A 144179-nucleotide genomic window follows, 5' to 3' on the forward strand; every position below is an offset into this window, starting at 1 on the left:
ATAAAAACGATACAATCTTCTAATTCTTTCTTGTAAAAAAAACACCCACAAGATTGTAATTATAATATTTTTCATTATAATCTTGTAATGAAAAACATTTTTACGAATTAGTTATATTTTTAATTCTAGTTCTTATAGGTTCAAAATACCTGTAGGAAAAATATAATTAAAATGCCTTGAAATTTGTAGGCTTTGAAACCTGGGTAATCCTTAAGTTTCAAAGCGGAAGTTTTCAAAACTCGGAAATTTCAAGGCATTTTCATTATGTTTTTGTTGAAAACCTGCAAGATTGCAATTACAACATTTCAATAAATTAATTATATTTAAATATAATAAAAACGATACAATCTTCTAATTCTTTCTTGTAAAAAAAACACACACAAGATTGTAATTATAATATTTTTAATTATAATCTTGTAATGGAAAACATTTTTACGAATTAGTTATATTTTTAATTCTAGTTCTTATAGGTTCAAAATACCTGTAGGAAAAATATAATTAAAATGCCTTGAAATTTGTAGGATTTGAAACCTGGGTAATCCTTAAGTTTCAAAGCGGAAGGTTTCAAAACTCGGAAATTTCAAGGCATTTTCATTATGTTTTTGTTGAAAACCTGCAAGATTGCAATTATAACATTTTAATGAATTAATTATATTTAAATATAATAAAAACGATACAATCTTCTAATTCTTTCTTGTAAAAAAAACACACAAGATTGTAATTATAATATTTTTAATTATAATCTTGTAATGAAAAATATTTTTACGAATTAATTATATTTTTAATTATATACGATTTCTAGTTCTTATAGGTTCAAAATACCTCTACGAAAAATATAATTAAAATGCCTTGAAATTTGTAGGCTTTGAAACCTGGGTAATCCTTAAGTTTCAAAGCGCAAGTTTCAAAACTCGGAAATTTCAAGGCATTTTCATTATGTTTTTGTTGAAAACCTACAAGATTGCAATTACAACATTTTAATGAATTAATTATATTTAAATATAATAAAAACGATACAATCTTCTAATTCTTTCTTGTAAAAAAAACACACACAAGATTGTAATTATAATATTTTTAATTATAATCTTGTAATGAAAAACATTTTTACGAATAAATTATATTTTTAATTATATACAATTTCTAGTTCTTATAGGTTCAAAATACCTCTACGAAAAATATAATTAAAATGCGTTGAAATTTCTAAGCTTTGAAACCTGGGTAATCCTTAAGTTTCAAAGCGAAGGTTTCAAAACTCGGAAATTTCAAGGCATTTTTATTATGTTTTCGTTGAAAACCTGCAAGATTGCAATTACAACATTTTAATGAATTAATTATATTTAAATATAAAAAAAACGATACAATCTTCTAATTCTTTCTTGTAAAAAAAACACACACAAGATTGTAATTATAATATTTTTAATTATAATCTTGTAATGAAAAACATTTTTACGAATTAATTATATTTTTAATTATATACAATTTCTAGTTCTTATAGGTTCAAAATACCTCTACGAAAAATATAATTAAAATGCATTGAAATTTCTAGGCTTTGAAACCTGGGTAATCCTTAAGTTTCAAAGCGAAGGTTTCAAAACTCGGAAATTTCAAGGCATTTTCATTATGTTTTTGTTGAAAACCTGCAAGATTGCAATTACAACATTTTAATGAATTAATTATATTTAAATATTAAAAAAACGATACAATCTTCTAATTCTTTCTTGTAAAAAAAACACACACAAGATTGTAATTATAATATTTTTAATTATAATCTCGTAATGAAAAACATTTTTACAAATTAATTATATTTTTAATTATATACAATTTCTAGTTCTTATAGGTTCAAAATACCTCTACGAAAAATATAATTAAAATGCGTTGAAATTTCTAGGCTTTGAAACCTGGGTAATCCTTAAGTTTCAAAGCGGAAGTTTCAAAACTCGAAAATTTCAAGGCATTTTCATTATGTTTTTGTTGAAAACCTGAAAGATTGCAATTACAACATTTTAATGAATTAATTATATTTAAATATAATAAAAACGATACAATCTTCTAATTCTATCTTTTAAAAAAAAAACACACAAGATTGTAATTATAATATTTTAAATTATAATCTTGTAATGAAAAACATTTTTACGAATTAATTATATTTTTAATTATATACAATTTCTAGTTCTTATAGGTTCAAAATACCTCTACAAAAAATATAATTAAAATGCGTTGACATTTCTAGGCTTTGAAACCTCGGTAATCCTTAAGTTTCAAAGCGGAAGGTTTCAAAACTCGAAAATTTCAAGGCATTTTCATTATGTTTTTGTTGAAAACCTAAAAGATTGCAATTACAACATTTTAATGAATTAATTATATTTAAATATAATAAAAACGATACAATCTTCTAATTCTTTCTGGTAAAAAAAACACACACAAGATTGTAATTATAATATTTTTAATTATAATCTCGTAATGAAAAATATTTTTATTAATTAATTATATACATTTTCTAGTTCTTATAGGTTCAAAATACCTCTACGAAAAATATAATTAAAATGCCTTGAAATTTCTAGGCTTTGAAACCTGGGTAATCCTAAAGTCTCAAAGCGGAAGATTTCAAAACTCGAAAATTTCAAGGCATTTTCATTATGTTTATGTTGAAAACCTACATGATTGCAATTGCAACATTTTCATGAATTAATTATATTTAAATATAATAAAAACGATACAATCTTCTAATTCTTTCTTGTAAAAAAAACACACATAAGATTGTAATTATAATATTTTTAATTATAATCTTGAAATGAAAAACATTTTTACGAATTAATTATATTTTTAATTATATACAATTTCTAGTTCTTATAGGTTCAAAATACCTCTACGAAAAATATAATTAAAATGCCTTGAAATTTCTAGGCTTTGAAACCTGGGTAATCCTTATGTTTCAAAGCGGAAGGTTTCAAACCTCGGAACTTTCAAGGCATTTTCATTATGTTTTCGTTGAAAACCTGAAAGATTGCAATTACAACATTTTATAGAATTAATTATATTTAAATATAATAAAAACCATACAATCTTCTAATTCTTTCTTGTAAAAAAAACACACACAAGATTGTAATTATAATATTTTTAATTATAATCTTGTAATGAAAAACATTTTTACGAATTAATTATATTTTTAATTATATACAATTTCTAGTTCTTATAGGTTCAAAATACCTCTACGAAAAATATAATTAAAATGCGTTGAAATTTCTAAGCTTTGAAACCTGGGTAATCCTTAAGTTTCAAAGCGGAAGGTTTCAAAACTCGGAAATTTCAAGGCATTTTCATTATGTTTTTGTTGAAAACCTGCAAGATTGCAATTACAACATTTTAATGAATTAATTATATTTAAATATAATAAAAACGATACAATCTTCTACTTCTTTCTCGTTAAAAAAAACGCAGAAGATTGTAATTATAATATTTTTAATTATAATCTTGTAATTAAAAACTTTTTTACGAATTAATTATATTTTTTATTATATACAATTTCTAGTTGTTATAGGTTCTAAATACTCTAGGAAAAATATAATTAAAATGCGTTGAAATTTCTAGGCTTTGAAACCTAGGTAATCCTTAAGTTTCAAAGCGGAAGGTTTCAAAACTCGGAAATTTCAAGGCATTTTAACTATGTTTTTCTTGAAAACCTGCAAGATTGCAATTACAACATTTTAATGAATTAATTATATTTAAATATAATAAAAACCATACAATCTTCTAATTCTTTCTTGTAAAAAAAACACACAGAAGATTGTAATTATAATATTTTTCATTATAATCTTGTAATTAAAAACATTTTTACGAATTAGTTATATTTTTAATTCTAGTTCATATAGGTTCTAAATACCTGTAGGAAAAATATAATTAAAATGCCTTGAAATTTGTAGGCTTTGAAACCTTGGTAATCCTTAATTTTCAAAGTGGAAGGTTTCAAAAGTCGAGAATTTCAAGGCATTTTAATTATGTTTTTGTTGAAAACCTGCAAGATTGCAATTATAACATTTTAATGAATTAATTATATTTAAATATAATAAAAACGATACAATCTTCTAATTCTTTCTTGTTAAAAAAACACACAAGATTGTAATTATAATATTTTTAATTATAATCTTCTAATTAAAAACATTTTTACGAATTAATGATATTTATAATTCTAGTTCTTATAGGTTCAAAATACCTGTAGGAAAAATATAATTAAAATGCTTTGAAATCTGTAGGCTTTGAAACCTTGGTAATCCTTAAGTTTCAAAGTGGAAGGTTTTAAAACTCGGAAATTTCAAGGCATTTTAATTATGTTTTTGTTGAAAACCTGCAAGATTGCAATTACAACATTTTAATGAATTGATTATATTTAAATATAATAAAAACGATACAATCTTCTAATTCTTTCTTGTAAAAAAAACACACACAAGATTGTAATTATAATAATTTTAATTATAATCTTGTAATTAAAAACATTTTTACGAACTAGTTATATTTTTAATTCTAGTTCTTATAGGTTCAAAATACCTGTAGGAAAAATATAATTAAAATGCCTTGAAATTTGTAGGCTTTGAAACCTTGGTAATCCTTAATTTTCAAAGTGGAAGGTTTCAAAACTCGGGAATTTCAAGGCATTTTAATTATGTTTTTGTTGGAAACCTGCAAGATTGCAATTATAACACTTTAATGAATTAATTATATTTAAATATAATAAAAACGATACAATCTTCTAATTCTTTCTTGTTAAAAAAAACACACAAGATTGTAATTATAATATTTTTAATTATAATCTTGTAATTAAAAACATTTTTACGAATTAATGATATTTATAATTCTAGTTCTTATAGGTTCAAAATACCTGTAGGAAAAATATAATTAAAATGCTTTGAAATCTGTAGGCTTTGAAACCTTGGCAATCCTTAAGTTTCAAAGTGGAAGGTTTCAAAACTCGGAAATTTCAAGGCATTTTAATTATGTTTTTGTTGAAAGCCTACAAGATTGCAATTATAACATTTTAATGAATTAATTATCTTTAAATATAGTAAAAACGATACAATCTTCTAATTCTTTCTTGTCAAAAAAAACACACAAGATTGTAATTATAATATTTTTAATTATAATCTTGTAAATAAAAATATTTTTACGAATTAATTATATTTTTAATTCTAGTTCTTATAGGTTCAAAATACCTATAGGAAAAATATAATCAAAATGCCTTGAAATTTGTAGGCTTTGAAATCTTGGTAATCCTTGATTTTCAAAGTGGAAGGTTTCAAAAGTCGGGAATTTCAAGGCATTTTAATTATGTTTTTGTTGAAAACCTACAAGATTGCAATTATAACATTTTAATGAATTAATTATATTTAAATATAATAAAAACGATACAATCTTCTAATTCTTTCTTGTAAAAAAAAACACACAAGATTATAATTATAATATTTTTAATTATAATCTTATAATTAAAAAAAAATTTACGAATTAATTATATTTTTAATTCTAGTTCTTATAGGTTCAAAATACCTGTAGGAAAAATATAATTAAAATGCCTTGAAATTTGTAGGATTTGAAACCTTGGTAATCCTTAAGTTTCAAAGTGGAAGGTTTCAAAACTCGAAAATTTCAAGCCATTTTAATTATGTTTTTGTTGAAAACCTGCAAGATTGCAATTACAACATTTTAATGAATTAATTATATTTAAATATAATAAAAACGATACAATCTTCTAATTCCTTCTTGTGAAAAAAAACACACAAGATTGTAATTATAATCTTGTAATTAAAAACATTTTTACGAATTCATTATATTTTTAATTTTAGTTCTTATAGGTTCAAAATACCTATAGGAAAAATATAATTAAAATGCCTTGAAATTTGTAGGCTTTGAAACCTGGGTAATCCTTACATTTCAAAGTGGAAGGTTTCAAAACTCGAAAATTTCAAGGCATTTTAATTATGTTTTTGATGAAAACGTGCAAGATTGCAATTACAACATTTTAATGAATTAATTATATTTAAATATAATAAAAACGATACAATCTTCTAATTCTTTCGTGTAAAAAAACACACACAAGATTGTAATTATAATATTTTTAATTATAATCTTGTAATTAAAAACATTTTTACGAATTAATTATATTTTTAATCCTAGTTCTTATAGGTTCAAAATACCTGTAGGAAAAATATAATTAAAATGCCTTGAAATTAGTAGGCTTTGAAACCTTGGTAATCCTTAAATTTCAAAGTGGAAGGTTTCAAAACTTGGGAATTTCAAGGCATTTTAATTATGTTTTTATTGAAAACCTGCAAGATTGCAATTATAACATTTTAATGAATTAATTATATTTAAATATAATAAAAGCGATACAATCTTCTAATTCTTTCTTGTTAAAAAAAACACACAAGATTGTAATTATAATATTTTTAATTATAATCTTGTAATTAAAAACATTTTTACGAATTAATTATATTTTTTATTCTAGTTCTTATATGTTCAAAATACCTGTAGGAAAAATATAATTAAAATGCCTTGAAATTTGTAGGCTTTGAAACCTTGTTAATTCTTACGTTTCAAAGTGGAAGGTTTCAAAACTTGGAAACTTCAAGGCATTTTAATTATGTTTTTGTTGAAAACCTGCAAGATTGCAATTACAACGTTTTAATGAGTTAATTATATTTAAATATAATAAAAACGATACAATCTTCTAATTCTTTCTTATAAAAAAAAACACACAAGATTGTAATTATAATATTTTTAATTATAATCTTGTAATTAATAAGATTTTTACGAATTAATTATATTTTTATATCTAGTTCCTATAGGTTCAAAATACCTGTAGGAAAAATATAATTAAAATGCCTTGAAATTTGTAGGCTTTGAAACCTTGGTAATTCTTACGTTTCAAAGTGGAAGGTTTTAAAACTCGAAAATTTCAAGGCATTTTAATTATGTTTTTGTTGAAAACCTGCAAGATTGCAATTACAATATTTTAATGAATTAATTATATTTAAATATAATAAAAAAGATACAATCTTCTAATTCTTTCTTGTAAAAAAAATACACAAGATTGTAATTATAATATTTTTAAATATAATTTTGTAATTAAAAACATTTTTACGAATTAATTATATTTTTAATTCTAGTTCTTATAGGTTCAAAATACCTGTAGGAAAAATATAATTAAAATGCCTTGAAATTTGTAGGCTTTGAAACCTTGGTAATCCTTACGTTTTAAAGTGGAAGGTTTCAAAACTCGGAAATTTCAAGGCATTTTAATTATGTTTTTGTTGAAAACCTACAAGATTGCAATTACAACATTTTAATGAATTAATTATATTTAAATATAATAAAAACGATACAATCTTCTAATTCTTTCTTGTAAAAAAAAACACACAAGATTGTAATTATAATATTTTTAATTATAATCTTGTAATTAAAAACATTTTTACGAATTAATTATATTTTTAATTATATACAATTTGTAGTTCTTATAGGTTCAAAATACCTGTAGGAAAAATATAATTAAAATGTCTTGAAATTTGTAGGCTTTGAAACCTTCCCTTTTTCAAACTTAAGGGTTACCACTCTCTTATTCTTGAATGTCATCACATCACCAACATTCTACTTGATAGGTCAATGTCGATCTCGAAACCAAAAAAATTACAAGAACCTCGCCATTGGGTCCACAAATTCCAACCACACATCGCCAACATTCTACTTGATAGGGACCTCGAAACCTAAAAAATTACAAGAACCTTGCCATTGGGTTCACAAATTCCAATCATTTTTGTTGAAGTGGCGATCCCCCAAGCCTTCCACGTTCGACCCATCAAATGGCTCCCTATATCCATGCTTCATAAATTGTGCGCCCTAAACTATCTAACCATAGCCAATCACACTCCCAAGACATTGCCAACTTGTTTATCAAATTCTGAAACACTAGAAATGTATTAACTGGGCATTGCATTTCTTCAACTCAACCAAACCTTACCCTTTTGATAGTACCATCTTGAACTTTTCAAGGCCCAAATATGACCAATAAGCATAGGCATTGGTCTCCTGCACTTACAATGCAAACCACCATTTATTGATTTTCCACATATCTATGACTCAATTATGAACAAAAATGTACTTCATGCATTCATTGGCTTGGCCTGCAATGTCACGCAGTAATCTCCATGTGAAAACATACTTCGTGCTGGTGGGAAATGAACGTGGGTCACCTTGTTACAAAAATTATATTTCTGATATATATCTTGCTTTGGACATTATTATTTTAGTCAAGTGTGACTATGGCAAAGCACTCCATAGGAGCACACCAGACGCGGCCCGGGGTCCTAGTGGATACTTTGTGTGGTTAGTTGGGGACGCCTGACTAGTTTGTGTTTTGCCATGCTAGATGGTCGGTATTGTGGGTGATTCCATGTTAATACTAATGTCGCTAGTGTTATTGGTGTTGTGCTTGATTATTCTTCTTTGAGCGCGGTTATGCTGGGATCGGTTGATTCGGTGATTCGTTCAATCCATTGTTAATAACTTATGTAATTGGCGGCTTGAGTACAGGTGATGGAACTCATACCGAGGATTGGAGTTAGTGCGAGGGTATCGATCGAGGTGTCACACTACGCATTGTGTATGGCCATGGGCCAATTTTGTATTTGCTTTATTATCGCAAGTTTGAGCAATATATTTTATAGTGGACATAATTAATTTTGGGCCCTAAGAAAGGCTATGTAAAGCAAATCCCTCATTTTTTGATGAGAGGGATAATTTTGGCTCCTTAGTGCTTTTATGAAATATCATAAATACTCTAGACGAGGAAGCGTGAGCCACTCATCTAAGGGGGGAGATTGTACCCAGTCTGCTGTGGTTTTCATGGTGTGATGGTGTTCTTCTTCTCCAATTGATTAAGTGGTGACTTTGTGTGTGAAAGAAATACCTTTTTGGTTTCAGGCCTACAATTCCATGTAGTATCTCCATGTACAACTTGCTCAATTTAATCTACCACATGGGTTATCCTTCGGTTTACCCTTCACGAGTAGCATGACCCGCCTAGGACGGGTTAGGGATCCACCTTTGTCAAGTCTCAAGGTCATGATAGCATTGCTTTTCGTTGGAAAAAATATTTTATGTAGGATTGCATGCATATGTGCTGCATATAAACTATATGTGTATATGTCTATTTTTTTTAAGAACATAAGTTTTAAAAAGCCAAAAACATTAAAAAATAACCCTTTATGTCTAAGGCCTATGTGTTTGTTCATGTGTGTGTGTTTGCATCACAATGCTCACTTCAGAATGTTTGCATCACAATGCTCACTTTAGTGTGCCTTCTCTTAATCTTGTATATTTCCAAACTCTTGCCTTTCATTTGATCCATCTCCACTGGCTTCAATACGTTGTTTCTTTCATCGTAAGAGTCAACCCCCTGTTTAGTTTGCACCTGGGTGAGCAATATGCCCCCGCTCCTTTCAGTGTCTCTCCGAGTGGAGTTTGATCATCCATATCCTTTGCATGTTCCACCATCTTCAACTCTTGAGGGTATGGCACCAACGGAATTATGTCTGTAGGCAGTACACTGAATCTGACCGTCTTGCAATTGTCCTTCCCACAAATTGGCACGCTGCATGTTGCATGTTTCCAGTCCTTGCTTATTGACCTCGATATTCGAAACACCCTTGTTGGGTTGATTGGTCATGTGGATGACAACCTAGACCGTCTTGGTATCTTTCCTTCATCGCTCGACAACCGCGATCTGTTTTCTTCTCTAGTTTGATCTGACAATCCAATGATGCCAACTTGTCTGCTCTTGCCATAGATCCTCTTTGCACCATTTTTGTCCTCTTGTTTCAATCGAGCAATCCAACAACAATGCAGATCCCCTTTGCATCTTTCCTTTGTTGCCTTGAATGGAAGAAATTGTAGGTGCTTTCAATCAGCACTCAAATCATGAATCAAATCGGTGAAATCCATGTGTGAATGCAAGAAGTCGCTTCTTTGAATGAATCAAAATCAAATGCCATGGCAAGGAGTAGAGAGGATCCCTTTGATGGATACATGGCATAGTGTAACTCCAAAAATTGATATTTTTTATTTAGCATTGGTATTGTTTTATTCTATGTTTGATAAGAGTTTGAGTATCAAATGATAGGTTAGCAGCTCTCACTTGTTTCTATTTTCTAAGATATTTATGAGATTGAGAGGATGAGTGGAATGGATCATTGTAAATACCATGTGTATGAATGATAAATACCTTGGTATGGGGTGAGAGTTATTTGTGTATGGGATATTATGGGGTTTTTAGAAAATAGGAAGAGTGAGTCATATAAAGAGGTGGACTCATGTCCATGTGTTCCAATTATATAAGAGAGGCCACATGCCAAGCGTGTGTAAGAAGCGTGTGGAAGGCATGTGGAAGAGTGTGGAGTCAAGAGGAATCCTTCTAGAATTCTTGTGGAATAAGGAGGATGTGAACATATGGAAAAGAGAGGGTCCCTATGGGCTCCATGTGGAGAGACTCTTGACTTTCTCAATATTTTAAGAGTCTTGAGCATATTTTGATGGGACACATGGCAAGAGTAGCCAAAAAGGACATGGATGGTGACATACGGGCTTATGTGATTAATGGGGAAAGGAATCTACAAGTAGCAATTGTAAATGGGTGAATGAGGGTGATAAAATCTCTATAAAAGGAGCCCTCCTCTCCCTTGTTCATCATCTCTTCCACCATTAGGCCTCATGTTTCTATAGCTCTAGTCTCCTCAAGCCTCTTCTATGAGCCTTCTCTCCCTCTTGTAGATATTCTCTTATGTAGACTCTTGAGTCCATCTCTCTCTAGTTCATTCTCTCTCTATGAGTAGTCTTGGAGCTTCCACTCCCTCTTGTACGTATGAAACCTCTTCTTCTCGCTTGTGTTTGTAGTATTTTGAGTTGTATTGGAGTGGATTCTCACTCTATTGGTAATGAAGGTCACTTCAGGCTCTCTCTCTTGAGTGTCTCTTCCCTTTTTTTCCATTGTTTTCTAGACTTCCAAAGTGCTCAAAAGTGTTGTCTATTCGGCCGCTCATTGCGCATACATGGTTTATCTATATCCCAAGCCACAAAGGGGGCTCTTCCTTCCCTACTAGGCAACCTCTATGGGAGTTGGATTGTTGATGAAGTCTAAGCATGGAGGTAGTATTCTCCTATGTCAGCACCAGTAGAAGGAGTAGGTGTTTTTCATGACAGTTTGACCCCCTGTCAGTATTTTGCTCATAACTTTTTGCTTGATGGTCCGATTTGGATGAAACTTATATCAATGTGAAGCTCTCTTCAAGCAGCATCATCCTATGTCTTTAGTTATTGTATTAGATATTAAACCAAAAATCTATGACTCTCTGTCTGTGACTATTTCTTTTTTAGATAGTTTTTACCCCCATCCAGTAAACTGCCCATATCTTTCCGATCGCTTCTCTGTTTCTTACGAAACTTATATCAGGGCAAAGCTCATTTCAACGCACATCTCAATTGTGATTGAATATTTTATATCATGTCTCTATTGAAAGTTATGGGTCTCTGTGTCTTATGACAGTTTGGAGAGTATTTTGAGCTAAGTGTAAAGGTGTCTGTGAAGGAGTTGCAATGTTTCCTCGGAACCTACCCATCCAACCCAATCAACCCCTTCAAACTCCTCGATATATATCAGATCATGTCATCTTCAGCTGCAAGATCTTCTTTCAACAACGTATCACTCTTCTCTTTGGCGCAGACCGGCTTGCTGAGATTATGGCCTCCACTAATCCTTTCCTTCTCCCTATGCTTGAGTACAACATCACTTGGGATGTTACCATCTTCATTCTCATATAAGGGAGGATAGTATGGAGTGGTATCTTGGTATAAAAGCTTCTTTTTAATGTCCCTTTCCCAGTGATTAATATCTCTATCACTAAGTTGGAAAGTAGGAAGAAGTGAAGAGGTGCATGAAGTTTATTACCCCCAACTTCATGTCACATCTTTTGGTGGAGACGCCGGGTATGTTTGGTATTGGATTCATCCCACCTTACTAAACGGTCTCGGGTGTACTTGATTGCATGTTATGCCTAGTATAGGCATGCTTTTTCTGATGTGGTAAAGAAGATGCCTGAAAGAACTCCATTAGAAGAGATTGCAACCCATTTAAGAGAACTAGAAGATTGTGAAGGTGATGCTCAAGCTATTCGCGCGGTTATCATGATCATATCCTTTATGTTTGCACTCTTGAATATGTTGGTGAATCGACAACACTACAAGGATAGATTGGGGAGCTTGGTGTGAAGAAGAGTTGAGTCTTTGGGTAGTTTTTGACTATAACAGTGGAGTGGTGATTCTCAATGCTTTCAAGTTCTTTTGCTATGCAAATGATGAAGAGTACAATATCTTGAAGCTGTTATGTGCACTTCCAACTGTGACAAGGGTGATTCTTGAATGCATGTATACACAATGTTTTCATGGTGCTGGTTGGTTGCTTATTTTTGAAGATTTTGTTGAGGATCACATTTTGGAGGGTTTTCAACAAGTGGTTATGCATAATAAGTTGGTCTTGGTATACTAAGGCTCTGTGGGATCTTGTTTGGGATATTATTTGGATCTTGGTGTTTCCCTTTTGTGTTTCATCATGGTATTCCAGTGTTTTGAGGGACCTAAGGGGAAGACCCAGAGTCTCATCTTCAGGATTTTATTCGAGGATGTCGGCTTTCTGGATGGTCCATGAAGGCAGAGATTTTGCTTGATTTTCTTGAAGGTGTAGCCTTGAGTTGGCATGAGGCCTTGCCAGACTCTACCAAGGAGGACTAGGACCAAGTGGTGGCTCCAATGAAGCAGAGATTTAGGGTAGTGGAGTCGCCAAATGCTTTGATGTTCCAGTTGGACCAGTTCTATCAAGGAGAGGGTGAGATGGTCTCTGCCTTGGCAATCCGATATGAAACTTTATGGACAAAGTATGAAAGGGTAGCTTTGCGAGCTGCGGCATCTGCATCACTGACCCTTCAAAGTCTCGTAGGAATGTCCAGAGCACTTAAAGATGAGCAAATTTGTTATGGCTTTGGAGCCTCGTCTTTGCTCAAAAGTAATGAGTAAAGATCCAACAACATACGTGGAGGCACTTCGCATTGCGACCAAGAAAGAAGCTTCTCTAAAGATCGAATCCTCTTTTGTGTCTTCAACAGCTTCAACTTCTAAGGTGGAGGTAATGGGGACTCCTTAGGTACCAAAGTCCTCTGAGTTAGATCATAATATCTCCCAATTGATGGCAGAGTTTGCTGATTTGAAATTGCATTTCGTTAATGCAGGACAACCTGGAGCACCAAAGAGTGAAGATAGGCCTCGAGATAAGAGTGGGGTCACTTGCTATGAATGTAATGAAAAAGGTCACTATTGCCGCAAGTGTCCTAGATTGAGAAAGAAAGAAGAAAAACAAGCATCCTTGTTAGAAGCTTCTTCAGGGATGAGGAAAGAGAGGTAATGATGGCTAAACAGGGGCGTTGTAAAGTAAAAGAAGAAGAAGAAAGCAAGGAAGAAGCAGATGAGGAACATCAAGAAGAGAAACACCGTATTAAGAAAAAGAAGGCATCTAGAAGGAGAATTAGACAGTCAAACTTTCCTTTCGGACAAGGCATTGGAAGCTATGACTTGTTGTCCGACCTTAAAGAAAAGGAAGCTCATATCACCTTTGGTTAAGTACTTACTTTATCTCCAAAACTACTAAAGGAATGGGGAAAGCTAGCAAGCACAAGAGTGTCAAAGAAGAAAAAGAAGAAAAGTGCCATTTTGGTTGTTCAAAAGGTAGATATAGATGTTGGTGATGATGAACCTGTGATTGATGTGATCATTGATGGTCAAGTGATCTCTAATGTGTACATTGATGGAGGTGCATCGATTAATGTCATGAGTGAGAAGACCATGATGGATGCTAATTTAAAATACTCTAGTACTACCTCTCCTTATCGCATCAAATTTGTTGACAACACTAGGGTAAAGACCTTGGGAGTTGTGAAGAATCTAAAAGTGGATGTATGTGGACTACTTTTCAGGTGATCCCTACCAAGCCAGATGCACGTGCCTATCCTTTGATTTTGGGAAGGCCTTGGCTATGCAAGGTGAAGGCTGTCCAAAAGTGGGATACTAGATAATTGATTTTGCAAGGAAATGATAAGAAGGTCTACTACAACATCAGAAGTCGCAAAAATGAAGTTCTCAAGAAGTCGTCTTCAACATCAGAGAGTTCGAGCTCTGACTTAACCGATGAAGAAGAAGAGAGAGGGTGTAGCTCCAAGGAGTCCAGCTCAGAGGGTGAGGTGGAAGGAGTGGCCTTTGGTCTTTGTCTTGGTGCTGATCGGGATGAGTCGGGAGGGAACAAGGTGGTGGTACAAGAAGATCCTATAGAGACACTTCATGTGGAGGATGTGGAGCACACTAAACGACGCCAATGCAATGAAGAGCTTCTTGGTGATTCTCTATCAGGTAGTGAGAAGCTTCAGTACTTGGATATGCTAGATGATTTCCCATATCTCTTTGCAACAAGCTATTCACATGTTCGACCAGTCTCTCTTATGGAGCACAAGATTGAGTTGAAACCAGAAAGCAAGCCAGTTGTGCAACGCTTAAGGCGATTGGGGGTGATCCAAGCTGAGGCACTAAAGAAAGAGGTAACACAACTACTTGAGGCGGGATTCATCTTTCCTGTTGATGATTTAGAATGGATATCTCCTATAGTTGTCACACTAAAGAAAGAAAATAAGTGGCAGGTTTGTGTGGACTTTTGTCCTTTGAATGCATGCACTAAGACGGATCATTTTCCTTTGCCATTCCAAGATGAAATACTAGACTAAGTAGCAGGGCATGAGATGTATTCTGTATGTGCTAGGTATTTTGGGGACTTTCAAATTCGTATTCGGGAGGAAGGTCAAAAGACAACATCATTTGTCACACCTCGGGGAGTTTTTGATTACAGAGTGATGCCTTTTGGGTTGACCAATGCACCAGCTACATTTCAAAGGTTCATGAGTCAAGTGCTCGAGCCTTATTCTGGAAAAGTTCATAAGGGTGTTTTTGGATCATTTTTGCATTTATTCTTGACGCATAGATCACATGGAGAAGTTAAAGATAGCCTTAGCTAGGATTGCTGAAGCAAAAGGGTGTCTAAATACTAGCAAGTGTCATTTGGCTCAAATAAAAGTAGTCTTGTTGGGGTCTACTATAAAGAGAAAAGTCCTTAATAAGGTATTCTTGGTTCAAGAATAGACAGTACAATCACTCTATGTTCTATGTAGACCATCAGGCCTTGAAGTAGGCTAACTTTAAGGCCTCTAGTGTCCCTAAAGGTGTCTGTAGGGAGAGAGACTTCACATTAAACCTTGGTACCATTGCTATGACTTTGAATGCCTCATGGGCAGTATTGCATCCACATAGTATCCCTATAGTTTCACTTATGGGGGGAGCCCATGGAGATCATGCAATCTTACACTTACCTAGAGGCAATTTTCATAGGACTAGTATTTACGAGGATTCACAAAACTAAGGCATGGATTACAAAATGGTAGGGAGATTGGGATCGACTAAAGCAACAATGCTTTCAAGCACATTTCTAGGGTCCCTTGATAGGTGGTTGTCTGAGACCTAGTACAACCGACAACCATGGATGCAACATCCATTTAGGGGAGTGACCTCTTGTTAACTAAGTGGACATGATTTGAGATGCTATAGGTGAAATATGGAGTCCTAGATGATTTGGAACAAACCATCAGTGCCTCATCAAATATTATAGGAAAATTTTCGATGACACCACTCTAGATTGATGCCATTATTTAAATAGTAACATATCTTCATCTTGTTTGGTCCTTTATGCGGCTAGATACTTTTGAGGTTGGAATTAGATGAACATCTAGATACTTCTGAGGTTGGCATTGCCATGTGGCTTATTCTACTAGCAATCACCTATTGTTTCTTTCTATGGACAATCAAGATTCCTTTTGGTTCATAACATGTTTATCAGTACATGAGGGTTGTGTTTGGGTATATTTGAGTATATCGAGGAGGTCGCTCATAAATATGTAGGCATAGCACATGGATTCAACGAAACATGTATTTTAGATCTTTTTTCAGGACATTTTTTACATACACAAGGGCTCCATTTAAAGGGCCTTTCACATATTGAATATAAAAAGAATGCAGGAAGTGCATGGGACAGTTGGAAGAAACACTCAGTTCAACAATAAATTTAGCTCAATCCCAATGTACAAGCCTTGCAAGGTTAGCCTTAGCTTTGTGCACAAAAATGTTTGTGCTAAAGGCTGAAAACTCCAAACTTGAAGCAACAGATAAAGTGCATTCATATGCTTCAAAAATAGATGATCTAGCATACAACTCTAGGTTCAACTCCAATCTACAATTTTGCACATAATTCATTTTATAGTCTGTCTTCCGTGGTTCATCACCTTTACCTAATGGTTTGTAATGTGACGCTAAAATTTGATATTTTTAATTTGGCATTGGTATTGTTTTCTTCTATGTTTGATAAGAGTTTAAGTATCAAGTGATAGCCTAGCAGCTCTCACTTATTTCTATTTTCTAAGATATTGTATGGTATTGAGAGGATGAGTGGAATGGATCATTGTAAATACCATGTGTATGAATGATAAATACCTTGGTATGGAGTGAGTTATTTGTATATGGCATATTATGGGGTTTTTAGAAAATAGGAAGAGTGAGTCATATAAAGAGGTGGACTCGTGTCCATGTGTTCCAATAATATAAGAGAGATCACATGCCAAGCGTGTGGAAGGCATGTGGAGGAATGTGGAGTCAAGAGGAATCCTTCTAGAATTCCTATGTGGAATAAGGAGGATGTGAACATATGGAAAAGAGAGGGTCCCTATGGGCTCCATGTGGGGAGACTCTTGACTTTCTCAATATTTTAAGAGTCTTGAGCATCTTTTGATGGGACACATGGCAAGAGTAGCCAAAAAGGACATGGATGGTGACATATGGGCTTATGTGATTGATGGGAAAAGGAATCTACAGGCAACTTGTAAATGGGTAAAGGAGGGTGACAAAATCTTTATAAAAGGAGTCCTTCTCTCCCTTCCACCATTACGCCTCATGTTGCTATAGCTCTAGTCTCCTTAAGCCTCTTCCATGAGCCTTCTCTCCCTCTTGCAGATATTCTCTTATGTAGACTCTTGAGTCCATCTCTCTCTAGTTCATTCTCTCTCTATGAGTAGTCTTGGAGCTTCCACTCCCTCGTGTACGTATGAAACCTCTTCGTCTTCCTTGTGTTTGTAATATTTTGAGTTGCATGAGAGTGAAGTCTTACTCTATTGGTAATGAAGGTCACTTCAAGCTCTCTCCCTTGAGTGTCTCTTCCCTTTTTTCATTGCTTTCTCTTCCAAAGTGCTCAGAAGTGTTGTCTATTCGATCGCTCATTACGCATACATGGTTTATCTATTTCCCAAGCCACAAAGGGGGCTCTTCCTTCCCTCCTAGGCGACCTCTATGGGACTTGGATCGTTGATGAAGTATAAGCATGGAGGTAGTATTTTCCCAAGTCAGCACCAGTAGAAAGAGTAGGTGTTTTTCATGACAGTTTGACTCCCTGTCAATATTTTGCTCATAACTTTTCGCTCGGTGGTCCGATTTGGACGAAACTTATATCAGTGCGAAGCTCTCTTCAAGGAGCATCATCCTATGTCTTCAATTATTGTACTAGATGTCAAACCAAAAATCTATGACTCTTCTTGTGTGACTGTTTCTTTTTCAGACAATTTTTATCCCCGTCCAGTAAACTGCCCATATCTTTCCGACCGCTTCTCTGTTTCTTACGAAACTTATATCAGAGCAAAGCCCATTTCAAGGCGCATCTCAATATGTGATTGAATATTTTATATCATGTCTCTGCTAAAAGTTATGGATCTCTGTGTCTTATGATACTTTGGAGAGTGTTTTCAGCTAATTGTAAAGGTGTCTATGAAGAAGGTGCAATGTTTCCTTGGAACCTATCCATCCGACCCAATCAACCCCTTCAAACTCCTCGATATATATCAATTCATGTCATATTGAGCCGCAAGATCTTCTTTCAACAACGTATCGCTCTTCTCTTTAACGCAAACCGGCTTGCTTAGATTATGGCCTCTGCTGATCCTTTCCTTCTCCCTATGCTCGAGTACAACATCACTTGAGATGTTATTATCTTCATTCTCATCTAAGGGAGGACAATATGGTGTGTTCTCTTGGTGTAAAAGCTTCTTTTTAATATCCCTTTCCCAGTGATGAATATTTCTATCACTCAATTCGAAAGCAATAAGAAGTGAAGAGGTGCGTAAAGTTTATTACCCCCAACTTCATGTCAGTACTAATCCCAAAAAATATTTACAAGGAAATTTCGCTAGCCTAGTTTTCAAGTATGGCATTTAAGCTGCTATCTATGTATAACCTTGTGCTGGTATTATATGCAATGCATTAATCGCATCAATAGTTTATAAAATTTCATTATTTATTCTAGATAGCAGTAGGACAAAGAAACCGTCAGTATGAAGCATAATCTTCTCCATTCGCAAGATGCCTAGTCATATACTACCCATTTGGATTGGTTCACCAATTTGATGGTGACGATAGGGATTTTGGACACAAATGATCTAAGGTTTAACACAGTTTCAGCAATCAACAACCTCTTGTTTTTATCCATCGACCTTCTAGACTCTACCATGGTGATTCAATTACAAACAACCATTTCACAACAGCCTTCTTTATAGTAGTTATCCTTTGTTTCCTCGCGATATGGAGCCATAACCACTTCTCAATTATGACAATCACTTAATTTGTTATATGCAAGTCCTCTCTTGCTACTGAGTTCAGATAAACATCAATGTCTTTTTTATTTGAAGGCACCTGAACTGTCAATAGGTTGAAGAATGTAGTTTCTTTTGGTAAATCTAGTAACAATGGCCTTTTGGATTTGTTGTTTAGTTACCTCGTCACTGAAGGCTCTCCCTCTCTTTCACTAGGTCGCAACCTGCAGATTGCATTCTTCTTGTGTAAACATTAGCGCCTAGCAGCAGTCATACCTATGTTTTATCAATTTGGGTTTTGATACTTGTCCTGCTAGGCTGTATTTAACTTGGTGAATAGAAAGAAAAATATCACACAGAAAAACCTCTTCTTTGAGAAGGCGGCAGCAAAAGATAGCACATGAGAAGGGAGCACCTGAGGTGCTGAAGAATTCTCAGTGAGGTTAAAATCTACCAAAAGAGGAGACACGGGACCGTGCTACCAGCAGAACTTCCAACCAAAGATCAATCGGTGTGCACATTGCAGGAGCATAGCTAGGGTGCAGCTCTCTATCGAGAAGAGCTATTCTCATAAAGAAATATTTGACAGTCATGTTTAGCTGAAAACCATTCATCAGAAATCATTTCTAGTTGATTTTCATTCCCACTGTATAAAAATATCAACCTCATTGTTTCTCCTTGATTTTGTGCTCATTATACATAGTGATTCCTCTAGTACAGGTGCCTCCATTTCAAAATGCCTTTGAGAACATACAAACATGTGTGATTTTCCTCATCATTAGTTCAGGCTCTTCCCAATATTAAAGAACAATCCCAAGCCAAGCATAGATCATGTTTCTTCCCCAACTACAAGGATAAACCCGCCACCATAAGAATATATCCTGGCTTGATAACCAGATGCTACATTCTCTCAAATCAGCAGACTGCAATAATGATGTGTAAAAAAGAAAATACAACTCATATGCATTCATAATTTACAAACTGAGTACAAAAACAAAACGAATTTTAGTCTCCTACTCTTCATTTTCAGAAATATGAGTCCCTTATTATTTTTCCCTCCAGAAAAAAGTTCCTGTTACAGTTTCAAATTCTCAGGCAATAGCAATGATGTAATAAAACCACTAAAAAGCATGCACCAGAGTTATTCAGTTCAGAAGACACCATCACAAATCACAAATATTCACATGAAGTATTGACAATTAGGGGAAAATGCACATAATGGCTATTGCCATGCATGTCATAGAAATGTTTCAGTTCTGTGAGTTTTTTTTATAACTTTTATATGGAAAGGCATCCAAATACTGACAGCTCATCTCCATTTCCGTGTCTTGTCACGATGAGTTCTTAAGTAGACAATAGAAAATAAATTATTGAGAACCTTTATGGGGCAGCTCAGAGAGCAAATAAATGAGAGATACAGGAGGAACTCATCTCCATGATATTTTCAGAGCAGCCCAAGGCCTTCAGACAAGCAAAATTATAAATATGCACCAAAATGAATAATGAATTGGGTAGGCCGGATGGCCTATGCATAATGGTCACGTTGATGTTTTGAAGGAAAACGCCAACAGCTTGTGCCTGATCACATATCTGCACAGATCTCTTGAACACTTCCCTAGATCAAGTGATCCCTATTGAGAACCTCTATTTCGTGGTCGCCTATCAAAAAACCATGTGCTGCTGCGTATACCCAGTTTAGCCCCATGAAATGCCCCTTACTGAATCCTCAAGCAACCCATGAAATGTATAGGACAAGTTGGAGTCCTTAAATCCGTAGTATCTTTGCTCAACTACCCCTCAACTCAGGAGAGTCTGGATTACTTGATTGGTTAGTTGCATTTGCAGCCTGTACATTGTTTGAAGTTATGTCATTTGTACTTCCATCTATGTACGAACTCTCATATTCCCCTTGCATTTCTGATGTGCCTGTTGATTCCTTCAAAATGCTTGTAGGACCCTGGATAGATGTCTCAGAAGAGGAAGGCAAAAGAGCTGCAACAGATGATCCCACCGGATAAGGGGCTATTGGCATGTCTACAAGTGATGATGCTGAAGGACTGTAAGCTAGATTACTCATTGGATGATCAAATTTGCATGTAGGTCCAAATTTGCATATGCCATAACGGGTGTAGAATGTGCACACTGGAACTCCCTGCAGTCAATCAAAGCAGTCAGAAAAATATGATAAAAATTCTGAATAATCTCAATCACAGTATTTCAGCTAACAGCTCACCAAGGTGACAGGATCGTCAATACCTTTTACTTTAGTATCTAACAGATACCTATACATCTATTAAGGTTGCTCTTAAGTCCACTGTCTGACTCCCAGCACCACTGATCCTAGTTATGAGAATCCCCACTCTGCAAGCTTCCAGGGGACAAATATAGAAGACACAGTTCTGCATGATCTCCAATTCGTCCCTTACAAATGCACATAAATCATCCATCCATATAAAACTTATTTCAGGGAGATTCTGGAAGATCTCACGTGGGCAATTCCCATTGATGGTTGTGCTAATTGCCTTTTACCAGGATTTATAGAGAAGGTTAGATATATGAAAAGACAAAAACACTCAATTTTCCTGCTAATGTTATAACCCTAATGGATGAATTTAGGCTTGTGCTCAAAAATGCGCTTGAATATTGCAGCACAAGATCTGCTACCTTCAACTCTCTCCGGCTGAGATTCCTATCATGCCAAGGCAGCAGGGAGCAGCACAACCAATCCGTCATACAGTCGAGACACATTTTTAAAAAGGTCTTACATAATATGGTATTGGTACTTTCTGCTAACCCATTGTAGACAATACTGTAGTGGTGCCCCATGGAATTTGTTATTGCTGAACTCACTTTGTCAATGATATCATCCAATACTCGATGGAGCAGCTACAGGTAGTCCACAAAAGTTTGGCACTATACTATCCAAAATGGAATGAGTTAGCAAAAGTGGCAATAAGGGATTGCGTAACACCCTTCTGAAAATGTGTCTTGACTGTATGGCGGTTTGGTGTGCTGCTCCCTGCTGCATTGTTTACATAGCGCATTCATATAAGCATAGCATGGGATACATTCCTTTCGATGTGGTGTATGGCCTAAAAGCAATCCTGCCATATCAACTTCATTAAAGGGTGCTTGGTGTGTTTCGCTCCATTGAAGGTGACTATCATGGTAATACCATCGATAGGCTTTGGGAATGAGAGGAACACTGAAGAAAAGCCATCTTTCCAGAACAAGTGTGAACTGCCAGAACAAAATCTTGACATGACAATTTGATGTGGAGATGGTTCAAATTAGGAGAACTTGTGCTGCCATACTCGAGCGAGTTTTTGAAGCACGAGCCTAGGTTCCTTAGTAGCTCGCTTGGCCCCTTTTTCCCACAGACAGCACAGAGAGGGGCTCCAGAGGACAGCGCAATGGGGTTAAGATGCTATGGATATCCCAAAGGATGAGCAGGAAATCAGGAGCTAGCTATGCAGCAATATTCAGCAGAATAAGAAGCAGCTCCCATGATCTAAAGGTGGAAAAAGGCAGAGGGATTAGACCAAGAATCGCAAGAGAGGCGAGCAACTGTAAAATCTATCCAACAGGGGAAATAGAAAATTAAGAGCACGCACTACTCCACTGTAGAGCATACATGCATATCCGGGTACAGAGAAAAGTACAGTAGCAATACCCTCAGTACTAGAGTCCACCAGACAAACAACTGGGTGCATACCTGAAAGAAATTTTGGGACACCTTTGCATAGGAGATCAATATGTCCCCTCTTTTGCCACAAGTCAAAGAACCTTTTAGGTCCCCAAGACCTTACCCAGGACAGAGAGGGCTAATCCCCCCCCCTCAATAGGCCAAACATGAGTGAATATGGGCATCCTGGTCAACTCATCAGAATACACGACTACCACAAACGCAGCACACAAAGTCCATCAACGAGCTCCAGTCTCTGCCAGTATCTATTTCAACCGCCATAAACAGGTTGCTATCACCCATCTCTATGCAAATGATCTGCTCAGAACAGGGCACAGCCACAGCCCACGGGTTTATCTGTCATAGGTGATCACATCCCGTGACAACATGTGCAGCAGGACACGGAGAAACAGATGCACAGGTCAACAATCTGCACAGCCATACATCAACAGCATATCCCCAATTTGTCGGAACATCCAGCTCTAATACCATGTTAGAACCTGAGGAGTACACATCCAAAAGTTTGCACCTGGGTACAAGGATCCCACACGTTGCCACCTAGCCATACAGAGCCTTACGGGTATCCAAAAGTCCCCGAGGGGGAATCTCTAATGCCCTTGCGATTCTCACATATATACTAGGCACATTTAAGCAGAACTTTGTATATGGGATTAATATGTCACCATTTGCTGCACTAAATGGTGAATTGGTTGCTTGTTGGGTAAAGCTTTTCTTTCTTTCTTTTTTAAAGGAAAATGTCTTCTAGGTACAATTTTTTTGAAGAAACCGAGTTTTTAAATATTCAAGGTACTAAAAAGGTAATCCCATAGAGGAATGAATCAACAAACTCTGTAAGTGCGTGTTGTGAAGTTTTTTGGTTGAAATAATCAAGAGGCACAAGAAGCATCCAAGGCAAGCCTCTAATGCCAAATGTTGGAAATTTGGCCACCTATGTTCAGGCACGTACCATGTAGCCTGTTCTCTTGAAGTATCTAAAAAATGAGCAAGTTTGCCTTTTCAAGCATAACCATCCAAGATACAATATTTTTCAATAAGGGGGCAGCTAGCCTACCAAGCAGCCAGACTTTTGTTCTATCTTTTAGTTTGTACAAATTTAGTGCATCCAGACTCTTCTCCTTTCAGGCAGCCAAAATTCTCTCTTTTCAAGCAGCTGGACCCCTTTTCTTTTGGGCAGCTTGCTTACCCTTAACATCTTGTATTTATGCTGAACAGCTAGACTTCTCTTCTAGTGGGACGTGCTTGGCAACAAAGAAGCAGCTGATCGGACATGCAAAGCCACCCAAGCGGGAGCTCAGCAGACTTGGTTGCCCTTTGAGCACACATGGCAAGCTACCAAGTTGATACCCTAGCAGACTTGGCAAGCTACCAAGGCGGCACATTGGTGGACACATTTGGTTACCAGGGCAGCATTCAGGCACCAAAGTGGACATACCAATATGCCAAGTGGCACAGAGCCCCATGGCAACCCAAGGCAGGCTTTTTTTTTGGGTTCAAAAAGGTGTGGTCCTCCTATATCGAATCTCCTTCCTCCCTCTTCCATTGCTATGTCCACCCCTTTATCCTTTATTTGTATATTTGTAAAACACCCACTTCCTATATTTCTCTGCTCACCATGACTCCCCTGCCAGTTTTCTCTCTTTGCTTCGCCAACCCACTCCCTCTCATTTCCCTCACTCTCCCTCCCTTGTTTTCCATTCCACCCCCTTCTATTTCATCAGCCCACCTCCCTCCGATGTTGCTCACCATCTGTTCCTTTTTCTGCCATTGAATCCCCCTCCCATTTCCCTCTCCCTTCCCTCCCTTCTCTGATAGCCACCACCCTCTCATTTTCCTCATTCTCCCTCCCCTTTTCTACCAACCACACCTCCTCTGTTGCATCAGCCACCCCCTCCCAATTCCCCGACTCTCCCATCCCTTTTCTGTCAAGCCCCCCCCCCCCCCCTTTCACCAGCCCTCCCCTCTTCCCTCCCTTTCCTAAAGCACCAGCCCATTCCTGCCTTCACCAATCCCCCCTTTCCCCTGGCACTACCTCTCTACAATCTGCCCTCCCTTCCTCTGGTGCACTTCACTAACCATTTGCACTCAATGGTCACTCCTTGCCGCTTGGGCCCCCTCTTTTTCGCATAGCACAGAAGGGCACCAAGGACAGAGGCCCATCCCACAAGGATGAGTCCTTGTCACCTGGTGGAAATGCATCCAGTGCACCTATGATAATGGGACCATCCAAGCCACAAGCATCGATACTCCTCAACTCTGATGGTGAGGGTTATGATGAGCAAGAGACGGGTTCAAAGGTAGAGCAACTTGATAGGTGACACCGATTACCTCTAGATTAGCATGGACAAGGACTCCATGACACAAGCAATTCCATCAATCCCTGGAATCCATAGCACACTCCATAACTCTCTCATGCAGCTGCAGCTACTGCACCTATTTGCAACGGAACCATCTAGTCCACAAGCATCTATACTCATCGACTTTGATAGTGGGGGTTATGATGAGAAGGAGGTGGGTTCAGAGATGAAGCAATTTGATTCAAGATCCAACTCCCCATTACCTCAAGACTAGCATGGACAAGCAACTCCATGACACTGTCGCTTCGTTTGTGCAATGATCATCCATAGCACACTGTCCATAGAAAGCTGAAACGGCATTTTTACAAGCTCAGCAGATAGAGGAAGCACGGGAGCCCCTGGTTTTGTCTCAAACTGAGACAATAAAAAATACACAGGATAATTCAGCTATACGTGCGAGTATTATGAGAGTGAGATCTAGATGGTGAAAGAAAAAATCAAAGCATAAAACACATGAGCAGCTGCTTTATAATCATAAGCAAATGTACCCTGAATGACACAGCATCATGGAGGGAGAGGAGGCATGCGGCACCTTTCAGCCCCCCTCCTTGAGAAAGCAACCACCCTAAGCTACCCTATAAGATTGGAAGATTAAACTCTGCTAGGGAGACTCATGTATATCTCTAGTGCCATCCTTACCAAACTAACTGTAATTTTCTAAAGTCTCATAGCATATCCACAAGAGAGACACCAATATGCTATGTAGTTGCCAACAAATATGATCTGAGATTGAAACTTAACCAGCCAAATAAGGGGTAGTAGTAGTCATCAAAGAAGCTTCTGGCAAATGGTAAGCACGACCAGTGCAGCTTGTGAATATTGAAAATGCCAAAACCGCCGACCTGACAGCCTCAATAATACACTTTCCTAACATGAGGAATCAACCTAGATCTGGAGGCTATGTGTCAGCAGTCACATGCACCAGTGCCAGGCACAGGTGGCAGTGACACCTAGCTGTACTGTCAAGTATCTACAGCATAAATCAGAGTATTTGGGAAAGGATTCAGGGCCTTTTGCATGCTCTCCAGCAGCCCAACCAAGGGGCATCTGAGTCGCCCTTGGTCAGTGTTGCCGACCAGGTCAGGTCAGTTGAACCGAGCAGTCAAAGTTAGTAGACCCAACCTACAGGTCAGTCAGCCAGTCAGCCATATCCAGGCTATGAAATGGGCCTTTGCTGCCCCTTATGTGGCATCTAGTACCAGCCTTCCTCCAGCCTCAGCTCCCGCCCTTTGTCGTGCCTATCCAGCTCCAAAGGTGGCCGTAAAGCAGCCCCTACAGATAGCGGTTAAAGGCAGCATGTGCATGCAGCATCAGTTTGGTTTGGGCAGTCGGTTTCAGCAGCATAGCTAGTTCTCCTGTAGTTGCAGTTTAAGGGGAATTATCTCAGCTCAGTTTTGTATGCCGATTTGGCACTCATGTACAACAGTAGTCAAGGCATTTATGCCAGCATTATAAATAAAACAGTGTACTATAGTTAGGAAGATATCTAGTGTCTCATGTGCTTGAGTTATCCTTTTGCATTTCATCTATTTTTGCATGGCAATTCCCTGCATGTTACGTTGGTATCAGAGCAGCATGGTTCCTTCTTATCTAAAAAAGTTTGGAGGAAGTCTTGGTAGCAAAGCTCAGTAATGGGGACTCAGTCAGCAGAGCAAGGAGCATGTTCAGGATACTATGTATTTTAATATTTTTGGGATTACCGTGACTAGTGGTAGTAACATACTCCATTAGCCGCTCCCTCCCTCCCTTCATCACGCATCGAGTCGGCTCCAATCTTCACCCATATGCATTTACACCCAAGGTTAGGGGGAAAGTTATTTTCCTCCAGCAATCATTGTTGCATCTATAATGATGGGTCTACTAGTCTTACATCATGGACCCATCCAGCATGGCAGCTCTCATGCGAGCATTCGGAAAGCAGGATCATCTTTTTGTCATGTGCACGCTAGGGATAGGCAAGTAGATGATGGGCTAGAGTGCTATCCGTGGGAATATTGTCAGCAAGATTGCTTTTTCGCTTTTCTTGGCCCTTGTGTGCTTTTCTTGGCTTTCTTGGCGAGCATAGTTGCACACACCAGCCAGAGAGGGAGCAGAGCTAGGACCTACTAGCACAGTTGTTCACCAGCCAGTATGGGATGCCAAGGGTGAAGTTTGTCTTGCGGGGCTGGCAGTTTCCGCAAAAATTTCTAGCCTAAGTTCGGTGGGGCTGATTAAGTCTCAATCAACATGGTTGCGTGGCGAGTTGCCTACACATGAATCTGGTGTTTCTGACCATGTTTTTGACAGGGTCAGATCCTATGAGGGTGTGTGCCGATTTTCAGGTATGCTTCGCAAATTTCGATTGCTTCTCTAGCTAATCGATGGAAGGGTAGTTATGGATGCAAGCTGGGGAATTAAGGTCAAGAGGACGTAAATAGGCATGAAAGTAGCAAGGATGCGTTAAGTAGGAACAATTCATTGTCATTTTCCTCTTTGTGGGTTTCCATCGCTACGCCTAGGAAGAATTCATGCTGAGGCACATAGGAGATTTCCAGCACATACGTGTGGGGTTGGATCAACCGTGAAGGGGGCTTCCTGACTTGTGCTGGCTCTTCAGATGATGATTGTGTAGAGAGTCAGATGATGATTGCACAGATAGTTGGTGGTCCAAACCACGGTATTGGTTCACGATACCAACCCGCAAGGGGGGGCTGCAGAGAGTCAACGATGGAGGTTGATTTGGGTGTTGAGGTCGTTTTCTCTGAAAAGCAAGATGTTTAAAAAAAAGACAGAAAAGCACGTTGTTTTTAGCATGGAAGATTCTTTAAAAAACAATCGACTTTTATTAAGGGACCTTGCTTTTTTGGAGGATTTTTTCTGTAACTCTGCTTTCTGGAGATGCTTTAATTGCAAGAGCAGGAGCCTTTGCTTTAGCCTTGGACGGCTAAAGGAGAGAGTTTTTTTGGAAAGCCATGCTTTCCAAATCAGCCAACACTTGTGGGGGTCAAAAGCATCAATTGCTTTCCAAGGCGCCACCCACTTTATAAGACTCTCCTCCATCACATCTTGATCCCTACCGTTATGCGCCTATTAGTCCTCTCTCATTTTCCTTCCTGCCTTGGCTGATTAGCCTTCTTTCCTCCTATACAATTCATGTTTCCCGTGCTATCCTCCTTCTCCTCTACCATTCATTGCATCCAACATTTTCTAGTGGGCGATTTCCCTTGTTTGCAGGGTAGAATTGAAGCAGCTTGCAGTTTGCAATTTCAATTTCCGCAAGTATTTGGGAATGGAGAGCCACCACAGTAACCCGACTCCTTCCTTGGATTACTGTCTTGTGGAATTGAAGGCGAAATCAATTCAAAAGTCATTCCACGAAGACCGGAAGTTGTCCTTCAGAAGATGGAGAATTTGCAAAAAGAGCCTTGGGAATGTCTTAGATATTATACGACTCCACAAAATCAAACGTATGTGATTGAAGGCTCACACTGTGACAAGTGTCGAGAATGTGTCTTAGAAGCATTCAGTCAACACCATTTTCTTTATAAGCACAAGAGATCTCGCACTTGATCTCTAGGCATCTCGACCTTTCATTGTACTCACCCGATTTTTGGCTAAATTCAATAAATTGTTTTCCTATGCTTGCCCTAGACGTGATTCTAAATTTATTGTTTTTTGCTTATAGATTAAGGATTTTGACAAGTCCAAAGTGTTGGGAAACATGCTTAGCTAATTGTTTAATGAGAATCCTTTCATAGGGATCTCAAATCTTAAGGATTTCGACGAGTCCAAAGTGTTGGGCAAGATTTGAACGGTATAGATAGATGCTTCGACTAGGAGGCTAAGTCAGTGAAGTTTCTAATTGCACAGACCAAGAGTTGGTCCCTAGTCTCGAATTGTGTTAAGGTTTTTCAAGAGCTTTTTTTAGTTTTTGGTTTTTGATTGGCCATTTGTATTTACTATTTACGATAGTTCGTGATAGATCCACAAACTGGTGTTGTAGCAATCATAGCACATGGGTATGAGGTATATTATGGTGATATGGGACACCATACTCCATCACATGCTGCGGGGTTATGCCAAAGCATCCACATTTATTTACGACTCTATGTCTACGAACACATGACTATCTTTTCTTTTTTAGGAAGATAGGTTACTTATACAGACAATTATGAGATGTTAGCTTAAATCATTATAATGTCTATTTGAAATATGGGTTCTTGATACTCAAACTTCTTTGAGATTGACCGGTCAGATTTGCTTATGTTAGAAGCCAAGACTACGATTTTTGAGCTTCAAAAGCAGATATAGGAAGACAAATTTGATTTCACTTCCGAGTTTGAGCTGTAGATTTGATTTCACACCCGAGTTTGAGTAAGTGGTATGGGACGCCAAGGATGAGGTTAGGCTTGCAGGACTGGCAGTTTCCACAAGGCTTCTAGCTTGGGCTCGATGGGGCTGATCAAGTCTCGATCAGCATGGCTTGGTGGCAAGTAGCTTGCACATGATTCTGGTGTTTCTGACCTTGGTTTTGATAGGGTTAGATTCTATGAGGGCATGACACTTTATGAGAAGCTCCAACTTTTGCACGAGGATGCAATGACATTGGACCATTTCCATCTTCAACTAGAACAAGAACACCTTCAAGTGCCCGTGCATCGAGACAAACGCCGTGCCAACTTGGTAGCATTGGGGGTCCAACGCACGTGAGACTGAGAGCTGATGCTTTTACAGCATTAGCAGCCTGCTCATAGTACCTCTCCCCATCAGCAGCAGCTACCAGTGTGAGTCCATTATCCCCCAAAGTCTCCACTCCCATTGACCTTGAAACTCAGCAAGAGGGGGCTCTCGAGAGTCTATTGCCAAACCAGTTTCAAGCCTAGCAAGAGGGAGTACCCTCACAGCTAGAGTGCAAGTGTAGCTATCAGCAGTATGGAGGTTGACGATTCCTCGGCAGTCAGTAGTATAGTCATGCAGTTCCCTTCATAGTTCCCCTTCCTTAGCTGTTTAGGGAGGCAGCAGTTGCAGTTATAGTCAATAGAGGGGTTGATCGTGCCATATCATTATAGTGTCCTTCACTCCGGGAGGTTAGTCGTACAGTTTCCTCTTCATCAAATCTCGAGCCACCAGCAGTAGCATTGACCAATATATACACCAGTTCCCTTGGTGATGACAATAGTTTGGTCTATTCTTCGGTAGTGTGCTTATAAGTTTAATTCCTCCCTCAGTACCTCAAAGGAACAGGCTCAGTAATTCTTCAAGAAGAACCTATGCTAGCCATATCTCAGTTCTTTCGAGAGGCACAGCAGATAGTCGTTTTCTCAGCCATCCCAGACCTCTCACAGTCCTTTCAAGGATGCTCAGTCGCTCCTCCTTTCCTTGAGGCAACATCCAGTACAGCCTATCCCTTGGAGGGGTGTTCTACAGTGCGAGTCGCCTCTTGGCTCCAATTCCACCTCTCTTAGAGTTCCTCAAGGAGATAGCTACAGCTTTAGCAGATCCTGGTATCACTCGGGTTCTTCAGGAGGCATTTACATCCATTGTTCCAGAATCCAGGAGGGTGGCAAAGCTTTTACCCTCCAGCAATTATCACTCCAGCAGAGGAGTCAGGGATATTCCAGCGTTCTCTCACAGCACTCATGCAGACAGCAGTACCTCAAATTCCAAGTGCGCATTTGGGTATTGGGGACTTTTTGGGCATTCCCTTTGGTTGCCCAGTCTCAGTGTCTTCGTCATTACCCAACAGTTTATGGAGTGGCACCAGCATTTCTATGTGGGTGGATATTTCGCAATGGGGAGGGTGCATGCGAGCAGTTGGTAGCCAATTTCATGCCATTAGCCTTCCAAAGTGCCATGCCTCCGCATCAACAGCCAAGTCGATCCTCAACAGTTCACGAGGACAGCATGCCGATCATATTTCCAGGAGCCTATTTGAGTGCCATACCACCCGTCGATCAGGAATTCGCAGTACTAGCGTGGTGGGATGATTGGCCACAGCAGTTTGGCTTCCCGTCTTCATTCTCAAGACTTTTTATTGAGCCGCCGTGTTGTCATAGCATATCATTCCTTCCTCAGCCTTTTGGATAAGTGCCAGAGCCAAACTATTATTCCCCATTTCTTTGGGAGGACAATTAATTTCCGAGCAGCAATTGGTAGTCATCATGATCATGTCGCTTGGCAGATTCACTCAGTCCCTCGACAACTACCACCGTTCAAAATTTAAGTAGGACACATGCACCCCTGCACTAGGGAGCATTGTGGCACGCGGTCAGACCCAATATATTTTGTCATATGCCGCAACCCCTTTGTGAGCCCTAGTCCAGGGACGAGTCAGGCACGAGCTACATGGGTCTATTCCTATTTCCCAAAGTCACAGTCCACGGCGGAGCAGTTCAGGTCGCCAAGGAAAATTGTTACGAGGTATCCACCTAGCAACAAGTTCAGAAGAGGGGATTGTCACCTACACCGGTGCCAAGTACTTGTGGCAGTGACACCTAGCTGTACTGTCGAGTATTTACAGCATATATCAGACTATTTGGGCAAGGATTCAGGGCCTTTTGTGGGACTTCCAGCAGCCCAACCAAGGCCCAACTGGGGTCACCCCTGGTCAGCATATGTTGCTGACCAGGTCAGGTCAGTTGACTCGACCATTTAAGCCGGTTGACTCGACCCACAGGTCGCTCAACCAGTCAACCATTTTCAGGCCTATAAAAAGGGCCTTTGTTGCCCCTTATTTGGCATCCAATACCAGCCTTCCTCCAACCTCAAATCCCGTGCCAACCCGGCTTCAGAGGCATCTGTACAGCAGCCCCTACAAACAGCGATTGCAGCATGTACACGCAGCATACAGCAGGATTTGGGCAGCAACCAAGGTTGAGGTTTGGCAGTCTGTTTCAGCAGCATTGTTACTTCTCCCGCAGTTGCAGTTAAGGGAGTTATCTCAGCTCAGTTTTGTATGCCAATTTGGGCACTCGTGTACAACAGTACTCAGGGAATTTACTCCAGCAGTATAAATAGAGCAGTGTACTATAGTTAGGAGATCTCTGGTGTCTCTCATGCTTGAGTTCTCCTTTTGCATTTCATCTATTTAAGCACAGGAATCCCGCACATATTACATTATCTCCTGGTAAGAGGACTGTGCATTCCAACCCAAAAGACAATATACTCAAACAATTGAATAGTGCACCTAAAGTGAAAATAAAGGTGGCCACAACAATCATAAAATGCTGTAGATCCTGCCTAGAACCCTGCAGATAGACCACTGTGTCAGGTTCATACTCAATATCCAGCAATTCATCGATGAAGCCCCAAAGAAGGTTTAAGGCCCTGCAGGCCATTCCTGGACATGTCCCATGGCCTCAGCCACAAAAATAAAAAGATAACGACACAAAGGACAAGTAAAGAAGTAACTTTGTGAACACATCAAGAGGCATAAAGGAAAACTTATTGTACAAGATATCAGTCAAGTCTCTACTACCAAGCTTCCAGTTATGGCAAAGAAAGGGCTAGAGATAGAGCATTCATACTCAAACACATGCCTTAATTCAAAATGCACAGAAGTCACTCAAGGCTGGAATGCAAAGCGCCAATCAACAAAAAAGAATATGCAAAGCGTCAATCACTCTTTTCTTGCTTGAAGTATTCCTCGACTGTTCTTTACCTTGTCTATAATTTCTTTCTTAATGCTATGGTGTTCCTACTTCTAATGGTTTTTATGCTGTTAGTGTGGTGACTCGTGAGATTTTGCACAACCCTTATTTTACCTTGTATATAATTCATTCTTCATGCTATGGTGTTCCTACTTAATGGCCTTTATGCAGTTAGTGTCGTGACTCATGAGACTTTGCACAAAACAAGACATCACATTCATGTCTAGCACAGAGTCAGTTGGTCTTACTAGTCGCAATGGCAGCCCAATTGGACTCAATATAGCATTTTGCATTGAGGAAATCCTTTCCCTTGGATGATGGTATCGACATGACATGCCAAATTTGCAGTCCCCGGTTTTTAGATAGTACTGACACTCTGGCATCCCAGGTCTTTCTGGAAAAGAAGAATCGTTTGATAAGCTTGATGTTTGCATTTGCATTGATGGGAACCCTGTAGCAGATCCTTGCACATAAGGATTATACGATGAATTCACGCCACCAGAAACTGCATCTGTTGGAGCTGCAGCTCCATATACAAAACTTCCTCCAAGTGCTTGTTGTTGAACTTCCAATGGTGCCATAGGCCCCATTCTAGCCTGTGTCACATACATTTGACATCCTGTAAGGTATGTAAAGAAGGAACAAAACATTGCACTCATGATTTAGAAGCGGAGACAATGGAACAACATGATTAAGCTATAAGGATAGCATTCACAAAATATGAGACTTCAAAGAATCAATGCATGTAAATTTATGCATAGAAGCATGGAACTGAACAATAATAAAAACTGCAGACTTTTTTTAATGAACTTTCTCTGTGAATGCTAGCCATCATCATGACTAGTTCTACCAGAACTCTACAAGAATCTTACTACAAAGGCATTTGAACAAATAGAAGCTCACGTGGTCATGTGTGGACATTGGTGCAGTGAAATTTTGAGCAATGGTCTGCGTCAACGTTTAAGCCTGATGATGTTGATGGGGATCTCACAGTAGCTAGTTCCTCCTACGGGATGAGTTCGGGGCATATTCATGGATCCATTCTGTTACACCCCCTATTTTAAAAGACCAACAGGGCAATGTCATGTCCTTTTGACAAAGTGACAAATATATAAAGTGTTGAGCTCAGAAAGGGGGGAACTAGACAAGTACCAATCTCACTATGGACATCTGGATTTACTTTCAATTCCTCGAGCAGAAAATAATGAGATCTGGTGAAAGTTCTGAGCAAAATGCAACAGACTCCCAAATGATCAGAATACCTTAGTGCTGGAAAAAGATTGTATGAGAAAGTCGAAGGAGATCAGTTAGAAAAGGTCTCGGATGAAGGTTGATCACTATTCCAGAATCTTATAAGGTCTCCCAAGGAGAGCCATGATCAGATCCCTCTGGACTTTGGCTGCTCCTCCCACCTTTGCTCTCTAAAAAGCCTTTGCTACTCCTCTTTGTTTCCCCACTTTCTCCTTTTCTTGCTTCTCCCTCTCGACTTTTGCTGCTCCTCCCACCTCCGCTCTCTAGAAAGCCTTTGCTACTCCTCTTTGTTTCCCCACTTTCTCCTTCTCTTGCTTCTCCTGTTAGTATTTAATAATTTATTTCTTTTAACTCTTTTTTTGCTGCATGCTTTCAACATTTCAGTGCATGCTATAGTTCCCCGTTTTTAAGAGCCTCATGTAAAACATAAAGTTTGTCCCTTCTCAGGATGCTCGATGCCTCCTCATGGCTTGGATATACTTATAGCGCATCATACATGAGTAAGGATCTATATACATCCTCCCGTCTCCTTGGGACAGGAAACAACAGTCCCAAGTGGCAAGCTGTTTTCATAGACAATGGCACCTTTCATCTGCAAACTTTGTACACACAACGATCATCCAACAGAGGCTGCATAACAAAACATACACACATGGGAATGCTTTGCAACTTCGCAGCGTAGCTCTCACCTCAGCAACGCTCACCACTCCCTCAGCATAGCTCTCCACTCCGTTCACCTCCCCCTCAGCGTAGAGCTCCGCTCAGACCTGTTCACCCCTCCACTTAGACCTCCACTCAGACCTCCCCCAGACACCTCCCGCTCAGCTCACCTCCCGCTCCACTCACCTCTCCACTCAGCCCTCCGATCACATCTCCCACTCAGCCCTCCACTCAGCTCTCTGGCTCACTACTCCACTCAGCCCACCCTTTGCAACAGCCTCCTCCACCCCCCCACTCACCCCTCCGCTAAGCCCCTAGCAGCAGTCTTCCCCTTGCAGAGCAGTCCCTTGCAGCAGCCCCTCGCTTGATCTCTCCCACCCTGACTTGGGTTGAACCCCCAGCCCAACCTCAGGTTAGCTTCAGCTATGGAATGTGATCAGAACCATGGCGAAAAAGGAGCAGACATGCCCCTTGAAACCTCCTAGAACCTCGTCTCCAGCAAAGAGGATCCTATACTTTATAGCTGCTGCCTCAACATCTCCTCCATATGCAAAGGCATACCACCAGGGGGCCATTAACCAGCCCATCGTTGGCCTTCAAGAGCATATTTCCATCTATAGCAAGATGTACGAGAGCTAAGGTTACAAATGGCTGCTCCGGTACCTACATCTAGGACCTCGAAGGGCCCAAGAAGCGAGCCCGTAATCGCTGAGATAATGCATACCTGCAAGGCCTCTCCTCCTACTCCTCAATTAGTCTCTACAGTCAAGGATCTTATTTATGGACACAAAATTGCAAACAATAAAAAAGGAAGTCATTGTAGAGGTGGATACAAAGGAAATATTGTGACTAATATTTGAGATTATAAGAGGATGGCTGTGTCGGTCTCTATGTGATTGAGATGAAGTGACACAAACAGAACCTTCTTAGACAGACCACACAACAAGAGGTGACATTGCCACAGGAGACAGTGAGAGAGAGAGCACAGCGACATGTCACAGATTTCTATGCATTTGAGTCAGCCCCAAGACATAGTGGAATAAAGGAGGAGGAGCTAGCTGAGATAAGGGCAGAGTGGATCACCAAGAAGAAATGACACGTAGCTGTGAAGTCAGAGATACAGAGACCACACACGATACAGAGATTGACCAGAGCATCCTTGATGGAGTTCCAACCCACCCCGGCTCTACTCGGAGGAAAAGTGCCACTTGCGACATGGCTCGCCGGATACCGATGACCACACCCCCCACCACAGCGAGAGAAGACCTGACGAAGGGAGATACACGATATCTTGAAATCCCACAAAAGAGCTCCAATGGCACCAAGATCTAGGATTATAGATGTCATTCAATCATGTCTCTCATCGTCTCAAGATTTCTGATTTGTTTATGTTATGAGCACTAGTTTTGAGTTTTCAGCTTCTTTCGTAGTAGAGCACTCCATAAGGGCCCTAGCGAGCCCCTTGCGCCAGCCCACAATGACTTTGTATGAGTTACTCTTTTTATTGTACCATATCTTATAGGCCCGCAAGGCCTCCCGAAGACGTTAATACATCTCTCTCTCTCTCTCTCTCTCTCTCTCTCTCTCTCAGCCTAGCCAGCCTAGCCAGTCCCTCTAACCATGTCTTCGAAACAGTGACACAGTGCTCAGCCCCTCCCTCACCCGCTCAGCCCCCCGCTCAGCCCCTCCCTCACCCGCTCAGCCCCCCGCTCAGCCTCTCCGCCTCAGCCCCCCCTCTCACCCGCTCAGCCCCCCCGCTCACCCCCTCGCACTTGCAGCCCCCGCTCACCACTTGCACCCCTCCTCTCACCCCTCCGCTGCCCCCCCGCTCGCCCCTTGGAACCCCCCCCCTTTCACCCCTCCGCTCAGCCCTCTCACCACTCCGCTCAACCCCCGCAGCCCCCCCACTCACCCCCCTCCCTCAACCCTCCCGCTCACCCCCTCGGTCAACCCCCCCACCCACCCCCTCGCGCCCCTCCTCTCAGCCCCCCGCTCACCCCCGCCGGCTCCCCCCCCCCTTTTTTTTTTTAAATAAATAAAAACGCAGCCCCAACCCCTTTTTTTTTTTTTATAAATTTAAAAAACCCCAACTTTTCTTTTTAATTTTAAAATCTCTCTTCTCTCTCTCTCTCTCTCTCTCTCTCTCTCTCTCTCTCTCTCATCGCGCATTGGCAGCGCTCGCCATCTCCCGCTTTTCAATGTTGCCAGTTTCCCGTAATTAAACATGGCCGACACCGTCGAGCATGTTACAGAAGCAGCAACAGCACCAACATCAATGGCCGCCACGACCGATATGCTGCACTATAGTAGAAGAGGACTTGCATCTTCTTCAAAGGACAGTGCAGTGCCTGCACTTGCCGCACTCCCAGTCGCAGGTACACCGGTTTCAGCTCCACTATCTCATCTTCCGCCCAGCGCAGTGCCCGCACTTGCCGCACTCCCAGTCGCAGGTACACCGGTTTCAGCTCCATTATCTCATCTTCCGCCCATAGCTACTTTGTACCCGCAGTTTTTTTCACCCCTCCCCTCTCAGGTTCCTTCTTCTCCTACCCCTTCTCCACCCTTTTTCCTCCCCCTCTCACAGCCCTCTGTCACCTCTTCCCCCCCTTTGTTGCCTATTTTACCTACTTTGCCAGAGGCTCCCTCCTCCTCATCCTCTCTACAGACTTTACCCATCCCCTCCTCTCTATCCCCGGTACCCGCTTTCTCTCCCCCTTTCCAGCCTTCTCCTTCATCCCCGCTACCCACCTTATCGGTTTCCCCCCTTTCTCCCTTTCTTTCTCCTTCCATGCCTTATGCTGTTTGTCCTTGCCGCCACATCCTACCAGAGCTTCAGCACTTTGAGACCCACCTCCGAGCTGCCCTTCAGATGCTTCACAGGAAGGACGAGACCATTGCTCTACTTACAGCTCAGGTTGCATCTCTTGCTGATCGAGTGACACAGCAGGATCGGGAGATCTTGTCTATTAGGACAGATCTTCAGGTCTTACAGACGACTCATAGGACTCTTGCTGGAGAGATTCATGGACACACAGAGCGAGTGCAGCAGATCGAGACTTGCGTTCAGCACATAGACACATCCCCCACTACAGCAGTAGCAGCGGTTGAGGAGCGTTTGACCTCCCTTCAGACAGAGGTCCAGAGAGCCACAGAGTGGGTGGATGTCGTCCACCGTCAGCCATCATAGCCTTAGAGATCGACTGTATCAGCTACATTGGCCGAGTCACAGCAGAGGGCCACAAAGGCCCTCAACATTCGCATTCGTGGTATCTTGCCCTCGGCGACAGAGTCCACGATGACAAAGGCTGTGACCTTTGTCTCTCAGACACTGGGAGTACAGGATCATGGCATAGTAGGATCATATAGAGTCGGGAGGGATCGTACTAGAGAGCAGCCCCTCATTATCAGATTCAGAGATGCCCAAGCACGTCTAGCTGCCCTCAGGAGGAGAGGGACACTCAGAGACCACCCACAGATTTCCATGGACGAGGATCTGACTCAGATACAAGTTGAGGAGCGCAAGGCGCTCATGCCTCAGAGAGATGCAGCCCGAGCTCAGGGCAAGTGGGCAGTGATCAGGGATGGCAGACTCATCACAGGCACCTTGAGGCGTGCTCCCACAGTCTTAGAGATGACAGACCAGCAGATATAGCCCCACTCCACCTCCTGCTACGACCGCTTGATGGGACAGGGCCCATGGGACACACCACCCGTCAGATAGTCTACGCATCGCTGTATGGAACTGCAATGGTTTTTTTACAGCACAGCCAGGCAATCTACGCGGGGCATTCTTTGGGAGAGATATCATCTTTTTCACGGAGACACACGAGAGTCCAGAGAGACCTTTGCCACGAGTGACAGGGTATACATGGAGATCTGCCTTCAGGCAGCACACTCGAACATTTGGAGTGAGAGGATCTGGAGGAGTGGCCATTTTGTACAGAGAGCATCTCGATCGGATCATCACAATGGAGAGAGCGGATTCACATGCCCGATTCTTATGCGTACGCATCCGCCGCAGAGCCCCTCAGCGAGATCTTTTTATTGCAATTTGCTACTTCCCCCTGGCGCAGTCGATCTATTCTTCCACTGGACCAGGCCAGTCCATATTTGAGGATCTCTCAGCGGACATTGCAGATTTTTCACATCGCGGAGAAGTCATCCTTTTAGGAGACTTCAACGCGAGGACCTCAGACAGACAGGCCCTCACTTATGACTTCATGGAGGATCCGGTCATACTCCCAGCATTTCACGATGATAGCCTCTGGCGGACTTCATCAGACTACACAGTACAGCCCACAGATCAGGGACATCAGTTACTGGAGCTCCTCACCTCGCACAGTATGGTCATTTATAATGGCTTGTCCAGGTGGCCACAGTCTTCCATGCCTACATTCTCTTCTGCTTCTGGGCGTGGTACTAGCGTGATCGACTACATCATAGGTCCCCCGACTCTAGTCCCTTCCATCCATAGCCTTACTGCTAGCCCCTCCATGCCCTCTGCCGACCATGCACTCATCCACTTTACTTTGACTAATGTCTCCCATCACCCACCCCCCCCTCGTTATCATGACCGCCAACCCTATTACGAGGTTCATTTTGACCACCAGTTAAATGATGTATATAGCCAGAACCTCAGCCGCCTACTCCGTCCTCATCTATTAGATGCTCTACCATCCACGCACTACCGGTGGGAACTTGTACATACTTCACTCGTTTCTGTCGCTCACATGTCGTTCCCTGCCACATGTCATTCGTCTAGTCCCCCACCGGTTGATCTTGTTCCTTGCAACGGTTGGTATGACGAGGAGTGTAAGGAACTCCGCAAGAAACTTCACCTTGAGACCAAGGAGAAATCTCCCCTCCTTGCCGAAACCAAGAGAGACTACAAGTGGTTGGTTAGGTGCAAGAAACGCCAATTTCTAGCCCGGAATGAGGAGCTGAGAAGCTTGCTTTTCAGCTGTGACTCCAAGGAATTCTGGAGAAAATTCCTCCGCTCGAAGTCTCAGAGCCCCCTCACAGATCCACGTGTCTGGTCTGCATACACTTCAGCTCTATACGATGTTCCAGATCAGCCAGCCATCGATTTATCCCATTCCCCTAGGCCAGCTTCATCTAGTCTCTTCACACCAGAGAGTGTCCGTGCAGCAGTCCACCGATTGAAGAACGGGAGAGCTAAGGATCATGATGGATTGCAAGCGGAGTATGTAATCCATGGCATTGATGCCTTAGATTTTGTTCTTTCCCATCTCTTCAATGAGTCTGTTTGTACAGGCCTACCACAGTCCTGGTTAGGCAATACCATAGTACCTATCCACAAGTCGAGGGACCCTATGGAGCCGTCGAATCACAGGACCATCATGATTGGCCACGTTATGGCCAAGATCTATGCATCAAGTTTGGAAAGCTGTATAAATGACCATGCCGAGATGACAAGATTCAAAGCCAGAGGGCAGGCTGGATTTCACAGGGATCATTCGACACTTGACCACATCCTCACACTCAGGGCACTGGTAGAGGAGGCGAAGTCACGAAGGCAACGGCTTTACTGTTGCTTCGTGGACTTTAGGAAGGCATTTGACACAGTTCCGCGATTCAGATTGTTTCAGAGGATTCGCCAAATGGGCTTCAGTGGAGAGATACAGTGGGCTATCATGGCTTTGTATGAGAGGGTCACTGATCGGGTTCGGACACGTGAGGGGCTCTCAGAGGAGGTATGCAGCACGATTGGGGTGAAGCAGGGTTGTCCGCTCTCTCCTACTCTCTTTGGATTATATATTGATGAGCTAGAGATGTTTATACAGATGACAGGCGGTGTGGGCTCTACTCTCTCAGGATCCTCCATTCCTATCCTCCTGTATGCGGACGATGTCGTTCTCATTTCCTCTACTGCTCAGGGCCTCCAGGCACATATTGAGGCACTCCACAGGTTTTGCCAGGACAGGGGGTTGACCGTAAACCTTGGCAAGACCAAGGTTATGGTTTTCAACACCTCTGATCGTATTTACAACACGGATGAGTTTTGCTTCACTTATGACGGACAGCCCATTGACCTTGTTAGAGAGTACACTTATTTGGGGGCAGTTTTCAGGGGACCGGTTTTCACCATGACATATGCAGCACGAGATAGGATTAGTAAAGGGTATGCTTCCTTGGCTCATCTTGAGCGTCAGTGTTTTCAGTACCACTTTCAGCATCCCGATACGAAATCCTTGCTTTTTGATACATTGGTGAGACCAGCTGCGATGTATGCAGCTCCTTTCTGGGCAGGAGACCTCGGCGCTGCAGATTGGAGACGAGTAGAGAGGTTACAGATCATCATGTTCTCTCGGCTCATTAGGGCCAAGGCTACAGTTCCGCACGAGATCATGCTAGCAGAGTTTGGAGCTACTCCCCTTGCATTGGATGCAGCGTTTCAGTCGGTCATGTATTTGCATAGGGTTAGGGAGTTTGGAGACTCAGCAGCAGGCAGAGCTCGGTTGCCATGGTTAGCACTTGCATCTTCTATGGAGTTGGCACGATCTGGGGCCCGATACTGCTGGTACTTCAGACTCACTAGGTGGCTCACATCTCTTGGACTAGACATGGATAGACTGCCTCCCTTCCGATACAGCATAGATGCCCCTCATCTCGAGTTGACTCGCCACGAGCTTAGCCAGGTCACGAGAGTAGACTTGCTGCAGCTTCATACGTATCGCACTTGGATTTATCCCACGCAGCTTCCGACGAAGATGGCCACATATCGTGACCACTTCCTTCGGATCTCAGAGGATGGATTTGTCATTCCACCAGGCTATACAGGTATCACTCACTGAGGATTGCCCTTGGCCAGCTTAGAGTCTCTTCGCATCAGCTCGAGATAGAGGCTGGTAGGATGCGACGCATGGAGGATGGACGGCGACCAGGCCGAGAGACCAGGATCTGCCCTTGTTGCACCATGGGAGAGCTGGAGTCAGAGGAGCACTTCATTTGCAGATGCCCGCTATATTATGAGCTCAGAGGTAGATTCCACTGTCTCTTCACGGATGGCTTTGGACCTCTCTCACGAGTGATGGACTACGAGGATCAACATTGCCTAGCTCTTTATGTCAGGGAGGCCACTATGCTTCGACGAGACTACCTCAGAGACCATCAGCACAGACCGGAGCGTGATAGAGCCCAGCCTGATAGAACTTAGGCACACGCTATACCAGAGGACAGAGACCAGGAGGAGCACGAGGAGGTCAGAGCTCACACAGGATACATGCCTCCACCCTGTGGATGTACATATGAGATGGTTTGTAGACGCCGCAGGATCTTGTTACATAGGGGACATACTCGTCGCTTCATCTCCAAACGATCCAGGATGATGGCAGCTTTTCGGAGGAGACTTACTCATGGAGATCTCGCCCCACCAGCCGCTCACCTCAACTTTGCTCAGATTTGTACTATCATAGCAGGAGGCAGAGTCGATGGATAGGATTTCCAGTATTATTTTGGTTCTCAGACTCCGTGACACCTGGACTTGTATCTTTGCATTGGCATATTGTACTCATCCCCCCATTTTGCACCCAGGGGCGGTTTCCTTGCATCTAGTTTACTTTGTATTTAGGCTCAGATTTGACATTATGTACTTTCACTTGCATTGTATTGCGTAGCACTTAGATGATATTCGACGATGCCTCTTCTTTGTGGCACGTTGATTTTGTGCTATCTTGTATGCAGAGTTCTTGATGTCCCATGGGCCCATTTTGGCCTTTAGTGGACAATAATACACTTTCTTTCTTTCTTTCTTTCTCTCTCTCTGTGGACGAGCTGGGTGGTCTCAATGTCTAAGGACTAGCTGGGTTGAAACGAACCTATTTCTATCTCTTTCCTAGTCCAAGTCAATCACGGGCGATGGCATATCGTTTTTCCTCCCAGCCTTACTCTCATGGATCGCATTTCGTCAGCAGATACGTAATTTTTGCCTCTCATGCATATCCACAAAACCCACAACTCCCTAGTTGCTTCCCTCTGCCACATGTCATCATTTTAGCCCTTTTTACTTGGTACACCATTTACCCCTCTCCTTTTTTTTGCGCAAAAAGTAGTGCTAGTTATATTACTTGAAAGCGAGAGTACAAGAAGGCCTAAAGGCCAGCGGGCTGTAATCACAAAACGGATTCAGCCCGAGGAGTCAAAATGCTAAATACAAGCCTCTCAGGGCATAATCATCGGAGAGTGGACAAACAGCCACGGTGGAGGGGCATAATGCCACTGAAGACTCTGAGTAGAGTGCTGGAAGAACAACTCCCGGTGGTCCCAGTCGTGAAGGAAGCGTCGTCTCTTTTCCTTCCCTACCCGGGACTCTCCCTGAATCTGATCCCACTGACCCTTGAGCGTGTGAACGATCATGCTCCAAATGTTTGCTAGGGTCTGGGTAGCAGAAGAGGTCTGAGCTCCTACAGTCTACGCGCATCTGGAAGTCCAGATATGCCAGCCTGCAATGCTCCCTATGATCTCCCAAACAGGGTGCCGAGGCATCGCTCCTGCATCTGTCTCTGTCAGATGCCAAGGGAAGCTGTCCATGTATGCCCAGGTGGCCTGCGTGATGAAAAAGACGGGATCCTATCTAGAGAACTCATAGGCCAAGTGATGTCCCGTCTCAGTGCTGCACCAGCAAACAGCTCCCCAAGTGATCGGTCCTAGCTCGGGTGTAGCCCTCGCTAAGATCCCCATGACGCCCTTCCAAACCGTCTACGCATGCGAGCAGCTCCAAAGGCAGTGCTTCAGGGACGACTCCTCCTGAAAACACATCTGGCAATGCCCCTCCTTCCCCATCTACCTCAGCCAACTGCCAACTGGAAGCCCCTTGTGTGCCACCATCCAAAGGAAGTAGGAGATCTTCCTCGGCCGCCAGCTAGCCCAAAGAGTCTTCCGGAAAGTGCAAAGAAAGACCAAAGATATCCCCTGGGCATACCACCTATGTGCCTGTGTGGGTAGCCCGCGCTGGAGAGCCCCAAGAGCACGCCGACCCGTGCGCGCACTGTAAGAAAAGAAGGGGGTAGGGTTCTCTGAGGTCTCCGATGGTGGCCAGCGCCACTCTCCTGGGTCCCACTCCACCTCTGTCAAGGAACGGCCCTCCCATATCTAGAGTCTCCAATCCTGGTCCTGCATAATCAGGGGGTCTATATGCCACGTCTTCCCTTGTAGCCCTACAATGCGAAGGCACTGCCAGGGAAGCTGGGGGTCGATTACGGCCTCTCTGCTCTGGAGGGGACTGTCATCATTGACGGAGAAGAAGTGTACCGAGGAGTCCGAGAAGAGGCCTACAACCACCAAAGGAATGCCTCGTGGAGTGAATTGTCCTAGCCACCCCTCATCTCCCGGGAAGAGCTGTCTGGTGACTATGGGAATCCTCCAACCTGCAGGAATGGCAGCATCAATCTCCGCTCGCCGAGCCTGGAGCCCACATGCCGTACCTACTGCTACTGCCAGCTCGCATGGGCTCAGCTAGCTGTAGACGTCCCTCCAAACCCGAAGCGAGTGCACGGGCCCACACGCCTAGAGCGCCCAAGGGATATGGGATCTCTCTCCAAGCTGGTGACCTATAACATCTGTCACCTGGCTGCTCCAAATCAGGGGCCGTCTGTCTATCTCCTCTCGGCAGCTAGGGGGAACCTGGGAAAGGCTGTGTCGCAACTTCCTCCAGACCGAGATGAGGCTATGGAGGAAGGGGGAACGGGGCTGAGTCAAAGGAGGTGAAGTGAAGATCCATCGGATAGAAGGCTGCCAAACACCCCCTCTCTAGGGAGTACACGCACTGAGACCATGCTGTAGCAAGAGCTTCCACGTCTGCCCTCCTGGGGTCAGACCGCGGATGACTAACTTGCCAAGAAGTGCCTGACTCTACAGTTTTGGATCTATGATGCCGAGGCCGCCCTCTGTCTGGGGGAGAATGACCGTCTGCCAGGCGACCCTAGCTCTGGTGGTGCCGAAACCGTCTGAACCAGACCATAGGAAGTTCCACACCAGTCTCCTCAGCTGGGCTACACATGATCTCGAGAAGCACCAGTAAGAGGCCACATACCAAGCAGTGGCAAGAAGGACCTGGTTGACCACAAGGGCCCTGCCTGCCAAGGAAAGCCGAGCCGTGCTCCAAAAAGCAAGCTTCCGTCGTATGGAGGCTAGGACCGGCAAGAACTGTTGAGCCGGTGTGATGTCCAGGCCTACCTAGTATCCCAGGTAACGTGTCGTCTGTCCTCTAGGGATCCAGCGAAACCCCAGGAAAATACCCCACTGTGAGCTGGCTCCCGGATCCGTAAGAAAACCGACTGACTTATGCCAGTTGATTTTCGCCCCAGCCGCAAGGCAAAAAATTTCTAGGGACAGTCTCACTCGCTCCAGTGACTTGACATCATCCTGCATATATAGGGCTGTGTCGTCTGCATCATCTCGAATAGGGAGACGCATCCCGCGAAGACCAATGGTATGGGCTCGAAGGAAGTGGGTCATGGCCTCCACAAAAAATAGGAAGAGGTAGGGCGCTAATGGACAGCCCTGATGCACCGAGCGCTCGAGTGTGAATCTCTCCCCCATCCTGCCGCTGATGATAACCTGACTGGAGGCCGATCTGTAAAGGCTAGCAATACCTCTGATCCACTCATCCGGGAAACCAAACCGAGAGAGTACCTTCTAAGAAGGACCAGTCTACCCTGTCGTACGCCTTCTCAAAGTCGAGAAGGAGTATGGCAAGGTGCTGGCCACTGTGCTGAGCCCATTCCGTCACCTCTGAGAAAGTGAAGATGATGTCCAAAATGCTACGATCTTGGACAAAACCAATCTGGGTGTCATGAATCAAGTCGTGTAGCGGGGGGCGGATGCGGCTACTGATCATCTTGGCAAGGATTTTGTAGGCGGTCAGGAGGAGGGTGATAGGGCGCCACTGTCTGATCTCCTGACGGTCCCCCCCTTTGGGGATGAGGCAAATCAGGCCTGTCGCAAGGCTCTCTGGCATCTGCCCGCTGGAGAAGATATGCTGGAAGGCTGCGAGCAAGGGCCGGTGGATCTTCTCCCAAAAGGTGGTGAAGAAAGCTCTAGAGAGGCCATCCTCACCTGGACATTTCTGCCCATTAATAACGCTCACCGCATCCTGCATCTCCGCCACGGTGAAAGGGGCGAGAAGGGCGTCGCTCATGCTGGGCTGCACGAGCCGCGGTGTAGATCTCCACACCTCCTCCCTGCAAATGCAGCCACGAGGGTCTAGGGGCTCCTGCTGGAACAATGATCTGTAGAAATCTGTTGCCAAGTCCCGAACCTCGTCTGGATCTGTCCTGACACTACCATCCTGCGCCCTAAGAGAACGGAGCTGTTTCCCTGCTGACCTCTGACCATGAGTCTTGAAGAACTCTCTGCACATCCTGTCGCCTTTCCTAGCCCAGAAGGACTTGGAAGCATGAAATGAGAACTCTGAGCGACGCTGGGTGATCTCCTCTAGCATGGCTCGGGCCCGAACTTCCTGCTGTCTGAGCTCCTCAGAGCCTGGAGAAAACTGCTGCATCCGTTGAATCGAAGCGAGATCACGTCTGAGACCCCTCTCCCGCGCCCAATACTGCTGTCTGACCTGAATCGCCTCCTGCTGGCAGATGAGGCTAGACTCAACAAGCGCCTGAGCTACCTGGGTTGCCACATCGCTGGTGGGGTCCCAATCCTGCTCCCACAGGTCCACTATCCTGCTGTGAACCGCTACTCTGGAGTAGATGGAGTCTGGGATCCGGCATGAACGTGGAGGTGAGGATTGAGAGGCTGAGTCTAGGACTAGGATGACTGGGGCATGGTCTGAGAGTGTCGTCCCTGGGACCACTCCTGACTCTCCTCCTCTGCCAAGCGCCCAATCGCTGACATAGAAACGGTCCAGCCGCTCCAGAAGTCTGCCTCCCTCCCTCCTGTAACCCCAAGAGAAGTCCAGACTCCTGGACCATTTGCAAAAGGAAGGCTCCCTCCAACTATCCCGACCTCCCACTGCGAAGAGGAAGGAGTCGCAATCTGCCTGCTCTGCCTGAGCTATACCGAGGAACTCTGGGCCCCGTCCTTGCTGATCCTCTAAGGTCTCAAGGTTGTTGAAGTCCCCTCCAATAATCCAAGAGTCCATCTCTGGCAACAAGTCTGTCAAGGATCTCGAAAACACGGCTCTACGTCTGAGATCGATCGAGGTATAGATATTGAGGATGCCGATACGAGATCCCTCAATATGCAAGCCCACCCAAAGCGCACGTCCTGGGATCAGAGTGCCAAAACCACACACATGCTGAACTAGAGAAGCATCGATGGAGGTACAGACACCCCCGCTCCTCCCCTGCTCACCAATCGAAGGTTCCCAGTAGGTGTGGGAGCGTCCTATGAGGACCTTCCCACAAATACGGGTCTAAGAAGCCGAAAGCTTGTGTTCCTGTAGTAGGAGCACATCTACCCTTCCCACCAAGGCTGGCTGGAGCTCCTGTCTGAGCACCATCTTCCTGGGGCCACGGGTTCCTGATGAGTGAAACCCGTTAACGTTCCAAGAGATAATGCGTATACTCATGAGGAGGGAAGGTGGGCCACGAACAGCTGTCTGCTTGCGGTCGAAGTCGAAGTGGTTGGAGGATGTCCTGTGTGGAGACGAAGGCGCTTCTATGAAGGTTTCGAAGGAGAGGCCGGATCATCGGACCCATCCTCTAAAACCTTCAGCAGAGGGGAGAGGCCCTTCGTCCCGTGGTGGTAGGCTCTCTCTAACCAGCTCGACGCCTCTGCCAAGGAAATGCTGTAGAAGCCCGCTACCTCTGAGGTCCTCCATGGGTGAAGCCCTTCCGCATAGGCCCACTCCAGCAGTGGTCTAATAATGACCAGGAGTCGGAAACGTTTGGCGCTATGGCGCCAATGCAGACAAACATCACCCTCCTGCCACTGCTGCTGAAGAAGCTCCGCTGCTCTACTACCAATCCAGTCCTGTACCTGCTCCTGGGACTGATCTCGTATCGTCTCCCAAACATTTTCATTCGTCCATTGCTCATTCCCTTCACTGGAGATAGTGAAGGAATAGCTAGGACCATCGTGTGGTGTAAGGACGGACACCTTACCCTCCGCGGAGGAAGAAGATGCTGATGTCTAGGCATGCAGGGAAGGAGCCAATACCCGCTGCATCCAAATAATCCCAAGGACCTGCTCGATAAAACTCCAATGGGAGAGCTCTAGGAGCAGCCCTTGAGCATGGGGACGAAGATGAGGAGTCTGAACCAGAGAGAGGGGTGCTGGCCACCTGCGGGGAAGGGCCTCTCCCCTCCGCCGGGCCCGAAGGGATAGGCGCGGGTGAGGTATGTGCTGGCTTCGGGGCTACAGGTGGCACAGGTGGAGGGGGGGATTCCCTCTGGATCATGCTCGAGGAAGAGTGGAGTGGAAACCACCGGTGCGGAGGGGGATCCTGGAGGGGGTGGGGGTCAGAGAATCGAGGAGGAGGGGGGAGGGGGAGGAGGACGGGGTGAGGGATGAGGAGGAGGCTCGCTGACCTTCTCCTTTCCCTTCTCCTTCCCCTTACCGGGCTGCTGATGAGTAGGGACCACCGGAGGGGACTCTTGCTGTAGATGGGCAGGTTTTTTGGGGCCTGCTTTGTTTCCCTTCTGTTTTCTTTTGACCTCCGTCCAGCCTTCCCCTTCGGGAGGGGATGTCGCTCACTGGTGAGGAGGATCCTGAGTTGCCTGAACGGGGGTCTTCTGAGATTCTGTACCCGTGAAGCGAGGACATGAGCGCGCCTGGTGCCCGAACCCATGGCATCTCAGACACTGGTTTGGGCGACCAGTGACCAGAATGTGCTGCGTCACCACCCCTGTGTCTGTCTCTATCTCGAACTCCGAGGGGATGCTCTGTGGATCGAGGACTGCCACTTTGACACGTGGCACCCCTTGGGCTGCCGCCGCCTCAACGTAGGTGTCTTGCATAGGCCAGCCAAAGTGCGTCCCCAGGTCCTTGATGATCGGGCGAAGCTCGGTTGCGAGACCTAGGAAGATAAGGGTAACTGGATGGCAAGGAATGCGAAAGCGGGCATCGAAGTCCGCTACACTGAAACCCCTGTACCATGGGACCATGAGGATGATCTTCCCACCCACAAAAGTAGGGGATCGCCTGACCATGTCGCTCGCAGCCTATGCTGAGGAGAGCTTAAGCCAGAAGATGCCACGTCCCATGAGTGCAACCTCCTCGATGTGACTGCCCTCGAGGTAGAGGGTGGACTGCAACCAGTCCCTGATGTCTGCTCGTGAAGGGGAGTAGCCAATGACTCTCCCATAAACGGATGTTTGGGAGAAGTCCGTGGTGGCCTGCTTCACCAAGGAGACCTGGTGCTCTGTCAATGTTACGCGATAGGCTGATGGAGGGGGGGGGGGGTCGTCTAGGCTACCGGTTCCGGACACGAGGCCGCCATATCGCATTGACTAACTGCGAACACTCCGAGGCGGGGGAAGGGGAAGGAAACGGAAGGGGCGGGAATGGGGGATTAGGTGGGGGAGGGAAGGAGGAGGGATGGAGAGGTATGGGGAAACGGGAGGGGAGAGGGTGGTGACGAAAGGGGATGGCGGAGGAAGGAGGAGGAGAAAGAGAGGGGGGGGGCAGTGCAGCGCAGGGGGGTGAGAAGAAGGGGAAGAGGGGGTGTGGCAGCGCCGCACGAGGGGGGTGGGGAGGAGAGGTGAGGAGGGGAGGGAAAAGGAGGGCAGCGTGGTGCAAAAGCGGGGAGAGGTAGGAGGGGGCCGGGGGGGTGGTAGCGCCACGCGAGGGGGTGGGGCGGGTGGGGGGGTGAATGCGGAGAGGGGAGGAGCAGGAACGGAGGAGCGGAGCGAGGGGGCAGCGACGGGCGGAGAGAGGGGGACTGCAGCAGGGAGGCGGGGTGAGCGGAATGTGGCGAGGGGGGAGGAGAGAATCGACGGGCGGAGGGGGAGGAGAGGGGGGCGGATGGCCGCGCGACAGCGGCTGAGAGGAGGTAGAGGGAAGGGCCGCACAGCGCGCGAGGGGGGGGTAGACAGGGAGCGGAGAAGGGAGGGAGTTCGCAGGAGCTTCCATTTACCCCTCTCTTGGGGCACAATTAAACCATTTGCCCCTTGGCATTATTACATATTTAGGTGCACCTAGGCCTTAGCACTAAGAACCACCTAGTCAATGCCATTTCACCCTCACCTAGGACCTTGGCAGTTACTTCTCTTGACCATTTTATTTATGCACATTAAATATTACAGAAGTCGGTCATCTAAGAGAAAATGCCCACTGATCTTTCCGAGGTCATGATATGTCGGCTAGAGCATAACATTCCTTCCCTCTTCAAGCATCAACGTCCTCGATGATGAAATCTGGGAACACTCTCTGTAACTGGTATACGGATTCCCAGGTGGCTTCCGATAGAGGTACATCAGCAACCAACACCATGGGGATCTTCCGATTGCGCACTTGCATTGTTCCTCGGTCCAAGATTCTTGTTGGTTTGCGTCTTGCATTATCCTCTATCTCCTGAAACAAAACAACACCTTCGATTAGTGAGTCACCAGTATGTAAAAATTTCTTTAAACGAGAAATATGAAACACTGGGTGCACCTTACACCCCAGTGGTAATTCCAATTTATAGGCTACCTTGCCTATTCTTTTTAGAATTAACCACGGCCCACAGTATCGACGTGATAACTTAGAACACTCTCCTGTCAACGACTTCGAGTACGAAGGAACTCTGAGAAAAACTTTTTCTCCTTCCTTAAATACCCTTATAGACCGGTTTTCATCCGCATACAGCTTGGCTCTATCCATAGCCTGGCGGATATTAGCTCTCGCAAGTGCTAGCATCTCCCGCATCTGAACCACAAAGTTTGCGGCACTAGGCACTTTCTAAGGTACTCCAACTATAGTTGGATTTGCTGGTCTATAACCATAGTTCAGCTCAAACGGACTGAACCCTGTAGAGGAATGTTTCCTATCATTGTAGGCAAACTCCAACAATGGCAACCACTTGTCCCATGTATGTTGCCTCAATGACACATATGCCCTCAGCATATCCTCTAAAGTCTAGTTGACTCTCTCCGTCTGACCATCCGTCTCAGGATGATCCCCACTACTCATTCCCAACTCAGTCCTTAGTGTCTCAAATACCGCTGTCCAAAAATGACGGTAAATCTGACATCTCTGTCTGACACTATGGATCTAGGCAATCCATGCACACGAAATATATGTCTAATGAACCAATCCGCCACTTGCGGGGCACTAACAGACTCTCTAGTCGGAATGAAGTGAGCCATCTTGGTTAGACGATCAACTACCTCAAGGATAGAATCATACCCTCCTTGTGTCGTAGGCAGCCCTACAATAAAGTCCATGGAAATGCTCTCCCACTTACTTAGTGGTACTTCCAAGGGCTGTAAAAGTCCGGGTGGCTTCACCCGCTCGGCCTTGCTTACCTGACACGAAAAACACCGTGTCACATATTCATGAATATGCTTTTTCATCTTTGGCCAAAAGAAATCTCGTTTCACAAGATCATATGTCTTCTCGACCCCTGGATGTCCCGCACACGGGCTATCATGGCACTGTCAAATGACTCTCTGCCTGAGATCATTCTGACTAGGTACTACGACCTTGCCATTTCTTTCTAGCATACCATCCCTTATGGTATATCTTGCATATGTTTGGCCTTTTCTGGATGCCAAGTCATCCTTTTCATTTTCCCCGGGTTTTAACACATGAGCCTTAGGCCATATGCTCTGGACAAACTCGTCCACCTTTTGAGTTTCTCTGATCTCGGTCATTAGAGTACTCTCTAATACCGTGAAACTCAGGTTGTGCATAATGCGAGACAACGCATCAGCAACCTTATTGTCTTTTCCTCTTCGGTACCGAATCGTTAAATTAAACTCCTGCATGAGCTCTGCCCACCTAGCTTGGTGGCCCCTCAAGTCAGGCTGTTTACTAAAATGTTTCAGAGTATCATGATCCACATCCACATAAAACTCTGAACCATACAAATAATGCCTCCATGTTTTCAAAGCATGGATAATTGCATACAACTCTAATTCATGAGTTGGCCAATTCCTTGGAGAGGGAGAAAGCTTCTTGCATTCAAAGGCTACTGGCCTTCCCTCCTGAAGGAGAACTGCTCCTACCGCAATGCCACTTGCATCGGTTTCCAAGAACAACGGTTTATGGGGATCAACTATTTTTAACACCGGTCCTGAGACCACAGCTTGTTTTATGGTGTTAAAACTTTCTTGTTGATTCTGTCCCCAAATAAAAGGTACTTTCTCTGAGGTCAGATGAATCAATGGCGATACTATTTCGGAATATCCTTTGATATGCCTTCTATAAAATTGGACAAACCCCAAGAATGATCGCAACGCGGTCAGACTCTGAGGGATTGGCCAAGTCAGTATCGCAGCCACTTTCTTCGGATCCATTTCTACCCCCTATGGAGTAATTATGAACCCTAAATATTCAAGCCTAACCATACACACTATAGTTTTCTTTTTATTTACATAAAGACTGGCTTTCCTCAAAGTACTAAACACTATTCTCAAGTGTTCACGATGCTCAGTAATACTTTTACTGAACACTAGAATATCGGGACGATCAATGTCACTCGATGGGAAGAACTCTATGATCCTACTCTGAGAGGTGTCTAATGATGTGGCCAAGCCCCGTCACCTGAGTAAGTACTCTCTGTGTCGGACCCCCTCGTGAATGAAGGCCGCGAGGCATCTCTGATCTGGGTAGGTGAGAAATCTGAAAAGGAGCCCGGAGTTGTCTCTGAAGAGACAGTGGTAGCGACCTCAGATCTCGTAGTACACTGGGCACCTGAAAATAAAAAATAAATAAAATAAAATGCTCCTCCGACTCGACCTCTCGACAATCGCACAATATGCATAAGCGATGCTCCCTAGGAATCCCCTCTGCTCTGCCGCTCTCTATGTAGAGGCGGTGTGATGATACCCGAAACTATCCGATGGAGATCCATAGTGAGTGAGACATATGAAGCTCAACGTATCCCGGTGGTGTGATGAATCCCTCCTCCGAAATACGAAGACAGTAATCTCTGTAGAAACTCAGCTTCACTGGAAGCTCTCTCGGCTCCAACCAGGTCCTAAAGGTGTGTAGCTATAGGAGATCCTCATGAATGACCTGGTTGTGTGTGGCCCGATCGGGATGGTGGGTGGGAGTACCAGAGGGTAATCTAAACTGTACTGAAAAGGAGGTATCCTATCGATGTGGAACCCTACTCTCACAAACCATCTGTGAGTCTGTGCATACCAGCATCGCTCGTCTCCCTCTGCTGCCAACCTCATGGAGGAATCGAGAGCCAACCATGGCAACCTCTGTCTCCCTGATGTGCAGTCCCCATATGATCTAACCCGGTGTAGATATATAATGGTCTAAAAGGCTGCATCTAGCTGGAGTCGAGAAGCACCAAACTCGGCCTGAATGATGTGATGTGGTAGAGATGGTTTCCTCCGGATCATCCGTGAGAGCATGAGGATTTGCAGGTGCTCCACCCGTGTCCACTCTATCTCTGACATGTCGGGCCCCCAACAAGGACTGCCATACATACCGACTGGTCGGACCAAGGAGTCGAAGAGAAGAGCCTTGGTCCAAGGGTCCTAGAAGTGGGAGTGGAAGCATTGTCTCTCTAGCCGAGCTAGTGAGGCGTATCCCCTGCTCAGTCTGGCCTACATCGCTGGTCTCATCGTGAAGATCAGGCCGGAGAAGATGACCCCCAAGTAAGTGTATGAGAATACGATCTCAATTGGTGACCCACCAAAAGTAAGAGTAAACTGCTTCCGTTGCATGTTTGCTCGAGAGGTGTTAAAGATCATGACCTTGGTCTTGCCAAGGTTAACCTCCAAATCATGGGATAAACAAAAAGCCTGTAGTGCATCCAAGTGTTGCTGGAGCCCCTCGGGTGTGGACGATAAGAGTGCCACGTCATCTACATAAAGAAGAATCATGATGATGATCCCGGCAAGTGAGCAACCGGTCCCTCTGAACGCCCCCATGAAAGTCTCAAGCTCATCAATGTAGAGGCCAAATAGGGTCGGTGATAAGGGACAACCCTGTTTGACTCCTATGGTACAGAAGATCTCATCTGTCCGACCTGCGCCTGTCCGAACTCGGCCTAATACTCTCATACAGTGCCATGACTGCCCAGATGATCTCCTAATCAAATCCCAGTGTCTATAGGCGTGTGATGAGACGAGCTCGAGGTACTGTGTCAAAGGCTTTGCGGAAATCTACAAAGCAACAATATACCCTCTCCTTCCATGATCTGGCCTCCTCAATGACACTCCTGAGTGTGAGTATGTGATCCATAGTCCCATGGTCTCGCCCGGCCTGACCCTCTGCTCCTCTCATCTCTGCGAACAGGCTGACCGACGCATCCAATACTAGATCTTGGACATCACATGTCCAATCATGATAGTCCTGTAGTTACTCGGGTCCATGGGATCCCCTGCCTTGTGGATGGGGCTGATGGTGTTGAGTGTCCAGGTGCGGGGCAAGCCAAGGCAAACAGCGTCATTGAATAGCTTTGCTAGGATCGGGGCTAACGTGTCGATCCCATATGCGATAAACTCAATGCATAGCCCCTCGTGATCCTTAGCTCCGCCATTGTGCAGTTTCAATGTCGCGTCCTTGACTCCCCCTCTGGTGAACAAGGAGCGAGTGGTGGGGCGACATGTGTGTATGAGATCTGAAGTGGGCTGGTGTGGGACATCATAAAGGTGGTGTGCATACGTGTGCCAGACTCTCGTGTCGATGAGGGGTGATGGAGACCTACGCTCAAGGAATCTCCGCCAAAGCTCAAGGAATCTCCGCCAAAAATCCTTAGAGTTGTTGCTGTACAAGATGTGCAGCAGCAGCTCCTAATTTCGATGATGAAATGCGTGCTTTTTTCGACGTACTAGACGTCGGTACTTGCGTACCGTGTCTGGTGTGTTCGGGAGGTGCCATTTGGTTTCAAGTCGGAGCTGTCGGCAATAAGCCTTGCACTCCGCATCGTACCAATTGTTGCAGGGTACAGAACCAAGAGGTGGTGGTCTAGTGGACCGTGTGGTGTGGGGAAAGATTTGGAGGACAGCCTCGTGGAGTGTGCGACTAATCAGGGCAGCACGGTCCTCTATGAGTGGTAAGTGATCGATGTAGGTTAGGAGTCTGTTTAGGCGTCCAGAGTAGGCTGGTGAGAGGCTGTGATCAAAGTGTATGTCGTGGTAGGTGTCGTGCTTGAAGATGAAGGAAGGAGAATCACTGAGTGAACAATTGAGCAATCTAGGATTTATCCTTGAATGACTGGTTGCCCCTGAAAGCCACATATGGAGAAGGTGACCAGGTAGCTGTTTCACTCTCTAGTATTGACGGTATCCTGAAATACAGTGAGATATTGGCAGTACTTCGAGTTAGACGTGATATGGGATATGATGATATGGTGGCTATCCTTATTGATGAGGACCACTGTGTTATAGAGAAAGCTCGAGCTTCGCTAGAACTTGAGAAGGTATACTTCTCAAACAAATCGAGAAAGAAAGACAAGCCACTGGAATGTAGCTATGGCAACAAACTCGGACACATTGAGGGTAGATGCTTCAAGAACATTGGTAAAGAACAATCGAAAGAGCATGCAAATTTGGTTGCATAGGAGAGCGGTGAAGATGAAGACGAACATGGACCCGCTATTGGACCTGAGGAGAAGGCCTTTACTGTAGTTTTTTTCAATCTATCTCTACATGAGGAGACAAACGATGATTGAGCTTTCTAGAGTGTTTTCTGTGTTAGTTACTCTACCTTGGGTAGTCTCCCAGCGTGAGACTTATTTGTCCTCCGAATACTGGGGTGTGACAATCACTCCATCCTCCGATACTCTCAAGAAGTGGTCATGGAGAAGTGGATCTTGGTGGGAAACTCATGGTCCCCACCCCAAGTCCGTGACGTGTAGAGTTGGAGTAGGTCCAACCATATAATATGGTTGATCCATCCCGTGGGACCAAGGGATCAGGGGCATCCAAGCTTTACTGAAAAGGGGGGGGAGGGGACGGTCTGTCTAGATACCCTCACTGCCAAACCATCTAGATATGAGTGTATACCAGGCCGTGCGAACCCCACTCTCAACTAGTTGAATAAATGACTCCAATGGCAACCTCGGTGGTCTCCCTCTGGGTCAGCCCTAGACCTTGTGAAGATAAGTGCTCGTCGAGAGAGAGAGAGAGAGAGAGAGAGAGTGAGTTTATTAAAGTCTTCGGAAGACCGATGGGTCTATGAGACTGTGAAAAACCTGGTACAAATGAGTTGTGGTAGTGGAGCTACTAAACGAGCATCCACACCAATAGAAAGTGCAAAATGCAAAAGTGCAGAATGGCAGTACTAAGTCCTAAGTACAACATAGTCATGTCAATGGTTGACTATAAATCAATCTCATCATCATCATCATCAACAACATCATCATCAGCAGCAGCAGTACATCAGGGTGGATGAGGCAATGGGGGCATGAAGTCGGCAATAGAGTGTTGTCGGCCACTCAAAGGTGCAGTCCTGGCACGTCTCCTGGTCATAGCTCTACGTCTAACCAGGGCTATTGTGACCCCCAACGGTCGGGCTCTGCCCGACTCTAAACAGGGAGGGGATGTCCCCAAGTGTGATCTGTGTGTCAACCCTTTGTCTGAGCTCCTGAGTCGCAGGCTCCGGGTCACGGTCACATCAAGGCCTCATCTCGTGGGGGTCCATGTGATTTGGCTGAAAGAACTCCGTATTAGAGCTCTGAGAGGGATCAACCAAAGAAAAAGTCTACTCCTGTCTCCGTGCTCGAAGTATCCTAGGGGGACGGGACCTATGAGACTCAGGTTTCCGAGACCCTAGATTGCACCATTTGGAACTGTAATGGTACCTTATGGTCAAACCCAGGGAACTTCTTGGAGTCTTATACAGGACGAGACATAGTCTTTTACACGGAGACACACGAGAGCCCAGAGCGTCCACTACTGATAGTCAGTGGCTATACATGGGAGTTAGCCTTCAAGGATGAGACAAGGGATACAAGAGGAGTTCGAGGATCAGCGAGGTCGCAATATTGTACAGGTCTTCCCTCGCTGGAGCCATCTGCATTGAGAGGAAGGACACACACTCTCGATTCATGTGGATCTGGATCCGACACACAGACACTCGTGACCTTTTCATAGCAATATGCTACTTCTTGCCGGACACATCCCACTTCGCCAGAGTGGCACGAGAGGAGGGTGAGACATCGCCATATGCACCCTTACATCATGATATCCAAAAAGATTTTCAAGCTGAGTCCAAACTTCAATTGCTGCCTTTTCAAGATACACATAGTGGACTAGGTTGTCAGCAAGCCCTTGGCCAATGATAGCCAAGGCCTTATCATTCTGGTTCTCCAGACTCCTAGTGAAGGATCTTTTCCGTCTAACTTTGGCTTCTTTTCCTTGCCATTTGCCACATTCCATATTCCTTCTTGCATGAGAAGAAGCCTGATCTTAGTTTGCCAGGTTGGAAAGTTGGTTCCCGAAATTTTCTCAATCAATGGAGCAAGTTTTAGTGCATCCATGATGAGTACAAAGAAAAGATAATGCACTAATTACAATGATGGTATATCAGCTTGTCAAAGTGCAGGAAACTGGATGGAAAGAAAGGGGGAAATTTGAGAAAAAAGAACGTTGTAGTAAAACAATCAATCAAGTAGCTGACTAGCCTAATAAAGCCTTTGAGGTGTGGCCTTGAAGGCCAGATATTTAGTCGCCACGTGTCATCCAATGGAGAGATTTATCCAACCTTAGCAAAACTTTGGCCAAAACAACAGAAACATTTGCACAGGAAAGAAGAGCGCTGTGTCGAAAGTCATTGCACAGAAGTCATCCCCACCACATGCTCCATCATTCCTGGATTGAGATAAGTCGGTGCAGCTTCAGTTTGAACAGGAAATGGAAGGGCAGAAATGCTGCAGTGTATTCCTTCAATCAGCTGGAAAAAGATATATTTCGAAGCACAGATTCAGGAAGTGTGACAGCAGGTTGTCTTGCTGGCTGAGCTCCAAGTGAGGACAACATGGTTTCAAGGAGAAGCACACTTTGACGTATCTCTACAGCAAACAAGGGTGCAAACGGAGTCGCCAGGAAGCAAATGGGCAGATCAGGAAAGGAGTCGCAATAGCAGCTGAACATGAGTTTGTTGAAGGTAACAATGGGCAACAATCAGTGGCACCATCAGCAGCATAAGCGGGGTTTTTCAGGAAGGCAGCAGGTCAATGATGCCAGGTCTGGCTTGAGGAGAGAACAGTGATGGAAAATGTAGGCATGTTGATGAAACCAATGACATTGGTGATGCAGAAATTCTGTCAGGCCCGAACGCCAGTATGGCATGAAGATACACTTCCAGAGAAGCAAGGCACCCATACAGTTAGAAATCGGGGTGTAGGCTAGAAGAAAGAATGCATAGGCAAAGATAGAGACGGTGCAGATCAACAATTCTCATCGTGAAGCATTGAATGAGAGTGACAGGCTTGAGCTGAATGATATTGACAGACTGGAGCTGCTGCATCAGAATATGTCGTTCATTCATGCTAGGAAGAAGAAAAGACAGGCAAAGGTTTAACCTGCTCTGACACTATGTTGAAATCATGCTCAGAGAGAGGCAGTCACATGATGAGGCATACAAATGATGGAGGCAATGGTCTGATGTGATTGATAATAGGCTGAAAGGTACAAGCCTCCTTTATAGGAGGCCTCCCCCTTATCTTCTTCACACATATACCTTATAGATGAGATCACACAGAATCAAATCTAATCTAAGAAAGGTCAAGCAGCTCTAAAGATTCCCAAAGGAAAAACTCACACAAGTGGCTTTAGGACACTTTACACCCGCACAAGCGAGGGACACCCACTCTAGGACTCCATCCACACTAAGACTCTGATACCCAACAATTGAGGCCACGTAGATTCTGCTTACCTAAGCCATCGAAGAGGATCTCCTACAAAAAGGTTGATCGTATCAAAGACTACTTGCATGAGGGCCTTCATCCGATGCAATATGGTTTTATTCCTCGCAAGCACATAATTGACAATATTGCAAATGCCTATATTGGGATTGAGTATACCAAATACACTGAACAGGATGTTCTCTTGTTGCAAGTAGATATTGCAAAGGCTTTTGACACCATCCAATGGGATTTTATAGCTCACACCATGCGAGCTTTGGGCTTTAGTCAGAAAATACAGCATATCACCTTTTGGCTCTACCATGACAGCAAAGCTGCATGCAGCTTGTCGGGGGATATCTCTGAAGCTTGGACACTCCATTGCTCAGTTCGCAAGGGCTGTCCTCTTAGTGCTATTTAATACGCTATAGCCATGCATCCTATGCTCCAATATATTGAACATTTGGTCGCAGCTAACATGTTACATGGCTTGCATAAAGGAATACAAAAAGAGACCTTTCTTCCCTTATGCAGGCTCCTTCATTATATGGCCTGGCTGCTGGCCTTCATGTCAATTTTCAGAAATCTCATTTGTTGCCTTTGCATTCTAAAGATTGGCATAGTCTGGTATGGCCAGGGGAAATTGTCCCGCACAATCAGTTGGTACGCCATCTTGGTTATCCTCTGGGTTGGTCAATTACTCGTCCTCAAAAGATTGATTGGGTTCTGGTCAAATTAAGGAAAACGCTGGAATATTGAAAGTTAGCGACTTGGCCTTTGCATGTCTGGCTCAGAATTGTTCAATCTATTTTAGTGGCCTATATTCAATATTATCTGCCATTGATGTTTTTTACCAAAGGAGATATTACATCCTTTATGTCTGCCATCATGGAGATTTTCTGGCATTTAAAACATGGCTAACAAAGTTTGCGCTTGCTTCCAGTATAGCGGTTATGCTCGCCAAAATTGCATGGGGGGCTGAATATTCTCAACATTCATGTGCACAATCTGGCTCATAAAGGGAAAATGACACTACAATTTTTACAAGGAGATCACCCTTGGGCTGCAATGATGCGCTATTTACTTCTTCAACTCACTACTTCTGCATTTGGCTATTGGCAACCCCCTCAATGGGACTTTCTGTTGGGCACTATTGAAGGCAAGGTCAAAGGTTGCCCTATTGTTACTCAAATGTTTTTGGATTGGAAACATATTCTCTCGCATCTGTCTTGGCATGGCCGGGATTCCTTCCAAGGTAATTCTTTGCGAGCGGAGAACATTCACTGGTTATGGGTTTTTTCTCAACCGTTGGCTTTACAGGTGCCCAAACGCTCGTATTTTCTTAATTCAAAAGGAATTTCCTCTGTGGCTGATGTCATTCATGATGATGGCACTCTTTTATCTTTCCCTTTGGCTGCTGGAAAATATGGTTTAGGAATGCATTATCATCCTGTATGGCAGACCCTTACTCGGATGCTTCAGCCATTTCAGCCAGCACCCCCTTTGGAACTTCAAGACAGGCTTCAAGATTGGACTCTTCTTCTTGTACACTCGTCCATTCGTCCTTTGAAGCTCTCTCATATAACAGTCTCATCTTTATATAAAGTTCTATTTTCTCCACCATGGGCATCAGACAGGGCTAATCAAATTTGGTGTTTGCACCGTTCGGTCAAATGGTGGAGAAAAAGATTGAAACAGATTTGGCACTCCAAGGTCCCTATACGACTGTACCAGCACTGCACAATTCTGTACGCCGTACAATTTCTGTTTGCTTTGCATCGCCAAACAGCACGTCATCCGTACATGCGTACAAAATCGTACATGCAGGTTTCCGTACTGTTTGCTGCTGGTTCCTTTGCCGTACAGGCCCTTTCAAGAATGTCAACCGTACAGTTTGCTCAAGAATCTGTACTGCTCCTCTCTTGTTCTATCTCTCATCCTGCAGGTATTTGAGGTTTTGGTGCCTTCCACTTCTTCAGATAAAATGGCAAACTATGCATATGAGAAAACCTTTCAAAAGGAAAGGTCTGGTCAGAACGAAAAACAAAAGCAGGTGATGGGTCAGGATGACCCTCTTCATGCATTCGCAAAGGCTCAGCTTGCTTATGAAGTGATGCATGAGGATTTTGAGGACACTCGAAAGAGTTGAAAAGAGTCGGTTCCCACGATGGGCATCATGGTTGAGGTGGATGATATCTTTGAGCATCGTACAGGATATGCTAAGCATGCTATCATCATTTTCTTTCCGGGACATATGCATGCTGCTGCAGATGTTGGTAACTGGTTGACTAGAACCTTGGGTGGTTGCTATGTCAGAAAAGTACATTATGCAGCAAGGGGCTATTTTGAGGTAATCATGACTAATGAAGAGCATAAACAGATTTTGTTGGAGCATTCTCCTCTCTTGGTTATGCTCATGTAATGCGACTACGTCTGGCTGTAATTTGTTGAGATACATCCAGACATATTTCCATATTCTACCACCACACATACCTTGTACATTGAGAGTAACACATTTGATATGATCAAACATATTTACAGATATAAGACAAGTATGTACAGCGGCTAAAAAGCTGTCTATGATTGCATTTCACCTCAATATCCGGGCCTCTTCCCTGAGAGGAAAAATCAGCTTGAGGAGAAGCCAAGAGGGCAGCAACTTCCTCTTCTGGAAATAGAGTACGATACGTAGTCACTGTAGCCCAAGTAATACCAATTCCAGAATTCTCTTCAGGAGTTTTTCCCTTGGAAGATGCACCATTCCAAGCAAGGTTCTCCTAGGCGAGAGAACTTTTCTAGGAGTTTGGCATGCTTCAATCAAAGATTTTTCCCTCACCTGTGGTTGAGAAGTAAAGAGCACAGAAAGAAGGGTATTATCATTCGACGCAACCTGCGTTTTGCCTTTTTCCTTTTCAACAAAAAGCTGTCGAATACCCTTATTCTTCATCACAGAAGAGGCATTAGAATTCTTATTCTGAAGCGGGAGAGATTCAGCCTCCAATGGCATTTTGGGAACACATGAAGGGCATTGGGAAGTGAGGTGCCCAAATTTCTTACATTCAAAGCATGCACCTACAAATAAACCCCATCTCAACTTGTAAAAGGCACTGCCCATCGAAACATTGTTGACTATAACGAAATATGATTCTGGGGTCGGATTATTAGTGTCCCACAAAACACAAAATTTGTTGGAATTGCCATTTGGTCTCGGTGGACAAACCACCTTACCAATAGAGGCTGCAATTTTTGGTAGAAGAGAGACTAAGCATTGGGAAAAACCGACCACTGCTACCCATATAAGGCAGCGGTCAAAGCCTGATAATCCCTAGTAAGCCTGATAATCCCTAGTAGGGGACCAAGGCAACACATGAACCATTTGCTATTATACGGTCAGACTCGACACTTTGCTGGTTATGACATTTTTTATGCTGGGGAACACTCTTTCTCAAGGGTGGCATTCTTAGTGAAGCATGATCTTCAGCCGTTTGTGGCACCAATGACAATCAAGACAGAGATGGATTATCATACAATGCCTCATTCAAGGAGAGATTTTTGAATTTGCCTCAGTCTATGCTCCGCAATCTTCACGCGAAAGGGCTTTGATTTGGGATGCTATGCAAACTTATCCATGGAGACATTATGCTTTCATCTGTGGTGACTTTAATAATGCTCCACAATAGGGAGATAATACCTCGGGTAACACTCATATGTTAGCCTCCAAAAAGCAGGCATGGTCTCAATTTTTGCTTCAGCTTAGCTTGGTTGATCTTTGGAAGGAATTACAACCCATGCTACCGGGCTACACCTTTCACTATAATGCCCAATCTTCTTATCAGGCATGCTTGGATCGATGGTATCGAGTTGATCCGCAGCATTGTGATAATTTTACTTGTAAACTTTGGATTGACCATGCCTTCACACATTCGGATCATGCGCCTCTTTGGTTAAGGCCCTCCCTACATGCTTTTCCAAATGACAGATTGCCTTGCAAAAGGCTACTATTGATAAATAATAGTTATTTGGAGCATGCAGATTTTAAAACATTGGTTTGTGATGCTATTCAGCCACTTTCTCATCAGACACAGATAGATCTTGATTATGCAAGGCAGGCTTTTGTTGCTAGAATGCAAGCTGCTATTCGGGATTATGGCAAATCTCATATGAGAGCAATACGGGAGACTGTTGCTCCTACCAAATACACTTGCAAGGATTTGACAGAGCTTGGTCATCTTAGGCCTTTGTCTTCAAAAGAAAACAAGTTGCTATGCCCGGCCATATATTGTCTCCAATCTAATGATAAAAGAAAGCTCATTAAATGGGAAACACACCCTCGACAGAAAGCTTTTCTTGATAAAGGTTGCTCCTCAAAGAAATTTTTTAAAAGCTTGCATTACAAGCGACAGTGACACGACCCCGCAGGATCTAACCCTATCACTGACCTAGAATCTCGTCCTCAATCCAACCAGAATCATAGCGCAGGCGCCTCGATCCTCCCGACCACCCCCGAACACGTGGGCTACAGCTCGACTCATCCATAGGCCCATATCTAACCCAGGCGTCCCATACCACCTGAGCCCGTCCAGAGGACCTTCGATACACCACCGATGATCCGCCATGTAAATGGCCAGAGTCCCGGCCTGGGTCCAAGCCCCATCCATCAGTTGAGGAGCGCTCAACCGATCTACACAATAGCACTGGCCCTCCCTCTATATAGAAGGAAACCCGCTATAGATAGCACAATGCTATGAATAGCTCCCTCCATATAAAGCGAGCACTATATATGAATCAATCTCTATATATAGCAATCTCGGCTAAAAATAGCCATCCAGCCCTATGCTATCCCGTAACCCATGTTCACCTGCTATCCAACCCTAGGTACACCATGCACATGACATACTCCCCTTCCTCTAAGAACTCACTCCTGAGTTCACTAGAAAGCCCAAAAACTCTCTGTGAAGATGAGTCAATGCTAATAACTATACTCTGACTATCAATTTGAGTGTGCTATACTTTCCATGAGATTCAAATCAAAGAGAATCTAAGGCCAAAGCCACAATCTTTGATAACCAACCCAAGGAAAGTAAATCTCTCAATCTAAACAAGGTTACATATCGTCGAGTAGTCTCCTCGAGAAATCAAGTAACGCCTGAATCCACAGAGTTAATTCCGTTGACATATCCGTACACAAGCATGGTAAAATCTATACCTGAAGGTAAATGATTCTATCAACCTTATCTATTGAGTATCCTTGAACTCAAAATCTTAGGTTGAGATCGAGGAATCATTGTTCGAACAACCCCATCAATTGAACCCCTCGAGGTCAATTTTTGGGTTGCAACTTCTATCAACCCTAATGTCCTGAATTACTTAGTATTCAAAAAATCCCTCAACGGAATACCCTTGTAATTCAAATTCTTGGGTTGAAATACATGACAGACTTTCCATCGCAGAACAATTAGATATCCGTTCATAACTCATGATGGAAGAATCTTCATGGAAGCATCAATGGGCAAAATCCTGACCAAAAATATGGTCCCCTTGATCTATCCTCAAAAGGCCCCTACATGAGGATAATTAGTAAAAATTCAGTTGGCTATATCCAATCAATGGTATTGTTCTAGACATGAATATAGTCAACCATCATAAGAATAACATCCTATGTGATCCAAAGACTACGGAAACATACAATCCGAAATCTCTTAAAACAAGATCCACTATCGAATATCCTGTATAAACTTGTGCACAATAAATCGCTCCGATCACAAGATCATGCAATTCTTAGGATCTCTTATCTAGGAACACCAAGTTCCAAACAAGGCATTGACAGACCATCATCAAAAGAGATGTGGTAACCCTCCCTGAGATTGAGTCTAGACTATGGAGCTCCAGGGTTGAACCCAAAAAATACACGGTTTCTCTCAGGGTAAAGAATCTTAGTCAGCCCTCGTAAAAAATCTAATTATTTTGCCCCCAATTCAATTCAGCCTACTTGTACTTCACCCTAGAGGTCCTTGGGTATTATTTCACGCTGGATTATACCACCACATCAGAGAATCTTAAGTGTAACATATCTTAGTATCGCATACCACCAAGGTATACTGCAAAATAAAAAACTCAGTGGACAATATGAGTGAATCAGGGTAGCCAATCCCTCTTTACTCAGACCATCCCAGATTGAGTCAGGGTGGCAAATCCGTTCTCAATCCTTTTCTTAATGTGATTATATCATCCCCTTGTGTTACAATACCCCAACCAATAGGTCAATTATATCATCCCCTTGTGTTACAATACCCCAACCAATAGGTCAAAGAAGAAAACAGCAGGTAGCATCCCTAACAACTCTTGAATCCTGACTATCCATGACCTCGGGCCAAAAGAGTGAGAATCAAAATGACCCCGCCTTTGGACATGATTCAAAGAAGGTATCCAACAAGACTCATCCTAGTCTAATCAATAAGAACCTTCATATGTCCAAACGGTAACTCGAAGAAACGCCATAACTCACAATCACATCGAGATCAAAACTTCAAATAGAAACCAAACAGGAATCTACGCACCAAGATTCAAGAAAGGAAAATCCAATTGCCTTTGTTAAATCCGGTCTAATATGTAACAAATACTCGGGTACCATTAATGTACCATATATCTAAAAAACTTCAAGATATATGCAAAGAAAAATAAACATTATATAATTTGAAAAAACCAAACAAATTATAAATAACACTTAGTTACAAATCAAACCCAAATTAACCAAAACCTGGTCAATTTAATAACAAGACAATTTAGAACATAATTCATACAAAATTGGGGAACATCTTGAACCAAACGTGGTTCAAAAGATCCAGTCGAGCCAAAAATAATTGGGTGTCGATCAAAACTGAGGATTTCAACCTCTTCATCGCTTCTCAATAACTCGGAAGCTATATAAAGACTCTAAAACAAGCTGTCTACATTTGGAATAGCATGAGCCTTCTTCAATATATTTCTAGTACTGAGGGGTTTTATAGTAGTGAAGAGCTGCCCAGAGTTCATCCATCAAGGAATCCATCTCTCGTAGCAGGTCATGAAGTCTACGGGGAATAATCTCCGATGTAGCCTCATCCTCCATCTCAATAAAACAGTAATCCAACGTAGGTGTCTGATTACTTTGATGTCCTTCCATGGCTGGAAAATATCTCGCATGCGAGAGGGACTAGAAGAAAAACAACTGCGTCCAAACACGTGCTCTTCACACTAGCAAAAGAGAATCTGGTGCTGCGTGGAATCAAAGAAGAAGGCGGGTAGAGGACAGCAAGAAAGATGGCGGAATCTGATAGGCTGATCTCGGACAGAAAGAGGGTGGGAAATTCGCCTTCATGCGCTGAAGTGCTGAAGTGAGTGAGTGAGAGAGAGAGAGAGAGAGAGAGAGAGAGAGAGAGAGAGAAAGAAAGAAAGAAAGAAAGTGTATTATTGTCCACTAAAGGCCGAAATGGGCCCATGGGACATCAAGAACTCTGCATACAAGATAGCACAAAATCAACGTGCCACAAAGAAGAGGCATCGTCGAATATCATCTAAGTGCTACGCAATACAATGCAAGTGAAAGTACATAATGTCAAATCTGAGCCTACATACAAAGTAAACTAGATGCAAGGAAACCGCCCCTGGGTGCAAAATGGGGGGATGAGTACAATATGCCAATGCAAAGATACAAGTCCAGGTGTCACCGAGTCTGAGAACCAAAATAATACTGGAAATCCTGTCCATCGACTCTGCCTCCTGCTATGAGAGTACAAATCTGAGCAAAGGTGAGGTGAGCGGCTGGTGGGGCGAGATCTCCATGAGTAAGTCTCCTCCGAAAAGCTGCCATCATCCTGGATCGTCTGGAGATGAAGCGACGAGTACGTCCCCTATGTAACAAGATCCTGCGGCGTCTACAAACCATCTCATATGTACATCCACAGGGTGGAGGCATGTGTCCTGTGTGAGCTCTGACCTCCTCGTGCTCCTCCTGGTCTCTGTCCTCTGGTATAGCGTGTGCCCGAGCTCTATCAGGCTGGGCTCTATCACGCTCCGGTCTGTGCTGATGGTCTCTGAGGTAGTCTCGTCGAAGCATAGTGGCCTCCCTGACATAAAGAGCTAGGCAATGCTGATCCTCGTAGTCCATCACTCGTGAGAGAGGTCCAAAGCCATCCGTGAAGAGACAGTGGAATCTACCTCTGAGCTCATAATATAGCGGGCATCTGCAAATGAAGTGCTCCTCTGACTCCACCTCTCCCATGGTGCAACAAGGGCAGATCCTGGTCTCTCGGCCTGATCGCCGTCCATCCTCCATGCGTCGCATCCTACCAGCCTCTATCTCGAGCTGATGCGAAGAGACTCTAAGCTGGCCAAGGGCAATCCTCAGTGAGTGGGACATGTGGATACCTGTATAGCCTGGTGGAATGACAAATCCATCCTCTGAGATCCGAAGGAAGTGGTCACGATATGTGGCCATCTTCGTCGGAAGCTGCGTAGGATAAATCCAAGTGCGATACGTATGAAGCTACAGCAAGTCTGCTTTCGTGACCTGGCTAAGCTCGTGGCGAGTCAACTCGAGATGAGGGGCATCTATGCTGTATCGGAAGGGAGGCAGTCTATCCATGTCTAGTCCAAGAGATGTGAGCCACCTAGTGAGTCTGAAGTACCAGTAGTATCGGGCCCCAGATCGTGCCAACTCCATAGAAGATGCAAGTGCTAACCATGGCAACCGAGCTCTGCCTACTGCTGAGTCTCCAAACTCCCTAACCCTATGCAAATACATGACCGACTGAAACGCTGCATCCAATGCAAGGGGAGTAGCTCCAAACTCTGCTAGCATGATCTCGTGCGGAACTGTAGCCTTGGCCCTAATGAGCCGAGAGAACATGATGATCTGTAACCTCTCTACTCGTCTCCAATCTGCAGCGCCGAGGTCTCCTGCCCAAAAAGGAGCTGCATACATTGCAGCTGGTCTCACCAATGTATCAAAAAGCAAGGATTTCGTATCGGGATGCTGAAAGTGGCACTGAAAACACTGACGCTCAAGATGAGCCAACGAAGCATACCCTTTACTAATCCTATCTCGTGCTGCATATGTCATGGTGAAAACAGGTCCCCAGAAAACTGCCCCCAAATAAGTGTACTCTCTAACAAGCTCAATGGGCTGTCCGTCATATGTGAAGCAAAACTCATCCGTGCTGTAAATACGATCAGAGGTGTTGAAAACCATAACCTTGGTCTTGCCAAGGTTTACGGTCAACCCCCTGTCCTGGTAAAACCTGTGGAGTGCCTCAATATGTGCCTGGAGGCCCTGAGCAGTAGAGAAAATGAGAACCACATCATCCGCATACAGGAGGATAGGAATGGAGAATCCTGAGAGAGTAGAGCCCACACCGCCTGTCATCTGTATAAACATCTCTAGCTCATCAATATATAATCCAAAGAGAGTAGGAGAGAGCGGGCAACCCTGCTTCATCCCAATCGTGCTGCATACCTCCTCTGAGAGCCCCTCACGTGTCCGAACCCGACCAGTGACCCTCTCATACAAAGCCATGATAGCCCACTGTATCTCTCCACTGAAGCCCATCTGGCGAATCCTCTGAAACACTTTGAATCGCGGAACTATGTCAAATGCCTTCCTGAAGTCCACGAAGCAACAATAAAGCCGTTGCCTTCGTGACTTCGCCTCCTCAACCGGTGCCCTGAGTGTGAGGATGTGGTCAAGTGTCGAATGATCCCTGCGAAATCCAGCCTACCCTCTGGCTCTGAGTCCTGTCATCTCGGCATGGTCATTTATACAGCTTTCCAAAACTGATGCATAGATCTTGGCCATAACGTGGCCAATCATGATGGTCCTGTGATTCGACGGCTCCATAGGGTCCCCCGACTTGTGGATAGGTACTATGGTATTGCCTAACCAGGACTGTGGTAGGCCTGTACAAACAGACTCATTGAAGAGACGGGAAAGAACAAAATCTAAGGCATCAATCCCATGGATTACATACTCCGCTTGCAATCCATCATGATCCTTAACTCTCTCGTTCTTCAATCGGTGGACTGCTGCACAGACACTCTCTGGTGTGAAGAGACTAGATGAAGCTGGCCTAGGGGAATGGGATAAATCGATGGCTAGCTGATCTGGAACATCGTATAGAGCTGAAGTGTATGCAGACCAGACACGTGCATCTGTGAGGGGGCTCTGAGACTTCGAGCGGAGGAATTTTCTCCAGAATTCCTTGGAGTCACAGCTGAAAAGCAAGCTTCTCAGCTCCTCCTCATTCCGGGCTAGAAATTGGCGTTTCTTGCGCCTAACCAACCACTTGTAGTCTCTCTTGGTTTTGGCAAGGAGGGGAGACTTCTCCTTGGTCTCAAGGTGAAGTTTCCTACGGATTTCCTTACACTCCTCGTCATACCAACCGTTGCAAGGAACAAGACCAACCGGTGGGGGACTAGACGAATGACATGTGGCAGGGAACGACATGTGAGTGGCAGAAACGAGTGAAGTATGTACAAGTTCCCACCGGTCTTGCGTGGATGGTAGAGCATCTAATAGATGAGGACGGAGCAGGCGGCTAAGGTTCTGGCTATATACATCATCGAACTGGTGGTCGAAATGAACCTCGTAATAGGGTTGGCGGTCATGATAACGAGGGGGGTGGGTCATGGGAGACATTAGTTAAAGTAAAGTGAATGAGTGCATGGTCGGCAGAGGGCATGAAGGGGCTAACAGTAAGGCTATGGATGGAAGGGACTAGAGTCGGGGGACCTATGATGTAGTCGATCATGCTAGTACCACGCCCAGAAGCAAAAGAGAATGTAGGCATGGAAGACTGTGGCCACCTGGACAAGCCGTTATAAATCACCATACTGTGCGAGGTGAGGAGCTCCAGTAACTGACGTCCCTGATCTGTGGGCTGTACTGTGCAGTCTGATGAAGTCCGACAGAGGCTATCATCGTGAAATGCTGGGAGTATGACCGGATCCTCCATGAAGTCATAAGTGAGGGCCTGTCTGTCTGAGGTCCTCGCGTTGAAGTCTCCTAAAAGAATGACTTCTCCGCGATGTGAAAAATCTGCAATGTCTGCTGAGAGATCCTCAAATATGGACTGGCCTGGTCCAGTGGAACAATAGATCGACTGCGCCGGGGGAAGTAGCAAACTGCAATAAAAAGATCTCGCTGAGGGGCTCTGCGGCAGATGCGTACCCACAAGAATCGGGCATGTGAATCCGCTCTCTCCACTGTGATGATCCGATCGAGATGCTCTCTGTACAAAATGGCCACTCCTCCAGATCCTCACTCCAAATGTTCGAGTGTGCTACCTGAAGGCAGATCTCCACGTATACCCTGTCACTCGTGGCAAAGGTCTCTCTGGACTCTCGTGTGTCTCCATGAAAAAGATGATATCTCTCCCAAAGAATGCCCCCCGTAGATTGCCTGGCTGTGCTGTAAAAGAACCATTGCAGTTCCATACAACGATGCGTAGACTATCTGACGGGTGGTGTGTCCCATGGGCCCTGTCCCATCAAGCGGTCGTACCAGGAGGTGGAGGTGGGGCTATATCTGCTGGTCTGTCATCTCTAAGCACTGTGGGAGCACGCCTCAAAGTGCCTATGATGACTCTGTCATCCCTGATCACTGCCCACTTGCCCTGAGCTCGGGCTGCATCTCTCTGAGGCATGAGCGCCTTGCGCTCCTCAACCTGTATCTGAGTCAGATCCTCGTCCATGGAAATCTGTGGGTGGTCTCTGAGTGTCCCTCTCCTCCTGAGGGCAGCTAGACGTGCCTGGGCATCTCTGAATCTGATAATGAGGGGCTGCTCTCTAGTACGATCCCTCCCGACTCTATATGATCCTACTATGCCATGATCCTGTACTCCCAGTGTCTGAGAGACAAAGGTCACAACCTGTGTCATCGTGGACTCTGTCGCCGAGGACAAGATACCACGAATGCGAATGTTGAGGGCCTTTGTGGCCCTCTGCTGTGACTCGGCCAATGTAGCTGATACAGTCGATCTCTGAGGCTGTGATGGCTGACGGCGGACGACATCCACCCACTCTGTGGCTCTCTGGACCTCTGTCTGAAGGGAGGTCAAACGCTCCTCAACCGCTGCTACTACTGTAGTGGGAGATGTGTCTATGTGCTGAACGCGAGTCTCGATCTGCTGCACTCGCTCTGTGTGTCCATGAATCTCTTCAGCAAGAGTCCTATGAGTCGCCTGTAAGACCTGAAGATCTGTCCTAATAGACAAGATCTCCCGATCCTGCTGTGTCACTCGATCAGCAAGAGATGCAACCTGAGCTGTAAGTAGAGCAATGGTCTCGTCCTTCCTGTGAAGCATCTGAAGGGCATCTCGGAGGTGGGTCTCAAAGTGCTGAAGCTCTGGTAGGATGTGGCGGCAAGGACAAACAGCACAAGGCATGGAAGGAGAAAGAAAGGGAGAAAGGGGGGAAACCGGTAAGGTGGGTAGCGGGGATGAAGGAGAAGGCTGGAAAGGGGGAGAGAAAGCGGGTACCGGGGATGGAGAGGAGGGGATGGGTAAAGTCTATAGAGAGGATGAGGAGGAGGGAGCCTCTGGCAAAGTAGGTAAAATAGGCAACAAAGGGGGGGAAGAGGTGACAGAGGGCTGTGAGAGGGGGAGCAAAAAGGGTGGAGAAGGGGTAGGAGAAGAAGGAACCTGAGAGGGGAGGGGTGAAAAAATTTGCGGGTACAAAGTAGCTATGGGCGGAAGATGAGATGATGGAGCTGAAACCGGTGTACCTGCGACTGGGAGTGCGGCAAGTGCGGGCACTGCGCTGGGCAGAAGATGAGATAGTGGAGCTGAAACCGGTGTACCTGCGACTGGGAGTGCGGCAAGTGCAGGCACTACGATGTCCTTTGAAGAAGATGCAAGTCCTCTTCTACTATAGTGCAGCATATCGGTCGTGGCGGCCATTGATGTTGCTGCTGTTGCTGCTTCTGTCACATGCTCGACGATGTCGGCCATGTTTAATTACGGGAAACTGGCAACATTGAAAAGCGGAGATGGCGAGCGCTGCCAATGTGCGATGAGAGAGAGAGAGAGAGAGAGAGAGAGACAGACAGACAGACAGACAGAGAAGAGAGATTTAAAATTAAAAAAGAAAAGTTGGGGTTTTTTTTATTATTTTTTTTTAATTTTTTAAAAGGAGGTTGGGGCTGCGTTTATTTTATTTTTTATTTTTTATTTTTTTTTTAAGGGAGGGGGGGCCGGGGGAGTCGGGGCTGCAAGTGCGAGGGGGGGCGGGGGGGTGAGAGGAGGGGCGCGAGGGGGTGGCCCGGGGGGGTTGACCGAGGGGGTGAGCGGGAGGGTTGAGGGAGGGGGGTGAGCGGGGGCTGAGCGGAGGGGTGAAGGGGGGGGGTTCCAAGGGGTGAGCGGGGGGGCAGCGGAGGGGTGAGAGGAGGGGTGCAAGGGGTGAGCGAGTGGTGAGCGGGGGCTGCGAGTGCGAGGGGGTGAGCGGAGGGGTGAGCGAGGCGTGAGCGGGGGGGCTGAGCGGAGGGGTGAGCGGGTGAGAGGGGGGGGGGGGCTGAGGCGGAGAGGCTGAGCGGGGGGCTGAGCGGGTGAGGGAGGGGCTGAGCGGGGGGCTGAGCGGGTGAGGAAGGGGCTGAGCGCGAGGCTGAGCGGAGGGATGAGCGGGTGAGGGAGGGGCTGAGCGAGGGCTGAGCGGGGGGCTGAGCGGGTGAGAGAGAGTGTGTGTATTATTGTCCACTAAAGGCCAAAATGGGCCCATGGGACATCAAGAACTCTGCATACAAGATAGCACAAAATCAACGTGCCACAAAGAAGAGGCATCGTCGAATATCATCTAAGTGCTACGCAATACAATGCAAGTGAAAGTACATAATGTCAAATCTGAGCCTAAATACAAAGTAAACTAGATGCAAGAAAACCGCCCCTGGGTGCAAAATGGGGGGATGAGTACAATATGCCAATGCAAAGATACAAGTCCAGGTGTCACCGAGTCTGAGAACCAAAATAATACTGGAAATCCTGTCCATCGACTCTGCCTCCTGCTATGAGAGTACAAATCTGAGCAAAGGTGAGGTGAGCGGCTGGCGAGGCGAGATCTCCATGAGTAAGTCTCCTCCGAAAAGCTGCCATCATCCTGGATCGTCTGGAGATGAAGCGGCGAGTACGTCTCCTATGTAACAAGATCCTGCGGCGTCTACAAACCATCTCATATGTACATCCACAGGGTGGAGGCATGTGTCCTGTGTGAGCTCTGACCTCCTCATGCTCCTCCTGGTCTCTGTCCTTTGGTATAGCTGTGCCTGAGCTCTATCAGGCTGGGCTCTATCACGCTCTGGTCTATGCTGATGGTCTCTGAGGTAGTCTCGTCGAAGCATAGTGGCCTCCCTGACATAAAGAGCTAGGCAATGCTGATCCTCATAGTCCATCACTCGTGAGAGAGGTCCAAAGCCATCCGTGAAGAGAGAGTGGAATCTACCTCTGAGCTCATAATATAGCGGACATCTGCAAATGAAGTGCTCCTCTGACTCCACCTCTCCCATGATGCAACAAGGGCAGATCCTGGTCTCTCGGCCTGGTCGCCGTCCATCCTCCATGCGTCGCATCCTACCAGCCTCTATCTCGAGCTGATGCGAAGAGACTCTAAGCTGGCCAAGGGCAATCCTCAGTGAGTGGGACATGTGGATACCTGTATAGCCTGATGGAATGACAAACCCATCCTCTGAGATCCGAAGGAAGTGGTCACGATATGTGGCCATCTTCGTCGGAAGCTGCGTGGGATAAATCCAAGTGCGATACGTATGAAGCTGCAGCAAGTCTGTTCTCGTGACCTGGCTAAGCTCGTGGCGAGTCAACTCGAGATGAGGGGCATCCATGCTGTATCGGAAGGGAGGCAGTCTATCCATGTCTAGTCCAAGAGATGTGAGCCACCTAGTGAGTCTGAAGTACCAGCAGTATCGGGCCCCAGATCGTGCCAACTCCATAGAAGATGCAAGTGCTAACCATGGCAACCGAGCTCTGCCTGCTGCTGAGTCTCCAAACTCCCTAACCCTGTGCAAATACATGACCGACTGAAACGCTGCATCCAATGCAAGGGGAGTAGCTCCAAACTCTGCTAGCATGAGAGAGAGAGAGAGAGAGAGAGAGAGAGAGGAATCCCGGGTATATAAATAGCCAGGAAGGGCCATCAAAAGCTAGGCGAATTTAGGGTAGGTGCTTGATTTAGAGCAAGTGCTTTCCTTGCTAGAGAAAAACAAAAAAGCAACCTGCTTTTTTTTACCAAAAACAGTCTCGCTTTTAATAGATCTGGTCCCGCTTTTCTCCAACCAGCCAAAAATAGCCAAAACGCACTAAAATCAGGCCATACGCTCCTTCCCAAAGCCAAGCACCTGCCCCCAATCATATCGCCCCTATCTCTGATGCCCGAATTTCCTAGACAAGCCGTTCTCTGGCTTACGAATGCCCTCTCTTTCCTCCTACTTCTCAACTGCAGCAAATCTAGGTCTCTAGGGTAGGAATCTCATCCTTGAGAACCTAGAGCAAATTCTTTCCCTAACCAGCCCACTCTCACGCGTCCCCACACAGCCAATCACATCAACAACCCAAGCGTGGGAAGTTATAGGTCAGAAACAATCCATCCTCATATCTCTTGCTAAAAGCATCGAGTCTTCTCATCGCCTACCCTACTCAAGGAATCACGATTTCCAAACACGTAGCAACTGAGAGAGCACACAGCCTATGGACTTCTATTTCTTCCACAACTCTGCCAATCATGAGTGCACATCATCAGCCAACAATTCAGCCCATACATGAGCGGAAATGCAGATTTGCAAGAGCAATCTTAAAAAAGCATATCTAGAAGACATCTTTTCTGCATACCTCATGTTGAATTCAATTTTGATAGGACGGCTCTGATACCAAATGACACGACCCCGCAAGATCTAACCCTATCACTGACCTAGAATCTCGTCCTCAATCCAACCAGAATCATAGCGTAGGCGCCTCGATCCTCCCGACCACCCCCGAGCACGCGGGCTACAGCTTGGGCTACAGCTCGACTCATCCATAGGCCTGTATCTAACCCAGGCGTCCCATACCACCTGAGCCCGTCCAGAGGACCTTCGATACACCACCTATGATCCGCCATGTAGATGGCCAAAGTCCCGGCCTGGGTCCAAGCCCCATCCATCAGTTGAAGAGCGCTCAACCGATCAACATAATAGCACTGGCCCTCCCTCTATATAGAAGGAAACCCGCTATAGATAGCACAATGCTATGAATAGCTCCCTCCATATAAAGCGAGCACTATATATGAATCAATCTCTATATATAGCAATCTTGGCTAAAAATAGCCATCCAGCCCTATGCTATCCCGTAACCCATGTTCACCTGCTATCCAACCCTAGGTACACCATGCACATGACAGACAGGCAGCAAATATTTGCCGGATACGAATGCCTCATGGTGCCTGGTCTTCATCTCGCTCAGAACTTGTTGTTGCTTGTATGCAACACTTCTCCTCATGTTGGACATGTGGATCCTCCTCCTCAGATTGTGTCTGCACGGCAGGGAATTTATATCGCAAACCATGCGAGCAAATGCAGCAGGTTATCTACTGGCTCTATGAGGACAGCAAAGCTTCCAGTATTCTCTCTGGAGACATTTCTGAAGAATGGACTCTTCTTTGTTTGGTCCATCAGGGATGTCCCCTTAGTGCTTTGATGTATGCCATTGCTACTCATCCTATGTTGCAATATATAGACCATCTGGTGGATACAGGAATCCTTCATGGCTTGGAAATGGCAGAAAATTGCAGCATGGTTGCTCAAGCCTACGCTGATGATTCCTTTTTTACCCCAAAGAATACTCAAAATTATCTTTCCGCTTTGATGCAAGCTCTTTCGCTCTATGGTTTGGTAGATAGTCTTCATGTGAATTTTCAAAAGTCTAAGCTGCTCCCCTTGCATTCTAAAGACTGGCATGGTCTCTTATGGCCAAAGGAAATAATTCCACCCACTCATATTGTTCGTCATCTTGGTTACCCTTTGGGTTAAGGGATCACCCGTCCTCAGCAGACTGATTGGGTGCTTGTCAAGCTCAGAAAAAAGATTGAATATTGGAAACTAGCAACCTGGCCATTGCATGTTCAACTTCGAATAGTGCAGTCCATTCTAGTGGCCTATATGCAATTCCATTTGCCTCTGATCATGTTCACTAAAGCGGATCTTGCTTCTTTCATGTCTGTAATCATGGAACTCTTTTGGCGATCCAAGCATGGCTGGAAAAGTCTAAGACTGCTTTCAGTGCATCGACTATGTTCACCAAAAATGCATGGAGGTCTTAATATCATTGATATCCAGGTGCACATCCCTACTCATAAAGGAAAAATGCTGCTGCAATTTATGCAAGGTGATCAGCCTTGGGCTGTTATGATTCGCTCTCTGTTACAACAAATCAATACTTCTGCCTTCGATCACTAGCAACCCACTCAGTGGGACTTCTTACTTGGTTGCTTTGATGGTACATTGAATGGTTGCCCTTTGGTCTCCAGATTGCTTCTTGATTGGAAGCACGTCCTTTCTCACTTGGAATGGCATGGCCGCAATTCTCTAATAGGAAATTCCTTGAGGGCTGAAAGCATTCACTGGTCAAAAGCTTTTCAGCCTCCGTTGGCTTTACAGGAAGCTAGACGTTCTTGTTTTATTACTTTCAAAGGAATTACTTCTGTTCGAATGTCATTCATGATGATGGAACTATTTTACCTTTTTCTCTTGCAACCACACGGTATGGCTTGGGATCTCATTATCGTCCTCTATGGCCAAAAATTACTTGTATGCTTTGACCTTTCATCCCAATTCCTCCTTTGGAACTTCAGGATAGGTTGGAGGATTGGATTTTGACTTCCCGAGAGTCCTCCTTTCGTCCTTTGGAGGCTATCTCACATTATAGTGCCGACATTATATAAAATCCTTTTGCCTCAGCCTGGGGTTTCAGATAAGGCTAATTCTATTTGGTGAATGCATCGGCCAGCTAAGTGGTGGAGAAAGAGACTAAGGCAACTTTGGGCATATAAAGTTCCTCTTCGGCAACAGGTCCTCTTTTTTGGAGTTCTTCTGGGGGGTTTTCCATCTGGCCAACTACTGGCATGTAGAGACATTGCTCCTTTTGTATGTCGCAGATGTTTGGCTTCTCAGTATCTCAGTAGCCTGTGCTTCATTTGTTCTGGTTTTGTCCATCCTCCCGTGAGTTCATCGATTTTCTTCGACAGCGGTTGAGAATGAGATTCCCAACTACTACTTTTGGAAAATTATTCTGACTCTTTGGTTTTCATCCACTTGAGTTTGATCTTTTCTTTATTTGGGTTCGTTATTCGGCACTTTGGACTTTGTGGATAAACAAGAATTGTAAAGTCTTTGGTGATCCAACATTTTCTTTATTTACTTTCTTCAAGCGTTCTCTGCAGCAATCTTTTTTTGACTGCTTGCAGACTCACTACATCGATTATTTAGCATATACAGAGGTTTTCAGCTGATGTAATTTCTAGCTCCTCGCTTTGAGGTGGCTTTTCTTGTAATATAAACAACCATGGCTTTCACTAAAAAAAGTGTGTGTGTGTGTGTGTGTGTGTGTGTGTGTGAGAGAGAGAGAAAGAAAGAAAGAAAGTTTATTAAAGTCTTCGGAAGACCGATGACTGTGAAAATCCTGGTACAAACGAGCTGGGCTGGTGGAGCTACTAAACAAGCATCCACGCAAAATCTCAGTACTAAATCCTAAGTACAACATAGTCATGTCATGTCGATAGTCGACTATCTCATCATCATCATCATCGCCATCAAGACATCAGGGTGGATGAGGCAATGGGGACATGAAATTGGCGATAGATTGCTATCGGCCACTCAAAGGTGCAGCCGCCCTGGCATGTCTCCTGGTTACAGCTCTACGTCCAACCAGGACTACTGACCCTCATCGGGCGGGACCCAACTCTAAACATGGAGGGGATGTCCCCAAGTGTGATCTGTGTGTCAACCCTCTGTCTAAGCTGTCAGGTCACTGGCTCTAGGTCACGGTCATGTCGAGGCCTCGTCCCGTGGGTATCCATGTGATCTGGCTGGAAAAACTCCGTGATAGAGCTCTGAGAGAGATCAACCAAGGAAAAAGTATGCTCATGTCTCCGTGCTCGAAGCATCTTCTCTCGGTGTCTGAGTGCCTCATGAACGCTGGCCTAGGTAGGAGATGAATCGGGCCAAAACCCCATAGCTGTCTCTGAAGAGGCAATAGAAACGTCGTCGAATCTCATAGTAAACAGGACACCTGAAGATGAAGTGTTACTCTGTCTCAACCTCCTGCATGTCACACAAAGTGCATATCCGCCTCTCCCTGGGTAGTCTCTCTCTTCTGCCACTCTCAATACGAAGTCTATGTGAAGATACCCGGAATCGCCCAAGAGAGATCCTCAGTGAGTGGGGTAAGTAAATCTGAGTGTACCCTGGTGGATCAATGAAACCCTTTGCTGTGATATGTAAGAAGTGATCTCTATAGAAGCCCAGCTTCACTGGAAGATCACTCGGGCCCAGCCGGGTCCGGAATGTGTGTAGGTGTAATAGATCCTCACGGATAACCTAGTTGACCTCATGCGATAGGAGGGGAGAAAACGGAGCATCCATGCTATACTAGAATGGAGGTAGTCTATCCATGTGGAGCCCCAGTCCCTCAAACCATCTCTCTATGCGTGCATACCAGCACCTGTTCTCTCCTCCTACTGCAAGTGCCATAGAAGAGGACATTGCTAGCCATGATAGCCTGCTATGCCCAGAGGTGCTGGTATGAACGCACATAGAGAGAGAGAGAGAGAGAGAGAGAGAGAGAGAGCTCCCCATTCAGGGGAAGCTGCTGTGTAATATAAAGCATAAAAATCTTCACCCAAAAAAAAAATGTGTGTGTTTACGCTGTAAGCTTCGGATTATTCCAGTATGCTTTCAATAAAATGGTGTGCTTCATTTGTCATCATCTGTAGGAAGCAAAATATAAAAAGTGCAAAGAGGCTGACTGTATTTACATCAAATAGTGGGATACTTTGTCACCACAGAGTCAAACAGACAGAGCAAGCAGTGAGAGTTCCAGATATCAAGGGCCATGGAGACAATACTGATAGAAGACAAGCTTCTCCTGGGATGCATACAAAGACTAAGGATATTGCAGGAATAAAGAGGATCTTTGTAGACAAGTTTCTTTGCAACGATCAAGAAAGCTAAGCCTCTCTTGGGACACATACAGAGTCTAAGGCAACTGCAAGAAAAAAGAGGATTTTCTTGTACCCAAATTTCTTTGCACTGATCAAGTGCATTAAGACTACACCCAAGAAACGAATGCAACCATTCAAGACACTCAAAAACAATAAAATTTAAAACAAAGAAAGTCGTTTCAAAAGGCATCATAACTAAGTTTCAATGATAAGACATAACAACCCACATCTTACAAAATATTATGTTTTAATCCTAAAAATAATTTCCAAACCCAAGTGCATCCAGGATGCAACTATCAGCATAAGCTGGAAAAACATATAAGTATTTACCTGATATGTGCTCCATGTAGGCATGGAAACTAGGCCTTGGGGAGGTACAATTAGAGGAGCAAAACTGGGAGGGCTTTGAAACCGTGACCCAGACACATAGGGTGTTCTGGCTATTGTCCACGATGGCACCCCTGCTGGGTACGACTGTGGTGAAGGTGCCGATGGAGAGCCAGCAGAAGCATACACTGAAGATCCAGACATTGCAACCAGTGGCCCAAATGTAGCAGGTTGGGGATGATTGAATTTGCATGTTGTTCCAAATTTGCATGACCCAGTTCGCATATAGTATGCACAGTCTTTTTCGCTCTGCTCAAGCAAAACAGCACTATTAACAAGATAAAGCATTGTCTTGGTCATAGTTACCAATGCACTGACAAGATGTCACATTACCATGAAGGGAGTTCATACCCAAAACAGCACTTTTCAGCTATAGAGCAAGTATATCTTTAGTCATCACAAACTGAACGAGACACAAAAAGAGCAAAGCACTCCATACACCTAAAAGCACGTCAATATGCAATTCCAAATATTCTCATGGCATAGATGCTTGTGCATAAGGCTGAGAGGACTTTTCGGCAACGAGACCCTTTATGCCGTGTGCGTGCGTGCGTGTGTGCGCGCGCGTGTGTGTGTGTGTGTGCGTTCACCAAAAAAGAATGTGTGCATGTGTGTGTGTGTACAGATCTTTTCACAAAAAACAAAACAAAAACCCCAAAAAATGTGTGTGTACAGATAGAGCACAGAACAAAAGGTTTCAAACGGGTGATGGAGGCCAAGGAGAAGAGAAAATGGACCGTAATGACATGGTCATCATCTAGGATGTTAGAAAGATCACTGACCCACCTGTGAGATCCCATATGAGGAGGACATCAGGGCAATGGATCTCTAGGCAGGAAATGGTAGGCTGAGCTGCAGCAGATTAGGACCGTGTCAGGTGGAAATCTGGCCAAATAAGGGTCACCTTGAAGGCGCCTGAAAGCGCTGCCTAACAGGCAGATTTTTTGGACTGTTCCAGGTCAGCTGACCTGGCAGTAAACCACAGCAGGCCGGGTCGAACAACCAGACCAGTCGGCCTGGTCTGATCGGCAGATTACTGGCCCAAACCATTCTGCTGGGACAGAACCAGTCGGTGGGTTTGGTCACCAGTTCTAGGGCTAGCTAAGGAGTGCCCTATGTAAGTGAGGCTCCTGTCTCTCTACCTACACGCCACTGAAGCCCTTCTTTGAAGGCATGCAGGAGCAGATAATCTGGAGCCTTCCTTTGCATATCTACTCAGTTCTGATCAGTCTTTCCAGGCTGTATTTTCCCCAGCACTTTGCTGGATATTTGGGGCTTCATTCAAGAGCAGTTCAGTCATCCTTGTCGTGACTATAAACTGAGTATTTCTGGAAGTAGCTTCGCTGATCTGTCTCTCTGTTTCATTTACAGTTTGTGAGTTCAAATTTGCTGTTGTGTATTTTAAAATTTTGTCTTCATTATCCACTGTACACAGGTGCATACTTCAGCACTTGAGATTCTGAATTGGCATCAAAGCCTCGTCAGCAATTCTTGTGATACCCCTCAGCCCTGAAGCAATGGAGAAAGAGGTGGCCCTGTTTTCAGGAGCATATCTCAGTTTTCAGATTCTGAAAAGTCGCACTTCCCCCTCCTAAGCCTTTCACATCCTCGTCATGGCCAATAGAGTTAAGACTTCCCATCCCAAGCTTTGGAGACTAGGGAAATCTTTACGGTATAAATGATCCTCTTTGGAAAATCAAGATCCGGAGCCCCCTTGTGGTAAGGATCATTTGGGAAATTACAACAGGAGTGGAGCTAAGGCCCCAAGACATCAAGAATGTTGCCAGGGTGGTGGCGACAAAGTAGATCCTGATGCAGTCAAAGTACTACATCATGCCAAGGCCCTAGCCATAATCATTGGCATGGCTGCAAACTAGGTCCTCTCGCAAATTCAAGTTGTGGATACAGTGTTTCAAGCACGGACCATCCTAAAGGACACGTACAAGATCAACAACACAAGTCATATCCTCAACCTCGAGATAGAGCTCTACAACGTGCATATGAATTGAGGGGGAATCAGTACATCACCAATGTGAAGGTGTTGAGGGATCAGCTATCCATAGTTGGTCAACAAATGGATTTGGCTCAAGTAGCCAGGCTTTTGCTTGGCATGCTTCCCAGGAGCTACAAAGTGTTTGTCACAACCATGGTTCCAAGGCAACAGTTGGCACCAATTACCTTTGAAGAGCTAGTGCCCCTACTACTATATGAAGAAGCTTGGGAGAGGAAGTTTGACGGATCTAGTGACAAAGCCTTTCTCATGCAGGGGAAAACCAAGGTAAGTCTCAGTCTGATGGAGACTCCAAAGAAGAAAAGTCAAGATATTCAAATAAAAGAAGTGCTTCTACTATGAGAAGCTAAGACACTTTGCCGAAGACTGCCGAAAGACGGAGGCAAATCTAAAAACGAAAGAAGCTGATAAGTTGAAGGGAGAGACCAAATCAGAAACCGCCAACATCATCACGGAGGAAATCTTCCTAGTCTAAATTATTGAAAAGTGCCCATCACTTGCAGTGAATGATGGAGAAGATGATTCCTAAATCTCCATGGTGACATGGCCTTATTTGGCCCTCTATTATTTATTAATTCTCTACACATATGCCGGCAGCAGAGCACATGTCAAAGATGAAGAAGAACCTAGTTGGTGTTTATGCTAGATCATCCATTATAGTGGGCAGCAATCAAAGCTGCCTAATCAAAGGTATTGGGAGCATTCCATTCACAACAATGAGGGATGAAGACAAGGTATTAACAAATGACTTGTATGTATCTGACCTTTGCAAAAATTTACCTTCTGTCAGCACGAGGGGGTCATCAAATCCAAAGCAACGTTACAAAGGGATGTGGGGATGTCTCAACTATGGCACGAGAGGTTCAGGCACATCAGCTTCACCGCTCTGCTAGAGATGCGGAAAACACGCATGGTGGAAGGACTTCCACAACTATCAAGCAAGCAAGAAGTTTGCTGAGTTTGCATGGAAGGCAAGCAATGCTAGGTACGAAGGCCACGAATCAAGGCACTAAGCCACTAGAGGTGGATCATGGACCCATATACTAGACCACCTTTCAGGTTGCTCACCTTTATAGATTATTTTAGCAGAATGACTTGCATATATTGCATGTCTAAAAAGTCATAGGCCCTTCAGAAAAAACAAAGAATGAAGGGCTGAGGTAGAAAAAGAAACAAGAAAGAAAGTCAAGACTTTCATAACAAATAGAGGGGGAGAATACTTTTCAAAGAATTCAATGTTTAATGCAAGAAGAATGGCATCAAACAGCACTTGATAACAACACGTTGATAGATCAAAAAATGTCGTAAGTTTTTTTTTGCACTGTACATAAGGGTGGGTAGGATCATAGATGTACACATTTTAGTTTTGGTGTGGGTTTTGGGATACAAGAGACTCTTTTCTTGGAACTTTGATGAACGGTTGTAAATATTTCAAGATTAATAAATATATGCCTTTTGCAGGGACACATGGAAAATGATGAGAAGCCGTGTGGGTAAACCAGTATCCAGAGCATTTGTGGTATCCAATGTGTGACGGAGTTTTTTGTGTGTGACTTGATATATGTTCTTTTATTACCCAATGTCTTGGGTTTCCTTTTTTATGAGTGGTTTCCATTTGTTGGGGATCATATGAGTTTTCCGTATGTTAGGAATGGGTTAAATATATGTGCTTGGTTGTGACTAATGATGGCTTGAAGGGAATGTCCATTAAATGTGAATGTGGGGCATTTATTGCCTTGGTGTATGATTTCTGGGAAAGAGAAAAAGAGTGGTTTAATGCATGTGGTGAGGTGGCCAACCAGTGTGGGAGTTCTGCATGGATGTTGCAAGCTGGCTACGTGATCAAGTGAAACACTCAAGAGGAAGAGGGGAGCTGCCATAGTATGTGGTGGAAGATTGCTAGAGTTTCCAAATCACTGATGGATCCGTGGCTGTCTCAAGGAAAGGGATTGGCATGCAAATGAGAAGAGGAGCCTAACATCGACAAGGGAGAGTGCGAAGGAGGGAGTGGAGAGAAGGATTTTTGACAGGGAAAAGCATTCCAGTAGGACCTGTTTGTCTTCGATGATGAATGTCCTAAGGGAACTGAACACTCATCGTGGAGTAGTGGGAGACTGCTGCAAATGATTGACGATTAGAAAACGCTGAAACTATGGGTCAAAATTCAAAAGAGCCTCAACGTGGTTGTGATGATCTGCGTAATGATATGAGGGAGATCTTCCTATAGGAATTGGTCGACTTCTTGGTATCGTCTATTGCTGACTTGATCTTGAGTGATCTTGCGCTGGGTCACCTGAAGATACGCTTGTGTGGATGGGCTGATTTGCCTTGAACATTTTCGAATTTCATATTGAGTTTGGTGCTGGCTAGTGATTGCTGAAGAGTCTCTACAGTGATGTGGGAAGCTGGTTGCAATACATGCAGTAAATGAAGAGATCTCTTCATGTCATCGCACTCTTGTGGTCTACTTGTTGACACAAGTTCATGGCATACTTGCAGTTTTCTTCTGAAGAGGAGAGTAAAAGCTGTATCTATTTTGTACGACCTGATCTGAGACAAGAAAAAGTTTGTGAAGATGTACGTGGTTGGTTCCTAATTCAAACGTAGAGAGTTTCTCACCTTTGAGCTGTGGGTTCATTTTTCTACATGTCTGACAGTTCATTGTCCACCCTTACTGTGATTTGTATCAGGTTTTCTTTCAATCTCATAGACCCATCGGTCTTCTGAAGACTCTAATAAAATTTCTTTCTTTCTCTCTCTCTCTCTCTCTCTCTCTCTCTCTCTCTCTCTCCATATGGATACTTTGGTCCCGATCTTAGCAAAGCTTTTTAATGAAGCAGTTTGCACCGGTTTCCCTCACACCTACACCCTTAATACAATCACCCCCATTCACAAGGCAGGAGATCCCATGAGCTCAGAAAACTACAGGACCATTATGATTGGACATGTCATGTCCAAGAAACAAAAATTAGCTAGTTTGCCAAAATTCAGGGACTCGGAGCAATGGGACAGACGGGCTTTCAAGAAATTGAAGAGGCCATCATGTCATGTGCATGGATCGTATCTAACGCATGCTTTAGGTGCACAAGACTAGCTCAAGAAACCTAGGGAGGCTTGGGGCTAGCCAGGCAATTCTTGGGTTGAGTTGCAAGGGCACATATCAATAATGAATTAGAGTTTTTGCTATTTTTGTCGCATTGGGATCAAGCCTATTTAAGGAGCCCAGGGGTTCTATTTTTATTGTGCAAGTTAGACTGAGTCCAATGGTTTGGATCCTAGATTGTGTTGCGGACCTAGCATAACCCCAAACCTAGCAGCAGATCTAAGGCCCATGGGGCGCCACTCGGTGGTATGGGACGCCAAGTTGGTTGGGATCTAGTTGGGATTTGTGTGCCAACAGCTCAGCTCATGGCTCGGAGGGATGTCCCAATTTCTCGAGTCTTTTCCTTGCAGACGTCATGATTGGGTCGTGAGCTAGCCTGCACCCTTCATGTTGTTTCTATGAATCTTTCTCTGTGCTAGTTTCACAGGTCCGAGATTTCAGGAGCTCTGGGGTCATGTCAATTGTTATCAGAGCCAACTCTTGAAAAGCAAGTTTCTATAGAAGGAGTCATTGGCCAAAGTTTTCTTCTTCTATTGCTCCATAAGTGCAACTGAATTTGTCTATCAGCGTCTGGGGAAGCTTTCATTTTTTAGTAGGGATTTTAGGTGCAAGATTTCCTTGACTGCGAGGAACGATGAGCTAGAAAGTTGAAATCAGCCAAGAATCATAGGAAAGGAGTGCATGAGCTTGAAATCGCTAGGAAAATTGGGTTTCGGATTGCCAGACCAGAAAGGAGCGATCTGTTGTAGGAAGCCAATCTTCCAATTTTGACAGCAAAACAAGCGCTTGATCTGGTAGAGCTCTAGTTTCAGCTTGGAAATTGATCACATCATGGGAAAGGGGCTGAGAAGGCAGCTGTTCCCTACTTTTCTCGCTATACTTGGCTGAGGGTGTTTGAGAGCAAAGCAAGAGCTTTTGACAGCTTTTAGAGAAAAGCATTCTGAAATTGGTGCTTTCCAAAAGCAGTCTGCTTTCTAAAGAAAAGCGAGTTTTTTTTGAAAAAAAAGAAGTAGCATTTGAGGCAAAGTGCTGCTTTCTAAAAGCAGTTCGCTTTTGGGAGAAAGCATAGCTTTAGAGAGTTCTTTTAGAACAATTTCTAGAGACCAAGGGGTAGACCAGCAGATATAAAATCCACCCCTCTCCCTTGTTTATCACTTCTCAGGATTGTTGGTGCAGCAAGTTGTCAACAGCCGGCTCTCCGTCATCAACTGCAGTTCAAAGTAGGAGTTACCAGGAGGCTTCCGCATAATTTCCAGACTATTCTCTCTTGCTTACCTACTGAGAGTTGCAGTTTCCTTCCCTCACAGCCCAAATTTGTTGTAACATGCAACGGTAATCTGATCGTGTAATTCACAGCAAGACCTTTAAACCTTTAGCAAGGAATTAGCGTTGTTTACCATAGAGAGAGAAAGGAGATGAGGGTAGAGAGAGAGTAGAGTCGACAACCGATTGGGTCCATGTACCCACTGAGGGCCCCCTCCCCCAATCAGGGGAGAATTTTCTTTATACTTGGAGAACTGAGAAATACAAAGAACATTCTTCTAGACAGCACAGAACGCGCTTCTGAAGAGCTCATTGTGCACACGTAAAGCAGACCCAAAGACCTAAGAGGCAACGCCGACCAATACCGAGACCTTGATGCTGTCCACACTGATGATGTAGGACGCTTCTGCAAGGCAAGGGAGAGGCTTGTGCTGTCCACTGGAATGCAGGGTTACTGCGTGAGTGAGAGAGTGAAAGCTAGGAGTGATAGATCCTATAAGAGAGCTGCAAGATGACTGAAGTAAAGAGCTGAGAATGAGCTGTGTAAAACTGTAAAAGATAACTGAAAAGAGCTGCTGAAACAGACCCCAAACCTTACTCTGTTCGCTGTCCCGACTCCCTGTCTAATGCGTGAACACCTTCCCAAAGGGCTGAACTGATGCCAAAGGCTGAGGCTGGTCAGAGGGCCACTGGGGGTGAGTGTCAAGCTGTTCAGAGGGGGCTGAGGAGGAGCTGTAGGAGGCTGAAGTGCTGGGAGAACTGAATGAGGAAAGAGGGCCTATAGGGCTTTTGGGGCTGGTTGGCTGGCCCCATAAATGCCAGCCCTAGACCCCATACATGCCAGCCATAGGCCCCATAAAGACAGCCTAGGCCCCATAAATGGCAGCCTAGGGAGGGGTGCAGGGGAGCCTATAAAGGCAGCCCTTCCCATGCCATTCTCTTCACTTGTTCCAGCCCTGAGGGGGCCCAGAAGGGCTCCTATCCTAGGCTGGACCTAAACTTATCCCTAAACTTAAGACGGAAACACTACCCTACGGTTCACCACTGGGTACTAGGGAACAAGGACTGATCTTTTGACTTGACATAAGGCTGAGAGACTGACTTATGTAGCTTGTGCCTGACTGTCCCTGGACAAGGGTTCACAAAGGGGTCACAGCATACGACAAAATCTCCTATTAGGGAACTATTACACACTTTCAATGTAGCCAGTGTGTCACTTTGCACCCAAGTGCAAAGGTGCATGTGACATTCCCTCCTTAACTTGGCATTAGGTTCATTGCTTCCAAGTAGTCCGCCAATATCTGGGGAAACTCCTGGATAAAGTATTTGCAGGACTCTTTTATCTGATGGTGTTTGGACTTCTTCTCGAGCACAGCTTGCTGCAGCTTGTGTTCATCATTTTTCTTGTCAATTTGGGAAAGCAGATTCTCCATCACAGGATGTCATTTCAGCAAGAAAAAATTTAGTGCAGCATGTCACTCCCATTGTCTCATCATCACAGGCTTGGGATTTGGAAACTCCTTTCACGGAAAGAGAGTTAAGTGATGCTGTTAAATCATGTGGAAGATGGAAATCTCCTGGCTGGGATGGTCTACCTATTGAATTCTATTGGGATATCCTCAAGTCTCCTTTGCTGCAAATGATCAATACTGTTTGGTAAAATCAATCCATGCCGGATTCCTGGAAGAAAGGGCTTGTAAAGCTTCTGCCCAAGAAGCAAATCTGTGAATCTCTGACTGATTGGAGGCCTATCACTCTGACCCCTGTTATTTATAAGATCATCACCAAAATGGTGGTTGATCATATCAAAGAATATTTACATGAGGGCCTTCATCCAGCACAATATGGTTTTATTCCTCGTCGGCATACCACTGATAATATTGCAAATGCCTATGTTGGGATTGAGTATGCCAAGTATATAGAACAGGATGATCTCTTATTGCAAGTACATATTGCAAAGACTTTTGACACCATCCAATGGGAGTTTATAGCTCAAATTATGCAAGCTGCATGCACCTTGTCGGGTGATATTTCTAAAGCTTGGACACTCCGTTGTTCAGTTCGCCAGGGCTGTCCTCTAACCAGTTCAATATATTGATCATTTGGTGGCCACTGACATGTTAAATGGTTTGGAGATTCTTGGAAGTTGCCCTCTGGTTGCTCAGGCTTATGTAGATTCTTCTTTATTTTATGCCACGGAATACTGAAACAGACCTATCTTCGCTTATGCAAGCTCTCTCTCTGTATGGGGTGGCTGCTGGCCTTCATGTCAATTTTCAGAAATCTCGCTTGTTGCCTTTGCATTCAAAAAATTGGCATAGTCTGGTATGGCTGAGGGAAATTGTCCCGCACACTCAGATGGTACGCCATCTTGGTTATCCTCTAGGTTGGACAATTACCCATCGTCAACAGATTGATTGGCTCTTGCCAGATTAAAGAAAAAGCTGGAATATTGAAAGTTAGCTACTTGGCCGTTGCCTGGGTCCGAATTATTCAATCTATTTTGGTGGCCTATGAGGACAGCTTCTTATAGCTATGATTCAATCTTTTATGTCCACTCTTATGGAAACTTTTTGGCGCTCCAAGCATGGCCGTACGAGCATTAGATTACTTTCTGTGGAGCACCTTTGCTCACCAAAAATGCATGTTGGTCTGAACATTTTATGTTTGATTTCGCTGTTGACTACTGCTTTTGGACACTGGCATCCAACTGAATGGGATTTTATTTTGGGCCACATTGAAGGCAAAGCTAAGGTTGCCCTTTTGCCTCTACCATGCTTTCCAATTGGATGGAAATTCTTTCTCATCTGAAATGGCAAGGTCGCACCTCCCTAGAAGGCGATTCTCTGCGTGCCAAAAGTCTGCAGTGGTCAAAGGTGTTTGATCCTCCCCTTGCTTTGCAAAAACCCAGGCGCTCTTACTTCATTTCATCCAAAGGGATACAATTGGTGGGTGATGTGATCCATCCTGGGTGGTACATTGATCTCCTTTCCATGGCAGTCAGACAGCATGGTTTGGGGCTGCATTATAGACAGTTTTGGCATTCTCTTTTGCAGATGCTTCTTCTTTCCTACCAGTGCCGCAATTAGAGCTCTCTTATCGTCTTACCGATTGGGCTCTGCATTGCCAGAATTAGAGAACTCATCCTCTACCATTGGCTAATATAATGGTGGTGCAAAATATTGTGACTGCTTTGGAGTTGTAAATTGCCTCTTCGCCAACAGGTTATTTTAAGGCAGGTAATGTTAGGGATTATTCCATCTGGTCCACTCCTAGCCCGATGAAATATTGGCCATGTTGTCTGTCACAGAAATGTTTGTCTCCTAGGGAATCCTTGATCCATCTTTTTTGGCAATGCCATGTCACTCGTTGACTTTCTACTTCTGTAACAGCAGCGTCTCCTAGCCAGATTCCCGACTACTTCCTTTGGCAAGCTCTTGTGGATATTTGGCATCTATCGACCAAGGCCAAACTTTCATCTTTTACTTCGCATGGATTCAATAATGGGACCTCTGGACTCTTTGGAAGGATAGAAATCATAGAATCTTTGGAGACTCCAATTTCTCCAACTTCTCCTATTTCCAGATGTCACGAAGGCAATCCTTTTATGATTGTCTCACTGCTCATCAGACAGATTCCTCTATCTACTTGTCCTATATTGAAATTTTCTGATGTTTTGTAATGGCAAGTTCTCTCTTTGGGAACTGCTTCTTGTGATATAGTGTATGTCTATGATATATAGATATATAAATAGATATATGTATATATATTATAACAAGACTAGAATATATCCAATTCGGAAAGAAGGGAGTTTGTAAGCGACTATAACAAAATTATGAGGAAAGGAGAAAATTAAAAAATAAAAGTAACTTAGTAAGCAAAGCTACGCTTGTGTTCTAATCAGTACCCAAGCATCAGCTGCCATCGGGGTTTCGCATGATTCTGGAATCTCTTGGGTAACCAGTGCTTACTAAGTTTTTAAATCCCGACCCAAACAACAAATACTTCGCTGGAAAAAGAAAAGAAACAAAGCAGAAAATAAGAAAAAGAAATGCAAAAGAGAGAGAGAGAGAGAGAGAGAGAGAGAGTTAAATTAGGTCAGAGTTTTCCCTGGCATCCCCTGTGCGTTTCCATCTGTCTCCATTCGCATCTCTTTGCTGTTTCAGTTCGCTTTTCTGATCTCAGCTTCTGCTCGCATAACCACTCATCCTCCCCATGTCCTCATCATATAGGGGCTCACAAGTGAGGAGGTGAGTCTACTATTCAAACATGATCATTATTGAGGAAACCTAAATGTTGCTCCAACAAAAGCAGAAGCTGGACACAATGAATTGATCAAGGCAAGTGGAAGAATCTAGTTCATAAACTGCCACAAAACAGAGCTGGGAGCCTGAAATTGAATACCAAATACATCGATGCTGCAGACGTGGATAACTAAAGTAAAATAGAACTAAAAGGATTTCTACTATCTCCCTATCGCCTCCTCCTATGATCCTTTCGAGGCCTCTTTCATGTTTCTCGGGTCTATCCTCCTAACTAAAGGCTGTAACAAAAACTTTAATCTCAGCATGTACAAAAATGTATAAAAATGTGTTCTCTGACTTCTAGATAAAAAAGATTCAGGAGAGCCAGCAAATTAGAATATTAACATGTACAAAATGTGTAAAAAGCCCATCACAGCAATTGAAACTGGGGCCGGCTGTCTGAGGCCGCAAAAAAGTTTCAATTACAGCCAACTTACCGGAGTATTTTTCATAGCATGGAGTAAAGAAAGTTTTGTAGCATTGACCACAAGCAGTGCATGACCAAGCTATGGACTATTGAAATTGACTTCCCTTAACTCAAATGAATAGTCAAATTACACAGAGCATCAAGCCCTCCGTGGAACCCGACAGAAAACATTACAATGGAATGCCACAAATGAACAATCAAATGATGTGGCAAGAAGGTACACACCGAACGCAAAGGAAGTCCCACTATATTCAATGTTACTCTGCCCAATAATCCAGCCCTTTCCCTTGGATGATGAAACTTGCATGTCGAGCCAAATTTACAAGTTCCAGTCTTCAAATAGTACTGCAGAGTCAGACTTGATCAGGGCGATCATAAGTGTTACTCATACGTGAATGACTTTAAAGATGTGCCACTCTTTCTTCCCACGGCAATTTTGGTGAGCAAAGAGAAAGTATCCCTCACCTGGCATTCAGGTTGTCCAATTCGCTCTGGATATTCTCCTCTGTCCCTGGATAGTGCTGCGGCCTGCCATTACAGCAAAAGCCTCAGGGTTCTCAATATTTTTGCTCAAGCGAAATATCTTCTCTCAACAAACAAAAAGTCTGTAGAAAGCGTTTGTTATAAAGGTTACACTTTAGAAGGCGCACCAGCTTTCTGTTGGGAGGATGATTAAACCGGCAACTCATACCATAGCCACAAAGGCCGGTCCGTATATAGTACAGACAGTCTGGCTCACCGGGCCGTTCTGGATAGGGACCAGCGGCGAAATCCATTTCCTCGGCAGACTGCAGCGTCATCTTCCACATTGCTTCTGCAGCACGAAATCGTAAAACTGTTCAGAAGTCTACTCCTCTTAGCACGGAGAAGCACCTCCACGACGGCGATCAGTTCGTGAAAACTTAATTCCTGCGGTTCTGCATCAGATTCAGCGACCTGTGCGGGGCCTTTAAATTCTAGGAGTAAGCAAATCCTGGATCGCAGAAAGTCGAGGCCAACATGATTGTCGGACTGAACAAGAAACCAACTTCACAAGAGCCGAGAATACGGAAATGCGAGGCGGATACAAGTTGTATCAAGAGAGATCGAGCAAGTGAAAGTTGATGTGCAGTGCGAAGGCACAGATTGCTGACAAAAAAGTCCATCGCAATGCGAACGGGGAAGCTCAGATTCCCGCATTTTCTGAGCGGAAGCATTCCGCTGTCCGCACAGCAAATCAGAACGAAATCTTGGTGGTGCAATCAAAGAAAATCCAGCGAGCGATCGGGGAGCGGGATGGAAGAATGGAGCTGCGCCATAGTGGAGACAGAGACAGAGACAGAGACAGAGAGCAGAGGGATTCAATAGCAGGAAATGCATTCACGAATCCGAGAGAGTGAGTGCGCCTGTGCTTGAGGGGGAAGAGTTACCTTCGAGATGCGAGGAGTCGCTAGTGGCGATGGGGGAGGGGGAGGAGAGGGATGCATGGCGGTGGCGATGGAGGAGGAGGTGGTGCTGAGGGGAGAGCTGAGGCTGGTACCAATCGTCGAAGGGGGAGCGATGGAGGGGGGAAGGGTTAAAGGGGAGGGAGGAGAGGCGAAGGGGGGTGGGGGGGGGAGGCTTGCGTTGTTTGAGGGGGAACTGAGGTTCCATAGCTCATGCTGAGAAGGAAAGACTGGCTGGCGATGGCGATGGCACTGTGTAAGATCAAAACTCTGTGTCGCAGAAAAAACTCCGGAAGACGGAAGTGCTCAAATTTGTCAAAGCAACAAATTATAAAACGAAGACGATGAGAAGAAGAAGAAGAAAGCCATTTTGTTCCGCTCGCCACCTCACCCCTCCCCCTCCACGTCACCCCCTCCCCGCCCTCCACGTCAGCCGCCCACCCTCCACGTCCTCCTTCCCCCACCCCTCACCCCTCCCGCCCCTTCCACGTCACCCTTCGGACATCGCCTAACCGCGGGCCCCGCGCCGCTCGCCACGTGGCGTACGGTCGGCCACACCCGCCGTGGCGATTCTCGGGGCTTTTGGAGGGTCGTGGGCCAATCGGAAGGCGCCAGCGCATCGACAGCTGGCCCCACCCCGGTTTTATTTTCCCCCGGGCACGTACGTCGGTTGGAGGCTGTCAACAACGCAAATATCGCCCCCCCCGCCCCCAATTACTACTGTCCACACCCGTGACCCTGCATTCGTAAACTACGCATTCATCCTCCTCCATCCTCTACTTGTAAGGGCCCCAAATGCCTGCTCACATCTGGTGCGATGACGAAGTGCGGCCGTGGTGGCATTCATCACACTTGCGTACTCAGTCTAACAATTTTGGTTAGACTCGTTTGGCCACCTGATGCTCAAGGCTCCAAAAGTTGCTTTCAATCGGCGCTGAGCCAATCATTACTTCTTGTCAATCGAATTCGTACAGCTTCGTGGTGCGGCTTGAATTTTGAGCCACCCACTAGCACTGGTCGTTGAGACGAGCGCCGCACTCGACACTCGTGGAAACAAGCCCTAACACATTTATGATCATCTAATTGGTGAGCCTCGTAAAAAGGACCCATCTGTTCTAGTTCTTGATTCCCCGTAATAAGAATGCATGGGAGGTACGGTGGCAGAGTTTTGACGTTTGGGCACCGGTGCCCAATCTAATCCTCCAAAGCCTTGAGGGACTCGTTCTAGCGCCCGGTTCGCATGTACGAGCTGTTCAACACCTAGGTGCTCGCACCCCTTTGCGCGAGAACATATTCTGAGAGTGTGGCCACATAACTTGGCCTATCAAGAGGGCTTGTTGCCCGCCGCCGCCGCGGCCTATACTGCGAGATTGATCACCCTCTTAATAGAATATAAACTTTAATTTTGTTTACTTTTTTATAACAAACAGTGTGTGACCACATGCAGTAGTCGTTGGAGGAAGCCCCACCTCCAAACAAAGCAACACATCTAGGATCATCGGATGCACTGCCTAGCCAAAGCAACTGTGTAAGGGAGCAGACTGAGATGCATCAGAGAAACAATTGAGAGGGCGACACCTCCCAACTTGTGCACGTTCCAATCCGCTCAAAAGTCCCATCTGAGCAAATATGGAACTATGGAGGAGGAGTGGAGGGGGTTTTTTCGGCCCTTTGAGATCAACAACAGCCTCCAAATTAATCAAGTCACCTCCATCCACGTCTGATTTTCAAGAGTGTTCCTCCATTCCAAAATACATATGAGCAAACCTCCACTTCATCATACCACCCTTTCACCTCCAAACCATTGCACACATGGCAATGCTCCAAGGGTCTATGGAAAATAAGTGATTTTTTCACTAATCAAGGTAATGTCTTGGTCACATTGACCCACTGATTAATGAATAATTATATGTTAAGTGTTAGCTCAACAACTCTTACTTTCATTAAAAGCAAAGCCATAGTGGTTTGCCACCTTGTTTTTAATTCTCACATCGTTCTGGTTCTTGCTTTGCACCTCTTGTCCTCTTATCACCCATGGTCGTGCTATCAACTGTTCAACCTTACACGTTTTCACAACATGTTTACATTGGCTACCACTGCTTGGGATTCTACTCAACTACTCAACTTTACACCTCAGTCTTGAAACTGACAACTTGCATATTGTAAGCATTGAAACCGATTTGATTCAAGGGTCTACCTTGTTTTCCTATCCCATAAAAGTTGTCTATTCTAACGTTGCCCCAACATCGATGACCAGAGCCATACTCGTCCACAAATCCCACCATTGTACATACTTTCATCCTCCCCCCTTCATTCCCATTGAGAGCATCAATATATAAAAAATTGTACTGACTCCATCAACCCGTCACTCTTACCTTCTTTTCCACACAATCCTCTCAATCGCACATCTCTAGCAAAGCGTTACACACCCTTCACCATCATAACAAGGATCAATTCCCACCCTCCATGAATGGTCCTCCAAGATCTCTCTAAAAGCAAATTGGTATACACTTAAATGACTTGGTCCAAAAACGAATCCCTTTGCATAGCACAACTATCCCAAGTAAATGCATTCCTTCAAAGTATGTATTTACAATAATAAATGAGAAATCAACATGGCTCTAGTTCAAGGGTGGAAAGAGCCCAAGGTCATTTCCAAATCTCATTCTTAGAACTATACTTCAATGTAAGGAGCCTTTGGCGTTTCTTTCACGTTTGCAACATATTTTATGCCTAACCATTATAAGATCAATAATATCTTGCTATGCATTTATGTTCATTCCATGATTTCTGTATCTCATATGCATAATATTTAATACCTTCAGTACTTCATTAAATGAATTCCAACACTTTTGAAGAAGGACTCTATGACTTTTAAAAACAAAAAATTTGGCACTTTTTATGGGGTGGACGTATAGTTTTTTGTGCCTATTAAATTGTAGAGTGTGTGCTCCCTTGACCCACATTGCAATTTATGTATTTGTCAATTCGTATATTAATGCACTTGCTAAGATTGTGACCTTTTTGCATGTACATGTAAATAAACTTTTTAAAATTTTAATAAATGTTAAACTTGCTCCCCCTTCTCATAGGACTCACTTCTATACACCACCATAGAAGCTTCTTGGTTTCTTGATATGTTAAATAAGCTCGTGTGATTTGTTTCCAAAGTCTATACACCACCTTAGAATGTTTTAAGTATTCTATTTTGAATGGGCATGCTTTCAAAAGGATGTCTCTTATTTGCTTAACCAATCAAATAGTGTTGGGATGGGGACAAGCAAAAAGTAAAGTCCACAAGTTGCTTACAATCCACTCCACAATAGACAAAGATTAAGGACGTGCATCAACATTCCACATGGACAAACTATATGCTTGTGTGCAAAGGGCTATTATTATTTTCTAAGAAATGTACATAAGTAATGGCTCAAATGCCTCGATAAGGGAGATGAAGATATGATAACCTCCTTTACATTTGAGGGAAGATGATTTAGGTGGAACCAAAGTGGACTAAAGTAGAAGATTGTCATATTATATACCAGTAACAATACAAGGGGAACATGGATTACTATATTAATCAAAAGAAAATTAATTTTGGCTTAACTCTAGTATTCACTGTTTGCCATTGATCTACACTACAATTTAACATCCACCATAGGCATCACAATACTATGGATGATGAGACTTAACTGGGAAGTTACATACTAAGGATAGGATGGTGGGACACACACACACAAATCAAATTAGAAAAAGCATACCATGATACTATACTAACTTCAAAATGATATGTAGAAAAAAACGTGGAGAGAGCAATGTAACTACAAAAGGCCTCTACCAAGTGTGTTGCATGGGGTGTGAAGGATCACACTCCACCCTATGAAATTTTGTAAAGTTCAATGAACTTTCTTGCTTACTACGCACACGACGGATAATTTCCACATGACATCCGTTATGAAAGAATTACTTATTCCATAAACAATTTACATGGAACACATATTTACTTCAATTTTGATGAAGTGAAAACTACAAAACATATTCCATTTTCCTATTACTATGCTGAGATATTAGTCTGTACTTCAATTTTGATCAAGTGAAAACTACAAAACATATTCCATTTTCCTTACTATTTAGTTTTGACGAAGTGAAAACTACAAGACATATTCCATTTTCCTATTACTATGTTAATTTACGATATGCTGAGATGTGTGTGTACTTCATGGTTGATGAAGATCGTACTTCATTTTGTTATCCATGGGTCTTTCTCTTTGCATCTTTGAGCTATTAATTTTAGAAATTGGTTTAACCTATAAAAGTTAGTGATTGATTCTTCATAGTAGGTTGGATTGCAAATTCTTGTTAAGTCTTATGTGTGAGAGTCAATAATAAACTCTAGATGTCTACTTAAGGGGGTTTAAGCATAGAATAAATTATTGCTTTTCTTAAGAGAGTGTTCATTCGATGGCAAAATTTAATTAGGTTATGAATTAGGCTCTTTCTTGCTTTTGTGATCTTATAAAATATGTATATGCATATATAAATTATGGGAGTCAAAGAGTGTGTTTATGACTACCTCATCCTTTTAGTATAGATGAATTTTTCTTTTCTCTCTTTGTGTTTATGCATTAAGAGATGTATTAATACACTCAAATTTAACTACTTAAAGTGGGCTAATCAAATATGGCAGGTCTATTGTAGTTAGGTGAGGTTAGTAGTCTCTGCCAAGAGATTAATGTGATGGTTGTTGCCTTCTTCTTCTCCTTCTTCATCTTGATGGATGTTCTCTCTCTCTTTCACATCTAGTTCTTGCTCTTCTTTGATGCTAGAGAAGTATTCGTCAGCTGTTTCATCTCCTGAGAGCTTCAATGTGGAGCTATCTTGATTGGGAGGTCTTCTTCTCACAAAGTCTTAAATAGTTGTTGGTTTTAAGGAGGACGTCAAGTCTGAGCTCTTTCATCCAAGAGCTGGTGTTTTCATCCTCGATCTCTACTTATTCTAGAAGGTCTCTCAATAGCCTCCATTTTGAGTGCAACCTGCTGGTGAGTAGCTTTCATTCCTCTCTTCTTTGTCTTCATAGCATGTCATGTGAGGCGATTGTATTGACCATACTTCCCACATGCACTTGTCTTTGACTTACTGATCAAAGCTAAGCGAGGCAAACCTCCAGCATTATGTGATCTTTAGTTCTCTCTATCCTTCGCTCGTCTATTCTCTCTCCCTACCTTATGTCGACAGGCCCCTCTTTCCCTTTAAGGAGTCGACAAGGAGATTGAAGTTGGTATTTAGGTGCTCTCCTGGCTGTGTCGACACTTTGATTGTGCTTCTTTTCTCTCTTTAAGCTCCTAGAGTCCCAATGGTCCTTTGATATATCTCACAGTGGATCTTTTCTCTCCTAGGAAACAAGTGATTGTCTCCCTTGCATGCTCAAGTCATGCTAGACCACTTTTTTTGACTTGTGATTTGTGGCATGTGCAGGTTTTCTACGTACTCCTACTAAAGCCCTTAAAGGGCATCTACTTTGTTAGCTCGATGTTGTTCAATCCTTTTTCTATGTGACTATAGAAGTTGAGGCCTTTGGATTGCTTTTCTACTAGTTTCTCTTGCATGGTTAGTGGTATTGGGTTTGTCCTAGATGGAGGTTTTTACGTGGCCTCATGCTTCCTGATGGTAGCTTTCACTCCTTGTTAGAGTTCGACTACATTGACATGCAAAGCCTATCCATCTCTACTGCTCAACAGTTGTAGGTTTGATAAGACTTTTGTTTTATCTTTGTCTCCCGACCTACTTCTCTGCGGCTTGGTGGAGCAAAGCTACTATGGTCTAGTTGAGAAAATGGGTCGCTCTGGTGGAACAAAGTAGGTATGCTTGTCTTTTTTGGTCGGGTTTTAAAAACGCTCTGGTCGAGCAAAGCTAATCGGTTCATCGACTCTGGTTGCATTGCTAACATAGTGCGTGACCTATCCGAGTGTGTCGTTGAAGGATCTTATCCTTATTTAGCCGCTTCCTTGATCGTCAGGTAAGTCTATCACTTTCTTCATTGTTTCTTTCCTTTCTTTCTTTTCTGATTGTGTGTTTACCTTTCCAGATGGTTGCCTTCTCCATTAAGACCTCTCAGCATCATGTGTTTGCTTAATCGCGCCAGCACGTGCTAGAAATTATAGATATATATAGTTTGGTACCCATGACTAAACATGAGGAGTTAATTCACTACATTGAAAAGCAAGTACAAAACAAAAGATGTAAGCTCATATTGGAAAATACATGCTATCTAGTGATGATGACATCACACTCAACAACAATCCCAACTTCAACCTAAATAACAAAATCTCATTGGACAAGGTACTATTAACTAGAAAAGAATTCAATGCATGAGGCTAGATGCTAGGCATGGCGATGCTCGAGGGCCACGGAGGAAAAGGGAACATGAGGGAAGAAGCGTTAACATAGGTGGGGAAAAAGATTAAGAGGGGTGGGAATGAAGAGGGGGACTATGGCACAAGGGGGAAGGAAGAGGGGGAAGAGGAGCATGTACATGATGGGAGGTGGAATGTAGAGATGGAGACATCAAGGGAAGAGAGTCATGCTTTATTGGACAAATGGGGGGGGAAATCAAAGTACTAGATAGGTGGCTTTACAAGAATGAGCGTGTTCCATCAAGGAATAGCCCCCTCCTTTTATAGCCAAGGGAGGGTGTCTCTCCTAATAAATGCATCCTCCCACATGCATGGTGTGTGTGGAAGAGCGTCCCATGTGGGCTAGGTGGTTACGCACTCTCAATTGTGTGCGACAACCCTTTGCCTCATTTTTCCACATACATCAACCCCCATATCCCAAGTCTAAGATACTCTCTTGGTCTCTTCCCAATTTTATAATACGTTCAAACATCTAGGAGGACAAGTGGAGGGTTGGCACAAGGAATCTTGCCACCTCATCCTACTTTCCCATTATTTAACTTGCATTCTTGGACTTTCTACACCCCCCCCCACATGGACCTATCCTACATGGAGGGAATAATCCAATATAATATCCATCTCCACCTATTTTATATTACTTCTCCCATGGTTTTTGGGCCATATCTCACTAAATGCAGGCATAGGACTATGTAGGTGGAGGGGTGGTGCATGGAGGACCCATGCCACCTTATCATTTTATATTATTACTACCATGGATTATGTACAACACGCCTTATGGGTCCTCTTACATGGAAGGATGGCACATGATCATGCCCTGCCACCTCAACCCTGGGCCTTACGCACACCATATTTTATTATACTATTGCCACATATACAAGCACACACACATATTTATGCCTTTTAGTTTGGTCAAATTTATCCATAATAGTTCCCCCCCCAGGCAGGTAATGCACAGCATTTCCATGCCTGGGACCATCACGCACAAAGAAGGGCTTGAGATAACGCTTGTTGATCACCTTCTTGCCATATGGCTCATGCAGCTCCTGAACTTGTATAGACCCATTGCTACGTTCCTTGATGACTTTGTATGGACCAGTCCACAGTGGCAGGAACTTCTTATCCATTTGGTGGTCCAATCTGTTATCAAAGCATAGCACAACATCCCCCTCAGCAAAGTGTCTTTCCCATCCCTTGTGAATTTTAGCATCCAAGTGGGCCTTTTGTCAATTCTTTTGGATCTCTGTTTGATGTAGTGTAAGGCGTCGGGTTTCATCTAACTTCTCAAGTTGTACCAACCTGGCCTCTACATGTTCATCTTGTGTCATCCTCTGTTCTTGTGTCAATCTCAAGGCCGGAATCTCTATCTCTAGTGGTAAAACTGCCTCAGTACCGTACACCAACTCAAAAGGAGTATGACCTGTAGACGTTTTATGAGTGATGTTGTAAGCCCACACAGCTTCGGTGACCTTCTAATTCCCACTAGCTTCTGTTCCCTATGGCCATTTTTCCCATGGACTAAAAAAGGAGGCCATTGGTCCACTCTGTTTGTCCCATGGACGCTGGATGATAGATGCTAGAAGTGCGGTGATCAATACCCATGCGATCCATGAGCAACTCCACTGCTTCATTTAAGAATGGACTCCCATGGTCAGATGCTATTTCCATCAGTGTCCCAAACCTTATGCAGATACGTTCAAATATGAAATTTGAAACTGCCTTACCATTTGCAGCGGGGAGGGCGATAGCTTCAGCCCACTTAGTGACATACTGAGTGGCTACCAAAAGATATTTCTTGCTGTGGTTTTAAGCACATCTTCCTCAGCAATTCTGATTTGATAAAACCCGGAGTAACCATCACAGAAAGTATACATCTCATGACCACTTACCTTCTCAAGAATGAGGTCTTGAAAGGGAAGAGAATAATGGTCCCTCTTGGTGGCTGCATTGAGTTTCTTATAGTCGATGCAGACCCGACACTTGTTGTTTTTCTTTGGGGTGACTACCACTGGTGAAACCCATTTAGTATTGTGAATTGGAACAATAAACCTAGCTTCTACAAGTTTTTGCAACTCTGAGTGCAAAGCATCGGTCTGTAGGGGCCCTAATCTCCGATATGTCTGAACCATAGGCTTAGCATGACGCTTCAGCTCTATCTTGTGTTCTATGGCAGTCACATGGCGAAGGTGGTGGTAGCTAGTTGCGAAGAGGTCAGGGAAATCTTTGAACATTTCTAGGAACTCATCTTTCTCACTCGGAGTGAAGTTAGGGGAAAGCATAGATTCAAGCTGTTGAGGACTAGCTGTTACCTTTTCTACAGTTGGCGGGGTCGGAGACACCCCCATCATGTAAACTTCCTCCTTTGAGAACACCTCCCCTCGTCTGATTCTTCCATTGATTCAGACACTGAGGATGAGAGAGTATCATTGTCTTGCTCCTCTTCTTCTTCTGGTTCCGTGGCACCTAGTTGCACTGGCATCTTCTCCTTAGAAGCACCAAAAGACATGTGTCCTATCTTCCAATAGCTGACTGCATCACTCTTTCTCAACCATGGTCTCTCGAGTATGGCTGGGTAACTCCTGCCTGTATCTTCGATGTCCACCACATAGAAATTGATGATGGTGGTCAACCCATTGATAGTGATGGGCAAATCCTTAATGACTCTCAGGTTGGCGAGTCATCGATCATCTGCTACATTGATTCGAGTGGAGGAACGCCTTGTGCATTTCAAATTTAATTTCTTCATGATTTGGGGCACCATGATATTACATGTAGCTCCCCCATCAGCACACACACTTTTGACATGGCAATTATCTATGATGATATCTACTGTATGTGGGTGTCGGTCAATTTCTTCAGAGATAGAAGAGACCTCTCGTACCTTTCCCTTTTTCTTGCTCCTCCTTGTTGAGAGCCCTTGCTGTAGCTCACGTCTCACCTTAGGGCTTCATGCTATTAGTTGAGGGAGCATGATGCTCAAAGACCGATGAGCAAGGTCCTAAATGACTGAATAGTCCTCTTGCCCTGAGCCGATGGGAAAATCCGAGGGCGACCACTTACTCCTGCGAGATCTTTTATTCTTCTCTGTTGGTGGGTTTGCGATCTCAGCATTTGAGGGCTATGAGAAGGACACCTTATTCCTGGGGCGGCCCAGTCCACAGTTTGGAGAGTGGTCCGAGGTGGTATGACTTCTTTTCTAGAGGTCAAGGATCTCTACGTCAGAATCCTCTATGCTTGATTCACTTAGAAGATTCACCCTTGGAATATTGGGACATTTCGTGCGATAATGACCCTTTTGGCGGCACTCGTAGCACACAACATTGGCGCGTTCTCTTGGAGGGCGATTGGCTTGATTTCTGATGCCCACCATCTCAAGCCGAAGATCATTCAGGGCCTTGGCTAGGTCATTGACTCTGGGTTCTTTAGCAAGAGGGGTCGGGGGAGTAGGAAGGAGGGGGGATCATGGGCGAGGCTAGGGAAATCTTCCAGGCGGAGGTTGAGGATATACTCCTTGTTGAGGGTAACCATCTAAGGGAGGACCATACATTTGAGGTGGAGGTGGTGGATACATCCTTGATGAGGGGTGGGGGTATGCCTTTGAGTTAGACCCCCCAGGTTGTTGTTGCAAGAATTGAGGGGTTTGCAAAGGGACAATCATGCAGGGTCAGATTGAACTTTATCAAACTTTTCAGCAATCTCATGTGCTAGGAGCATAGTTTCTGGATTCTCCCATTTAAGCTTGAGGCAAAATTCGTCACTGCTCCTGCTACAAGGTAGCCTAGCACATGCTAAGTCATTCCAGCTCAAAATTCAGCATTGTCCTCCTGCATGGCAATTAAATGCTCCAGGAGCATGGCTGCTTGATCCACATATCGACGTGCCGTCTCACCTTCTGACTGCTTCAAGTTTGCCACCTGCAGGTACACTCTCCGGCTCCTCTTCTTTGTCGAACTACTCAATCATCACTGCTGTTAACCTTTGCCAGCTTTGGCAAATGTCATCAGCCTGCTTCTCATACCACACTTGAGCCAAACCCTCTAGAAATGTGGGAAGAATCAATAGCCATCTATCTTCAGTAAGAAAGATGAGAGAAACACAATGGCGCTTGAAGGACACAAGATACTCATTTGGATTTTCTTCAACCCATCCACAGAACACGTGAATGTTAGCCATGCCTGAAAAATGGAAAAGAGAGAGTTAAAATGAGGCTTATCTATTAGCAAACAATGGAAAGAGGTAGCTTGAACTGAAAATCAGGTGAAGATACATCCACAAAGCGCACATAGGCAGGGTAGGCTGTGACTGGTGGAGGACTGGTGTATTATGAAATACTGCACGGGAAGAATCTTTAGCATAAAATAGCTTGTAGATAATCTTAAAAGGACCAACCCTCATGATATCACATCCATCTTTACAAGCGAGGGTTAGAGACATGGTGCTGCATGAGGTTGTTCATCAAGGCAAACAAGAATGCCATAACAAATGTCAATAGTTGGAGATCTTGCACATCACTTTTAGCTTCTTCCAGTTCTTATAATTGCCATGCTATTTATTCAAGGGGTGTGTGGTCTAGAATCCTTCTTTTGAGCAATGTCCTTGAGGACCTTTCTGATGGTCTTCCAAAGTTAGTAAACTCGTATCAAAGATGCCCAACACTTAGTTTCATGATGACCACAACCTTTGCATTCCTTACAAATGATCACCCTTCTTCATGGCTTGCAGCTTTGTTGGGGCGGTGCTTCCACTCGCTTCATGCATGATTGAAGTACAAGCTTCACGTTCTAAGAAATTAGCAACTATATTTTGAGCTCAAGGGATATGCTGAATTTTTACCTCTTCAAATTGTTGGCAAAGTTCCAATGGTTGTTGATGTTGTGGAGCCAAGCCTTTGCTCCGCACCTTCCACCTTCCACTAACTTGTTCACACACGAGTTGAGAATCTCCTTGCACCTCAAGTTGCTTGATGCGATGTTCTTGCGCCTTTTGTAGTGCAAAAATGAGTGCCGAGTACTCAGCTTGGTTGCAAGTACTTGCTGGTGTAGACTTGCTATAACAATACACCTCACTCCCTAGTGAAGTGAGCTTCACACCCACACTAGCAACCTTGGTCGAAGGTTTGTAGGCACCATCAAATTGGAGGAGCCAAGATGTCATCACACTCAGACTAAAATCCTAACATCCCAAGTTTCTCGGTAGTCCAAGATAGGTAGAAGGAGAGGGTGGAAAGAATTCAATACTTGAGCAAGACGTTCAGTACCAAATAAACTTGCAATCCTTTGTTGATAGTTTATCTTTAGACCAAAAATAATTACAACTTGAAGCTCAAAATGAGGCACAAAAGGTTGATTAGGTATAAAGGGATTCCTTGGTCAAAACATTACCAACCATAGCCGAGCCCTAGAAACCTTTGTAGTGAGATCGAGAAGAAATCATTCAAGACGAGCTTATCCATAGGAATTAGTAAGCAGATGCACCAAATCTCCCCCCAAGCTTGGGGAGCATCCCACCCTTCGAAGAATGTCACCCTTTTAATTACCTTTGATGCAGCAAGTAGCTCGATCACTGCACAATGAGTAGAATCAATCCTCCTAGTGTATCACTAGTTCTTCACCTTGAATCATCCATGGTATATCATCCCACCCATTGTCTCCTTGAACAATGCATTGTACAATCAGTTGTTGAAGATCGACATGAAGATCAAGAAAGAGATCTTGCCAATTGGTAGCTGTAATGAGCGGTGGACCGAGTACCAAATCCTTGAGCTCGTCAAGAAGTAACATAAATATCCACCCTTCTCGTGTGGGGTGCGTCCAAGGAGTGAACTTTAAAAAGTTCACAATCTACGATCTAGTATTAGATATGAATAGAGCACATGAAATGAAGTACTTTTTCTTTTTACAACAAGATGATACCCCCTATGGTTGGAGAGTTACAGTTCATGAGATTTCACCATATAAGCAATGTCATTACACTTTCATCACTTCCTACTTGGTAGCCCATTGGTAAGTCTTCCTTTTGTGAATGGGGAGCTCTTGGGTTCAATTTCCACTCCTTAATAAAAAGGGAGGGGAGGAGAGGAGAGGAGAGGAGAAGAGAAGAGAAAGAAAACGAGAAGGAGAGGAAGAGGATGGGGGTGCAAAATATTTTGCAGGAGCCCAAAAAGTCTGTCCGCAACATGCAGATGCGCTAGCTGCAACCAGGAGGCGTGCGGGTGTTGCAGATGTGCAGGAGCGATTTTGCAGGTGTGGTCGACCAAAAGACACATGGCATTGCATAGAAGACGTGCACGAACCCAGAAGATGTGCAGGAACCGCAGGATAAAGGCGCAGGAACCACAAGCTAAAGGCACAAAAATTGAGAAGTTTTGCAGCCATAGAGATGGAGAACTGTGAGTAGAAGATATGCGGATTGGAGGTGCAGAAGCAAAGAACCGCACACCAAAGATAGTGCAAAACTACACCCAGCCATAGGAGTAATGAATTTTACACCACTAGCCCTGGAGATTTCGATCCCAACAGCCACACCAGTTTTATTAACTGGAAAAGAATTCAATGCATGAGGCTAGAGGTGGAATTTGTCACTTGCTCCTACAAGGTAGCCCAGCACATGCTTGAGGTGGAATTTGTCACTTGCTCCTACAAGGTAGCCCAGCACATGCTGAGTCATTCTAGCTCGAAATCTGGCATTGTCCTCCTGCATGGCAATTAAACGATCCAAGAGCACGGTCGCTCGATCCACATATCGACGCGTCGTCTCACCTTCTGACTGCTTCAAGTTTGCCACCTGCAGGTACACATTCTCCGGCTTCTCTTCTTTTCCAAAATACTCAATCATCGTTGCTGTTAACCTTGGCCAGCTTTGGCGAACATCATCGACCTGCTTGAGGTACCACACGAGCCAAACCCACTAGAAATGTGGGAAGAACCAATAGCCATCTATCTTCTGTAAGAAAGTTGAGAGAAGCACAATGGCGCTTGAAGGCCACAAGATACTCATTTGGATTTTCTTCAACCCGTCCACAGAACACGGGAATGTCAGCCATGCTTGGAAAATGGAAAAGAGAGAGACGAAATGAGGCTTATCTATTGGCAAATAATGGAAAGAGGTAGCTTGAACTAAAAATCAAGCGAAGATACCTCCACAAAGCACACGTAAGTAGGGTAGGGTGCGACTGGTGTATTGTGAAATACTACACTGGAAGAATCTTCAGATAGAATAGCTCGTAGAAAATCTTAAAAGGACCAACCCTCATGATATCGCATCCATCTTTACAAGCAAGGGTTAGAGACACAGCACTGCATGAGGTTGTTCATCAAGGCAAACAAGAATGCCATGACAAATGTCAATAGTTGTTGGCAAAGTTCCAATGCTTGTTGATGTCTTGGAACCAAGCCTTCGCTCCGCACCTTCCACCTTCCACGAACTTGTTCACACACGAGTTGAGAATCTCCTTGCACCTCAAGTTGCTTGATGCGATGTTCTTGTGCCTTTTGTAGCCCAAAAATGAGTGCCGAGAACTCAGCTTGGTTGCAAGTACTTGATGGTGCAGACTTGCTATAACAATACACCTCACCCCCTAGTGAAGTGAGCTTCACACGCACACCAACAGCCTTGGTCGAAGGTTTTTATGCACTGTCAAATTGGAGGAGCCAAGATGTCATCACACCAAGACTAAAATCCGGACATCCCAAGTTTCTTGGTAGTCCAAGATAGGTAGAAGGAGAGGGTGGGGAGAATTCAATACTTGAGCAAGACGTTCAACACCAAATAAACTTGCAATCCTTTATTGATAGTTTATCTTTAGACCAAAAAGAATTACAAGTTGAAGCTCAAAATGAGGCACAAAAGGTTGATTAGGTACAAAGGCATTCCTTGGTCGAAACATTACCAACCATAGTCGAGCCCTAGAAACCTTTGTAGTGAGATCGAGAAGAAATCATTCAAGACGAGCTTATCCACAGGAATTAATAAGTAGATGTGCCAAATCTCCCCCCAAGCTTGGGGAGCATCCCACCCTTCAAAGAATGTCACCCTTTTAATTACCTCCGATGCATCAAGTAGCTCGATCACTGCACAATGAGTAGAATTGAAATCGAAGTCCTCCCGATGTATCACTAGTTCTTCACCTTGAATCATCCATGGTATCTCATCCCACCCATCATCTCCTTGAACAATGCATTGTACAATCGATTGTTGAAGATTGACATGAAGATCAAGAAAGAGATCTTGCCAATTGGTAGCTGGAACTCGTTGAGAAGTGACATAAATATTCATGCTCCTTGTGTGGCGTGTGTCCAAGGAGTGAACTTTAAAAAGTTCAGAATCTACAATCTAGTATCATATATGAATAGAACACATGAAATGAAGTACTTTTGCTTTTTACAACAAGAGGAAACTCCCTATGGTTAGAGAGTTACAGTTCATGAGATTTCACCATATAAGCAATATCTTTACACTTTCATCACTTCCTATTTGCTGGCCGATTGGTAAGTCTTCCTTTTGTGAATGAGGAGGTCTTGGGTTCAATTCCCACTCCTTAATAAAAAGATAGGAGAGGAGAGGAGAAGAGAAGAGAAAGAGGATAGGGGCGCGAGATCTTTTGCAAGAGCCCGAGAAGTCTGTCTGCGATGCGCAGGTTCTCGCCAGAAGACGCAGGAACCTAAAAAATAGTCACGGTTTGTTCGCGATGCGTAGATGCACCAGAAGACACAGGAATTCAAAAAATAGTCACGATTCACGATCTGTTCACAACACGCAAATGCACTAGTTACGACCAGGGGGCGCGTGCGAGTGTTGCAGATGCGTAGGAGCGATTTTGCAGGCGCAGTCAACCAAAAGATGCATGGCGCCACACAGAAGATGCGTAGGAACCCAAAAGATGCACAGGAACCACAGGCTAAAGGCACAGAGACTAAGAAGTTCTGCAACCGTAGAGATGGAGAATTATGAGCAGAAGATACGTGGATTGGAGGCGCATAAGCAAAGAACCGCACACGGAAGGTACTGCAAAACTACACCCAGCCGTAGGAGTAACAAATTTTACACCACTAGCTATGGAGATTTTGATCCCAGCAGCCACACCAGTTCTATTAACTAGAAAAGAAATCAATGCATGAGGCTAGACGCTAGGCATGGTGATGCTCGAGGGCCATGGACATGTGGGTAGGTAGCTACACACTCTCAATCGTGTGCGACAACCCTTTGCCTCATTTTTCCACATACATCAACCCCCATATCCCAAGTCTAAGATACTCCCTTGGTCTCTTCCCAATTTTATAATACGTTCAAACATCTAGGAGGACAAGTGGAGGGTTGGCACAAGGAATCTTGCCACCTTATCCTACTTTCCCATTATTTAACTTGCATTCTTGGACTTTCTACACCCCCCCCCACATGGGACTATCCTACATGGAGGGAATAATCTAATATAATATCCATCTCCACCTATTTTATATTACTTCTCCCATTGTCCTTGGGCCATATCTCACTAAATGTAGGCATGGGACTGTGTAGGTGGAGGGGTGGTGCATGGAGGACCCATGCCACCTTATCATTTTATATTATTACTACCATGGATTATGTACAACACACCTTATGGGTCCTCTACATGGAAGGGTGGCACATGGTCATGCCTTGCCACCTCAACCCTGGGCCTTATGCACACTATATTTTATTATACTATTGCCACACATACAAGCACACACACATATTTATGCCTTTTAGTTTGGTCAAATTTATCCATAACAATACACTTGATGACTTACCGAATTCCTTATATTATAATTGCAATGGGAGGACATATGACAAGACAAAAACCAAATAGATGTACATTTGATATAACATCTTATAATGTGAATATTGTTGTACTTAATTGGGACATGGATAACAACTAGGGAGGTGCATTCTGAACCTTCCTTCCTATCATAACTTATGTTGTACTAACAAAATATTGTGTGGGATGGTGGCAGGTTAGTATCTCTCACTCAATTAATATGACTGATTTCACAAGGTTTGGTGATGATTCTGGGGTATTTATATAAGCAACATTACTTTGATTGATATGTATATTGTTGTAAACTTCTCAAAAGATATTGATAAAAAAATAAAATTTCCATACATCAAGATATCTGCATGCTTGAATAAAGTATTGTACGGCTACACAAAAAATGCTTTGTATTGAACATAAATAGTGAAATAAAGAATGGCAAGGTATAGAAATTGTTTGCGTATGTTTAGTAAAAACATACACAAAACTTATAAACTTCATAGAGGTATCCTCTACTGGTTAGAAAGACAAATCATTTTTTTGAAAAAATCATAAAGAGACCTTGAAACTAAATCATATTGACATGTATGCAATGTTATGGATGGCATGCAGATTTGATGTCTCTGGGGTATGACACGCCTCTACCAGCCCCTTCCCAGTAGCCTAGGCAATCATAGTCATCATATCCAACCTAGAGTTCCATTAAAAAATCCAAGAGCTTGACTATGGCGTTCAAGTCTTCAAGTTGATTTTGGATCTGCACTAGCGTTATGAGTGAAGCTTTTTTATATGTACGACTTAGATGCCATAGTTTGCACCAATCTTCTACTGCTATCTCACCATTAAAGCCCAATGAAGTATCATATGCAAACCTTTATATTCCTAAAAGACAAATGGAAATAAATTTAGCATTGGTAACTAATAAAGCATGGAAATTTTGTGACTACTCGCTCTGAGACCAATTTCTATCGACATGTGGGCCATCATGGGGGATTTAAAAAAAGAAGGAAGATAATTTAAAGAGCACTCCAAAGATTTAAAAGAGAATTTAAAGAGCACTCCAAAGATTTAGCAAAGGTGCAAGAATATGAACACATTGAGATTCAATATCACTTTGTACGTGAGCTCATCATGAATGGAGAGGTCGACTTAGTGTGTACTGTCCGACTATAGAGAATGTTGCGGACATCTTCACGAAGGCTCTTAGAAGAGACTTACTGGAGAGGCATCTTCATCGACTTGGCATGGGCCAAAAAAGTAAGTTCACTTGTGGGTGGACATTGAGGGAGTGTGTTAGATATCAATGCTCCACTCTCGTGTAACTACGTGGGAACCAGCTAACTCTACTTGTAAGCCCCCCATATGAGGAGAAGGCATTTGAGTAGCTCGGTTATCCGGTAGGTTCTGGTTTGGACACTAGATGGGGGCCATCTGTGGCATGATGGCTAGATGGCTTTAGATAGAGTTGGCACACTGCCAACTAGGCTACATGCACATGCGGGAAGGCATCCCTTGACTGACTGCACTAAGGGTAGATGGAGCATTTCCCGGGGCAGCCCACTCTTGGGTTGCAGGGCCCGTTTGGAGCCTCAGATGATCCCAGATGGCTCTGGGCCCGTTTGGAGCCTCAGATGATCCCAGATGGCTCTGGGCCTGTTTGGAGCCTCATATGATCCCAGATGGCTCTGGTTCTATCGTATGGTCAGTGGCCTATTTTGGGACCGACCCCCAGTCGACTGTTTTGGGTGGACTGGGTTGGTCACCCATTTGAGCCTAGCTGACAACGACTAGTGGCTATATAAGAGCAAGCCCGTGAAGCCCATTTTATCACTGGCTACAACAACCTTGATTCCTTAGCATCCAACCTCCATCTTCTACTGTTTCCAGCATGCCATCGAAGCTTCTTTCACAGGAGCGCACAGTTGGGAGGCAGTGCCATCTATTGTATCAGTTCTACAGTAATCAAATTTTTGATTCTCCATACTATCTTGTTTTCTCTCTTGCGTACGAGATCCTATTATCTATTGAGCACAGACGTATTATTTTCTTATAGGAATCAGCTGCTCCATCTCCCAAAGAACACACCTATATATCTCTGCTTGGGAATGAAAAGAACACGTCCTAACATTATTGACCCTCTGCTTCTCTTTCTTCTCTTCCTTGTTCACCCTCTTCTCTTGTGTGCTTGGGGATAATTGTGTAAGCCTGGAGATGAGTGTGGGAGCTTGGAGATAAGTGTGGATGCTCGGAGTTGTGTTTGTGAATAGGAAAGTAAGCCGTGTGACGCTAAAAGTATGTGAAGAAAAGCAAGCGCACTAAAAGTAGGTTCAAAAATAAGCTCACAGTCTGCGCATCTAAAAGCGCATCTATCTATGCATCTATATGCGCATCTATCAGTGCATCTACATTAAGTTTTAGATGCACCTATAGACGCATTCCATAGTATAGATGCATTGTTAGACTTGGAATGAAGTCCCTCCACAATCACTCATTGCGGGAGATTGGATGAGAATTTGGGAGGGTTCCACGACGACTCTACCACTTGGCATGAGCCGATAAGGGTTTGTAACTATTGTGTGCTATATTGGCTAGAAATAAAGATTGCCTGCTAATACCAGCTTTTGTTTAGATACTCCATCTTTTATCGTTTACCATATTGGTCCCACCTCAAGATCAATCACCTGCTTGATCCCATGCATATCTTCAAGAATGTGGTATCTACCATCTGGGAACATTTGAATGGGACATGAGATTCTGCAGGCATAAGGGAGGATCTATGCACCACAGGGAGGATGCGTGAAGCTTGGCCACAAGAGAGGCCAAATGGGCATGTTTTTTGACCTCATGTATCATGGAGGTTATCAAAGCTAGAGATGGTGGCGGTGAAGTGCACTATCACTTTAACTCGTACTCCCATTGGATGCATGAGGTGTTTGAAGGGGGCCTTCAAAGGATGGTCAATAATCTTTTCATTGACCTGATACAAAAAAAGGTACTAGTGGTATATATTGAGGACATCTTGATACACACAACACATGGGAAGACCATGTAGAGGTTCTAACTGAGGTACTCCAAAGGTTACAAGCAAATAATCTCAGATTGCAGTTAAAGAAATGTAAATGGGCAACGACCAAGTTGAAATTCTTGGGATTTATCATCTCCCCAGTAGGTATACAGATGGACCCTGACAAAGTTCAAGCCCTAATGCACTATCTCGGACCACAAACAGTCAAGCAATTGCATTGATTTTTGGGCACGGTTGTGTGTACAACTAGGTTCTTACCTAGATATATTAAGGTAACTCATCCTTTACATACTTTGCTTAAGAAAGGAGTAAAATTTCAGTGGACACTAGAGTGTGCAAATGCATACAAGAATTTCAAAACAATGTTGTCATCCACCACCATATTAAAGTACCCAGATTTTCAAAAGCCTTTCTTACTCAGAACAAATGCCTCGAATGAGGGGATTAGCGCAGTCCTTTTACAAGAAGAAGATGGACATTTTCATCCTATCACTTTCATCAGTCGGGAAATTACTCCAGCTAAGAAAAATTACTCAACAATAGAAAAGGAGATCCTAGCTATAGTTTGGGAATTTTTGAAGTTACACCTGTATTTACACGGTACTGAAGTAATAGTGCAAACCGATCATCAACCATTGATCCCATTTTTGAAAAAAAGGCATCCTTTTGGCAATTGATGCGATGGGTCCTTGCTCTATAGGACTATACATTTGAATTACAATATACACCAGGTCAAGTTAATAGAATTGCTGATTCATTATCACGTAGTCCAGCATTTCAGAATGTTAAACAGCAATATCCAATTGATTTGAATCTATGATTTGCATCACCCTCGACCCTATCACCTGTCGTTTCTCACATTGACTCTTCAATTCAACATATTGATATGTTTGTTTTCCCATAATTACAACAAAGTGACCCTATAGTCCAACAGATAATCACTCGCCTTAGATAGCCGCGCAAAAACATTCTGACCAAAATAAATTGCAAGTTAGAGATAACCTATTGTATTTCAAATCCCAACAGCTTTACGAACATGTTTCACTGAGTATTTCCATGCACATCCATTGTTTGGACATCTAGGGGTCCATAGAATTCTTGAAGTCATTAGAAGTCAGTATTTTTGGCCTAAAAAATGTGTCTTCATCACAGATCATATCTGAGCCTGCTCTATTTTTCAAGCTACAAAAACCTCAAATTCAAAGCCTTTAGGTTTTCTCCAAAGTATAAAAGTTAGTCACCCTTTCAAGTTGGTAACTTGGGATGTTGTTGGCCCTTCGCCGGAGTCGGTGTTTGGTAATAAATACATAATTATTCTAACGGTATTTCTGTTTTTATAGACACCGGCAACACATTGTCTTCAATCAGTCCCGAGTTGTTGTAAGATCTAGACCTCCTAGTTCATTTTGGAAAAGAAATTCAAGTATTATTTCAAGATCATCAGACATTATATAGATCAAATAAGATAGCTCAGATCCAATTTAGTTGTTCAGACCATGCATTCACACATGTAGTCTATTGTTTGCCCAAACAACTATTCCCATTAATGCTCAGTTGTGATTGGCTTGAGAAGAATCGAGCTACACTTGATTTTTCTCAACACTCCATGAGAGTACAAGAAGGTGTTCAGATCCCTTGGATCAAATGGGGTTCTTTCTCAAAAGTCATGTGTGCACAAGAAGTAATGATGGTTCCAAAGGCATTTTGAGCTTAGGTAATTTGGGGATTACTTCTCAAGTTTCTAGGCACAACAGCTGATCCAAATCTCCATACTAGAATGTCTACCCCAATTCTGCATCACATTAAGATAACACCCTCTCAAGATGGCTATTCATAGGAGGTCTCCTAACTAAAAGCATTACATCAATGAAGCAGTCACCAAAATGCTATAGAAGAAGGTAATCAAATCGTCATCTAGTCCTTGGGATGCTAAACTTCATTTCACAAAGAAAGCAAATGGTGATTTACGTTTTTGTATAGATTTTCAACCTTTGAATGCCGTGACAGTCCATGATGTGTATCCTTGCCATATTTAGATGATTTACTTGACCAACTGGGTCCTTCAAAATTCTTCACCTCACTCGATTTGGCAGTGGGTTATTGGCAGATCCCGCTCGACCCAAAAGATGCTGAGAAGACAGCCTTTTGGACACCTAATGGGTTGTATTAGTTTGAGGTAATGCCATTTGGGTTATCTGATGTAGCAAGAACTTTTCAAAGGATGGTCAATAATCTTTTTAGTGACCTGATACAAAAAAAGGTACTAGTGGTATATATTGAGGACATCTTGATACACACAACACATGGGAAGACCATGTAGAGGTTCTAACTGAGGTACTCCAAAGGTTACAAGCAAATAATCTCAGATTGCAGCTGAAGAAATGTAAATGGGCAGCGATCAAGTTGAAATTCTTGGGATTTATCATCTCCCCAACAGGTATATAGATGGACCCTGATAAAGTTCAAGCCCTAATGCAGTATCCCGGACTGCAAACAGTCAAATAGTTGCAATGGTTTTTGGGCATGGTCATGTGTACAACTAGGTTCTTACCTAGATATATTAAGGTAACTCATCCTTTACGTACTTTGCTTAAGAAAGGAGTAAAATTTCAGTGGACACTCGAGTGTGCAAATGCATACAAGAAACTCAATGCAATGCTGTCATCCACCACCATATTGAAGTACCCAAATTTTTAGAAGCCTTTCTTACTTAGAACAGATGCCTCGAATGAGGGGATTAGCGTAGTACTTTTATAAGAAGAAGATGGACATTTTCATCCTATCACTTTCATCAGTCGAGAAATTACTCATGCTGAGAAAAACTACTCAACAACAGAAAAGGAGATCTTGGCAATAGTTTGGGAATTTTAGAAGTTACACTCGTATTTACACGGTATTGAAGTAATAGTGCAAACTGATCATCAACCATTGATCCCATTTTTGAAAAAAAGGCATCCTTTTGGCAATTGATGCAATGGGTCCTTGCTCTATAGGACTATACGTTTGAATTACAATATACACCACGTCAAGTTAATACAATTGCTGATGCACTATCATGCAGTCCAACATTTCAGAATGTTAAACAGCAATATCCAATTGATTTGAATCTAAGGTTTGCATCACCCTCGACCCTATCACGTGTTGTTTCTCACATTGACTCCTCAATTCAACCTATTGGTATGTTTGTTTTCCCACAATTACAACAAAGTGACCCTATAGTCCAACAGATAATCACTCGCCTTAGATAGCTGCCCAAAAACATCCTGACCAAAATAAATTCCAAGTTAGAGATAACCTATTCTAACAGTATATTTGACCAAATGGTGTGAAGCTATTGCAGTTGTAGATATATCAACGAACACGGTGGCACTGCCATTGCTTGACATGCCTGCCCGACTATAATTCTATCAGATTAGGGGTCCAATTTCAAATCAGTTGTCATCAGAGTACTGTGAAAGTGTTTGGGAGTAAATCTCTCATTCTCTAGTCCACATCATCACCAAACAGTGGGATTAACAGAGAGGCTAACAACAATGATGAAGCAAATGATCAAGACATATGTGAACCCTTCACATGACAAATGGGACCAAGTACTACTCTGCTTACTCCATGCATACAGGACGACTATACAAGCCTCGACACGGATAAGCCCTTTTTGTGCATTTTATAGACGCGACCCAAAATTCCCACTGCAGACGCCAGAGCCACAGAATCCTGGAAAGTCCAAAGATGCAATGGAATGGTATGACCATTTGCAGTAAGTACAACCAATCTTAAGATCAACGGTTCTTGCTAATATTCGAATCAATCAGACTTGGCAACAGAAGAACTATAACATAGGCCACGAAGATGTTGTGATGCCAAAAATTGATATTTTTAATTTGGCATTGGTATTGTTTTTCTCTATGTTTGATAAGAGTTTGAGTATTAAGTGACAGCCTAGCGGTTCTCACTTATTTCTATTTTCTAAGATATTGTATGGGATTAAGAGGATGAGTGGAATGGATCATTGTAAATACCATAGGTATGAAGTATAAATACCTTGGTATGGGGTGAGAGTTATTTGTGTATGGGATATTATGGGGTTTTTAGAAAACAGGAAGAGAGTCATATAAAGAGGTGGGCTCATGTCCATGTGTTCCAATAATATAAGATAGGCCACATGCCAAGCATGTGGAAGGCATGTGGAGGAGTGTGAGTCAAGAGGAATCCTTCTAGAATTCCTATGTGGAATAAGGAGGATGTGGACATATGGAAAAGAGAGGGTCCCTATGGGCTCCATGTGGGGAGACTCTTGACTTTCTCAATATTTTAAGAGTCTTGAGTATCTTTTGATGGGACACATGGCAAGAGTAACCAAAAAGGACATGGATGGTGATATACGGGCTTATGTGATTGATGGGGAAAGGAATCTACAGGCAACAATTCTAAATGGGTAAAGGAGGGTGACAAAATCTCTATAAAAGGAGCCCTCCTCTCCCTTGTTCATCATCTCTTCCACCATTAGGCCTCATGTTGATGTAGCTCTAGTCTCCTCAAGCCTCTTCCATAAGCCTTCTCTCCCTCTTGTAGATATTCTCTTATGTAGACTCTTGAGTCCATCTCTCTCTAGTTTATTCTCTCTCTATGAGTAGTAGTCTTGGAGCTTCCGCTCCCTCTTGTTTGTATGAAACCTCCTCTTCTCCCTTGAGTGTATTTGAACAGAGTCTTACTCTCATGGCAATGAAAGTCACTTCTTATCATTTTCCTTGAGTCTCCATTCCTTTCCTCCATTCCTATGTTCTTTTCTCTCTCTATTCAAGTCTCTAAAGTAGTTCTTGTTCGGGCGCTCACTATGCACGCATGGTCCATCCATTTCCTGAGCTACCATGCAAGCTTCTTCCTCTCTTTTAGGCAAATTCTAGGGGTATTGGATTGTTGATAATTGTGGAGCCTTAGGAAGTAGTTTGCTTAGGCAAATTCTGCATGGGCAGATGGTAGTTAATATAGCAGTTAGACCCCCTGTTAGTATTTGGCCTATAACTTTCTCCTCAGTGGTCTGATTTCAATAAAACTTATATCAGCGTGAAGATCTATTTAAGGTATCCCTCCTATGTAATTAGTTTTTTGCATTGGGTCCAAGACAAGAAGTTATGAGTCTCTGTGTATGACTATTTATTTCTATGGCTATTTTTACTCCCTTTTAGTAAAGTGTCCATATCTCTTCAACTGTTTATCTGTTTTCAACGAAACTTATATCAGTACGAAGCTCACTTCAAAACACATCCTTTTATGTACTTTAATTTTTGATATCAATTATTTGGTGGAAGTTATAGACCCTTGTGTTTTCTAGCAGTTTGTAGAATTTCTAGAGGCTTCTATGAAGGAGGTGCCATGTTTCCCCAGAATTTACCCATCCAGCCAAACCAGCCCCTTCAAGCCCCTAGATATATATCAGTTTATGTCATGTTGAGCCGAAAGATCTTCTTCCAACAACACATCGCTCTTCTCTTTGGCACCGACCGGCTTGGTGAGATAATGGCCTCTGCGGATCCTTTTCTTCTCCCGATGCTAGACTACAACATCACTTGGGATGTTACCATATTCATTCTCCTCTAAGGGAAGCAAGGAGAAAGATATGTTGTGGATTTCTTTGCATGAAAATATTTTCTTCATCTCTCTTTGCAAGTGACAAGGGTCTCTATTATTAAGATTGGGAAGAGCAGGAAGCTAAGAGGTGCGTGAAGTTTCATTACCCCCAACTTCATATCACATCTTTTTGGTGGAGACACCGGGTATGTTTGGTATTGGATTCATCCCACCTTACTAAACGGTCTCGGGTGTACTTGATTGCATATTATGCCTAGTATAGGCATGTGTTTTTTGATGAGATAAAGAAGAAGCCTGGAAGAACTCTGTTAGAAGAGATTGCCACTCGTTTAGGAGAACTAGAAGATTGTGAAGGTGATGCTCAAGCTATTTGCACAGTCATCATGATCATATCCTTTATGTTTGCACTCTTGAATATGTTGGTGAATTGACAACGCCATCAATAGGCACAATGATAGATTGGGGATTGTTTCATGCACTGGTAGCTTGGTGGCTTTTGTCCCTTAGCTTGTTTGAGCAATTTTGTATCGCCCTTTTCACAAGGGAAATTTTCTAACAAACAACATTCTTTTGTAATTACTAAAAAAAAAAACATTAGTGGGGCAAAATAGGGCTTGCTGTGACCCTGTTTATCCCTGCTAATGATTTTTTAAGCTTCTATTTATTGTCGCTATATAGCAACATTTACCAATGTCCCTATATAGCAATGTTTACCAGTGTCACTATATAGTGACGCTTATATAGCGATCGTTCTTTTCCAATGCTCATAGTGACATAAATATCGACCTTTGTGCTCATAAAAAAAAAACTTTTTAGTGTAAACAAGTTCGGTATTTTCATCAGAAAAGGGCCTATGCCTTGTAGTGGATCTATAACTCCTCTATCAAAGGTACCATGTACATGTCCATATTTTTGGCCTTGTACATCCTTGGCACAAGTAGTGCAAGCATGAAGTGTCCCTTCTTTATTGTTAGCCATGGTGGGATATTGTAATTCACCAAGACTATGGGCCATGTCGACCAAGATGTTGAGCGTAACTCGAAAGGGTTCACGCTGTCCATGGCGAGCCCAAGATGTAAGTTGCGTGGCTCTCTTGCAAAATTGGGCCATTGATTGTTTATGTGCTTCCAAGATACACAATCTATGGGAATCCTCAATGTGTCATCAGTGGAATCATGAGATGCATGCCAAGTCCTCAAATTTGCATCAGAACATGTGTTGTATCCTTGAAATGATGGGAAAGTGTCTCAAGACCTTTACCGATATCTGCTCACCCTACAACTCATCTCTAAATCATTGTTTCCCATACTTCGAACAACTAGCCAAATCTCCATGCTCATGGCGAAAGAGAATACAATCATTACGGCAAGCATGGATGGTATCATAATCCATACCCACCATTGTTAGCATCTTTGTCTCTTGAAGTAGGCATGGTATTTGGTGGAGGCAACATCTTCTGGAGCAACCTATCGCAATTTAAGCATACATAGGCTTCAAATAATGATGATTATCAAACATACACGATGATTCTCAAAACAAACAATATCCAAATAATGACTCAAGTTAATGTGGGAGCTAACCTTATTAAGGCTGAGACACTTGTATCCAACCACCCATATTTTGCTTGCAGATTCAAAATTGAGAGACAAGCCCGTAGTTTAGACATCCTAGCACCCTTGTATAACTATGTTGATTGCAACTCTCGCATATTGACCTCAGACTCGAACATCACGTGTACATGTGATGTAGTGCCCCTCAAAATAGAATCCATCATGTCCAGCATACCCTCATCATCATCTGGCACATCCGCGAGACTATAGTCCTACTCAGAGTGTGAAGGTGTATGCACACCTCCTCATCCTATCTCAAGGTTGAACATGTAAATATAAGATCTTGTCTTAAGGTTTTGTGTTATGTACGCATGCAATATTAATCATGAATTCAAATAGTATTGACTTAGCGATGATCGATCACCACATGCACCACCAATGATGGGTACTGGTTCGGGCTCCTCCCCATACATCCACAAGTGGCGCATGACAATATGACATTGATGTCGTACTTCTCGCTTGCAATGAGTGTAATGATAATACAATGACACTCTGTGCTCTCGGGCATTGGTGCATCATCTAATAAGCTTCCACTCATTGCTTCCATATGCACACCTCCAAAACATGAGCTGCAAGGAAATCTATTAAGATCCAAAAAATAGCCACCCGTGAGCTCCTTTTCTCTCTTCTAACAATAAGTGTCCTGAACCATCGCTACATAGCGATGCTTTTCCCTATTCTGTTGCTTCATAGCAATGCTTTTAGGATATAACTGTCGCTATATAGCCACTAACCAGTGTCACTATATAGCAATGCTGGGGGCTAAAACCCGAAACCCCATGCGATGCTGTCTTTCACATCTCTATTGCAAGAAAAGCAAAAATTGATCCTCCCACCTTATATTCGATGACCTCGCTTTTTTCCTCTCTATTCCCCACTCTCGTCACCCCTACTTAGCCCCTCTCCCAACACTTGTGCTCCCTCTCCACCCTTCTCCCTTGCTGCTTATGTGAAAGGAAGTTTTTCAAGAAGATGTGTCTCTTTGAGCAATGTAGGTTCATTTTTTGTGAGATTTCATTTTGTGAGTGTTGAAGCATGTTTCTCCTTGCATTGCTAAGCCTATGTGCTAATTTTCATGCTTGATTTTCAGAGGTTAAGGACAAAAAATGAGATTTGGTGAAAGAAAAAAGAATCACCTCTTCTCTTTTTCATATTTCTCTTCCTCCTCTTTCTCCTTTTTTGTAGGCTTATTCTTTCTCCTTGTTTGTAGGCTTATGCTTGTCTCCTCAATCCAATCCCTTTGAAAAACTGCTTCTCCAAACTCCTCCTTCCTCTAACTAGTTATCTAAAATGCTTATGCATGAGCAAATGCTCATATGCTCATGCATAAGCATAAGCATTAGGGGAGATTTGGGGTCTCAAAAGGGCCTCATAAGGAATGGATTGAGAAATGGATTAAGCTAATTAGAAATGAACCTAGTATGTTAACCCATGTGCTAAGGGATCCATAGCATTGACTCAACTGACATGGGTACCTTTATTTTGAAATTGGGCAACCTTAGCCTTTGGATGGAGGAGATGGTGGATAGATCAAAGGTCTACGATGACTTAGTGGATGGTGGATGCACTTTGGTGGGCTCCTAAAGGTGAAATTTGACTTTGGGGAGGCCGCATTAAGAGGGGAAAGGTGGGTTTTAATATGGGCTCTTGATTTAAGTCCAAGATCAACGGATGAGATGGAGGGACCTAATAGAGGATGGAGATTCAAGCGGATTTTACTGGGCTAGGATTGAAGCACATTTTGGATGGCGCCTTTTTCCCTCATCTCATTCCTTGATCTACTTCCAAATCTAGGGCCCGAATTGAAGCGCCATTTGCACTCATCTCCTCCCTTGAATCTACTAGCAAATCTATGGCACATATCGAAGCACATTTTCCTCTCATCTTGTCCATTAGTTCTTTGTGTTGATCAAGGGTGGAGATTTCATCCTTCTATCCTTTGATGGTATCCCTTAGATCTACCCTTTGATCTAATGGCTGGGAGTGCTTTACCTCAAATTTGAATGTATCCCTTGAATTGAAGATTAGATCAAGGGTTGGGAGTGAAGACCATAGGTCCAAACTCTAGGTTAGAAGTCTCCACATAATTAAATGCTTTTGTCAACTTCAACATGGCATTGCCCCACACCTCAGAGCACTCTCATTGGTACATCTCAAACTTCTCTCTAATCCCATGAAATTAGGAAACACTAATTGGGGGCTCTTTTGAGACCCCAAATCTCCCCTAATGCATATTCTTTCTCTCTCTTTCTCTTATGCATATGCTTTTCCTTCTCTTATGTGTTATATATCAATGCTCCACTCTTGTGTAACTATGCGGGAACCAACTAACTCTACTTGTAAGCCCCCATATGAGAAGAAGGCATTTGAGTAGCTCGATTATCCGGTAGGTCCTGGTTTGAACACCAGATGGGGGCCATGTGTGGCTTGATGGCTGGACGGAGTTGGCACACTGCAAATAAGGCTACATACAAGTTTGGGAAGGCATCCCTTGACTGAGCGCACTGAGGGTAGACGAAGCATTTTCTGGGGTAGCACACTCTCGGGTTGCGGGGCCCGTTTGGAGTCCCAAATGATCTCGGATGGCTATGGTCCGAATGGAGACCATAGGTTAGTTGCTCTAATTTGCACACCGGTTCTATCATGTGGTGGGTGGCCTATTTTAGGACCGACCCCTAGTTGGCCATTTTGGGTGAACTGGGTCGGTTACCCAATTGAGTCTAACCAACTATGACTGGTGGCTATATAAGAGTTCATCACCACTAGTGGACAAAGCGAAGTACAGAAGTCTTGTGGGCCAGGACATCAGTTTTGCGACTGGTGTACTAAGCAGGTTTTCCAATAAGCCCCGGGAGAACCGTCGCAGGGCAGGGATGCGGGTGCTAAAATGCAGCAAAGGCACACTTGATTACGGCATCACCTATACCAAGGGCAACATCTTGACCAGATTCTGTAACTCAGATTGGGCAGGAGACGTGGACAACAAGATATTAGTGACAAGTTACTGTTTCTCACTTGGATCTAGAGTTGTGTCATGGGTCAGCAAGAAGCAACCTATAGTTGCTCTTTCTTTTAACGAGGCTAAATACAAATCAGCATGCTTTGCTTCTTGCGAGGCAATGTGGTTGAGGAGGATTTTAGGGGACATGGGTGCAGTGCAGAACAAGCCTCCGCACTTATCATGTGACAATTAGAGTTGCATGGCGATTGCAGACTTGGTGTACTATCCGACTACAGAGAATGCTGTGGACATCTTCACGAAGACTCTTGGAAGAGACTTGCTGGAGAGGCATCTTCATCAACTTGGCATTGGGCCGAAAAAGTAAGTTCACTTGCGGGCGGACATTGAGGGGGGGTGTTAGATATCAATGCTCCACTCTCGTGTAACTATGCGGGAACCAACTAACTCTACTTATAAGCCTCCCATATGAGGAGAAGGCATTTGAGTAGCTCAGTTATCTGGTAGGTCCTAGTTTGAACACCATACGGGGGCCATGTGTGGTCTGATGGCTGGATGGAATTGGCACACTACCAACTAGGCTACATGCGAGTGCAGGAAGGCATCCCTTGACTGACCGCACTAAGGGTAGATGGAGCATTTCCCAGGGTAGCCCACTCTCGGGTTGCAGGGCCCGTTTGGAGTCCCAGATGATCTCGGATGGCTGTGGGCTGAATGATGACCATAGGTCAGTTGCTCTATTTTGCACACTGGTTCTATCGTGTGGTCGATGGCCTATTTTGGGACTGACCCCCAGTTGGCTATTTTGGGCAAATTGGGTCGGTCACCCAATTGAGTCTAACCGAGTACAACTGGTGGCTATATAAGACCAAGCCCGTGAAGCCCATTTCATCAATGGCTATAGCAACCCTGATTCCTTAGCATCCAACCTTCGTCTTCTACTGTTTCCAGCTCACCATCGAAGCTTCTTTCATAGGAGCACATGGTTGGGAGGCAGCGCCATCTATTGTATTAGTTCTATATAATCAAATTTTTGATTCTCCATACTATCTGCTTTTCTCTCTTGCGTATGAGATCCTATTAACTGTTGAGCACAGATGTATTGTTTTCTTACATTATGCTTATGCTCTTTTCCCTTCTTCTTTTTCCCCTCTTTCAATCTCTTTTCCCGTCTCTTTTTTCCTCTTTTTTTCTCTTCTTTTCATAAGCATATGCATTTGCCTATGCTTATGGTTATGCATGAGCATATGCTCATATGCTTTCTCTCTTTTTCTTTTATGCATATATTTTTTCCTTATGCTTATGCCCTTTTCCCCTCTTCTTTTTCCCCTCCTTCAATCTCTTTTCCCCTCTTCTTTCTCTTCTTTTTCCCTCTCTTTTTTCCTCTCTTTTTCTCTTCTTTTCATAAGCATATGCATTTGCCTATGCTCATGCATAAGCATAAGCATATGATTTCTTGCTTTTTCTCTTATGCATATGCTTTTCCTTCTCTTATGCTTATGCTCTTTTCCTCTCTTCTTTTTCCCCTCTTTCAATCTCTTTTTCCCTCTTCTTTCTCTTTTTTTCCCCTCTCTTTTTTCCTCTCTTTTTCTCTTCTTTTCATAAGCATATGCATGTGCCTATGCTTATGCTTATGCATGAGCATCTCATGCATAAGCATAAGCACATGTTTTCTCTCTTTTTCTCTCATCCATATGCTTATGCTTATGCTCTTTTCCCCTCTTCTTTTTCCCATCTTTCAATCTCTTTTCTCCTCTTCCTTCTCTTCTTTTTTTTCCCTCTCTTTTTCTCTTCTTTTCATAAGCATATGCATTTGCCTATGCTTATGCTCATATGCTTATGCTTATGCATGAGCATATGCTCATATGCTCATGCATAAGCATAAGCATATGCATTCTCTCTTTTTTCCTTTTTTCCTCTCTTTTCTTCTTTTCATCTCTCTTTTTTCCTTCTCTTTTCCCCTTGCTTTCCCTCATATGCTTTCTCTCACTTTCCCTCATATGCTTTCTCTTCTTTTTCCCTCTCTTCTTCTCTTCTCTTTTCCCCTCTTTCTTTCTCTTCTTTCTCTTTTTTTTGTTAGATATCAATGCTCCACTCTGGTGTAACTACACGGGAACCAGCTAACTCGACTTGTAAGCCCTCCATATGAGGAGAAGGCATTTGAGTAGCTTGGTTATCTGCTAGGTCCTCATTTGGACACCAGATGGGAGCCACGTGTGGCCTGATGGCTAGACGGCTTCAGATAGAGTTGGCACACTACCAACTAGGCTACATGCAAGTGCGGGAAGGAATCCCTTGATTGACTGCACTAAGGGTAGATGGAGCATTTCTCAGGGTAGCCCACTCTCGGGTTGTAGGGCCCGTTTGGAGCCTCAGATAATCCCAGATGGCTCTGGGCCAAATGGATACTGTAGGTGAGTTGCTCTATTTTGCACACCGGTTCTATCATATGGTTGGTGGCCTATTTCAGGACCGACCATTTTGGGTGGACTGGGTCGGTTACCCAATCGAGCCTAATCGACTATGACTGGTGGCTATATAAAAGCAAGCTCGTGAAGCCCATTTCATCACTGGCTATAGCAACCCTGATTCCTTAGCATCCAGCCTCCATCTTCTACTCTTTCCAGCATGCCATCAAAGCTTCTTTCACAAGAGTGCATGGTTGGGAGGTGGCGCCATCTATTACATCAGTTCTATAGTAATCAAATTTTTGATTCTCCATATTATCTTGTTTTCTCTCTTGTGTACGAGATCATGTTATCTATTGAGCATAGACATATTATTTTCTTACATGGTATCAGAGCCTAGACTATAGCAAGAAGATATGGTAGTGTGTTTTTGTGTTTGTGAGCAGATTATGAGAGATGGCCCAGCCCACAAGACTGCGAATCCCACCATTCGGCGAAAGTGGAAAGTTGGATGGCTCTAACTATCCACTTTGGAAGTTCAAGATGAAGACCATCCTAAGTGCGTACGAGCTTTGGGACACTGCTACTGGGGTGGACGTGAGGCCGGTTATAAGACCAGATCCAGCCAATGCAGGACAATAAATAGTACCAACTACGGATGAGATTCTCGCGTGGACAAGAAGAAATGCAGATGCGATGTGTTCAATTGTCTACAATAAGTGGTGGTTCAGGGGAGGCAGGAGCCCCTGAGGCGATGGTATAGGGAATATTTCTTGAATATTCCATGGATGACTAGTCAGTTTCACCGATTAGGTTGACTGGTCGACTCCACCAACTAGGTCAACTGGTCGACTCCATCGACTACGTTGATTCACCTATCACCCTCATAGCTATAAAGAGGCGACCTCCCCAGTCCATTGTATCAGATCAGTTCAGATCAAATCAGATCTTCTAGCTAGTAGCTCTTCACCTAGTATCTGTCTAGATCTCCATCTAAGCTCCACTGTGGGAGTGCACGGTTGGATGGAGCCATCATCTATACTACATCAGTATTGAAGGAAAAGTTTGTTCCTCTCCAGTTTGTTGTGTACTCTATATTCTTTTTTCAGTTTCTGTTCCGCTGTGCTGTGTAATTTAACAACTAAAATTGATACATCATCAGTCACACCTAACTCAGGCACACCTACAAACACCATATGTTCACACACTCACAACCATAGACCTTAGGACCCTAGGTATGATCCCATTACATCAATTTGTCCTTCAATATGCACATGTTCCAAAAGAGATTTGGAAGAGGCTAGATCTTAAGTCTTGGAAATGCATCTTTCTAGGTTATGGTGAAAGTGGAGAGAAGGGCTATTGTTGCTGGGATCCAAAAGCAAAGAAGATCATGCAAAGCCATGATGTAGTCTTTAATGATAAGAATATGCATAAGACACCCATGAGGGATGTGGGAATGAGAAGAATTACTTTCTAGGATGTGAATTCTCCTGCATATGTTGATAGACAGCAAGCTTTTTTTCCATTGAATGTACATAAAATGGTGCCACCAGCTACACCCATAGGTACACAATTAAGTGCAGATGTTGGATCATATATGGGTGGAAATGATGAGCCGAATGTGGCTGATATGAAATTGGTAAAGAAAGCTAAAAATCCCTTAAGAAGATCAACTAGAATGTCTAGACCACCTAATAGATTTATTCTAGGGGCAGACTATTACTAATTGTGGGGAGCCATCTTGCTATGATGTGTGAGGATCAGTGCAAGTGGAAGTATGCTATGCAATTAGAGATGATTTCACTCATGAATAATAAGGCTTGGGACATGGTTTCTTTTCCACATGGAAAAACATCATTGCCATATAAATGGGTCTACAATTTTGATGATATCTTCTCTCCAGTTGTAAAGATGACCACACTTAGATTCGTACTTGGACTTGTGGCCAGAAAGGATATGGAACTAATGCAAACGGATGTCAAGATAGCTTTCTTGAGGAGCTTTACATGGTATAGCCAAAAGGCTTAGAAGAAAAGGGCAAAGAACATTTGGTTTGCAAGCTAAAAAAGAGTCTCTATAGCCTTAAGCAAGCTCCTAGAGAATGGTATTAAAAGTTTGACCCTTTTATTTGGTCCTAGGGTTTCAAAAGAAGTGAGATTGATCACTGCCTCTACACTAAAAGGGCTAACAATAATAGCTTGAAACTCCTGGAACTTTATGTGGAGGATATGCTATTGTAGCAAGAACACTTATGAGCTGGATGCATTGAAGGACAAGTTACATGAGGCCTTTGACATGAAGGATTCGAGACCTATAGATCATATTCTTGGTATGCACATCACACATGACCGGAGTAGGAAACTCCTTTGGCTTTCATAGAAGGAGCATTTTATAAAAGTGTTGCAGTGTTTCAATATGGAGGGGAGGAAGGCACTTCTGGGGTGCACCTCTAAGAAATCCTAGGTATCACGTGCATTCAAGGGGTATTTAGAAACCCCTCAATTAAATTTTTTTCACAATAAAACAAGCCCTCTTTACTTATGAACTAATTTATTTTTTTCTAAAGTTGAATTAAAAACCCCTCCTATTAGTTGTCGTAGAGTGATGTTGGGCTTGAAACTCATAAGATCTTCAAACAGGGAGTAGTGCTGGACACTAGTATTAACCTTGTGCAACCTCATCCTCCTAGCCTCTAGCTGAGGGTTGAAGCTTACACAAGGATACGAATGTACGTCTGAACTATGAGTCATTGTCTCCCATGGTGTCTCTTCCATCACCCCTTTCCCTTTTGTCTAGGCAAGACTAGGTCTTTTCCCCATCACTCCTTCTCTATTGAGTGCGGTTGGGGAAAAAGTAGAGGTAAGACAGACTATATGGTTCTCATTCAATCTATCAAGATGGGAGTTTGTTTCTCCCATCTGACATCAAGGAAAAGTAGAATTAAAATACCCCTCCTTTTGAATACATGTGGTATACTAAAATTTTGGAGGTGAACCCTCAGAGGGAAGGTAGTAAGTACTCAATTTCCTCCGGATGTGAAACTGAGTCAGGTAGATAGTAGTCCCAAATTAGATGAGGAGAGGGACATGATGGCCAAGGTTCCTCATGCATCAGTGGTTGGGAGTCTTATGTATCCTATGATAGCTACTAGAGACTAGACATTGCATTTGTAGTGGGAGTTGTTAGTCGGTATATGGCTAATCTAGGAAAGAGGCATTGGGAAGAAATTAAGTGCATCATGAGGTACATGAAGAGTACCAAGGAGATGTGCATCTACTTTGGTAGAAGACAGATACTTGGATACACAGATTTAGACTATATAGGGCATGTGGATAGCTGTATATCCACTTTTGGTTATGTGCAGTGTCATAGATGTATCATGCACAAAAGTGTTTCTTTGTCTATCATAGAGGCCTAAGATATTGTAGCCACAAAGGGTTGCAAGAAGGCTATACGGCTTGGATGACTAGTGGGAGACTTGGGGATTCCTACAGGTATACTGACATTGCATAGTGATTCCATGAGTGCTATTAAGCTAGGGCGGAATCCAATCTTTCATGAAAAGATAAAAAACATTGAGGTCAGGTACCATTTCACCAAGGAAATACTTGAGGACAAGTTCATAGAGATTATCAAGGTTCATACAGATGATAAGCCTACAGATATGCGAACAATGAGTCTACCTAGTCAATGGTTTGAGTATTGTCATGTCTTCATGGGCATTGGATAGTATGCTCGTTGGTTATTCTCCCTTAAAGTCACATTGGCCTTTAAGTTGTAGGTTGTGGGGATTAAAGGCCACTGTGCCTTAGCTTCGATTATGTACAATACTCAAATGCACACACATATATATGGATGACATAGAAGATTAGGGTATTCTGCACCCACCTAAACCTTGTGTGGCTCTCCCTCTCTCTCACCCTCTTCTATTCCACTTGCGTTGAGAGCACTCTCACACATTGCCATGAGCTTGATGCTATTTTTTTTGGGACTTATACTTATCCAATATTTCTTAAGGTGACTCCCAAAATATGATACTAGGACTATAAATCTCTCATATTTTCCAATTCAAAATGGTCTAATATACCATTGAATTTCCCACACATACAAGTTCATTTTTCAAAAGGGAGATTTGGAAAGAAATAGCATTGCTATTCATGCTATTTATGGTTGTCTAATGTACTTTATAATTTTCACAAAAAAAAATCATTGCAAAGTACTAATCTCAATTTGTAATATATTGACTTGCTAAAACCTCATGTATTTCCTTTATCCACCATAGAACTAATCACAACTGATCTAGTAAGAAGAAACCCATTTTATAACATGGTGCATGCCATTTAGGACATGTATTGTAAAGGTTAAGCTTTAGTTACTTTTAGGAAAAATATACATACTAATTGTTAATTTTAGATATATTATATAATGGTTATACAGGCATTAGGGCACATTAGAAAGTGATATGATAGTTTTGGCCACAAAGAAACATATGGGATTGCAGGATAAACTCCTTTGAGAGTTGTTTTAGATTGCTTCTTGACTAGTTGGAGACATTATGAACTACTATGAGAGAGTTTTAAGAGAGTTTCTTTGAGACTTCTTTGAGTAACTGCTTTGAGATTGCTTTCAATAGTAGCTCATTTGAGACTAACACTTATTTCATTAATTTTGCGACTTATCACTGTACAAATTCATTTTGATAGATATTTTAGACTAGTTTTTGGATAAAATTTAAGGAAAAACTCACTCCTCAAAACATAGATAAAAACATAAAAACAAGCAATTCTTTAGAGTGTTTTGAAGAAAATAAAATCAAAATTGAATATGACACAGATAAGCTACACCAAAATATAAGACACAATAGAAAATAAAACTAAAATTAGGAAAATTAATGTAACATCTTACATAGACTGGTGCATGGTCCCGATTCATTTTTGTACTTAAATTTCTATTGAAAAAATCTACTTTATGAGAATATCTTTCCAAAACCAAAAGATGGCACTACTCTTTTCAAATAAAGAGTTTATTTATTTACACTATCATTTAATTCTTAGATTACTTTGTATTGCAAAAATCCTAGGATAAAGAAACATATGGGGTTGCATGATAAACTCCTTTAAGCGTTGTTTTAGATTGCTTCTTGACTAGTTGGAGACATTATGAACTACTATGAGAGTGTTTTCAGAAAGTTGCGAGTAACTACTTTGAGACAACTTTCAATAGTAGCTCATTTGAGACTAACACTTATTTCATTAATTTTACGACTTATCACTGTACAAATTCATTTTTATAGATACTTTTAGACTAGTTTTTGGATAAAATTTAAGGAAAAACTCACTCTTCAAAACAGAGATAAAAACATAAAAAAAAGCATTTCTTTAGAGTGTTTTGAAGGAAATAAAATCAAAATTGAATATGACACAGATAAGCTACACCAAAATATAAGACACAATAGAAAATAAAACTAAAATTAGGAAAATTAATGTAACATCTTACATAGACTGGTGCATGGTCCTGATTCAATTTTGTACTTAAATTTCTATTGAAAAAATCTACTTTATGAGAATATCTTTCCAAAACCAAAAGATGGCACTACTCTTTTCAAATAAAGAGTTTATTTATTTACACTATCATTTTGCACTAATAATGCAAAAAGTAAGAAATTTAATTCTTAGATTACTTTGTATTGCAAAAATCCTAGGATAAAGAAACATATGGGGTTGCATGATAAACTCCTTTGAGCGTTGTTTTAGATTGCTTCTTGACTAGTTGGAGACATTATGAACTACTATGAGAGTGTTTTCAGAAAGTTGCTTTGAGACTTCTTTGAGTAACTGCTTTGAGACTGCTTTCAATAGTAGCTCATTTGAGACTAACACTTATTTCATTAATTTTACGACTTATCACTGTACAAATTCATTTTTATAGATACTTTTAGACTAGTTTTTGGATAAAATTTAAGGAAAAACTCACTCTTCAAAACAGAGATAAAAACATAAAAAAAAGCAATTCTTTAGAGTGTTTTGAAGGAAATAAAATCAAAATTGAATATGACACAGATAAGCTACACCAAAATATAAGACAGAATAGAAAATAAAACTAAAATTAGGAAAATTAATGTAACATCTTACATAGACTCGTGCATGGTCCCGATTCATTTTTGTACTTAAATTTCTATTGAAAAAACCTACTTTATGAGAATATCCTTCCAAAAATAAAAGATGGCACTACCCTTTTCAAATAAAGAGTTTATTTACTTACACTATCATTTTGCACTAATAATGCAAAAACTAAGAAATTTAATTCTTAGATTACTTTATATTGCAAAAATCCTAGGATAAATTTTTTATTTTTTAGAATCCTCATTTAAAAGTTTAGCTTTTTCTTAACTTGGTAATAACTTAAATAAACAAAAATCATTTAAATACATGGAAAAACTCTGTCTCTCTCTCTCTCTCTCTATATATATATATATATATATATATATATATTTATATATATAAATACATACATACATATATATATATATATAGTTAAGATCCATGCATGACATTAATTTACCATGATAGTCATCTTAAATCTCTTGCAAGACTTAATAATGGTGTTAATAAACGCCTTTTAGAGTTTGGGAACTCTAAAATATCCAATAGTTAATAACGATGCCAATAAACAACTTTCAGAGTTTCAAGAATAAAAAATGGTATAATCTCAAAGAACTTTATAATGGTGCCAATAAATACCTTGTAATAGTAACAAAGGTTTTCTAAGCACACACCTTCAAATCATGCATCTTGATGGAAGGGGAAAGAGAGGGAAATATGTAAAAGGGCGAGCAAAGGGAGAGAGATGAAATGGAGTGGGAAAGGAGAGAGAGATAGATAGATAGAGAGAGAGAGAGAGAGGGGGAGAGAGAGAGAGAGAGAGAGAGAGAGAGAGAGAGAGAGAGAGAGAGAGAGAGAGAGAGGGTAAGGAATCTCTCACGCTGTCGTGGCAACAAAATATGTATATATATATTTGTGCATCCAATTGCATTATCGCAGAGAGAGGGGGAGAGAGAGAGAGAGAGAGAGAGAGAGAGAGAGAGAGAGGAGGGGAAGGGGAGAGGGAAGGGATGAACTATCACAATAGCAGCAATAAGAAATTTAAAAAAATAAAGGGAGAGGGAGAGGGAGAGGGGGAGGGGGTTGAGAGAGAGAGAGAGAGAGAGAGAGAGAGAGAGAGGAGAGAGAGAGAGGAGGGGGAGGGGAGAGGGACATGAGAGGGAAGGGATCCACTGTCATGGCAGCAGCAACAAGAAATTTAAAAAAGGAAGGGAGAGGGAGGGGGAGAGGAGAGCAGAGAGAGAGAGAGAGAGAGAGAGAGAGAGAGAGAGAGAGAGAGAGGGTGGGGGGGGAGGGAGGTGGGGGAGGGGAAGGGTAAGATAGAGGAGAGAGGAGAGGGAAGGGAAAGGGTGAGAGGAAAGGGAAAGAGAGAAGGGTGGAGAGGTCTCTTGTGTTGTCACGGCGGCAAGAAATTTAACACAAAAAAGGAGGAAGGGGGATGGTGGAGGGAAAGGGAGGGGACAAAGGGAGAGGGAGAGAGAGGAGAAAAATAATTTTTTTAAAACAAATTTAATTAGACAAGAGGAGGGTGGGTGATGGGGAGGAGGGGAAGAATTGTGCTACCACGAAAACCAAAAAAATAAAAAACCAATTGCCGGTGCCATTGTCCTGCTATCGCAACGGCAGCGGCACAATCCCTTGGGCACAAATTGCATTTCATTAGGGGGGAGAATGGGAAGAGAGAGGGAGAGAAGGGAGGAGAAAGGAAAGGGAGAGGGAGAGGGAGAGGGAGAGGGAGAGGGGGAGGGGGAGGGGGAGGGGGTAGAATGGGAAGAGAGGAGAGAAGGGAGGAGAAAAATGAGAGGGAGCGAGGGAGAGAGGGAGAGGGAGAGAGAGAGAGGGAGAGGGAGAGGGAGAGGGAGAAGGGAGCACAACATGAGTGAGAGGTAGATGGAGAGGGAGAGGGAGAGAGGAAGGGAGGGGAACACTACAAGAGGGAGGGGGTGATTGAAAATGAGTTATGAGAGAGATGAGAGTCAATTTATAGTCCTTAACAAAATCATACTTCCCGCTCCTGCTTCTCTCCCCCTCCACCTCTCTCTCTCTCTCTCTCTCTCTCTCTCTCTCTCTCCCTTTCCCCTCCCCCATTCTCCCTCCCCTGTCCCCCCTTCCCTCCCCCCTTTCCTCCTTTCCCATCTTTCCCCTCCCCCCTCTTTCCCTCTTTCCCCTCCTTCCCCTCTTTCCCCTCTTTCCCTCCCCCTTTTACCTCTTTCCCCTCTTTTCCCTCTTTCCCCTTGTCCTATTTCCCCTTTCCCCTCCCCCTTCCCCCCTTTCCCCTCCCCCCATTCCCCGTTTCCCCTCCCCTTTCTACTTTTCCCCCCTCCCCCCCCTTTTTACCCTCCGTGCCCCTTTTTTCCTTCCCATCCCCCCCCTCCCCCCCTTTCCCCTCCCACCTTTCTTCTTTTCCCCCCTCCCCTCCCTTTTTACCCTCCCCATCCTTTTCCCCTTCCCATCCCCCCCCTTTCTTCCTTTACCTCCCCCCCCTTTCCCTTTCCCCTTCTTGTCCCACCCCCTTTCTCCCTTTACCCCCCCACCTCCCCTCCCCCTCCCTTCCCCCCCCTTCCCCCTCCCTCCCCCCCCCATCTCCTTTCCCCCCCTTCCCCATCCTCCCCTATCCCTCAACCCTCCCCCCCCACCCACTTTCCTTCCTGCCTTTTCCTTCCCTTCCTCCCCTCTCCTCACTTTCCCTACCAATGTGACCGTACTTCCTTCTGGTCCCCTCTCCTCCATTCCATTAATTCCCTTTTTTTCCTAACTTCCAAGATAAAAATTTAAGGGCGAATATATTCCCAAGCCGAATCTAGGAGCTTCTCCGAAATAGTTTAGCAAATATTTCAATCTTGATATTTGATAAATTTGCCCACAAGTTAACATAACTTCCTTGTATGAGACCCAAATTTAGCCCTCCAAGTATTGAAATTGATAGGCATAAGTCATACAAAGGCATCTATGTGGTTAAAATTTTCAAATTCCAGATTATAGAAAACGTGTACAAAGTATCATGCCCATCAAGTATGAGCATAGTCGAATGACAGACCTCACATACTCATTACACTTGGTGAAAAACGATGTTTCTGGTGAGTTTGACCATCCAAATCATATCCAATGGGCAAGATACTTTGTATACACCTCAACATAGGTTGTATTCAAATGTGTAAAGTATCATCCCCATTAAGTATGAGCGCGTTCTTATGACACACCTCAGATAGTTTCTTTTGATGGTTGTGCATATTACTTGGGAAAAAACAGGGTTGGTGGCAACAATGACCATCCAAAATGGGAATAATGATTTTCACACAAATCAAAATATTTAGTATTGATTCCTACACATGGTATCATGTCCATCGGGTATGTGCGCACTTGAATAACACACCTCAGAGCGTGTTTTTTGGAAGTTGTGCATGACACTTAGTGAAAAATAGGGTTTGTGGCGAGTTTGAACATCAAAATCATATCCCATGGGCACAATACTTTGGACAAGGCTCACAAAGGGTAAAATTTACATGAGTACTATCGTGCCCATCTGGTATGTGCGCACTTGAATAACACACCTCAAATACTATTTTTTGGTAATTGTGCATACTGCTTGATGAAAATTTGGGCTTGTATCAGCTTTGACCATCCAACACATATCCAATGGGCATGATACTTTGTAGGAACATAAACATAGGCTGTATTGATGTGTGTGCAAAGTATCATGCCCATTGGGTATGAGTGCACTTGAATACACACCTCAGATACTATTATCTGGCAATTATGCATCACTTGATGAAAAATGAAATTTGTGGCATCTTTGATCATTGAAAGCATATCTTCTAGACACTATATTTTTCATGTGACTGTAATTAGATTATATTAACATGTGTGAAAAGAGTCATGGCCACCATTGGGTATGAAAGCATTTGAGTAATACAGCTCAGATACTATTTTTTGGCAGTTGTGCATAACACTTGGTGAAAAATAGAGTTTGTGGCATGTGTTGAGATATCGAGCTCCACTCGCAATATGCCAGGGTGACCGTTGTGTATTTATGTCACTGACTTGTTAGCTACAGATGCGGTTAGTACACCGCCCACGAATAATAGCTGGATGACAGCTATCTTTATTTACTCTAGTTCGTGGCTCAGTTAGTATGCCACCTTAGTTAGTTGAGTTTGGTTTGAGACCCACATATAGGGTTCTTCTATTTCTTTGTACTTGAGTTCTTTTGGCTTTCACAACTAAGAAGAGAAAAACTATTTTCAGCCTCCACCTTTGTGTGTATTCCCCTATTGTTATGTGAGAAAGCCGCAAGTGAGACTCCTTCCCTCTCTCCCACTATCTTCACATGGTATCAGAGCCTTGTTCATGGTAAGGAGCTCAAGAAAGCAAACCAAGCTCGTGGTGTCCTGGTAAGAGGACCAGTCTTACTTTCCTATTTCGAGTTTGGGAGCAAATCTCTGCAGGTAGCATAGCCAGAAGTGCAAGAGTGCACTGTCTCAGATTTAGACGCCCTTCGTGGTGTGGCGAGAGCACAGTATATGCTCTGGGGCCATTTTGAAGGCGGAAGTTCTTCGCAGGCACTCAGAAAAAGGGCCTGTTTTTGCTATGCGACCACTGCTCGGCTGGTCGGTGAAAAGTTACTGTAGAAATTGCATTGTATGCCTGTGTGCAGAGATATTGGGAGTTGCAGAATCATGCTTGGTTCCTGTTGATGCAAAATCGTCACTAGGAAGTGACTGTGTGGTCAAATACCACATTCGTCACTTTTGCAGATCTGCTCGTGTGAGGCAAAAGCTATGTTTTTCACAGTGACAGAATATTTTGTAGTGTTTTGTAATGGCATCTAATTCTCTTTCACAGATTGTCACTGAAAAGCTTGACAAGAACAACTTCCAGGCATGAAGTTTAGAATGATGAATTTCCTTATGGGAAAAGGCTATTGGGAGTTCTGTTGGAAACACTGAAAGGAAAGAGTAGAGTGGACACAAAATCAGAATACTTGCTTATGGAATGAAGAAAAGAGAGGTCCTTAAGTAGGCACCTCATACAAGCTCACTGACATCACTGATGACCTCAAAGCTCCACAATCATCTCCTCAATCTGCTCCTAGATTCTCTCAATCATCTTATGTGGCTCTCCACCACCTAACTGTGCTTATGGGCACCTAACTGTGCCTCTAGCACTCACACATAGAAACATAAGGTGTGCTTGAGGCATACACCTTGAGATATCCCAACAAACCCCCCCTCAAGGAAATGCCTCAGGCTATGTCAAGGATACATCTAGTCTCATAGTTTCTCATGCCATCTCATGGTGGTCAAGGATAAATCTATGGCTAGGTTCTCATGCTAGCAAGGGTTCCCTTGGGTGTAAGGTAAACAAAAGGGATACAAAAAGACCTTCCAATGGTTATCTCCCCTGCATGTACATGCACACAATGTCTGTAGGAGGTACCATGGAACAAAACATACACATGGCCTACATCATAAGGTGACCAGAGGTGTTTACAAAACACACAAAACACAATAGTTTATTTTCATTCATTTTGGAGGACTATCCAGGCTGATGAGTACCTTGACATAAAAAGAGAGATCTGGAGCATACATAGAGATGTGTTTAAAATGCATAATCTTCAAAGGATGCCTCATCTTGTGGAGGCTCATTAACTGTAAGTAGATTTGCATTTTCTATCTTTGCTTTGGCTCTACAAAACTTCTCATGATGGTTGTTCTTACCACAGTGCTTGCATGGATTAACTTTGAAGCAGTCCTTTGAAAGGTGATTTGTCTTTCCACAGTGATTGCAAGGAGTATACTTGCCCTTCTGGAATTTCATAACATAAGCAGTGTCATTGCCTTTCCTTAGCTCCATATGCCTTTCTTCTTCTTGGAGAGCAGAGATAATGCCTTCAAGGTTAGGATTGGGAAGATTCTTCAAAGTGCTAACAATGTGATCAAAACTTTCAGGCATACTCTTAAGTAACACTGCCATAGCATCATCAGGGGTGATAGGAGAGTTGATAGAAGCTAATTGAGTCATAAGACTCCACATATAGTTGACATGAGCAGCTAAAGTAGTATCACTTGCCATCTTTAATTCAAAGAAAGAGATTTTAAGTGATAGTTTAGAGATGTGAGAGCTTGCACCAAAAATCATGTCTAGCTTCTGCCAAGCTTCCGAAGGAGACTCCAAGTCAGAGATATGGTGTATATAATCATCACCCAAAGCAAGAGCAATGATACCATATGCCTTTTCTTCTCTTGCTGGATCCCTTGCCGGTCGTGTTGGAGTTGAAGATTGTCCAGCATTGGAGGCCATAGAAGAAGCGGTAGGAGTAGGTTTGACAAGTCCCCATAAGTTCTCCCGCATCAATGCAAATTTCACCTTCATTTGCCATGTATGGAAGCCCTTTCGATTGAACTTCTCAAGATTATATATGGTAGCCATGAGAGGGTCTAACCCAGATATTGGGCAGTGTCTATCTCTCTTACAAGGCAAAAATAACTGAAAGACTTCCAAAATATGAGCACTTGATGTAGCAAATAGTAGTGACTAGATTTCAAACAATGATGCTTCTTCTTACATGCTTCATAGAAGTGGATGAAATAAACACTTTCCAATCAAAACCAGGTCTAGCAAGTCAAAACAAAACTGAAGCAACACTTGTAGTGAAGTTATTGAAAACTTCAAAAGACCAGAAATGCTAGAGTAGCATTTTATGTAGCATCATTTTCAAAAGCTTGTCAAAACTGTCAAAACTAGAGAGCTGAACTTGGAGGGCTTATAGCACACTCTTCAAAGCAAAAGAAAGGGGGCTTTCTGAGGCAAAAGAAAGCTGGTATACCACAGTAGAACCTCTGGGAAGAAGAGGCGAAAAAACGTGTCAGGTCGCCTTCTCCTTCTTCAACAAAATCGACTGGTTTTTCTCTGTTTTCTCCTTCAATATGTAGCCATTGTTGCTCAGATTTCAACACAAGGTAGCTCTAGGTATGGACCAGCCCTCCTGAAAGGAATTAGAGAAAGATCAAGTGTGCTGGGAGAAAACGCAGAAGAGAACTTCGACGACCTTCCTGTAATGGCGACGAGCAGAAGCGAGGATTCGTCGATTCCTTGCAGCCAGAAGTTTGCCCCAACTAGGTGGATCTTCAGCTGGAAGGGCATGGGAAATGGGTGAGAATCGGAGGAGAACAGGCTTAAGCAAATTTTTGGAAGAAGAGGGAGAGATGGTGAAGAAGAAGAAGAGGAAGAAGATGATGATGTGGCAAAAATGGGTTCAAGGAGGATCAAATGGCTCTGATACCATGTTGGAACACTGAAAGGAAAGAGTAGAGTGGACACAAAATCAGAATACTTGCTTATGGAATGAAGAAAAGAGAGGTCCTTAAGTAGGCACCTCATACAAGCTCACTGACATCACTGATGACCTCAGAGCTCCACAATCATCTCCTCAATCTGCTCCTAGATTCTCTCAATCATCCTATGTGGCTCTCCACCACCTAACTGTGCTTATGGGCACCTAACTGTGCCTCTAGCACTCACACATAGAAACATAAGGTGTGCCTGAGGCATACACCTTGAGATATCCCAACAAGTTCATTACAGGAAATGAAGAAGAACCAGTTCTTCCTAATGTTCCCAATCAACAGGAAATGCAGGCATTTAAAGGATGGCATGAGAGAGTTAGAAAAGTTATGTATTGGCTGTCTATCAGTATTTCAGACTCTATGATTGTGCATATTCAGGATGCTAGTACGCCAAATAAAAAATGTACAGCACAAATACACAAGCCAGGAAAATGTAGCTCAAATAGGAGTTGCACAATGTGCAGAGAGAAAATTTGAGCATAAATGACTACTACATGAAGGTGAAGAAAATTGCAGATGCACTTGCTTCCATTGGGTCACCAGTGGAAGATGATGATCTAGTTTCTGTGACCTTGAATGGTCTAGGAAAGGATTATGCACAGTTCTGGACATCCATTGCCGTCCCTGAAAAATTTCCTGATTTTGAAGAGTTGGCTGCTCTTCTAATTTTTGAAGAGGAGAGAAATGGGGGTGCATCTTCTTCAAGCAAAACTTCAAAAGAAACTGTCTTCTACTCAAATGTTGGAAGAGGTAGAGGCAGAGGTAGAGGAGGCCGATCTGCAGGCCATGGTAGAAATTAGAATATGCAGCAAACTCAAGAAAACCAATCCTATGCAGGAGGACATGATAACTCTAGAGGCAGGGGGAGCCAAAGAGGCCGTGGTGGATGGCAGAGAGGCCAAAATGCAAACAGCAATGTTGAATCCTACTACTGTGGAAAAATGGAACATATGGCTAAAGACTGCTACAAAAAGCAGAATGACATTATGAATGGAAAATTACAGCAAGGCAATTATGCATCTTCCAGTATATAGGGTGATGACAGAAATGAGCATCTATTTATGGTGCAGCATATGACCAATTCTGTGACAAGTGCAGCAGAATGAAATGATGTGTGGTATGTTGACTCAGGTGCATCAAACCACATGATAGGTCATGCAGAATGGATGCAGGATGCAAGGAAAATGGAAAAACCAGGATTTGTGGAGACTGGTGATGATATTGCACATCCTATTGTGCAGATTGGTAAAATTCGTTTGTCTATGCAGGATGGGAAAAAGAAATACCTGTCTGATGTATTTCATGTCCCAAACATCACCAAGAACCTGGTTTCTGTTGGTCAAATGGTTGAGCAGGGCTTGCAGGTCAGATTTAATCCTCATGGATGCTTTGTTGAGGATATGAAAATAACGGTCGCTTGATAGCAAAAGGAAAGAAGAAGGGCAGGATGTTTACATTGGATGTGGACATGCCTGAATTGAGTGCAGCAATGTTTGCACATGGGACCGGTGTAGTTGCAGATATTGATATCTGGCATAAACGCATTAGTCATGTTAATATACAGCGACTTAAATCAATGCAAGCCCAAAATATTGTTGCAGGATTGCCTAAATTCAAGGTTGCAAAAATGCATAAGGTTTGTGAAGCCTGTCAATTTGGAAAACAGGCAAGGAAACCATTTCCTAGGCATGTTCAAGAGAGTAAAAAGCCATTGGAATTAATCCAGTCTGATGTGTGGACTACTAAAGCTGCATCTATTGGAGGCTGTCACTATTTTGTCACATTTATTGATGACTTCAGCAAAAAACTTTGGGTGTGTTTTATGAAAAAGAAAAGTGAACTGTTTGGGCACTTCAAAGCTTTTAAAGCTATGGTTGAAAAAGAAACAGGCCTGCAAATAAAATGCCTAAGGTCAGATGGAGGGGGAGAGTACCTGTCAAATGAGTTTGCAAGGTTCCTGCAAGAGCATGGCATAAAGCAGCAATATTCATGCAGTCATACCCCACAGCAAAATGGAATTGCAGAAAGGAAAAACAGGCATATTGGAGAGGTATCTCGGGCCATGCTAAATGAAAAAGATCTACCAGATTATTATTGGGCTGAAGCAGTTGCTACAACAGTTTATATAATGAACAGGACTCCCACTGCAACAATACATGGCATGATGCCAGAGGAGATGTATACTGGTAGGAAACCAGACATTTCTCATTTGAAAATTTTTGGTTGCATTCCATGTGCCAGATGAGTTGAGGTCCAAGTTGGATCCAAAGGCTGAGAAGTGCGCCTTTATTGGTTATTCTCTGCAGTAGAAAGGGTATAGATGCTATAACCCTTCTACACGTAAGTTCACAGTTAGCAGAGATGTTGTTTTTGATGAGATGAGCAGCTGGTATAAACCAGTAAATGTGATGATTGATGTAGATGCACAAAATGGTAATGCTGCACAAAATTCACAATAGCAATCACAAAATATCAGTGGACCTGCAGTGTCCTCTAGCAGTGGTTCACATACTTCGCCATGGACAGGTAGATTGAGATCAGGAGAATCTCCTCAAAGCAATGCAGATAGTGGTACATAGGTATCACGAAAAGGAAAAGATAAGGTAGATCAGCCCATGTTTGATGTGAATGCAGGTCACTCTTATGTGGATGGTGAATCCAGTGGCTCAGAACAGAGCATTGATGATGAGTTGGGTATTCCTTCTGTTGTTACACCTGGAGTAAGGAAGACCAGGGATGTTTTGAGAGCACCTGGAAGTGAGTCTATTTTGTGTAGGTCTACCAGGGTTAGGTATCCTGTGGATCAGCTGAAATATGATGGATTTACAGCCATTAACTATGCCTATATGGTCAAAGTGATATAGGAACCGGAACCCACTTGTTTTGAGCAAGCCATGGGAAATGAAAAATGGGAGAAAGCCATGGATGAAGAAATGGATGCCTTGGAAGCAAATGCTACATGGGAATTGGTGCCTTTGCCTAAAGATAAGAATGCAATTGGCTATAAGTGGGTTTATAAGATCAAGCACAATGCAGATGGTTCTGTGAACAGATACAAGGCAAGATTAGTTGTCAAGGGGTATGCACGGACATACGGCATTGATTATGAGGAAACATTCAGTCTAGTTGCAAGGATGGCAACTGTAAGAGCAGTCATTGCTATGGCTGCATCAAAGGGATGGTCTTTACATCAGATGGATGTAAAGAATGCCTTCTTGCATGGTGATTTGCAAGAAGAGGTCTTTATGGAGCAGCCAGCAGGTTATGTTCATGCTATTCATCCTGAGTTTGTTTGCAGGTTGAAGAAAGCCTTGTATGGCTTGAAGCAAGCACCTAGAGCATGTTCTGACAAGATAGGACAGTATCTTGTCACTATTGGCTTTCAGATTTCCAAGGTAGATTTCTCACTCTATGTGAGAAAAACAGAGAAAGGTATTATGCTGCTTGTCATCTATGTTGATGATTTGATCATCACAGGTGATAGTGATGAAGATATCCTTTATGTGAAAATGCTATTGAAGCAAAAGTTTGAGATGAAGGATTTGGGAGAGCTACGTTATTTCTTGGGCATTGAGGTGATTAATTCACCAAGTGGGATACAGCTCTTGTAGAGGAAGTATGGATTGGACATGCTGTCCAAATATGGGATGACAGGCTGTAAGACTATTTCAGTTCCTTTGGAGCAGAATGTGAAGCTGAGCAAGGATGCAGGTGAGCTTCTAGAAGACCCTACTATGTACAGACGCATAGTAGGAAGTTTGATTTATATGACTATTACAAGGCCAGATTTAAGCTATGCTATTGGATTGGTAAGTCAGTTTATGCAGGCTCCAAGGAAACCGCATTTGGATGCGGCTAGACACATACTCAGGTATGTGAAGTCCACATTGCAATATGGACTATTTTATGAGGCTGGGGTTCAGATACAGTTATATGGATACACTGATGTTGATTGGGCTGGTAGTATTTCTGATAGACGATCTACCAGTGGATATGTGCTCTCTTTTGGGAGTGCTGCAGTCACTTGGAGCAGCAAGAAATAGCCTACAGTTGCCTTGTCGAGCACAGAGGCTGAGTACAGGGGTGCAGCAATGGTTGCGTGTGAGGTAGCTTGGTTGCATAAGCTACTCTATGATATGCATCAGTCTATAGATGGGCCAGTTGTCATTTATTGTGACAACATGAGCAGCATACACTTGGCAAATAACCCAGTCTATCATGCTAGAACAAAGCACATTGAGGTGCATTATCACTATGTGTGGGAGAAGGTTTTACTAGGTCTTATTGATCTAGTTTATGTCAGCACAGAGGATCAGGTAGCTGACATATTCACAAAAGCATTGGGCGCAGAGAAGTTGTGCAAGTTCAGAGACCTGCTTGGTGTGCAAGAATTGGGATTGAGCTCGAGGGGGAGTGTTGAGATATCGAGCTCCACTCACGATATGCCAGGGTGACCGTTGTGCATTTATGTCACCGACTTGTTAGCTACAGATGCGGTTGGTACACCGCCCACGAATAATAGCTAGATAACAGCTATCTTTATCTACTCTAGTTCGTGGCTCAGTTAGTATGACACCTTAGTAAGTTGAGTTTGGTTTGAGACCCACATATAGGGTTGTTCTATTTCTTTGTACTTGAGTTCTTTTGGCTTTCACAACTAAGAAGAGGAAAACTGTTTTTAGCCTCCACCTTTGTGTGTATTCCCCCATTGTGTATGTGAGAAAGCCGCAAGTGAGACTCCTTCCCTCTGTCCCACTATCTTCACAGCACGTTTGTCCATCTACCGATGGGCATGATATTTTGCATGCGACTCACTAAAAGGCAAAGGCAAAGCTAATGTGCAGCCCAAGAAGGAAGAGAAATCCACGGTCAATAAAGAGGAAGTGAATGCCATAAGTAACAATAAGAGTAACAATAGTGATGAGGGCGACATTCTTTATGCCTCTATGTTTGAGCATGCTTTTCTTGTGACTAGTGATGATGCATTATCACAGAATTGGATACTAGACTCAGGAGCAACTTCCATGTCACTCAACATAGGGAGTGGTTTACCATTTATGATGCAGGAAGGAAAGGAACCATGAGACTTGGAAATGATTATCCATGTGACATTGTTGGAGTGGGAGATATCCACTTGTCTCTTCCTAATGGTTCTACATTTGTACTCAAGAATGTTAGGCATGTTCCAAATTTGCAAAAGAGCTTGATAAGTACAGGACAGCTTGATGATGATGGCTATCATGCATTTTTTGGCAACAATACATGGAAAATTAGCAAAAGTTCACTTGTGATTACTAGAGGTTCCAAGCATGGAATGTTGTACTCAATTCATGTGTTAGGCATAAGAGATAATGTAATCAATGTGATCAAGTAGCCATATGTCTCTTTGTGGCATCGTCGGTTGGGACACATGAGCATGACAAGAATTAAGATACTTTCTAGTTTGCAGTATGTCCCCGTGTTTAATTTTTCAGATTTTCGCATGTGTGAGCATTGCATGTATGGGAAGAAAACATAGTCTTCACATAAAAAATCCTTGGGCAAGAAGAGGCTTGAACCATTGGAGTTGGTTCACAGTGATGTGTGTGGATCTATGCCTATTGTCTCATTGGGTGGTGCTTCTTAATTTGCTACTTTCATTGATGATGCTACATGGAAAGTGTGGGTCTATCCTCTTTGGAAGAAGAGTGATGTCTTTGATGCATTTCAAAAGTTCTTAGCATTTGCAAAAAATCAGTTGGGCAAGAAGCTCAAATGCTTGCGCTTTGATAATGGAGGAGAGTTTACCTCTCATGCATTTAATGATTTTTGTGAGGTACATGGCATTAAGCAGGAGCTGACTACTCTTGAGAATCCTTCTTAGAATGGGGTTGCTGAGAAGATAAATAGAACCATTCAAGAAAGGAATCCAAGCATGCTTTCTAATGCCGGTCTATCTCATGGCTTTTAGGCTGAGTTTATCAAGATAGTAGTACATCTTATCAATAGATCACCTAGCAAGGCACTAGATGGGAAAATGCGAGAAGAGGTTTGGTCAGGCAAGCCACCATCTTATGGGCATCTTCGTGTATTTGGCTATGAAGCTTATGTTCATATCCTTAAGGAAAAATGCAGCAAGCTTGATTGGATGGGATACCGATTGTGGGATCCAGAGGCCTGGAAGATAGTACGCATCCATGATATTATCTTTAATGATGACAAGATGCACAAGAAGCCAGAAAAGACTATTGAGATACACAGAGTAGTGTTTCTATAGGATGGACAACCACCATATGAGAGGCATGCACAACCTGTTCCACATGATGTAGGGCATGGACAGCCCATAGATTGTGAGGTGGGAGAGCCACATCTAGGTGGACAACCTTAGGTTATGAAGGAAAATCAGTTGGGATAGCAAGATACTCATGGTGAACAAGTGTTGAGACGTTCCACTAAAATCTCACAACCTCCACAGAGATATGCTCCATCTCTAGATCATGTCATGTTAACAGATTGTGGTGAGCTAGGAATGACAAGCATAAGTGGGAGAAGGCTATGCAATGAGAGATGGATTCTTTGATGAAGAATGTTACTTGGGATTTCGTTTATTTGCTCAAAGGAAAGCATGCATTGCCATGCAAATGCGTTTACAAGCTGAAGATGTCCCTAGCAGATGCATTGCCTAAGTATAAGGCAAGGTTGGTAGCTAAGGGTTTTAAGCAGGAGAAGGGTATTGACTTTGATGAGATCTTTTCCCCGGTGGTGAAGATGACTACCGTTTGTATAGTGCTTGCATCGATTGCTAGAGAGGACATGGAGCTTGTCCAAATGGATGTAAAAATAGCTTTTCTACATGGAGATCTTCATGAGAACATCCATATGCAACAGCCAGAGGGGTTTGTTGTGCAGGGCAAAGAATGGATGGTATGCAAGCTTCAAAAAAGTCTTTATGGGTTGAAGCAGGCTCCTAGGGAGTGGTACCATAAGTTTGATGCATTTATGCAATCCCAAGGGTACACATGGAGTGAGATAGATCATTGCCCCTACACAAAGAAGGCATCAGATGGCAGCCTTCTTATTTTGATTTTATATGTTGATGACATGCTTATTGTTGGGAAATCTACTTTGGATGTGGATGCCTTAAAGAAAAGGTTGCATGAGACCTTTGACATGAAAACACCATATTAGAGAATTTGGGAAAATCTTGATAATTTGGGAACTTTTGAGGGGTTGTAATTATGTAACATTCAATGTTTTTCATTGATTTTTCCCATAGATTTGGTAGTCCATCCAAATCTCGCAAATGTGCATGGTTTGTATCAACATAAATAAAATGTCAAATGTTGAGGTTTCGACCAATGCATGGTATTTTTTGAGGGGTTACAATTACAATGCATTGAGTGCACTCCATTGACTTTCTCCCTGGATTTTGTTGTGTATATGAAACTCACAATTTGGAGTGTGCCTGTTTTGCATTAGCTGAGAAAAAAACATCATATGTTTGAGC

At 43.3% G+C, this 144179-nt stretch overlaps 1 protein-coding gene across 1 annotated transcript; it reads right to left on the minus strand.

Annotated features, from left to right (window-relative positions):
- Positions 1 to 19993: 19993 nt before the first annotated feature.
- On the minus strand, positions 19994 to 91821 carry LOC147881462 (zinc finger CCCH domain-containing protein ZFN-like). The gene is made up of 7 exons (XM_087402300.1): positions 91465 to 91821; positions 90706 to 90869; positions 90521 to 90583; positions 90281 to 90400; positions 78891 to 79196; positions 32746 to 33093; positions 19994 to 20961 (listed from the first exon to the last, which is right to left on the minus strand). The coding sequence occupies exons 1-7, from the start codon at positions 91685 to 91687 to the stop codon at positions 20596 to 20598; spliced, it is 1590 nt and encodes a 529-aa protein (XP_087258426.1). The 5' UTR covers positions 91688 to 91821; the 3' UTR covers positions 19994 to 20595.
- Positions 91822 to 144179: the final 52358 nt, after the last annotated feature.

Source organism: Dipteris shenzhenensis, chromosome 31 (assembly GCF_047967505.1).
Source record: "Dipteris shenzhenensis isolate YYH24624 ecotype China chromosome 31, Dip_SZ_1.0, whole genome shotgun sequence".
Taxonomy (NCBI): Eukaryota; Viridiplantae; Streptophyta; class Polypodiopsida; order Gleicheniales; family Dipteridaceae; genus Dipteris; species Dipteris shenzhenensis.

Bases quoted from the DNA above. Each gene is read 5' to 3' on its own strand.
- LOC147881462 (XM_087402300.1), bottom strand. From the start codon at position 91,687: ATGGAACCTCAGTTCCCCCTCAAACAACGCAAGCCTCCCCCCCCCACC. The intron at 79,197-90,280 runs GTGTGTACCTTC...TTGCTTGAGCAG, and splicing joins TGGGACTTCCTTTGCGTTCG to AGCGAAAAAGACTGTGCATA. The intron at 33,094-78,890 runs GTAAATACTTAT...TATGTGACACAG, and splicing joins CTACATGGAGCACATATCAG to GCTAGAATGGGGCCTATGGC.